The sequence below is a fragment of the Pipistrellus kuhlii genome, unplaced genomic scaffold (genome assembly GCF_014108245.1).
Source record: "Pipistrellus kuhlii isolate mPipKuh1 unplaced genomic scaffold, mPipKuh1.p scaffold_m20_p_13, whole genome shotgun sequence".
NCBI lineage: Eukaryota > Metazoa > Chordata > Mammalia > Chiroptera > Vespertilionidae > Pipistrellus > Pipistrellus kuhlii.
The window spans coordinates 39080832-39225010 of record NW_023425438.1 but is presented as its reverse complement, the minus strand read 5'-3'; the positions used below and the strand labels follow the sequence as shown (position 1 = coordinate 39225010).

At 42.3% G+C, this 144179-nt stretch overlaps 2 protein-coding genes and 1 non-coding gene across 8 annotated transcripts; 2 read left to right on the top strand and 1 right to left on the bottom strand.

Moving 5' to 3' along the window:
• Nucleotides 1-68438: 68438 nt before the first annotated feature.
• On the bottom strand, nt 68439-93131 carry SEMA4F (ssemaphorin 4F). 6 transcript variants are annotated; one of them, XM_045580939.1, is made up of 14 exons: nt 92860-93131; nt 90147-90298; nt 89274-89333; nt 88949-89047; nt 85464-85557; nt 76104-76223; nt 75851-76002; nt 75072-75250; nt 74714-74861; nt 74364-74586; nt 74123-74232; nt 73856-74016; nt 71037-71095; nt 68439-69049 (listed from the first exon to the last, which is right to left on the bottom strand). In XM_045580939.1, the coding sequence occupies exons 1-14, from the start codon at nt 93002-93004 to the stop codon at nt 68790-68792; spliced, it is 1962 nt and encodes a 653-aa protein (XP_045436895.1). In that variant the 5' UTR covers nt 93005-93131; the 3' UTR covers nt 68439-68789. The 6 variants fall into 6 exon arrangements, with proteins under 6 accessions (XP_045436895.1, XP_036291705.1, XP_036291706.1 ...); XM_036435812.2 differs by lacking the exon at nt 68439-69049 and adding an exon at nt 69446-70779; XM_036435813.2 differs by lacking the exons at nt 68439-69049; nt 88949-89047 and adding an exon at nt 69446-70779.
• A 6010-nt stretch (nt 93132-99141) lies between these two features.
• Nucleotides 99142-131940, top strand: LOC118717576 (meiosis 1 associated protein). The gene is made up of 6 exons (XM_036435804.2): nt 99142-99437; nt 106911-107096; nt 108450-108618; nt 126537-126710; nt 130254-130416; nt 131619-131940. Exons 1-6 carry the CDS (start codon nt 99198-99200, stop codon nt 131833-131835), a joined length of 1149 nt encoding a protein of 382 aa, XP_036291697.2. The 5' UTR covers nt 99142-99197; the 3' UTR covers nt 131836-131940.
• LOC118717892 lies at nt 101201-101307 on the top strand. Its single transcript, XR_004987640.1, has one exon. It is a non-coding gene; the product is annotated as a U6 spliceosomal RNA (small nuclear RNA).
• Nucleotides 131941-144179: the final 12239 nt, after the last annotated feature.

The window sequence follows — 144179 nt, the reverse complement described above, 5'->3', positions numbered from 1 at the left end:
TCCAGGCATTTTTAAGTGCTAAAGAAAATCTCTCCCAAATCACTCAAATTCTTTGCAAATATGAACTTCCAATTACCACTGAAATGTTTATTTTTAAAATAAAATCTGAAAATTAAGGTAGATCTATTCTTTTTAAAAAATATATATTTTATTGATATTTTACAGAGACGAAGAGAGAGGGATAGAGAGTTAGAAACATCGATGAGAGAGAATCATCGATCAGCTGCCTCTGCACACCCCCTACTGGGGATGCGCCCACAACCAAGGTACATGCCTCTGACTGGAATCAAACCCAGGACCTTTCAGTCCGCAGGCCAACGCTCTATCCACTGAGCCAAACCAGTTTTGGCAGATCTATTCTTTTTTAAATTAATATATTTTAATTGATTTCAGAGAGAAAGGGAGGGAGAGAGAGAGAGAGAGAGAGAGAAACACCAATGATGAGAAAGAATCATTGATTAGCTGTCTCCTGCACTGGGATCGAGCCTGCAACCTGGGCATGTGCCCTTGCCTGGCGTCAAACCCAGGATGCTTCAGTCCGCAGGCCAAGACTTTATCCCCCTGAGCCAAACCAGCTAGGGCAGATCTATTCTTTTCTAATGCAAAAATGACTGCTATAAACTGCCAGGTAATAAATCTATACTTCAAAGAGCTGAGTTGTCATTATTTGGATGGATGAGTACTCTATAGTAACATAGAATAGGTCTATTTAACACAAACTACCGTATTTTTCGGACCATAAGATGCTCCGGATCATAAGACGCACCAGTTTTTAGAGAAGGGAAATGAAGAAAAAAAGATTCTGAAACAAATAGTGTCCTAAAGTACAATATTTTATGTGCATTAAAACCCAACATCACAGTCATAAACACATGTAATCAACCCTGTAAAGTAAACAGCAGCATTTAGAACCATTTTAGAGTCGGGCAAGCACACAGAGACCACACAGAGCTGGGCAAGTAAAAAACCTTTTTTTTTTGAGTATATGTGTAGGCTATATTTGGACCATAAGACGCAGGGACTTTTCCCCCCCACTTCTGGGGGGGGGGGGGGAAGTGCGTCTTATGGTCCGAAAAATACGGTACATGTGACAGCTGCCAACTATATGAGAGCACTTTCCACTTTAGAATTTGAAAAGGAACCCAGCCCGTGTTGCTCAGTGGTTGAGCATTGCCCATGAACCAAGAGGTCCCCAGTTCAATTCTGGGTCAGGGAACATGCTGGGGTTGCAGGACGGGGCATGCAGGAGGCAGCCGCTCAAAGTCTCTCTCATGGATGCTTCCACCTTTCGATCCCTCTCCCTCCCTCTCTCTGTAGAATCAATAAAAACATTTTAAGAATTTAGAAGGAAATTAAATATATGATCCAAAGTTCTTTGTAAAAGTGGTCCAGAGACATTTAAAACAATCCTGTCTCTAGCACGGTATCTTAGTGTGGCAAGTAGAAATTTTTCCAGGGGTCATAGTTTGTGACAGCATCTATTTTACATACACAGCTGAGGACTTCTGAGAGCTTAGAGAGCATGAGTTGTTTTTTAATTATTATTATATTTATTATTGATTTTTTTTTTTCAAAGAGGAAGGGAGAGGAAGAGTCAGAAACATCGATGAGAGAGAAACATCAACCAGCTGCCTCCTGCACACCCCGCACTGGGGATGTGCCTGCAACCAAGTACATGCCCTTGACCGGAATCGAATCTGGTACTCTTGAGTCTGCAGGCAGATGCTCTATCCACTGAGTCAAACCGGTCAGGGCATGAGTTTCTTAAATGATTCCAGAAATTTGATCTCTAACAGCAATTTTCAGATTGGAGTATGCCTCAGAAGCCTCTAGAAGATGTGTTCAAATAGGTCCCCACCCCAGGCTTTCTGACTCAGCAGGTCCGGGATGCAAAAGAATCTAAAGGCTAAGAAAAGGGTGAGGGGCACTCTTGTTGGGGTGCCTGGTGCTTCTATTATTAGGTGCAGAAAGAGCAAAGGGGGAAAGCAGGACAGTAACAGCTAACATTTGAGAGGTTCCAACGTGCTTATTCTTTTGGGCATCGGTTCATTTAAGCTTCCACCAACTTGAGGAGATAGGTATCCTGAGCATCATGTTCATTATCATCATGTGCTTTCAACAGATGAGGAAACTGATATACACACACTGGTGATTGGGAAAGCCCGGATTTGGACCCAACAGTTTCAACTTCCTTTCTAGCAGGTTAACCCCACCTGAAGAATCTTCCTTATAAATGTGAACCCTCAGGCACTCACACCTATCAGGAGGCTGGAGGCCCTGACCCCACGAGCACACACCCTCCCAGGCTTGTGGAACATTTTGGCAGACTGAGGACAAGACAGGACCACCAACAAACATTGATTGTAGGCCGCATTGCCACAGGCATTTTATATACATTATGTCATTCCCAATACCCTCCGAGATAGTTTTGTTATTTTCCCATTTCATAGCCGTTGCAAGAATTAAAAGAGCATACCTAAAATGAGCACTGAATAGAAATTCATTCCGCCAAAACTGGTTTGGCTCAATGGATAGAGCGTCGGCTTGGGGACTGAAAGGTCCCGGGTTCGATTCCGGTCAATGGCATGAACCTTGGTTGCAGGCATATTCCCAGTAGGGGGTATGCAAGAGGCAGCTGATTGATGACTCTCTCTCATCGATGTTTCTAACTCTCTATCTCTCTCCCTTCCTCTCTGTACAAAATCAATAAAATATATTTTAAAAAAGAAAGAAATTCATTCCATTCTTGCTTCTCCTGTAGATGCCTCTGACTACATTCCCAACAAGCTAGAGGCAGTTTACAGTGGCTTTAGGCCTTTACTAGTATTTCAGGTGCTCGCTGGGCTTCCTACGTTGGGCCCAACACTCCTTTATGGCGGTGACATCAAATCTGAGTTCCCAAGTCTTCCCCCACTCACCCACCCCGGGGATCTGCTGATGACAGGGTGAGGTTAGGGGGTGCAGAAGGCAGAGAAGGATGTGAGCTTCAAGGAGAATTGCTTTTGGAGAGAGTTTCATGACTTATTTGTTTGCTTTATTTTAAATTTGAAAACTATTGACTTGTAGCATTGTTTTTATGAGGGAAAAAGTATTTCAAGTTCCAGACCAGACACTTAGGACATAACTGTAGGTAACAGAATGACATAATCAATGAGCCAGTGGCAAAATGTGGCAAGAGGCAGTGAACCAATTCCTGGCCCCCCAACCCGGACATCAAAAGCATTTCAAGTTCAAGAGCAGCTCATGTGATGGCTTTATTTTCCTATTTTACCTAAACACTACTATTTATTCAACAGTGATTTATCCAACCCTGCTGTGAGCCAGCAGCAGAGGCCAGCAGTGGGGATACTGAGATGAATAAATCCCAGGCCCCTCCTTCCAGCAGCAGTTAACCTGCTGGGAGGGACGAATGGGGAAGCCATGGAGTTCTAGTAAGAGGGGCAGGAGTGCAAAGAGATGGAGGAGGGCTCCAAGGGCAATGATCAAACTTTGTGAGGAAGGTAATGCTGGCTTGAGACTGAAAAAATGAGTGTTAGAAGTGAGGTGAGACCTAGCCGGTTTGGCTCAGTGGCTAGAGTGTCGGCCTGTGGACTGAAGGGTCCCAGTTTTGATTCTGTTTAAGGACACATACCTCAGTTGCAGGCTGCCAACCTTGGTCGGGGGCATGGGGAGGCAACCAATCGATGTGTCTCTCTCACATCGGTGTTTCTCTCTGTCTCACCCTCTCCTTTCCACACTCTCTCTAAAAATCAATGGAAAAAATAACCTCAGGTGAGGATTTAAAAAAGAAACAAAACACAAATAAACAAGAAGTGGGGTGATTCTAAAATGCAGAGCACAGCATGGAAAGGCAGATAGAAGGCACGGGTACCACACTGGACACCTGCCACCCTCATTTCTTCAGAATGAGAGGGTCATGTTCACAGTCCCCTGAACTGGCAGCCTGCTTTATGTCTGTGTTTCCAAGTTCCTCCATCCCAGCTCCTTTATCACTGTGCCTTCCATCAGACTCCCTTTTGGCCCAGAGCTAGTTTGGAATTTGCCCCAATATGGCTGTAACTCTAGTTTGCTTAGAAGCTAGTGCCCTGGACAAGTGAGGACAGGTATCAGTGTCCTCTCCTAAAGCCAGTTCCTCCCTACTAGGTAGCTCTGGAGCCAGAACTGCACCCCTCCCTGTTTTTCTTCCCTAATGCCTATTCCTGTGCCTACCAGAGACACTGAGTCCAGTGAGAGGGTAAGAAAATGAAAAGATAAAAAAGAAACAATTGTTGTGAAGCAAAGAAATGAGCAGAGAAAATTCCAGCTAGGAGCTAACTGAAAATGGACACTGCTGTTTTCACTGAGAACTAAAAATTAAGCACTGACCCAGCCAGTGTGTCTCAGTGGTTGTGTTGACCTAAGAACCAGGAGATCACGGTTTGATTTCTGGTCAGGGCACATGCCTGGGTTTCTGGGCTCGATTCCCAGCAGGGGGCATGCAGGAGGCAGCCAATCAATGATTCTCTCTCATCATTGATTTTTTTTCCCTCTCTCTCTATCTTTCTCCCCCTTCCTCTCTGAAATCAATAAATATATATATATAAAGCACTATAGACATGTGAGTACAGGAGTGGCCACCACTGGTCCATACATATTTTCCTGCTCAGATTGTGTCTTTGATTTTGAGAAGAAGTTTAAAAAAAAAAAAAAAATGTCAACCATGAGGAGGAGGACAGTCTGAGGAGGCAATTAGGGGAAGCACCACCACTGGAAATAAAGAGAAGAGCAAGAAGCTGAAACCAGTTTAGCTCAGTGGATAGAGTGTCAGCCTGCAGACTGAAAGGTCTCAGGTTCAATTCCACTCAAGGGCATGCACCTTATTGAGGGCACATTCCCAGTGGGGGGTGTACAGGAGGCAGCTGATTGATGTTTCTAGCTCTCTATCTGTCTCCCTTCCTCTCTGTAAAAAAAATCAATAAAATATATTTTTTCAAAAAGAGAAGAGCAAGAAGACATTGGGAGTCTCAGAACTGTTCATAAAAGGAAATCAAAGCAATAGAGAGTGAGAGAGACTGGATTCTTTTTGTTGGATGGTAACGGTCAATATTATGTGATATGGCCTGATCCCAACATTTAGAAATGAGACACTATTATAAAGGGGCAGCAACAAGAGCTCATGAGATAGAAAACTTCATGCTTAGATTAAAGTACTTGGGTGATTCAATTGCTGCAAGAAAGGACTAATATTTATTATATACAGGTATCCAGTACATAATAAGCATTGATAATATTACAGGCATATTGAGATTATATAGACCAGATGCCCAGTGAGATCAGATTAGATAATATCCAACATGATGGTTAAATGCTGCCATCTATTTATCATCACACATTCATGCATTAAGTGGCTTCCTGCTATCTACCAAAGGCCTACTATGAGCCAGAGGCTGGGAATGCAGTGATGAGTAAAAGAGACACAGACCCTGGGCTTCATGGTAATTATAGTCTATGATTTATTATCCTCAACTGGAGGCAGTAACATCCATACCACCAGGGGATATTTGTACATAGGGGTCACTCTTGGTTGTAATTGACTAAGGACCCTATTGGGATTTAGCTGGCAGGGAACTGGGATGCTAAACATTATACAGTATACAGACTTTGACCATAGGCCAACAGTGCTCCTCATGGTAAGCATTGGTAGAGTAAGATGTAACACCATTTTTAGAGAGATTTTCTTCACAATAAAACTGAATATAATGTTTCTTTTAGAAGCATAGAATTTTAAAATTCCTTTATAGTGTTCTTATTTAATCTCATGGAATACTTTTCTTCTAACTTACACACTTTGGAAAACACTAGAATAGAAGTTGAGAACAGACACTCCTAGGTTTGAATCCCAGCTCTTATCACTTACTGGTTTGAATTGTGAAAAAGTTAGTTAACATCTTTGAGTTCCTACCACGAGGTAAATAATAGCTAGCTCACTGAGGTATGGTTGGATTATTAGGAGTACTAAAGGCAATGGTGCCTCTGAATTGCCTTATATGGAAATCTGGGAGTTAAGAAGAGGTGGTAGTACAGACATTGTGGCTCAGAAGTTTGGATGTGGAAAAGATGATGTGATGGATGGATGAAGGGGAATGGGGACAGGGAGTAGCTTCTTAAGGAATAGGGACACCTAAAGTACTAAAGGGTACAGAGAAATTAGAAGGGGAGAAGAAGGCCCAGCATGTGAGGAAGTGATCCAAGCAAGAAGACACACCTGGAAGGTGTTATTCCTATGCTATTGCACATCCAAGGAGTCATTCATTTGCCACTAAGATTCCCCTGAGCAAACAGCCCCTCATCTATTTCTACCCTGCATCTACTTTGTGCAGAAGGTACTACATACAAACCTATTTCTTGTTCTCATGTGATCCTGCCTCAGATGATTCACTCTCAGAAAGGTTCACTGGAGGGAGAGGATAGTGACTAAGCAAGGTCTGACCACACCCTTTACCTAGCCTCTCTTGGCAGGTCATCTCAGGGCCCCACCACTATATTGTGAGGTCAGGAGCAGGGAGTCTAAGCAAATGAGAGTTTGCTTCTACTCTGTATGGTCTTGCTTGTTTGATTGCTTGCTTGAGATGTACTATCTTGATAAGATTTCTGCAAAGTTCCTTCTTATCACTTAGGTTAGGCAGAAGTTGGCCAAAGAGTTCCCCCCACTGGTCATGAACAATGTTCTCTCATTCCTGAGGCTTGTGCCAGATGCATAATATAGAGCAGTGCTTTGGGTGTGTGGTGGGGGGAGGAGACAGAAGCATGGGAAGGACTTTGCTTCTTGGCGTTCATTTCATGCAGACCATTGTAGAATCTGTAAATTTTTGTTGACTCTTCCTGCTTGTTGTAGGAAGCCCCAGCTCTCAATTCAAGTGTTGGTTCTACCCATGCATTAATGAAAGGCAACATCCTAGCTGCTGCCCCCACTCCCTTTGCCTCCTTCCCCAAATAAAAATATTGAGAAACTGGGTAAGAGTTGCCCCATTCTTAATCTCACCCAGGCTCCCTTTCATTCCCACCGTTCTATAGAGACGGCAGTTCTCTGAGAAGGTGAGTTACAGCTGCCAGGCATGGCCAGTGGGGCATACTTCTACCAGTGCTCCCGGATGTCACTAGGCAGGTTTTCTTAGTTGGGTTTTGGCATCTGTCCTTGGCTAAATGCCGAGCTCTCTAACTGATCTCCTTGATCAGTGCATGTGGGATACTCTTAACTGTGATGTCATTTGGTTTGTTCAGAAAGGGAAAAAGTAAAGTTCTGCAATTATTCTTTCTTTTCCTTATTCACACTGCAGAGTGGATGGTCAAGAAGCATTATTTTTTAACAGACCTGGCCTTTTATATTGATAAGTTTTTCTCCCAAACCTGTCATTCTAAGCAAATTTTTATTTTATCTTTTTATTTATAGCATGGATTTCATATCAGAAATAGCAATAAATAGTCTCTGCAGGAAAGAGAGCTCTGGTGGATGAGTGATGTCTGCTTTGAAAGCAGAATGGGGAAGCGGCAACAGGTATACCATGTGTTTGCCATCCTTAGTCTATAACCAACTAGATTATAGAATTGCTTTTCCAATTATTCCTAGGATCACAGTTCAGCCCACTGTCTCTGTCATGGAAACCCATGATTATCTTTAAAAATTATTTTTAGAATGAGGAACCTTTGTAATAATATGAACAATAAAGACTGATTTAAAAAAATAAATAAATAAATAAAAATTATTTTTAGGGAGGAATGGATAAAGGAAGGTGAAATGATTAGCTAAAGAGCATATTTGCATAACCCATGGACACAGACAATACTATGGTGAGGGCCAAGAAAGAGGGGCTGGATGAAAATGGGGAACATTTGCAAAAGTGTCAACAATAAAAAGTTTAAATAAAAAATTATTTTAACTGGGTAATTATATCTTTTATCTTCATGCCACTCAATTTATTGCGTGGAATATTTACTGAGCCCAGCTATGTGCCAAATGCTATTCTAAGACCCTGACAAAATAGCGGTAAACAAGAAAGACAAGACCTCTGCCCTCACAGAGCTTATGTCCTAGAGTAGGGATACAAACAAAAATAAATACAGACATAAGAACATTTCAGGTAATAAGTGCTTCAAAGAAGCAGAGCATACCAAGGTGACAAAGAGTGACTGAAAACGGATGTTGTTATTTTTTTCTAAGATGAGAGATACACTATGATGTGCTTGTACGACACTGGCAGAGTTGATGAATGAAAGAAAAACTGTTGTTGCAGGAGAAAAATAATAATTACAGGAGCTACTTGGAATGCCCTTTCTCTTCCACACCCACTTCCTTCTCCAGAGCAAATCAATTTTTCCCTCTCCAACTGATCTCGCTGTAGTCTGTCGTCATCCACTTCTCTCTGTCTCCAGGGTTGTTTCCTATCACATATGCCAGGACCATCAGCTTCCCAAAGAAAATCAGACATGAGAGCATGAGGTGCCCTTTTACATATTTTCTATTATCTGGATCATTTGTGTGTTTTTAACGTCAATTTAACTGTCTCATATGCTGTCACCAAGGATTTCTTCTCTCATGTTTCTTCAAGAGAATTCATTTTGTTGATCTTCTCTCTCAAATAATCCTTTTCAACAGTTTTGACAGCAATAGCAAAGACAACTCTCAGGAAATTATTATGGACATAAAATAAGCAAACACATAGTATTTATCACCAGAGAACTTTGGGAATCCCCACATGGATTTCCTAAACTTTGTGAGCTCAGTCAGGTAATACACAGCCATAAGGAATCTTGTGGATTTCTTAGCCCAAGTCCAGACTAACTCCAGGCTCAAACTCAATCTTGACCCAAGTAGTGATCTTTTTCTATAACTTCTAGAGCCAGCTAAGGCTCATCCCAGGGCAGAGGCCTTCATTAAACCAGCTGCTCTAGAAGAAGAGAGCCAAGTGCCAGGTCTCAAAAGAAAGAATCTAAAGAAATATCAACAGGAAAAAAAGGAATGAACGCAGGAAAGCTTTTCATTTTTTCCTGATTTTATCACTGTGACCCAATTGTTTCCTTAACTTTGACCCATATAAAGCTCTTTCTTTTCCTCCTGCTTTTCCTTTTCCTTCTCCAACGTGTGTGAAAAGACAGAGAGGTTCTTTCAGCAGAGAAGTTCATTGGCTCTTTCTAGAGGTTTGAGTGTGCCACTAATATAAAACTGACAGATTGCAACTAAGAACAATCAAATCTCCAACTACTGCATGTACACCCAAAGGGGTGTACATATTTTCTTACTCTTACATTTCTGGGGATTATGGTCTGGGTCCCTGAGGCCTGCACATCCTAACAAGGCACTTGTTTGTGATTCTTTAGTGGAGGAACAGCTCAGAAGAGTTCTTCAGGCAGCCAGGCATAAGATGAGTTTATTCAGAAACTTTCCATTTGCTCAGTTAGAATATTAGTTAAAAATATCTCCTAGAGCCTAGCTGGTTTGGTTCAGTGGATAGCGTGTTGGCCTGCAAACCAAAGGATCCCAAGTTCAACTCCAGTCAAGGGCACATACTTCAGTTGCTATCTGGCTCTGATCAGGGTGTGTGTGGGAGGCAACCAATCAATGTATTTCTCTCACATTGATGTTTCTCTCTGTCTTTCCCTCTCTCTTCCACTTTCTCTAAAAATTAATAGAGTCAAAACCAGTTTGGCTCAGTGGATAGAGTGTCAGCCTGCGGACTGAAGGGTCCCGGGTTCGATTCCGGTCAAGGACATGTTCCTTGGTGTGGGCACATCCCCAGTAGGGGGTGTGCAGGAGGCAGCTGATCGATGTTTCTCTCTCATCGATGTTTCTAACTCTCTATCCCTCTTCCTGCCTCTCTGTAAAAAATAAATAAAATATATTTTTAAAAAATAAAAATGGAAAAAATATCTCAGGTGACAATTAAATATATATATGTTTAATACTTATAGCCCTGGCCAGGGCGCTCAGTTGATTGGAGTGTCATCTTATACACCCAAAAGTTGCTATTTGTTTGTTAATGTCTTTTTTTAATGTGAGAAAGTTTTTAACTCTTAAATGACTCAATTACAAATCTTTTTCTTTGGGTTTTTGTTTTGTTTTGTTTCTCATTTTTGCCTTTGCATTATGACAGTCTCCTTCATCCTAAGATTATTAAGTCATCAAGCTAAATTTTCTATATTAAGCTAATAAATTTTGATATCACTATATATATATATATTTCTAACATGTGTTTAAATACAAATATATATAAATATATAAACTAAAATATATCTATATATATTTCTAAATATATTTATATACTTTTGTGTATAGATAGATATATATAGATTTCCCTCAAAACGTAACATGGATAATAGTACTTTTATTATTATTCAGCTCAAAATATTGTATAATATTATGAGATGCATATTCATTTAACATTGTTATATCTTCCCAGTGAATTAAACCTTTAATTAATCTTTTCCCAGAGTGAATCTGTTACTTCTGTCATGTTTCTGGAAGCACTAGCAATCTGGGATCACCTTAACCCAATTTCAAAGACTTAACTAAAGCTGAGTTGCAATCCCTCTGAAGGCCTATTTATTCTGGTTCAACCTTACTCCTGGGGTGCAGGCCTCCCTTGGAGGTCTCAATCTAATGAGAGGCAGGTTCATCAGACTTCCCCCAGCTCTTGTGCCCTAGCCCTGTGGGGCTATCAAATGTGTCCTAAATGCCCTGCAGGATTGGCATCACCCCCAGTAAACTGCTTATTTTGGAGAAATAAAAAATTATCACTTTCGCCGAAACCGGTTTGGCTCAGTGGTAGAGCGTCGGTCTGCGGATTGAGGGGTCCCAGGTTCGATTCTGGTCAAGGGCATGTACCTGGCTGCGGGCACATCCCCAGTAGCGGGTGTGCAAGAGGCGGCTAGTAGATGTGTCTCTCTCATCGATGTTTCTAACTCTCTATCCCTCTTCCTTCCTCTCCGTAAAAAATCAATAAAATATATATTTTTAAAAATTGTCACTTTGGAATATTAGTTTTAAATCGGTCATGGAACCAAACTTGATTATTAATTCTGGAAATATTTTTCTGCTACTTCTGTTGCATTGAAGAGACAACAGTGGCAGAGCATAAAGTACATAATAATATAATTGGCAAATGCTCATGGTTCTGTCTCAGCATTTAATATTACTGAGGAAATGAATGCAGCCAGTCCACTTTTTAAGCATGCCGCCTCAAACTGGATGCTTTACACATTTTGCCTAAATGTGAGTCTCTTCTCATTGACTCGTGATGTGGAAGAAGCAATCATTTTCATCAACATAGAACGCTCTCTCTGGCAGTCTGAAAATATTCTTATATTCCACAGTGAAGTATTCTGTCCCTTTTATTCTGTTCTCTTCTTCAGAAACAATTATTTATTAAGTCACATTTTAATGTTCTGTTCTCTATATCTATTATATTCTCTCACATGATTTCCCTCCACCCCTTCCCTCTGCATTCTGGGAGAATTTCTCAAGCTTGCTTACATCTTCTCTGTTATCTGTTTTGGACTTTATTGGCTCAATGTGCATTTTAAAAGTTTGTTATCTCATTCTCTTATCTCTGAGTGGTTTACGTCCTGTCCCATAAAGATCACACCTCTAAAAAAAACAAACAAACAAAAAAAAACACGATCATACCTCTTTTACTCTTCTGAGGACATCAAAAATTTTCTTCTGGAAACTGCAGTAAATTATTTCTCAAGATATATTCAGACTGAATATTCAGCCTGCTCTTTCCTTCCCCTTATTTCTGTACTTTATTTACAGGTTCTACAATATATTAAATTGCTTTGCTCTTTAATTGTGATTATTCTTGTTTTTAAGTTTATTTTTATTTAGTTTTTTTATTGTTTAAAGTATTACATATGTCTCCTTTTTCCCCCATTGACCTCTTCCAAGCTGTCCCCACTTCCCAGCACATGTCTTTATCCCCTACTGCCTGTGTTCATGGGTTATGCTGATATGCATGCATACGAGTCCTTTGGTTGATCTCTTATCCCCTTGCCTTCCCTCTGAGGTTAGACAGTCTGTTTGATGCTTCTATGCATCTGGTTCAATTTTTTTATAATATATTTTATTGATTTCTTACAGAGAGGAAGGGAAATGGATAGAGAGCTAGAAACATCGATGAGAGAGAAACATCCACCAGCTGCCTCCTGCACACTCCCTACTGGGGATGTGCCCGCAACCAAACCTGGGATCTCTCAGTCCACAGACCGACGCTCTATCCACTGAGCCAAACTGGTTTTGCACTAGCTCTATTTTTATTCATTGGTTTATGTTGTTCGTTATATTCCACAAATGAGTGAAATTATGTGATATTTATCTTTCTCCAACTGGCTTATTTCACTTAGCATAATGCTCTCTAGGTCTATCCATGTTGTTGCAACATATAAAAAGTTTTTCATTACACTCATCTACTGATGGGCACTTAGGCTGCTTCCAAATCTTAGAGATTGTAGATTGTGCTGCTATGAACATATGTCATGTCTGATTGGTGCTTCTGATTTCTTCAGATACATTCCTTGAAGTGGGATTACTGAGTCAAATGGGAGTTCCATTTTTATTTTTTTGAGGAAATTTCATACTTTTTTTCCACAGTGGTTGCACCAATCTGCATTTCCACCAGCAGTGCAAGAGGGTTCCTTTTTCTCTGCATCCTCGCCAGCACTTGTCATTTGTTGATTTGTTGATGATAGTCATTCTGACAGGTGGAAGATGGTACCTCATTGTCATTTTTCTTGGATGATTAGTGACTTTGAGCATGTCATATGTCTCTTGGCCTTCTGTATGTTCTCTTTTGAAAAGTGTCTATTTAGGCCCTTTACCCATTTTTTTTATTGGATTGTTTATCTTCCTGTTGTTAATTTGTATGAGTTCCCTGTAAGTATTGTTCTTCTTTAATCGTGATTTTAATCATCATCATCATCATCATCATCATATAGCTCGAATTTATTGAGTGCTTACTATGTCCTGTGCTAAGTATTTCTCATCTATTGATTTGTGTAATCGTCACAACAACAGTGCAGAAAAGTATTACTGATCTCATTTTATGGATGTTAATGCTGAGACACCACGATTAGGCAATTTCCTGAAGGTCACAGAGGTATAAATAGTGGAGTCAGGATTTGAACCCAGAGTCTGGCTCCAGAGTATCAATGTTATACTGCCTCTCAGTAATATTTAAATCATTTTTTAAAGGTAAATGTTTTTAGATTTTTAAAATATATTGTTTATTGATTTTAGAGAGAAAGGGAGAGAGAGAGAGAGAGAGAGAGAGAGAGAGAGAGAGAGAGAGAGAGAGAGAGAGAGAGAGAGAGAGAGAGAGAGGAACATCAATGATGAGAGAGAACCATTTATCGGCTGCCTCTGCATGCCCCCCACATGAGCCTACAACCTGGGCATATGCCCTTGACTGGAATCAAACCGGGACCCTTCAGTCTGAAAGCCAACGCTCCAGTCACTAAACCATACAGTCTAGGAAGTAAATGCTTTTAAAACTTGGTGTTTGACAATAGATACTGTTATGTACATTTCTCCTGGCTCCATTGCTATTTGTATGAATTCAAACTCCATTCTCAGTTCCACAGCTGAAGGACAAGATGAAGTCCGTAACACCCAGGCCAGTTCTGTTTTTCAGTGGGTGTTCACCCATTTAATCCTGCGCCTGACACTCCAAACTAAAAGCTACATTTCTGACTGGTTCTGATAGAGCTCTTTCTCTCAATGTCAATTATAACAACTCTTTCCCTACAGGGGTATATCTCTCAGGATGCAGCCAGGTCCCCCACCTTGGTGTTTAAAACACACACACACACACACACACACACACACCATCACACACACACACCATCACACACACACACCATCACACACACACACCATCACACACACACCATCACACACACACCATCACACACACACACCATCACACACACACACCATCACACACACACACCATCACACACACACCATCACACACACACACCATCACACACACACACCATCACACACACACACACCATCACACACACATACCATCACACACACACACCATCACACACACACACCATCACACACACACCATCACACACACACAGCATCCCACTACTTACTGCCTAGTTAACTTCTGGGGAATTGCTGTCTTTAAAAAGATGCAGATAGATAACAAGGAAGGAGGAGGAGACTCAACATTAATTACCTCACAGGACCCCACAAGTAGAGGGTCAGTCAGCTGGGTCTTTGAATCAAGAGGTAAACATTGGGGCAGTCTGAAGAGGCTTCTCCAGTATATTCTGTTTCGTGATCCAAATGAGGAGAAGGTTGGTCTTAACCTTCATTTGTTTATGAAGGTAAAGATTCCTCTGAAATTCTAGGGCTATGTTGTCCGTGAGACTTAGTTTTGGGGGTGGTTTATAAGCTTTCCTCTTGCCACTCCCTGCCATGCCTTCATAGACACTTAATTGAGAAGGTGAGAGATGGTGTTCAAAGGGCTGTTATCCAGAATTCCTCTCAGCTATTGTTTTTTAAAGTTTGCCAAACAGATTAGATCAGATCAGCAATCAAAGGCATTCATAAAGGTATTAAAGAGCCACTTCCGGTTCCAAACCTGATAACAGCCTCATCAGTGGCTTTATGCATCTACAGGCACTTTTCACTTCACTTAGCGACTTCCAGATCCTCAACGTATAAAAATAACCAACCACAACTATCTAAAAACACCTCCGTGTGTTCAGATAAAACTGGGTAACAACTACTATTTGCCCATTGTCCTCTTCTGCTTGAGTAACACAACTTCAATTTTATTTGAAATGACTACGCTTTTGAGCCTCCGTTAAATCCATAGGGTCGTGTGACGTTATTTTAGCGAAGGAAACATGAACAGAAGCTGTTGGGAATGGGGTGGGAAGCAGTGCCCAGAAAATGCTCCCTAAAAGGGCACAGGCAGCTGAAGATTGCTCCTCTCTTTTTGTTCTTCCTCCCTCCCTCTTGCTTCCTGCCTGGAATCCATGTGATGGCTGGGTTTTCAGCAGCCCTACTGGACCGTGAGCAACCTACAGACGGAAGCCATGCGCTGTCCATGGCAGAGCAGGTGGATAGAATGAGTTTTGAATTTTATACCCCTAGCCTTCTTTTACAAAAAAGAAAAACAACAACAAAGTAAAGCTCACATGTTGTTTAAAGTACAGTTCTTCACAGTCTTTTAGTAGCAGTCTAGTTCAATTTCTGAACACTGTCTCTAAATAATAACAGTAATAAGCTGATGCTCGTTAAGTGCCTACTATATATTGGACACTCTTCTATGTGAAATTAATTCATTTAATCTGGTTAAGGAAACTTAAATCAGAATGTTTAAGAAACTTGCCTAAGGTCACACACCTAGCAAGCAGTAGACCTAGAATTTGATTCTAAACAAGTCTCCAGAATCTGTAGTCTTAGGCACATGTTAACCGCCTCTGACATTCCAGCCCAAACATCAAACATGGCCCGGAAAATACACTGGGCACTACAATTAGTCAACAGTTTAAGTTAGGTGGTTTCCAGACTCCTGTGTGACTTTCATAGAATCCCCTGACTCATGTAAACATAGGACCACAAATGTGGCATAAACCTCAAACTAACAGCCTGCTGCACAAGCTGAGCTGAAATCCCAGGTGGGGGTTCACAGGCACTGATGCATCCAGGTGCTGGGCCTCCCACTGCCCCCGGGGCAGCCGCTGTACTCATTCAGGAATCTCACAGTGTAAACCATCCTTTGGAAAACTTCTAATCCCTCCCCTCTTTCCCCACCCCCCCTCCCACACACACACACACACACACACACAAGTGAAACAGGAACAGAACAGTTATAAAAATTATTAGCAATCCATCAGGATTTCTGTGCAATTAGGTACATGTGTTCAGATCACTGGCATATATCAACCATTCCAGAGCCACATGCCCAGTGTTTTCTGTCTGCAGCTGTACTGCTCACCACAAAGTAATAACCAAAATCATTTATAAGAGTTTGTCCAGATTCTCTGGGGCATTTGTATATACATTCATATATATAAGGTGTTTTCTAGCCATTTCTCAGTCAACATCAATTTCAAACATTATTATCATGCTTACAGAAAGTTGCTGCTTTTCCCACTCTTTTCTCTTTCTCACCCACAATCTGTCAGACAATCAGACACTGAAAAGGTCAAGTGGGAGATATGTTGATTTCAACAAACAGGGAAAACACTGAAAATTTCAGCAAACCCCAAACTGACCCACCAGCCAGCATTGCAAAAGGACCCCCTGGAACACAAGCACTGCCGGCACCAGGGTTTTAGGAGCCTGGCGAGATGGGCCCACGTGAAGGCAACAAAGGGCCGCTCCTATGCAAGCTGGGTAATTCCCTGCCTGCAAAGCACGGTTAGACGGTGAATAGGCAGACTCCTCCACCTACCATTTCACCCGCTTGGCCTCTGCTAATGTCTGAAATCCTTCCGCTACAAATAGAGCTTTTTCCGTTTTTCTCACAGTTAGAGAATGTAGGTGCTACCTGAAAGATTGCCATATATAAGAACGATGTTCTTCCCCAGGAAGAGAGACCTATCTTAGCTTGTCAGTGCCTTTCCAACCTAACAGCTACCTGAGAGAAGATGAATAAGGACAACAAAAAAGGTGTGCAGCAGGTGGGGATGCGGAAGAGTGATGTGGGGAGAGGTGAACCACGCCAAGCCAGGAGGTGAGAGAGAGGGTGGTAGAGCGGGCCATGTGGAGGGGGAGAGCACGGAGGGGTAGAGGCACTGGAAGGTGTAGGTGTAGGGCGTGGGCAGAATGAGGGCTCACAGAGGTGAGCCTCACAGACAAGTGGGGTCTAGTGAGTGAGCCAAGGAGAGGAGAACTAGGCGCATATAGTCTTCATCCTCACCTGGTGGGGACTCTTGGGTAGAAGCTCTGGCCACTGAGGCAGAAGCAGTAGGGTCCTGAGTTCCCGAGGAGGGGGAGGAGGAGGAATGAATTAAGGGAGTTGGAGGGAAAAGACAACGCAGCCCATTGTCTCCTACTTCATGCAAACACCTGCCTCGGTGAGACCAGCACCAACGCGTACTGTAGGCCGTTCCCAGTTCGCCCCACGCCCGCCTAACTGTTCCTCTTGCCAAGGTCAGTCTCCGAAACCCGGTTGCCCAGTCATGTGGGAGTGAGTCAGAGCCCTGCCCCGCTGGTGGGTTGTGGGTGTGGGCGGAGGCTAGGAGACTTGCATAACCCTGGACGGCTGATGACACTGCTACCTGGCTGAGCCCCAGAGTGTCCCCTCGAAAGGCTTGGAAAGCAGGGGCACCAGGCAGTAGGATTTCTGGCTTCCCCTCTGGATTGGCCGTCTGATACACCCTGTCACTTCCCAGACCAGAGTATTAACAGGGATAAGGAGCCCCTTTCCTATCTGCCTCTGTGGGAAAGTGGGGGGCTAGGAGGTGTTAAAGCCAACACCCCTGACATCCCCAAGCTTGACTTTCTGTTCCAATTACTGGCACCGAGCACTCCCGGAATGCAAGGTTTCCCTGAGCTTCTGGTAGGGTGGATTGGGGCACCCATACAAGGACCACTGGCCTTGGGATCTCCAGCCAGCTTGTTCGGGGGTGCGGGGTGCAGGAGGGGGAGAGGGATAAGAGATGCTGAGTTGCCAACACAGGTCAGCTTAATCTTGGGAACGTCAGAGACAGTCCAAGCTTGCAGCAAGCTTCCGGTATAATCACCTTGGTCCCCCAAAACCACCTGCTGAACAAAGACAGGGAGCCAAGCTGATGGGATAAAGGCATATATAATTGGAGGTGATACAGGAAGCAGCAAGTGAGAAATAGAGGAACTTATCCCTTCTCATATCTAGAGTTGTCACATCTGAGCTAAAGTCAACAAAGAAACTCCAGTGCAATGATTCTAAGAGGATGTGCCTCTAAGGGGGTGGAAGGGGGTGGGGGTGGGGAGAGAATGAATCTCAGTAGGAGAGGGGAGATTTTAATATTCTCTCCAACCACCACCACACCCACTTACAGGAATGCTGAATCACCTTCAGGTAAGAATGGCTACGGAATCAGCAGCCAAAAAGGCTCAGTAACTATTGGGCACCTCCTGAATCCTGGTGCCACATGCAGATGCTCAGGGTACCAAAGCTCCAGTGGGTCATCACTCTGGATCTGTCTGAGCATGATGGTGTACTTACTCATAGGACAGTCCAACAGGGAGGGTCTGAAGCAGCCCGACTTTACCCTCGGGCTGGGATAGGTACTGAGGGAAGTGACCCTCTGACCCAACCTGATCCCAGATGCTCAGTCAGGCAGGTGAGGCTGGGTGTCACCCTCTCGGGCAGCCTCCAGCTCTGGGGAAAGCAGGTGGTGAGTAGCAGGGGATGAAGCAGGGCTTAGACTCAGAAGGTGGGCAGAGTTCAGGCAATATGAACAGAGCGGCACCTGGAAGTCTGGTCAGGCAAGTTACCCGCAGGTGGGAATGTGCCATTGAGCATGGAAACTTAGGGGAATTCTCCAGCCTTGGGGAACGGGAAGGTACAGGCAGGGAGGCAGGTTACCAGAAATGGAGCCAGGAACAGAGGTTGAAGGGGAAGCAAATGGGGCTTCTGGCCTTGGAACTTGGAAGTTGGCCCCGGATCACCTCCTTGGATCAGATCGGGGAGGGGGAGAAGGAGGGGAGTGAACGGCACAAGGCCACAGGAGAGTATGGATTGCACAGGGAGGGGATCCAGGGGTCTGACTGAGGGAAATTGAGAGCTGGAGGTTGACTTCCTGGGCAGAAACGAAATCTGTCATCTGCCTCTTTAGGGTACACAGCCAGGACCCCCACTAGCCCACGTGGACCCTCGTGTGAACTGAAAATGGCGCCCCTCTGGCAGGCCAATTGAGAAGACGCACCAGAGGCTCTCAGGTGGCACCTTCGGAGGAAGACAGACTTTTCTCCGTCCTGCAGGTGCAGCCCACGCCAGGACACACAGTTTGCTAACAGAGCCTGAGCTAGATTCCAGTGCTCACTTACTCCCTCGGTCAGGATCTGTGTGTCGTCCACACACCACATGCCTGTACATGGATGCCCTGGGAGCTGCACAGAGAGGCGATGTGTGAACCTCCTGTTCTCCCTGGCAGTGGGCAAGCCTGGACCTTCCAACAAGGAGCAGTGGCTGGGTGGGCTTACCTCTGTGGTGGGAGAAGGGGGTATTGAAGTAAACTGGTGCCTTTGAAAATGGACCTCACCCCTCAGCTTCCTGTGTGGCCTCTAGTTGATTCCTTGTTCACACCATATTGGAATTTCAAGAATCAGGGCTGGTGACACCCCCTCTCCATCTAGCAGCCACAGAGCCGTAGCCGGAGAGACACTGCTGAGCAGGGTAACCTCAGCCTGTGGCTTGCGTCTGGCTTGGATCCTGACCTGCAGATCATAGTAACCACTAGAAATAACTCACCTTTATAAAGCACATCACCATTTACCCAGTGCTTTCACGCACATGATCCCATTTGCTCCATGTGAGGCAGGGGCTGACCAGTGGGCCTCTCACAAATGAGAAGATACACCTGTACAGTATGTGGTTGGGAGTATGCCTCTGGAGTCTGACTGCCTGGGTCCCCATCCCAGTCCTGCCATCTCCTGGCTCGGTGACACAGAGGAAGTTGCTCCACTTTTCTGTGCCTCAGATGAAGACATGAGCAGCTACCCCACGCATGAGTTGTGGCAGTTGAAATACTTAGAACACCCCTGGCTGGTGTTACTCAGTTGGTTGAGCACCTACCTGTCCCCTCCTCTCTTTTATTTTTTTATTTTTTTTTTCAAATAAATTTTTATTGTTCATATTATTACAAATGTTCCTTCCGCCCCCTCCATTGCTCTCCTCCACCGGGTCCCGCCTCACCCTCTGCCCTTTCCCCATCCATCATTGTCCTCATCCTTAGGTGCACAGTTTATGTTCGGTCTCTTCCCACATCCTCCTCTCCCCTTTTCCCCAAGAATCATCAGTTCACTCCCCTTCCATACCTCTGATTCTATTATATTCAACAGTTAATATTGTTCATCAGATTTTTTTTACTTTCCTTGTTTTTAGATTCACTTGTTGATAGTTCTGTATTTGTTGTTCATAATTTTTATCTTTATCTTCTTCCTCTTCCTAAAGAACCCCGTTCAGCAATTCATATAATTCTGGTTTGGTGGTGATGAACTCCTTTAGTTTTTTTTTTATTAATGAAGCTCTTTATCTGGCCTTCGATTCTGAGTGATAGCTTTGCTGGGTAGATTATCTTTGGCTGTAGGTTCTAACTATTCATCACCTTGAATATTTCTTGCCATTCCCATCTGGCCTGCATGGTTTCTGTTGAGAAATCAGCTGACAATCATATAGGTGCTCCTTTATAGGTAACTACCTGCTTTGCTCTTGCTGCTTTTAATATTCTCTCTTTGTCTTTTGCTCTAGGAATTTTAATCATGATTTGTCTTGGTATGGTCTTCTTTGGATTCCTTTTGTTTGGAGTTCTGTGCGCTTCCTGGACTTGTAAGTCTAATTCTTTCACCAGGTGGGGGAAGTTTTCTGTCACTATTTCTTTCAGTATGTTTTTGATATCTTGCTCTCTCTCTTCTTCTGGGACCCCCATAATTCTGATGTTGGTTCGCTTGAAGTTGTCCCAGAGGTTTCTTACATTATCTTCAATTTTCTGGATTCTCTTGCCTTCTAGCTTCTGTGGAGGAGTGTCTTCTGGCTCTTTATGTTCCAAATCTTTGACTTGATTCTTGCGATCTTCCATTCTGTTTTTAGGACTCTGTAAAATAATTTTTATTTCAGACAATGTATTCATTTCTTGTTGATCCCTTATCATTTCTTCTTGATTCCTTATTAATTCTAGTTGATCCCTTTTCATATCCTCATAGGTCTTATCAACCTTATCTAGAAAATTCTTGAAAAACTTTATAAGCGTTGATTTGAACTCTATATCCAGTCGCTTTTTGTCCTCCATTTCTTTTGTTTGTGATCTATTTCGTTGTCTCCCTGATGGGGCCGAGTTTCAAGGTGGAACCTACAGCCTTGGCTTCCGTCAGCCTCGCCCTATGAGGCTCCTGAGTCTCAGTAATCCCCAGAGTCCTTCAGTACTCACTGCAAGCACCTCTGAGAGAAAGGTGCCCTCGATTTTCGCCTGCTACCAAACAGTCTAGGCTCTCCCCCAATGATCCCGGGACTGGAGTTCAGTTCAGTTGGAAGTGGGATTGGAGGTGGTGTTCAGAGCAGTCTGAAGCCCGTCTCCTTCCCGCAAGGGCAATCCCGAGGCACAGACAACCGTCCCTTCTCTGCGCACAATGTGCGTGCCTCCGGGACCTCCTTTCGCTGCTCCCCCGGGGTTCCACCTTACAGCCCAGCTCCCTCTGTTTGAGCCTGGGTACCCGGGGTCTGGCCTAGGACTGGGGTTCAGAGCAGTCGGAACTGGGGCCCAGCACAGTCGGAGCTTTTATCTCCTTCCCACTAGGGAACACCATCCAGGCACTCAGCTGCCCCGCCCTTCCTCTCCGGCTCCGTCCTCTCCGCGCATGCCGAGTGTCTCCATACCTTAGGCTTTTACAGCTCTTCCGCTCTTCCTTCTGGTTTTTTCTTTGCTTCTCATTGTAGAATTTCCAGTCAGTCGACTTCCCTGTAGTTCTGGGTAATGTTTATTTTATATTTTAGTTGTATTTTATTGAAATTGTTGTGTGCAGCTGTGGCTGGGTGTTTACCTGTGCAGCCATCTTGGATTCTCCACTCCTCTCTCTTTTAAATAATTCAATAGCCCTATCTGGTTTGACTCAGTGGATGGAGCATCGGCCTGCAGACTGAAGGGTCCCGGGTTAGATTCCAATCAAGGGCACATGCCTAGAAGGAGGTATGCAGGAGGCAGCTGATCGATGTTTCTCTCCCATCAATTTTTCTAACTATCCTTCTCCCTTCCTCTCTGTAAAAAATCAATCAAATATTTTTAAAATAATAAATAAATACCTATTTTTAAAAATCTCAAACAGTGCCTGATGTGGAACAGGTGGCTCCAGCATAGAAGGGATACTACTTCATAGCAAGATACACCTATATGTACAAAATATCACGTACAATGTAGCCCATTTGTGGCATAATTAAGGTTGGTCAGATTGCAGTATGACATTTGGGAAATTTAATTAGTTTGTTTGAGCACAACTTAGTTCCCACATAGCTGGACACAGTGCCCGCAATGCAGGTGACAGTGATGAGGAAAGCAGGTGGAGCGAGCCCGGGGCTGGACTGGACAGTGTGTGTCCTGGGAAGAGGCGTCTGGCCTAAGGTGGGTGGGCAGGTGGGAGTTCAGGCTCAATCTAGCCCTTTTCTATTTTTCAACAGAATTTTCTTCATTTTATTTTTACTTATTTACTTATTTTAATCTATTTTTATTGATTTTAGAGAGGAAGGGAGAGGGAGAGAGAGAAACATTGATGATGAGAGAATCATCAATCGGCTGCCTCCTGCATGCTGCCCACCGGGGATTGAGTCCACAACATGGGCATGTGTCCTTGACCGGAATCAAACCTGGGACCCTTCAGTCCACAAGTCGATGCTCTAACCTCTGAGCCAAACTGGCTAGGGAAAATCTTCTTTTTTAAACAAAATTCTGATTTTTAATATAAAGTATTCTGATTTTCCATTTTAGCCACTATCTTGAATTTCTTTAAAACGGTGCATGGGCCAAACCAGACCTAGCTGCAGGCCACCAGCTTGTGCTGCCTCTCCAGGCTGCCCTCTCCGACTACCACCCTCAGGAGCCTTCAGTGCCTGCCAACCACCTCTCTCCAGGCCTGTCAGAGACCACCACCCTGCTGTTCCTCTCCTTGAGATCCATAGATAGTCAAATGTCTGATAGGAAGGTCATGGGAATTCTGCCTGTAGCATATCAGAGGGAAGGTGCCATAAAGATTAATTACTCAGTTAATTACCATGTAGCATGAAAAATACTGTGCTGCGTAAAATAAGATAAACTGAAATGCACTTCGACATGTGAACAAGCAATGGACAGTGCTAAGGAAACTCCACACACGTGTAAGACACTATGTACTCACTGTAGTGTTTTAATAACACTCGTCTCAGGGAGAGAGTTGACACCACATGAAAACCTTTGTTAAAGCAAGGAACTTCAAAGTCACCTCCCCCAGCCTCTCATATTAATATGGAGAACCTGAGAGAAACCTGCTCAAGATCTTAGCGCTAGCACCATTAAACCAGCAGGATTAGAGCTGAACAGCACATGTATTCACACTTGCACCAATAAAGTTACACAAGCTAGTAGTGCTTAAACCTGAGGGGATCAACATTCAGAATAGAAAGGATTTTTCAGAAAGGAACATCCCAGGCTTAGTCTAAGCTCCATCATTGGGATCCTAATTAACTTCAGAAAACAGCTTAGTCCTCCTGGCTATTGTCCTCTCCATTTATAAGAGGGGGAAATAGCCAGTCGTCAACATCTAGTGAATGTTCACAAACAGGCATTGTGTTAAGCACTTGGCATGGGTCTCGTTGATCCTCACAACAAAGCAGATTCCATTATTATTCCCATTGTCCACATGCAGAAACCAAGACTGATGGCGGGATAATTATTGCAGGAGGAGCTGGGGAAGGCTTCAACAGCAAAGGCGATGTTGAAACTGTCTTTAAAAATGAATAGATGTGTGTTGAATGGGCAACAGGAGAAAGAGGAGTCAGCGTAGTGGATTCTAAGCTGAGGGATTAGCTTGTACCAATGCCCAGAGGCAGGAAATGAGCTGGAAGAGCAAAATGAGATCTCACTGTGACAGAATAAGCTAAGGCAGAATAAGCTAAGGAGTTGGGCAATGATGTGTCATCAGGGTTTTTGGTGAGAGAGTCACAAGATCGGATTTGTTGGGTAGAGTAATGATTCTATGGTTTCATTTTTGGATAAAGTTTTACATTCTTTATTTATTATGCCTACAATTTACTGTTTTTTAAATTTTTTCTTTTGATGAGAACTAACTTTTAAAAAAAGTTATACATATATATAGTATTGATTTTAGAGAGGCAGGGAGAGGGAGAGAGAGGAACATCAATGATGAGAATCATTGATTGACTGCCTCCTGCATGCCCCCTACAGCGGATCGAGCCTGCACTAACCAGTAATTGAACTGTGACCTCCTGGTTCATAGGTCAATGCTCAACCACTGAGCCACACCAGGCGGGCTACAATTAACTCTTAATTTCTGACCATTTCCATCTCATTCCTTTCTTTTTTTACTATCCTAGTGTGCATATTTCTGTCAGCTACTTAACCTTTTTGGAAGGAGACAAAAAAATCAATATGTGCCTACTTACAAATACTTATGTGTACTTATACATATAGTTGGTATTCAGGCCAGGGGAGAGAAAATGACAGGAGAGACTGAGAGGAGGTGATTATTTCTAAGAGGTAGGTAGATTAGTAAAGTGATGGGCCACAGGGGACAAGGGGACAGGGTTAGAAGAGGGAGCAGTTACTCAGCATGTCACATGTTGCCAAGAGGTTAAATTGGATGAGGACTAAAAAAGGCTGTGGGATTGAGCAATGAGAAGGTCACAGGGGACTGCACAGACAGTTCATTGCTCTGCAGAGTCAAAAGACACACATGGGAGATGAGGAAGCAGAAGCAGCAAGAACAAAATTCACCCATTCAAGAAATTTGCAAAAGGAAAGACAGAGAAAGAGTGATGGGTTAAGTGAGGGAGGAGGCTCATATTTGCTTGTTTTGTAGTTTGTATGCGTGAGTAGGAGCACAGATGGGAAGGTGAGCATCAGACAGGGAAAGGGACATAAGAGACATAAACCTGGAAGTAGAATGAATCTTCGACAATGGAGATTGGCTAAAATCCAGGCTACAGCTTTCCTTTGGGACGACAGCTGAGGTTGAAGTGTGCAATCTGACCGGAGGGATCTGAGAAGCTGGTTTCTATCCTTTCCCCACAGGAATATTGAAGTTATTGCCCCAGCTGAGGAATCCGAGCACTCCTATTCCTGTGCCCTCTCCCCCAGAGCACACACATTTAGTCACTACATGATGGGGGACAGTCGCTTCTCCGGGCCTCACTTTTTCTGCCTGAGGCTCCTGATGGGGTAGAGCTATGTGTTGGGGGTGAGGGGGCATCTATAGAGAGGAGGTGGACCACACAGGTAGGAAGGAGGGGAGAGGCAAAGAGAGGGGATAAGCCAGAGCTTGGTGATGCAGGCTCAAGGCTCAGGGTCCTTCACATTCTGATCCCAGCTTTCCCAAGGGCTGGGTTCTCTCTGACTGATCGACAATTCCTGTTCAGCCTGTTTTCTAATAATGCTTCCATTTCCATTCTAAAGATGAACTCAAACTAAGCCAGTATCCAAATGAAAGATTAAAAACAATAGTAGTGAGCAAATGAGAGAGGTCTGTGGCTGCCAGCACGTATGTGGCTGGGCACTTACATAAGCACCGAGCTGCAGTGAGTCACAGCTGCCTGCAAAGCTGAGACATGATTAAGCCTTACAACTCCTCTGCCTGGAGCGGGGCAGGGTGTGCTACTTAACCCCTCGGCTCCCAGGGCCTGGCACGGGAGAGTGCTGGCCTTGGGTAGACAGCTGCTCAAGATTGTTGAGCTCAGGGCATTGTGGGGGGTCTCTGAGACAGCAGCAAAAGGCCTTTCATCCCCCAATGCAAATACCTCTGGGAAAGATAAACATATGGACTCCCAGCATTTCAAAATTGAGTGGAACTTTAGACTTGTCCAGTCAAATTTTCCCCCTTCACAGATTAGTGACCACTCAGTGCAATAGCAACAGAGCGGAAACTTGAAACTGGGCCTCCTGACAGCAAGCTCACAACGTGGAAGACACGATGGTCTATTGAAAATATTGCCCCTCAGCATCTCAGGCAGGGAGACAAGTGGGGACCTGCTGTGTTCACACAGCCTTAGCAAGAATGACCCCAAAAGGGTTTCCCCTTACTCCCCAAATTCTACTTAATATCCTCACAGCAGAGTTCTTGTTTGGATTCAGGTGAGATCTCCAGCTCTGGAGCCCGTCTGTCTGTCTGTCTGACGTGGTTCCTAACTCTGGGTCTTTGGCTTGTTTTCTCACTTATTTGATTCTTGGTAGCCTCATCTGTGAAATGAAACTTATTTGTGGTGCCTGGCTCACCAAATGGTTGCCACTATTAAAATGGCAGAAGGGCCACTGCCTTCACAAAAAATGGAGAGCCCTGGATTAAAATGTCATCCAACAACTCCAAATGTCTGTCCTGGTCTCACTTAGTAACCAACTGATTCTGCCATCCAAAAGTTATCTAAATACATGATTACCAGAAAGTCTTTTTTTCTTTTTCACAATTGTTCTACTTGAGCATGTCCATTTAAAGCATGTATTCTAGCCAAAACCGGTTTGGCTCGTAGGGGTGTCGAACTCAATCAGAGAAGGGGCCAAAATCTAAAATCCAGCCTAAATCGCGGGCCGAATGGTTTACTGAACAGTCATAAACTGTCATTGTGATGGAAACGCAGTGGAGTGCAGTGATGACAGCGCGGAGCGGGCCACATTGCAAGGCCTGGCGGGACAGATTTGGCCCGCGGGCCTTGTGTTTGACACATGTGGGTAGAGCGTCGGCTTGGGACTGAAAGGTTCTGGGTTCGATTCCAGTCAAGGGCATATACCTTGGTTGCAGGCATATCCCCAGTGGGGGGTGTGCAGGAAGCAGCTGATCGATGACTCTCTCTCATTGATATTTCTAACTCTCTATCCCTCCCTTCCTCTCTGTAAAAAAATATATTAAAAATAAAGCATGTATTCTAGAGGAAGGGGACCTATAAATATTAATAGAAGTGAGAGGCACCTAAAAGGTGGGGTGAGGAGATGGCTTGAACACGAGAGATTAAGTAAAAGCCAGCACGCTGACTGCGAAGCCCCCTTGCCCTTCAGCTGCTTACTTCTAGGAATGCTGACAGCCTGGGTCACATGCTCCGGGAGGGAGATTGGAGCATCTTGATCTTGAGACTTGAACCACAGTATCCTACAGATACTGACACTTGGAAGCACCTTATCGCAAAAATCCCATCATTGCTCAATTGCTGGAAGCAGTGGCCTCAACTCTATCAGACCCATCATCTTTTTTCTAAAAAACAGCTTTACTGCCCAGCCCATGTGACTCAGTGGTTGAGCGTTGACCTATGAACCAGGAGGTCAAGGTTTGAATCCCCGATCAGGAGACTTGTCCGGGTTTGAGCTCGATCCCCAGTGTGGGGCGTGCAAGAGGCAGCCAATCAATGAACCTCTCTCATTGTTGATGTTTCTATTTATCTCTCCCTCTCCCTTCCTCTCTGAACTCAATAAAAATATTGTTTTTAAAGAATATTAAAGGTATGTGCACTTTTTGCCTGGCTTCTTTCATGAAACATAATTATTCTGAGATTTGACCATTCTGTAACACCACCTACTTTTAAAAATAAATACTTCAGTATCCCTTTACTATATGAAATGAAATTACTAGTTAAATATCCAATAATAAGCCTACACATAATTTTAAAAAACACATTATAATGCCCTTACAAAGGGGAAATAAAGGGAAAATAATTATAATGCAATAGCATGTGTTTCACTATGAAAGCGTGTGGGCAGAACACTCTGGCAAACATAATAGATGCTTTCATCTTACAATGAATAAGTTTGAACTTAAGAGAGGTTAGATCATGGTCAACTGAATGTTGTTGATATTTTCCTTATTATATTTTGTTATATTTTGTATAGTTGCCATTTTAAAATAAGGTCTAAGTTAGTATATTTGAATCAGCATGAGTAAGACAATTCCAATTGTAGACACTATCAGTGCATTGGTCACAAGCAAGACTGTTGTCAGTAATATGTCTTTCTAAATGGTGAAAACCCTTGATAAATTCTTAACAAAACAAAGTCTAGTTTCCCTTAGTTAAATGGTAGCTGCATTCATAGAAACACAAATCTATAGAAATCTCAGGATATATTAAATCCAGGTGAAAAAATTATTTGTATTTATGTTACCAGAACCCCAATGTTTTTTCCTTGAGTCTGCCTTATCTGTGTGCAATGAGAAATGCGTGAGCAAGAGTTTGCAGTATGGAAAGAAAAAGTATAGTTTAATATTGAATTGGCAAATATGGAGATAGAGAACGTTATGCTCTAAAACCCTAGCTCCCTGTAGGGCAAAATCACAAGACACCATGAGTTAGGAAGTACGGGGTCATGGTAGGCACTGATTGGCCAGAGATGAGATAAGGAAAATAAGTCATTTCTTCAGGTCTTAAGGACAGTCTTAAGAAGTTTTTTTCTGGTGTATCTCTAGCTTGTCTTATGGGATGGCGAAGCCAGAGAGTCATTCTACCTCAGGGCTCTGAAGCTGAAACATAACTTAAGTCAAGATGTTATCTTTAGCCTGCCAGAGGTCCAGACCGTGTGACCATTAGTCAGGTCCAGGCTACTGTTTGCTGCGTGTTTTCTGTACTACCTGAGAGAATGACTAGGTGTTTCTCCATAACCTGAGAGAATGGCTAAGGGGGGGAGGGGTGTTATTTCTAGAGCTAGGATATAAAATTAATTTAATCAAAGTCATAGGAACCCAGGGTTTCATTTATATAGAAGGCAAAATTGATATGCTGGCTCAAACATTAAAACAGGTTTTTCACCAAATAACTGTCCAGGAAGACATTGAAAGAGGAGTAGAACACGGAGTCACCAGATCAAAATGCAATATTTGAGACAAACTGATACAAAAAAAAAAAATTGTTTATCTGAAATTTGATTTTAATTGGGGTCCTGTAGTTAATCTGGTGACTCTAGACATATGGCAATCTTTGTTGTTTAGGCCTGTCCTGTATCAACTAGCATCCTTGGCCTTCACATACTATACTAGTACACTAGTAGGCCCCTACAGGGGAACTTGATTCCTCTACACTCACAACACTTCTGAACCAGTAATGTGGGGGTTTTCCCACACCAGCCAATTCTCCAACTCTTCAGATACTAATGGGTTGGCCTACAATTTAATGTTGACACTACTCAGAGTTAGCACAAATCCCACAGGCTAAGGGCTTACTCCTACAAGACTGCCCCCCACTTCAGAGGCTAATCACAATAAATCAGGTTATCACCTGTACTTCTGATCAACTGCCTATAAATCAGGATTCCCATAATCCCCTTCTCAGGTTTGACAATTTGTTGTAATGGTTCACAAAATTCAGGGAAACATTACCTTATGTTTACCACTTTATTATTTTAAAAATGATAAAGGATACAGTTGGACAGCAAGATGAAGAGGTACATAGGGTGAGGTCTGGAAGAATCTGGAACCCAGGTGCTTCTACCCCTATGGAATTTGGGGTGTGCCACCCTCTCAACACCTAAATGTGTTCACCAACCTAGGAGTGTTCTAAGCACTGTAGTTTAGGTATGTTTATGGAAGCTTCATCATGTAGTCATGATTGATTATTAACCCAGTCTCCCCAGAAGACAGGAGTTGGAGAATTAGAAAAAGTTCCAATCTTCTAACCATGGTTTGGCCTTTCTAGTGACCCATCCTAAAGCTACCCAGGAGCCCACCAAAAAGAACCTCATTAGAACAGAAAATACTCCTAATGCAAGAAAATTAATCAACAGGACCCCTATTACTCATAAATTTTATTTCTCATAAAATACAAGGGTTTTGGAAACTCTTTGTCCAGGAGCCACGAACAAAGACTATATATATATATATATATATATATATATATATATATATATATATATAATGTCACATCACCTCAATAACTGTGACAACTAAATATCTTCACAACTTTCCAAAATGCATCTGAGTAACCACTGGCCTACAGTGAAGATCACCAGAAACAAACCCACCCAAGCACACAGAGCCATCAGCTTCTTAGTGATGGACTCAAACATCCATGAACAGCTAAGAATCCACAGACATTTGAAAAAGACCCCCAAGGTGAAAACCAAAGACCAGAAGAAATAAAAGGAAAATGAAACTTAGAGAAAAGATCAAGAAGGAAAAAAAAAAAACTTGTTTATAATCTTTGAAGACATAATAGCAATAAGAGAATGCTATAGAAGGAGGAATGGATGTAGAAAATTTATAAAAGCACTGAAAATTAAATATGCAATAGCCATAATTGAAAAAATATTTAACTTGGAAAAAAAATCAATAGAAAGGGTGGAAGGTAAATTTAAGGGAGTCTGCCAGAAGGCAGAACAAAATAACAAAGAGATAGACGATAGGAGAGAATGAGCTGGGAAATTAGAGGATCAATTCAGGCAGTTCACAGTTCTAAAAAGAGAAAGCAAAAATTTGAAAAGGGAAGAAATTTATCAAACAAATCATTTAAGAAAAAAATCTTAGTACTAAAAGGCTTGAGTTTCCAGATTAAAAGGCCTGTCAAGTGCCAGCACAAAGAATACAACCCATATTGTGATAACACTTCAGAACACCAAAGGTGAAGTTTCTAAAGAGAAAGAAAGAGTTACATCTAAGTAACTAGGAATATGAATGGCTGATTCTCAGTTATAATAAAGGAAGTTGGAAAATATGAAACAATCCTTTCAAAATTCTAAGGTAAAAAAAATTTTTTTTTCAGTATTAAGTTCTACTCTCAGCCAAATTATAAATCAAGTGTGAAAATAAAGAAAATTTCAGGTTTGAAAGTCTCAAAAGACTTTTCTCCCACGAATTCTTTCTCAGGAAGCTATTTGAGAATAAGTCCATGGACATAAGGGAATTAATAAATCAAAAAAGAGAAAGACGTGGGATTCAGGAAACAGGATCAAACACAAGTGAGAGTCCAATGGGATTTTTCAGATAATGGCAGGAAGTCCCAGAGTAGTAGCCCAGAGAGGAACAGTCAGTTTGGAGCAAGATGCTAAAGGCAAGGGAAGTTATCTGGTAGGTTACCTGGTACTTTTAACTTTGTGAACAATCATGATAAGAAACCATCCATCAGAACTGAGAAATTTAGGCAAATGGGGGAGGAAACAAGCACTAACCCTAGGAATATCAAAACGCTTACAAGAAAGGAAGCATAAGCACAATACAATCCTTAGCTCTGTAATAAACGGTACTTGCATCATTATAATAATGAAATCAGATTTAACCAAAAATTGCAATATAGCTATATTGGCAGAAAGAGAAATGGGAAGCGGAGGTGGGAGACAGCGAAAAAGCTATCTCCCATTTTACCTATTAGAAAGCCAATAGTTAAAGTTTATAATCCATGACTCAAACCAACAATATATGCATATCACATAGAAAAATTAAAGATGTAGTAAAGAAAAAAAAACTTTAAAAAAAAAAAAGCTTACAAGTTAATTAGAGCCAGCTGGTGTGGCTCAGTGATTGAGCATCAACCTATGAACCAGGAGGGCATGGTTCAATTCCCAGTCAGGGCACATTCCCAGGTTGAGGGTTGATCCCCAGCTGTGCAAGCCAACAGCCAATCAATGATTCTCTCTCATCATTGATGTTTCTATCTCTCACTCCCTCTCCCTTCCTCTCTGAAATCAATTTAAAGAAGAAAGATTAGACAGGAGATAGCTGTTTTTCCTGATGAGCCTTTTGGCATTATTTAACTTTTAAATAATGTAAAAGTTACATAAGTAAAAATCCTATATTATAAAAAGGTTAAAATGCAAACTGACCCTAAAAGTGAACCAATCAGAACCACCTCTGGACCAGTCTCTATGAGGCTCACTGACCACCTCTCAATTCCTTTCCCCAGCCAGCAGGCTCCAATAGCCTGATGATGAACAAGGAACCAGGGGGTGGGTGGCAGGGGATGTGGCCCCACTGGTTGCCCCCACATACACAGGGCTGGTTAACAGGCAGTAACAGCCAATCTCTCAGCCCCTTCCCCCCACCATCAGGCACTGACCACCCTATGGCAAAGGGGGAACCAAAGGTGGGTGGTGACTGGTTTCGGGGCCAGCTGTGGGCAGCCGGGGAGGATGATCCTAATCACAGGCCAGGCCTAGAGACTGTACCAGTGCACGAAAGTCGTGCACTGAGCCGAACCGGTTTGGCTCAGTGGATACAGCGTCGGTCTGTGAACTGAAAGGTCCCAGGTTCGATTCCAGTCAAGGGCATGTACATTGGTTGCGGGCACATCCCGTTAGGGGGTGTGCAGAAGGCAGCTAATTGATGTATCTCTCTCATCGATGTATCTAATTCTCTCTCCCTCTCCCTTCCTCTCTGTGAAAAACCAATAAAATATTTTTTTAATTGTGCACTGGGCCTCTAGTTATTAGATAAAAGTAAATATTTTAAATGTGCTTCTTGGATAAAAGTAAACCTAAATTTCAAGAAATTATTATGGCTGTGGTAGAAGTGGTCTGGAACTTTCTCGAGAACAGGAACATCTGCATTCTGACCTTAAATTAAAATAAATCATTGAGCTATCTTCCTTGTCTTGTGACAAGCAAAACGGACTGGCACCTTTGAAAAGGGAAACCAGTGACTCCTCTGGTCAGAAAAGGACCACAGAAGAGGCCGGGGAAGGACCCTACTATGGCATCTCTCTCTCTCATTCGGTGTGCTGTCCAGTCACCAGGAACAGGAGGCTACTTTCTCTATTACACGGAGCGACAAAGGGGAGTGAGTGGTTGGATAATGAGGCCTGATATCTGTCTCACACAGAGAAAGCCTGGGCCTCCCAAAAGCTTTAGGTTACAAGCTAGACGGCACTTATCAGGGTTCCTAAAGTTGCAACTGGGACATGAAGAAGCCACAGAAGATGCAGGGTGAGTATTTTTCTCAAACACAAAGACCTGGGGACAGATTAAACAAAGAGTCCCAGGTATGGAAGCAGATTGGTGAGGGGAACAATGAGAGATGTGTCTTCTATTTTTATTTTTTTTATTGATTTCAGAGAGAAGGAAGAGGGAGAGAGAGATAGAAACATCAATGATGAGAGAGAATAATTGGTCAGCTGCCTCTTGCACACCCCCCACTGGGGATTGAGCCTGCAACCCGGGCATGTGCCCTTGACCAGAATGGAACCCAGTAAGCTTCAGTCTGCAAGCCAATGCTCCATCCATTGATCCAACTGGCTAGGGCGAGATGTGTCTCTTTAAATCTTGCTCTAAATTTCAGGTTGCCTTGTATGTTTAAAAAGTGAAGATTAAAAATTGCTTAATTGCTGTTGGGCTTTAATGAAGAGTTTTATTTTAGTGGTGGTGAGGGGGGAACATGGGCTGAGGGGGTGGGGGGGCGGCTATTAGTTTGTGACTACTATCCATACTTAGGAAAAGCCTGCCTGCTTGGATTCACATGGGTGGCAGCTTTACTTGGGGTGGCAACTTTACTTGGGCTACAGGCCTAGTGCCCAGAAAGAGAAATCCCCTTTGGCCTCGCCATCCTCAACCTGGGAATTGACGAAAACAGCATGTCCCTTTTGAGCCTGTATTTTCAACCGAGGTCATCTCAAGCCAGATCTGATTATCTGTGTGTTAGTTCGTCACAAATTCTGATGGAGACATTGACATTTACTTGACTCTAGAACAGAGTACATTACATCCCAAGTGTTTTCCACATATTCTGCCTCCACCCGTAATCTCTCTGGTGCTTACACTTTGAAAATATAAGTGTAAGCACCAAAGAGATTACGGGTGGAGGCAGAATATGTGGAAAAGCATGAACCAAAAAAGATTTCCTCAATTCTAGGAAAAGGCTCCCCTGGGAGAAGAATAGGGAGATGAATAGAGCATGGCACCAAAATTAGGCTGTTTTTCTAACATTAAATAATTGTCTAAAAAAATAAAAACAACTTTTTACTAACTTCCACAGTAAAGAACATAAAAGTACACATGAAAAGCATTGACCTGGGCCGAAACTGGTTTGGCACAGCCTGCGGACTGAGAGGTCCCGGGTTCGATTCCGGTCAAGGGCATGTACCTTGGTTGCAGGCACATCCCCGGTGGGGGGTGTACAGGAGGCAGCTGATCAATGATTCTCTCTCATCGATGTTTCTAACTCTCTGTCCCTCTCTCTTCCTCTCTGTAAAAATCAATAAAATATATTTTAAATAAAAAAAGTAAAAATGGTTGGTGCATTATAGTAAAAAGCTTTTTTAAAAAAAATTTAAAGGAACCATGCGACGACATTTAAAAAAAGAAAAAGAAAAAGAAAAAGAAAAAGAAAAGAAAAGCATTGACCTGGGCACTATTTTAACATCAATAACAGAATCACTTAAACAGGCACCCTCACCAAAAATTTCAGGACGCTTCAGAGTAAGGGAAAAGCCACTGAATCAAAGGTCTAAAATTATCTCTACTTTGAAGCCACTTTTTTTTTTTAACTTTACAGCTCACTAGAGACAGAGATTAAGCAAGGAGTGAAGTCCTATAAAGATATTTTTAGTACTCTGCTTTCTTAAAAACTTAAGGGAATTGCACATTCATGTTTTTTCTGCAAAATGCCTCTGTCCTGGTTTCTTTTCTTCTTCTTCTTATTCTTTTTTTTTCCCTTTTTTTTTTCAGAGAAGAAGGGACAGGGAGAGAGGTAGAAACATCAATGATGACATGTATGTGTGGAGGGGGGGGCGCAATGGTATATGTACACAGATAATAATTTAATTTAAAAAATTAAATTAAAAAAAAGAAACATCAATGATGAGAGAGAATCATTGCTTAGCTGCCTTGTGCACGCCCCCTACGGGTATCAAGCCCACAATCTGGGTATGAACCGGAATTGAACTCAGGCCCTTCAGTCCACAGACCAACGCTCTATCCACTGAGCCAAACTGGCTAGGGCTATCCTGGTTGCTGCTTCTCAGCTTCTGAATGTCATCTATGGGCTGAATACTCCATAGATGTGATCCACAAAGTCTTCCCTACTGGCCTTTACCCTTCTATCTTCTGATCAGCCTTGGTCTGTGGGTAAATCACACCCTTTTACCAGGTAAATAACCAACTGCTCAAACCCAACCAAGAAAGAGTAGAGGGTTGGATTGAAGGGAAAGGGCAACATCTTACTGATTCAGTTTTCAGTTTGTTTCAAAGGTGTGTGTGTGTGTGTGTGTGTGTGTGTGTGTTAAATAAATAAACATTTCATTTAGAATAATTTTATATTTACAGAAAAGTTGCAAAGATAATACAGAGAATTTCTATATCTCTCTCACCCAGTATCCCCTAATGTTAACATCTTACTTTTCATGGTCCATTTGTAAAAACTAAGGAAACAGTATTAGTACATTATGATTAACTAGACTTTATTCAGATTTCACCAGCTTTTCCATGTTCCTTTTCTGTTACAGCTTTCAATTCAGGACACCACATTGCATTTTGTGATTCATCATTTTAAATTTTTATTTTTATTTTATAAAAGTTACACATGATCATGGTTTGAAAAGTGAAATGATCATATATGACTGATGACAAAAAAAAGCTGTTTCTGCCCAAACCTTCCTCACCTCAAGTTCCCTTCTCTCCAAGCAAACTATTTCAGCTTTCTCACTCCATTTACCCTCCCTTCCTTCAGTCTAGCCATACTGGCCTCTCCACTGTTCCTGGAACATGCCATGCCTACTCTCATTTTAAGGCCAAATCTTTGCTCAAGTATCTTCTTCCCAAAGAGTAGGTAATACTCCTCACCTATTCATTTCCAATCACTCTTACTCTGCTTTGTTTTATCCCCTTCAATACTACATAATTTGTTTGTTTGTTATGTACATTATTTATTATCTCTCTTTCTCTACTGGAAGGTACTCTGTGGCAGCAGAGATATTGTCACTAATGAATTCTAAACACCTAGAACAGTGCTGGGCACACAATAGTCATTCAACAAATCTTTGTTGAATAATTGAAAAAATGATGAATGAACAACATTGATAGAGAAGGATGCAGACAGGAAGAGGTAAATTCTTTACTCTGCCAGCTCTATAATATTCTTCTAATTTTCCTATTGGCAGAGCCTAACATGGAACCTTCTGGCAAGGGAGAAATTCAGTTTGCAGAGTTTTATAGTCAACCAGAGGTCCAATGCATAAAGATTAGTGCAAGAATGGCTGCTGGCACTGCCTTTGCTCTGTCCACGTTCCCATGCTGCCCAGAGGCCTGGAGCGGCTGGGGCAGTGTAGAACACCTGCATCCTTCTGACAACACAAGCATCCTGCCCTGCCCAGGCCATTTGGTGCTTGTGTATGCAAATTAACCTGCCATCTTTGTTGGGTTAATTTGCATACTCATTCCTGATTGGCTGGTGGGTGCCACGAAGGTACAGTCAATTTGCATCTTACTCTTGTATTAGTGTAGATACTCTTTTATTAGTGTAGATGTTTCAGATGATCCATCAGTTCTTTTATTTTATTTTCTCCTAGAGTCCTTGTACCTTCCTGCTCCAGGTTTGTTGTTTCTTCTGGAGGCCTGTTGCTTAAGTTGTCCTGGAATTTCCCTTCCCCATCATCATGGAAGTCTTCTCTCTTATGTTGAATCCTCAATTTTCTGAATCCCACACTTCCTCTTTCTTGGTTTAATCATTTTCAAAACTCACATCCTACATTATCTTCCTGAGAAAGTATGCAGGGGAGATAAGCATTTCAAATATCTGAAGTCACCTACTCTCAGATTTGATGGATGGTTTATCGGTGTAAAAAAATCTAAGTTGGCCAAAACTGGTTTGGCTCATTGGATAGAGGGTCAGCCTGTGAACTGAAAAGTCCCAGGTTTGATTCTAGTCAAGGGCATATACCTTGGTTGCAGGCACATCCTCAGTAGGGGGTGTGCAGGAGGCAGCTGATCCATGATTCTCTCTCATTGATGTTTCTAACTCTCTATCCCTCTCTTCCTCTCTGTAAAAAATCAATAAAATATATTTTTTAATTTTTTTAATTAAAAAAAAAAGAAAATCTAAGTTGAAAACTATTTTCCTCTGAATTGTGAAGGTATTGTTCCACTGTCTTCTAATTTTCAAATTGCCAATTTTTTTTTTGTATGCTTATCTCTGAATTTTAGGGCTTTCCTTGTTTCCTGTGTTTTTCATTTGTTTGTTTGTTTGTTTGTTTGTTTGTTTGTTTGTTTTGATCATGACTACTTATGTGTAAGTGAGAGATCAAAAGGCTGGTTGATAGTTCAATGTACATGGGAGGAGTATGTTGAAAACTAGCCACTTCCTTTCTGTCTCTTCAATGGGTGACTTCCTCTAGAGAGAAGTGATTTTGTGTATAAAGTATTTGTGATGGTAGTGTATTGAGGAGGAGAGTCTACTCAGTATGCAGATGCTCACTTAATCACACTCTTTTCAATATGGTACTCTGTCCTCTGCTGTGCCCATCAACTCCAAAGCTTCTTTATCTCAGTCTCTACAGAGAATAATATATCTTCTCCAGTCCCCTGCCAGAGTGGACAATCAATCTCCTGGGTGCATGGGGTAGGAAAAGAGATATGAAGTCCAAGGATTTTATTCAGTCTTCCTGAACCATTTCCTGGCTCTATCACGTGTGGTCTCGAGGGGCCTCTGAGCCCTGGTGTTCTGTGACCTGTGAACCTTCACTGCATAGTGAGTAACATAGGCAGGGAGATACAGGAGGTCAAGAAAGGGGGGGTGACAGTGTGTCAGGGTTGTAGGGAGACCTGGAAGAAAAGGTGGGACTTCAGAAGAGTTAAAGCAACTTGGAGGAGGAGGGGGAGGGAGCACCTGCTTGAAGATACATTGAGGCAGCATTGTTATAGTACTTTTGGGGCCTGGTAAATAGACAGAGGATTCTAGAGTATGATGAAGTTGGAGAGCAAACTTGGGCCAGATTGTGGAGAATTTGAGTCTCTTCTCTAAATCAGTGGATCTGGTGATAAAAATCAACTGGAGAGCTTTAAAAAATACCAACCTTTAAAAATCTGAATGTCAGAGTTTTGAGCCCAGGAACCTATATTTTTTTTAATTTACCACATGGCCTGGCCAGCACAGTTCAGTGGTTGAATGTCGACCTATGAACCAGGAGGTCACAGTTTGATTCCTGTCAGGACATATGCCCAGGTTTCGGCTTGATTCCCAGTGTGGGGTGTGCTGGAGACAGTCAATCTCTCTCATTATTGATGTTTCTCTCACATTATTGATGTTTCTATCTCTCTCTCCCCCTCTCTTCCTCTTTGAAATCAATTTAAAAAATAAACAAACATATAAACTTACCACATGACTCTGACAAACTGGAAAGCTTTGGAATCACTTCTTTAGGCAATGAACTATGGGTGGCTTATAATAGAAATCATGATTAAAGTGGGAATTTTAGAAAGATGAATTTGACAGCCATATGCAAGGTGGACTGGAGATTGAGGGACAGGAGACAAAGATGAATGGGAAGCAATTTCACTACCCTAGGCAAAGAGTGTCACCAGGGTCTACAGGAGAGAAGTGACTGGGGGGAGGGACATCGTCAATTCATCTGTTATGGTTTGAACTGTATCCCCACCCCAACCACATGCATATGTTCAAGACCTAACCCCCAGTACCTCAGAATATTACCTAATCTGGAATTAGGGTCATTGTAGATGTAACTAATTAACTTACATCTTAACTTGTTAGGATGATCCCTAATCCAATATGACTACTCTCCTTATAAAAAAAAAAGGGGGGGGGGGGAATTTAGACACTGTCATGGACACACATAGAGGAAAGATGACCTGAAGAGAAATAGGGGGAAGATGGCCACCTGCAAACCAAGGAGAGACACCTGGAACAGGTCTCCCTCATAGCCCTCAGAAAGAACCCACCCTGCTGACATCTTGATCTTGGACTTCTGGCCTCCAGAACTGTGAGATAATAAACTGTTGTCTATGCCACCCAGTCTGTGGTACTTTGTTATGGCAACCCTAGCAAACTAATACACCATATTTTTGGAAACCCATTCCTGGATTCAAGTTACCTCTTCTTCACTTTCTCATGAGGAATGATTCCCCAGAGCTACCCTCCTGAAAGGGCTGGAAGTGGTAGTTGCAGAATGAGGTAGGTGTCTCCAACCTGAGGCACTGGATGCTTTTCTACTTGAGGAGTGAGTGGGGTGGCTTTTCTGGGTCATTGGTCAGTTTGTTCCCAGAACCCACCTGAGAAATCAAATAACCTGCTCTAGTGATTAAAGATGGTTGGGTATAAATGTCTTTTCTCCCTATCTGAGGAAGTAATCAGTGCCAAAAATCTCAAGCTATGGGCAAGGCCAGAGGAGAAAGATACTCATCTCTGTGGAGCCTTGAACCTTCTGCCAGTAGCTCACCCAGAGAGAAGAGAGCTGCAACAGGTGGAACAACCTACAAAGAAGGTGAACCCTGCCCTGATGTTTTATGACTTAGGCTTTGCTGAAATAATTATCCCCTTGGCTAAACAAAGAATTTCCAAGAATGCTCTATATCAAGGCCAATGGCATGATGATTGATGTAACCCCATGGGACCAGGGACAGCAAGTCTCCCACAGGACTCTTGGCTTCCAGTAACTCAGTGTTACCCTTACTAACATCCTTGGTGCTTTTACCTGCCAATGCTCCCAACACCAGTCCTCACTATAGGCCACCTGCCATCTGCTCACTCTGAGATGGCCAGGTTTTGCTAGAGAAAGTATCACAACTGTGCCACAGGGCCTACTAAGGATCCCCATTCCCCACCCACATTTGGGCTGTCCATCTGGAGTTGGCCTCCTGCTGCTCTTCCAATCCTTCCAAAGAATTTTCTAGGCCCTACAAATCAGCTTCATCCGATGTCTTTCATCTGAGAATGTCCTTTTCATTTTCCCGTGAAGTAAAGTCTTCAGGCATGGGTACCATACTCCAAGTGCTGTTTTCGAATGCTATTTCATAATGTTTTAATTTTTCAGGCTATAATTAAAAACTCCATGTTTGCATAAACACCTAGAAAAGATAACATTAAGAAATTTGTTGTTCTTATTTCTTGGTTGTTTTATTTTAATAGAAGACCTCTACCAATAATATGGAAACTGTGTTAAATTTATTTTATAGTATGTAAATACTATGTAATCTGGAAATAAATTTGTGAAACAAATGAACTTCAGCTGTATTTGAAATTACAATTTAGTCCTTTAAAGAGAATATTAACATCCAAGTTCAAAACTTTTTTAACTATAAATGTCACATTTATAGTGACAAAAATACTATGCACATTATGTAATAATCTGAGTGTAGGTGTATATTTTGTCATTTCCTTACCATTTCACTCACTTTCTTCTGTAAAGAATATTTAGAAACCTTGGAGGGGAGGAGGCAGAGGGGATCTCTTCTTTAATTATCTGGTTACAAATTCCTCCTAATAATAAAATTGCAGACTAAATAAATTTGGATCATTTTTTGTATCCTATCTCTTGCTCTTGTTCTATGTAGTACTTACTTATTGTTTAATGTTGTATTATAAGCACTTTGCTGAATCTTTAAATATTCTTAGAAGACTTCGTTTTTGATGCCTGCAGAATATTCCACCATATACATGCACCATAATGGATTTATCTCATCCTCTAGTGTTAGATCCACTGACTCCTTAGTTGTCAAAGCAATTCACTCCTCTTCCTCTTTGACTTTCCACATTGCTTTATGTCATTGGCCATCCTTCTGCCTTGAAAAGTTCCTTCATTGGCTTCTGTGATATCTTCTCCATCTTCTTCACAACTGAGTAATAGTTCTGTCTTCAGTTCCTCCCCACGGTTCTATCTAGGCCCCCTCTTAGCCTCCTCTTCCCCCATCTTTCATCTCTTTCCCTGGGCGAGCTTGGCTTCACTGTGAACGATTCCCAAATCTGTAACCTCAACCCTAACTTCATTCCAGTGTTCTAGACCATCAACTCCCCTGTCTATTGTACATGACCACCATAATATAGTCCAGGGTAGTCCCACCAACACTACTGAGCAAGCAAAGGGAGTCCATCTTTAACTCTGCATGACCCTCTGTACCCATACATGTCACTGCCATCTCCTCAAGGTTCAGCTTGATGCCTTAGAATCACTGTCCACTCTCTCCTTCAACCTCCCCTTCACCAAGTCACCAAGCTCTGTAGAATCTACTCCTGAAATGTCTCCCACAACAATTTCTCATATTCCATTCTCACTGCTCCACTTACACTTACTTTTTCATTCCCCACTTGCATTTTTATCTTACTTGGTCTTTCCTTCTCTCTTCCTGTTCCCTCCAATTCCTCTTACCTCCAACCACCATATTCACCCTCCTAAAGGTTGACTTTAATTGGGGGGCTTAACTGTTCAGTAATGTTCAGCGGTTCACCAGCACTCACCAAATTGAGTTCTGACATGTAAGGCCCAATATAATATGACCTGCCAAACCCTCTCCAACCTCATTTCTCACTTCCTTTCACATACAACATGGAAGAGGAAGAGCATGGCTCCAGAGTCAGATCCCACTTAGTAGTGCCATGGCTTTGGGTAAATTATCTGAGCCTTTGCTCCCGCATTCGTAAAATGGAAGCACCGACCTCATTTGTTGCTGGGAGGATAAAATGAGATAGAATACATAAAACCTAATACCAAGCAGAATAGGTTCTTAGTAAGTGTCAGGTACTATTACTTTTATTACATCACTGCAGTCAAACTGAATTGCTTAGTTCTCCCATACAAGTTTTAGGATTTATTTTACATCCCCTACTTTTGCTCATACTATTTCCTCTGCCTGCTGCTTTCACTCATTACCTTCACCTTTTAAAGTCCCCCCCCCACCCCTGCTGAAAACCAAATCAGTTTCACTGCTAAAGAGATGTTGACAGGAAGCCAGGAAGGCTGGTCAACAACCTTAATTGCTCTAACCTTTAGTTGAGATTATGTTAGCTGAAGCAGAATCTACCTTGTCCATGAAAGTTTCTGTTATTTCCTGCCCAGGGGCTACATGTAAATTTCTGTTTATGTTGCTTAAGATGTTTTCCCCAAAGCCTCAATAAAAGGGGATGGCAGGCCCAGAGCTAGAGTAGTTCTCCCACTAGAGTTGGACTACCGCCTGGCCCCCCATATCGCCAAATTGAATTTCTTCAAGTCTCTTCATTTGTGTGCGGCCCTTCTCCAGAAGCTGAACCCTGAATTGGAACTCTTTCTACGCGGGCCGTGAAAGAGAGTCCTATATCTGGCGCCCTACGTGGGGCATGGTGAAAGAGAGTCCTATACACCCCTACTCAATGGCCCTGTTATTTCTCTAAACTTTTCCTCGACCACCAGCAACAAGAGCGCTCCCCATGCCCCTCTGGGCTCTTTGCTTGCAACACTGCTGAGGCACTTAACCTGCCTTCTGGTGAGCTGTGCCAGGCTTTGTCTCCCTGTAAACTAGGATGGGCCTTCCTTATATTTAATATCTTCTACACAACCCAGCGTAGGGTCTGTCACAGTGCTGACAATTGGGAAATGTTAATTCAAAAATTAAGTGGATGACATTTCCTGTTTCTCAACAACAATAAAAAAAATCCATCTTGATGCCTATCTATTGCACAAATATTTATTAAGCATACTATTAATCTTATTAATACATCTTATTAAGCCTAGCATTACTGACTATGGTCCTTGCCCTCTTGATGCTTACAGCCCAGTTCAGAAGATTATACTCTCAGAAAGAAAACTGAGCATGAGTCAGGGCAATATTTAACAATGTGTTTAATTAACTATAATCAAAGCTCACAATGTAATCCAGACAGTTTCCTGGGTGGTCAATCTAGGGAGGAGTCAGGAGGGGGTAGAGGGAGAGGAGGGAAGGGGCAGAGGCAGAAATCTTCACTGGAGGGTTGAGTTCACTGAAAGGCAGACACGTTTGGGTAGGGAAAGTAGAGGGAGGGGTCATTTTACAGCAGGATAATTATATATGCTGGGTGGGTCGGGGCAGATAAACTACCAAGAGTGTGCCTCCCACTAACGTAATGATTCTTTGTGCTGGGATACCAGTGGATGACAATGGACGCCCGTGACACTGCTCACATGTATCATTACCATAATTATAAACACCAGGGCTTAACATTTACCTGCCGGAGGCTCATGGGAGTAATGGGTGTCTCCCAAACCTGTGGTTGAATAAGAGAGCACCTGCGACTCCTAGAGAATTAGCTTTGATTAAAGAAGCTTCTGAGTTTTATTACTTTTCCATTTTGAGATTCTAAGTTGCTGTTCTGATTAATATGGTCACATCTATATGCCAAAACCGAAGAGAAGGGGTGGGACTTCCCTTCGGCCACATGTGGCTTAAGGAAGGCATGAGCCAATTGTGTGTTATGAGATGTAATTTAAGGAATCCCAGAGAGAAACTGCCCCCACGAGCCTGACACAACACCATGCTCTATCACGCAGTTGTAGCCAGTTCTCTTCTTACAAATGTAAACCCCCCTGAGGAAAGCCACGTTCCTCTCTCATCTTTGGTTTGAATGCAATTAGCATTCCTCCTAAGGCAGTGTTTCCCAAACTTCTCTCATGATGAGAATCACCTGGTGGAGTTGTTAAACTACAGATTCCTGAATCCCAACTAAGAAGTGCTAACCTAGAATTTTTGGGAACATATAGGTAAAAATTGTATACTTAACTAGTGCTCTAAGCTTAGATTAGTTGGGATTCGGAAATCTGTACTTTAACAACTTTATTAGGTGATTCTCATCATGAGAGAAGTTTGGGAAACACTGCTCTAAGGAGAGGGGAGAAGGCATAGAAGAAGGATAGAGGACAGGTTCCGGGATGGAAAAGTGGGGACAGATCACCACCACCCTGCCTGGTCTAAAGGAGAAAGCCTCCTGTCCAGAGATGGGCTGGATTCCGCTGCTTCTGCAGGAGCCTGCGCTCCGCGGGCTGTCAGCGCAGCTGAGCCCACCCCTCGGAGGGACGTGCAGAGCTGCAGGTCTCGCCTCGCCCCCAGGAGGGAGGGCACGTGGGAGGGCAGATGACCCTGCGCGGCCCTCGGGGGCAATGACTGCCGTTATGTAAGGGCTTATGAAACGCGAAGGACCAGCCTGGCGCTGCAGGATGGGCGCGAGTGGCCGACAAGCACGCGATGTATCGATCAGGTCCCTGCCCGCCGCAGCCCTGGCGGGAGAGGATGCGCGCCCGCTCCACCAGGGCCGCCCGCGCTGCAGCTCTCCGGGGCCCACGAGGCCTGCTCACGGGGAGGTTCAAGTTCAGATCGACTGGAGGGGTTTCCGTGAACGACGTGTTTTATCCGAAGTCGAAGTTCACGGGATCTCACTTCCGTCTCTACCTCGGTTTTTCATCTTCTGTCTCCAAGTGGCTGCTCTCCCTGGGACTCAGCCCGCCGTGCCCAGGTGGTGCCCGTGCTGCCACCTGCAGGTGAAAGGCGGGATTGTAGTTGGTGGCCCGTGACTGGAGGGAGGATTTCAGGGTTGAGTGTATTTCCGATTACTGGGATCACTGACGTTTAAATAGGTTCATTCCAAACAGCACAGCAATTGGCAAAGACTTATCTAGCCTCCACACATCCTAAAGATTTCCCTTTAGTTTGGCTTTTCATTTGTGGATTTGGAAGGGGATTGATGATATATATTTGCACAAATACAATTGGGTGGTGTAAAACAGTAAAACAGATTTCACGGCCAAAGCATGTAATTGATCCACATAGGTCAGTGCTGGTGCGTTGCTGGTGCCGCCTCTGTGAGAAGTCGCTGTGATTTCCCCCCTGTCAGCTCCTCCTTGCCCATACTGTTCAGAGTGGCCCCTGTGCCACCACCAGTGGTCATCATCTGAATCACTCACAGCCCAATGGGCTGCCCCATCACCCTATACTCCTGCACATGGTGACTCTTTCTGCAGGTATCCCAACGCCATGGTTCTGAAAGTGAGTAATTGTTTAAAACATAATCTTAGACCAATTCCATTAGAGTGATGGGTAAGAGCACAGGCCCTGGGCCTAGGTTTGAATCCTGGCTCCCACTTTTTCACCTGGTGGCCTTGAGAAAGTCACTTGTTCTCTCCATGCCTGTTTCCTCACCTGTGCTAGTACAGTCTTCACAGGATTGCTGTGCATTTTAAATGAGATCGTGCACTCGGGCCCCTGCAGTACAATATACTGTGGAAAAGGATGTGCTCTGAGCACAGAATGCCCAGATGTGTGTCCAGGCTTTGCCACTAGCTGGTATGGGGGACCTGGGGTAGGTTACTTCTGTTCTCTGTGCCTTGGGTTTCTCATCTTTCTTCCCTGACAGATGGGGAGCTCTGTGATGCTCAGACTGTATTTAGCATCTCAGTTGTCTGAAAAGTTCTTTCAATTTCCTGTCTCTAGAAAAGAAATAAGGAGAAGAAACACTTTTCACTGAACAGAGTCAGAAAACATGATATCACTAGTACTTTAGACAATTTTGATAATAGATCTATCCTGATCTATAGAGAAAGAGATTTAGAATAGGTTTTATCATTTGGGCCAAATATCCCAAAGGAAGATCTTCTTTTCCTGATTAGTAAAAACAATAAGACAACTAACATATATCAAATGTCACCCTAACCAGTTTGGCTCAGTGGATAAAGCATCTGCTCACAGACTGAAGAATCCCAGGTTCGATTCTGATTAAGGGGGTGTACCTTGGTTGCAGGCTCAATCCCCAGTAGGGTGCATGCAGGAGGCAGCTGGTTGATGTTTCTAGCTCTCTATCCTTCTCCCTTTCTCTCTGTAAAATCAATAAAGTATTTTTAAATAAAACATATATATCAACCATGACCAGGCACTAGACCAAGCATGTTACACACACAGGTTCATTCAAGTCCTTCCATAACCCCCCATACTCTACTCGGCCTCTTTTCACTGATGAGGAGGCAGACTGAGAGCTGGGACTTGCCAGTGTCACACAGCTAGTAAGTAAAGCAACAGAACTGGGACTTGAACCCAGGCCTGTCCAACACTGGGAGAGAAGGCTCTCGCCTCTGGCCGGCTAGCCTGCCTCCCGGGAGTGGCAGGGCAGCTGCTGCTGGCTTGCTCAGGAGAGGTGCCCGATGTGGAACAACAGACGCGCTGAATGTGTGCATGCTTTCTATTCCCTGTCTTGCTTCCTTCTCTTTGATTTACTGTGCATTTCAATTGGTTGTGGTTTATACCAGAGTCATCTTCTTTGGCTCCTTCCCTGCCTGTGTCTGGCCCTGCGGGCCCTACTCCGGTCCCAGAGTGCTCTCTCCCTTAGTCCCTGGCACCAGGGCAAGGGGCAATATCCGGTGTCAGAGATCAGCAAAGCCCTCCATGTGACAGATGAGCACTTGCTCTCCCAGCTGACTGCGCCCATGCCTCTGACGAGTGGTTTCAATGACTGTCAGCCAGTCCAGACCTTGTCTCTCCCCCAGCAAGTCCCAAATGCCTGGCTCACAGGGAGCAGCTGCTCCTCACGTGCTCCTGGCCCCAAAGGCCAAACATTTCCTCTCGGTTCATACAGTCCTGAGCCTCCCCATTCTCTTCCCAGAGCCCTGTTTGTTCCTACCAATAGCACCTGCCAGGTCCAGATTCTTTTATGACGGATGGCACAGCCAATGTGTTTTTGGCATTTGATTTCCATATACTCAGCAGCTCCAGTAACTTCAGCAATAACTGTAGAGGGAGCCCCAGACCACTCACAGCTTCTATTCACAAGACTTCTTTTAAAATCTTTTTAAGGATTGTCGAGAATTCTAAACTCATTTCTCTGTCATATGCGGTTCTAAATAATCAGTGGGTCCTGAGGCGGGCCCCAGAAACTGGCTGTCACTACTGAGCACCTGCAGTGGAGGCAGTGGGCAACCAAATATAATACGTCTATGCCACCGTGGCACTTGAGGAAAAGCGGCTGTGGCTAAAGAAGACGGGAAAGCAGGTGGAGATGCTGAAAGAGGGGTCTGAGCAACCTCACAGGCCACAGAGCGGGAACTTCTCAACCCCAGATGCAGAGGAAGCACCCAGAGAGCTTGCTAAAAGGCGGCTGTTGGGGCCCCTCCCCCAGGATTCTGATTCCTCGGGTCTGAAGTGGGGCCAGACAGTCTACAGGATCTCTTCTGGTGTAGGAGGTCCACAGATAAACACTGAAGAAGAAGAAGAAGAAGAAGAAGAAGAAGAAGAAGAAGAAGAAGAAGAAGAAGAAGAAGAAGAAGAAGAAGAAGAAGAAGAAGAAGAAGAAGAAGAAGAAGAAAAAGAAGAAGAAGAGGAGGAGGAGGAGGGGGGAGGAGAAAGAGGAGGAAGAGGAGGAGAAACAGAAAAAGAAGAAGGCTGCTTGAGGCACCAAGAACACCTGGGAGGGAGCCCGAAGCCATCAAAGAGGAGGACTCAGAGAGCAAGGAGACAGGGAAGGGTTTCCTGAGGAAGGTGTTCAGAAGAAGGTCAAGCAGGAGGAAGAGACTGAGGGGGTGTGCTGTGAATGAGAAAGAGGCTCAATGACCCCAGAACCCCACATCCGGAAAAGACCTAAAAGTTAAGCTCTTTATGCAACTCATAAACCCCACATTTCCAGAGAGCAGTTAGGCAGCCTCTCTTCAATGAGCACAGTATGGGAAATGCAACAGCAGCTCATCCCCCTTTTAATTCTTCTTCTTGGAATTATTTTTATTCTCTTGAACTAAAACGTATTATTGGGTCCGCACCAACTGAAGCCAGGCTGAGAGTTTTAAAGTTGATATTGCATTTTTCTCACAGCAGGCTGGGACAGTGTGTCGGTGTCAGCCCCAAGGAGTAATTAGGTTCCCTTATATAGGGTAAAAGTATGCAGTGTAGGGTAAGATGTGGTGCCTCAGTCAGTCAAGCGGAGGGGAAGGCACGAGTTGGTCAAGGGAGTCAAGGGAGGATAATGCACAGGTCGATCAGGTGGGGAGGAGTTATTCTTACCTTGCTTCTGCGGGCACAGGCCATCTGCCCCAAGCTATAAGGAAAGGCTTATAACAATGTGTATTTCAGTAAGCATGCCCAAGCAGAAGAAATAAAAGGTAGTTCACCCTAACATTCCCCCCTCTTTGTTTTAATGATATTAATCTTAATAATGGACTCGGAACTGGGGAGCATAGGCAAAGGTCCTTCTTGTATATTGACTTCTGTGCTGGTAAGGGGTGCCGACCCTGGCTGAGAGTCCGAATGAGAGTCACCAAGGGAGATGGGAGTGGACAGTCCCAAAGGCTAGCAGGAGGGTGGCCGTGCTGTAAGGGGGGAGGACAATTATATTAATGTTTACCTATTATATTATTTATCTGTAATAAATTTTTTTTTTTCTTGAAGAGGAGTTTGAGGTCCTCAATGGGCTCACAAGAGTAGGTTTCAGGTTGAGGTTTCTGTAGGGACTTGTAAGAAATAGGTTTGTTTTTTGTTTTTGTTTTAAAAAAAGAGGTTTAATTCCAGATAGACAAGGATTTCAGTATTTAATAAGATCATAGACATATACCCTATGAAAATAGAAAGAAGAGCACAAAGGTTAATCAATATAACAAATTATAAACCAGTTGAGAAGATTTCTAAATGCAAAGATTTTGCTGGAAAGCAAGCAAGCAGTGACAATTCGACAGATTGTCTAGGTAGAATATTTCTGGTGATGTTATTACTAGTAGGTGCTGAGGTCTGTATAGCATATATAGACACAGTCTTAAGACAAAACTTTGAAGACAGTTAATAGTACTGGAGTTTAATACCTGTAATTGGGCATTGTGATTCTTATTGAAACATAATTGCTCTCCCTAACATCATCGTCGTTTTTCTCAGAGAGACTGTATTGTTAACTTGACCTGATTATTTGTATAAACACAATAGGAATAATTGGTTACAGAGGCTTCTTCAGATTTACTTTGCTGCAATTTCACTTACAAGGAATATGTAGAGTGAGCTTTAGCCAGCCCTCAGCGTACAGAAGCCAAGCCATCTGACCTTGCCTGTGAGGGTTTGGGTGAATTCCTCAAGTGCTTGAGGTCCCCAAAATGTCTCGAGGTTCTTTCTGCCATCCCTCAGGAAAGCAACCTTTGTCCCTTCCCTGGAAAGATTTGCTGTGAGCCAAGTGAACACGTAAGGAACCAGGTCATTTCTCTCAGACGTTCTCTTGGCTTTAAAGTCAACCTCTTATTCCTTAAGGCTTTCGGTGACATCCAGAGTCCTGGCATGTCTCTCTTAGACATGGCATTCCAGTCAAAGTCTTTAATAAAACTGTAACCGGAACCTGACTTTATAAAGGATAGATTCATATTGGATTTATGCAAACAAACACATTGCCATGAGAATGATAATAGTCACTCATTAAGAGTTGTTAAACTCTGGAGGAATCAGGTAGGGAGAGAAATATAAATTATTCCATATTGCTTATGTAGATATAATTTACACAGTCATTCTAGGGAAATAAATAAGCTTCCTTATATCTGGGATAAATGATAAACTTAAAATGGCAGGGTTTTAGACTTGAGCATAAAATAACTGACAAAGAACTTGGCTTTTCTGTAAGATATAACATTCCAAGATACTAGTAACAATTTCTTGGCAAATAATAATATTAAGAAATAACATAAACTTATATTCTTAGATTCAATGTGGAGTTTTAATATATAAAGAACAAATAGCCTGGCCGGCGTGGCTCAGTGGTTGAGTCAGGAAGTCACGGTTCGATTCCTGGTCAGGGCACGTGCCCAGTTGTGGGTTTGATCCCCAGTGTGGAGCATGCAGGAGAAAGCCGATCAATGATTCTCTCTCATCATTGATGTTTCTATTAATATCTATCTCTCCCTCTCCCTTCCTCTCTAAAACCAATAAAAATGTAACTTAAAATTTTGTAATAAAGAACAAACAACATGCAAGATTTTTAAATGCTGTCCATAGCTTATTGGAAGTGTGCATGGAGTACTGGAAACAATTCATAAATGCCCCAATGTGTGGATCATAAACATCTGAAGTACTACTGTCCATAGGGTACTATTACTCTAGGCCAGTGTTTCCCAAACTTTTGACATATGTGTACCCCTTCTATAATTTTCATAATGCTGAGTACCCCTCATACTCATGAGAATGTAGAATTAGGCGCAGCTAAGCACGATGTAGTGCATATCCCCACCAAACTCTTCCTGTACCCCTGGGGGTACATGTACCACACTTTGGGATACACTGCTCTAGGCAACCAATCAATGTGTCTCTCTCACATCAAGGTTTCTCTTCCGTACCCCCTTCTACTCTTTCTAAAAAGTCAAAGGAAAGCATATACTCTGGTGAGAATTAACGAAGGAGAAGGAGAAGGAGAGGAGAAGGAGAAGGAGAAGGAGAAAGAGGGGGAGAAGGAGAGGGAGAGGGAGAGGGAGGAGGAGGGGGAGGAGGAGGAGGAGGAGGAGGAGGAGGGGGAGGGGGAGGGGAAGGGGAAGGGGAAGGGGAAGGGGAAGGAGAAGGAGAAGGAGAAGGAGAAGGAGAAGGAGAAGGAGAAGGAGAAGGAGAAGGAGAAGGAGAAGAAGGAGAAGGAGAAGGAGAAGGAGAAGGAGAAGGAGAAGGAGAAGGAGAAGGAGAAGGAAGAGAAAGAAGAGGAGAAGGAGGAGGAGGAGGAGGAGGAGGAGGGTTGTTGGTGACTCATTCCTGCCAGGTGGGAGTGGAAGTCCATGTTGCCCATTTGGCCTCCAATAGACACTTCGGTACAGGAGAAGTATAATATCTTTATTGCTGGGTGTGGGTGAGAGCTCCAGCTTCCCACATGGCCTTCACTGACATCATCTCGTGAGTAGTACAGGGAGCACTACCCTTGCAGGGAAAGAATGAGGTGTATTCTTGCAACTTTCATTTCCTTTGCTAAAGCACAATTGTGAAACCTGATTTCTAAGGATTTGATGGTAAGTTCACTGCTCTAAGGATCACATGATCAGGACCAAGGGCATGTTCACCACCTCCAAAGCAGGGGGTTTTCCGTGGCCAGACAATGTCCTCAATGAGCCCAAATCCACAGACTGCAAAACAGTATTCTTAAAGCCAACATGTTCACATCTAAATGACGACCTGGTGGCATTAAGTAGGGACAGATTGCTGGCAAAGGTCTTACGGGGAAGGCACTTTTTAATGAATATGATGAACTTCCTTTTGAAGAAAGCCTGAATAGGCCAGGTAATAACGTGTAGCACACAGGAAGATTTCAAACATCAAATCCTCTGGCAGGTGAAAAGTAATGCAGGGGTATTCTGGAAGCTATAAGAAGTTCAAGCAACTCCAGGAAACACATCAAGCTGTTGATTATTTTTAGAAGTGTCGAGAAAATAAGAGATTGTAAAAGACATCAAAAATGTTGTCAAAGGAGTTAGGAACTGCTTTAGAATTTCTGAGGTTTTTTGTAAACATTTATATTTAAGGGTTTCTTTTATTGCAACAGTAAGAGTACAGAAGCATATACTACTTTATCACTTTCAGGGTATTCAGAATTTATTTTTTTTTAAAAAGCAATCCAGGAATTACTTACTGTTACATTTTCTTTAGATCGGAACTATAGAATTAATGTGAGGCACCTTGCAGCCGTGTGTGACGATAGTTTTGGACCACACAGGGTAATTTAGAACCCTAGTCAGGTGATTTTAAAAGAATTTTAATTCTCTTTCTGTATTTCTCATTTGCATGGAACTCAGTCTCCACAGACAGTATTCTGGCTGCCCTCACTTCGATCACCTTTAACTGGAGGAGGGCTATTTCTCGGACACGGCTCTTCAGACACACCGGGTTCAGAGGAGGTAGCCAAACTGATGGGATGCTGACGCCTGCCTGGGACACCATGTCTAGGCTCCTCGCTTGGCTTTTGCTGACAGGCATGAGGCAACAGTGTTTTATATAGGTCATCTTTTCTGCTTCTTCACACATTAGTGAATGTTTCATGGATGTTAGACATTGTAATCTTTACTTGGTTGGATATTAGATATTTTTGTATTTTTTAAGCTTAGTTCTGGGACACCATTAAATTATTTGGAAACAATTAGGTGCTGCTTTTATGATATTCTGGGAGGGTCCTGAGCTGTGCTCCATCTATGGCTACCTACTCCTCACTACTGAAGCCAGGCCTGTCTGCGCATGACCCAGGGCCCCATGAATGGGCACTGTTCCCAGCCTTGTACTGTTACTTCCAATTCTCTCAGGTAGGGTCCTCACACTTGGGCTGTTCAGTACTCAGCTGAATTCTTGACAAGAATCCTCTGCCCATCTCCAGAGGTTCTCTGCATAGCTGTCCCCTCCCCAGCACACTGTCCCGCAAACGCTGTCCTGCAAACTCTAGTTGCTTGGTCTCCGTGGGCATCCCTCTCTGTTTTCTCAATTCAGAGGGTTGTTTTTATATATATATATTTTATTGTTTTTTTACAGAGAGGAAGGGAGAGAGATAGAGAGCCAGAAACATCAATGAGAGAGAAACATCAACCAGCCACCTCCTGTACACCCCCCACGGAGGATGTGCCCGCAACCAATGTACATGCCCTTGACCGGAATCGAACCCGGGACCCTTCAGTTCGCAGACCGACGCTCTACCACTGAGCCGTACCGGTTTTGGCAAGGGTTTGCTACGCTCCGCCCAAATTTGGCCTAGCACAAATGCTGGAGCAATTGTAGGACTCAGCTTCTCTGTTTCTCAACTCTCAGGAGACACTGCTTCCTCGTCCAATGTCCATGTCTTGAAAACCACTGTTTTATGTATTCATGTGGTTATGTCTTGGTGTGTGTTTTTCAATTGTTGTTGTTTCAGGCAGAAGGATAAATCTAGTCATTGTTCCATTTTGGCCTGATCAGAAGTCTCCTGGAGAAGTTTTTAACTTTTTATTTAAAAAAAAATAAAAATCAAACTTCCATAGAAATTGTGAGAATAGTACAATGAATGCTTGCTTATATACTCTTTTACCTAGATTCAGCAATGGCTAATATTTTGCCTAATTTGTTTTATTTCTCTTTAGATAGGTAGATACAGATATATGTGATGCATAGGTCATTATAGTTTTTGCTGAATCATTTAAGAATAAATTGCAGACATCATGCCCCTATCACATTATTATATCCATTCTTCAGAGTAGGATACAGGCTCAGAGAGGTGAAGCAACTGGCTCAAGGCCACAGAGCTACTAATCAAGGGAGCCAGGATGAGAACCAGGGCCATCTTTCTTCACACGTAAGGTTTTAACCACAACATTTTACAAGAGCCACCATCTTTACCTAGCACATGAGAAGAGAAAGGTAAGACTCCAATAGCAATTCCCTATGGAGAATGGAGAGAAAAATAAAGAATTCTTTCTTCCTCCATCTTCAGTCCACGCTGTTATCTAAACACTAGAGGCCTGTTGCACGAAATTCGTGCACTCAGGAGAGGGGATGTCCCTCAGCCCGGCCTGTGCCCTCTCACAGTCTGGGAGCCCTTGGGGGATGTTGGACTAACAACTTAAGTCCAGTCCGCCCAGGGAGCAGGCCTACGCCATCAGTCAGACATCCTTAGCGCTGCCACAGAGACAGGAGAGGCTTCTGCCACCACCTCTGCGTTTGCCAGCTGTGAGCCCGGCTTCTGGCTGGGTGGCACTCCCCTTGTGGGAGCGCACTGACCACCAGGGGACAGCTCCTGTGTTAAGCGTCTGCCCCCTGGTGGTCAGTGCACATCATAGTGACCTGTCATTCTGCTATTTGGTTCAATTTGCATATTGGCCTTTTATTATATAGGATGTCACTTGTTTTTTTTTCTTTGCTCCCATGTAGTTTATTAGAGCAATTCAGTGCCTGCCTCACTTAGCAGGAGTGAATTTAAAGTGCTTGACTCCTTGGAGATTTGACACTCGTTTAGGCCCAAAGAACCAATCTGGTTACGGATTCACACATCCTGACCTCTTCCTCTCCTTGCAATCCAACCTCAAAGGGGTACCAGGAACTCACACTTTTCAGGCCCCATTTTGTCCCTGGCTACCATCTTGCGTATGTGCTCACTGGGGCTCTAACACAGAGCCATCGTGGGGCCTAGCCACATGCGTAGAGCAAAGGTGCAAACTCAGAGACAGGAAGGAGACCCAGGAGGACCGCCTGCCGGCAGCTCCTGTTGGCTGACAGGGCCACCTGTGGCCCACTCACACTTCATGCTGCAGAAACCTGGGTTCAGAGGATCTTGAGTCTCTGGGAGCTTGGTTTCTGCTGAACTCAAAGCCTGGCCTTGTGAAAGCTGTGTTCTTCCTCCAGCCCCTTCTGACTGGCCATGCCAGGGCCCTCTAAAGCCACTGTGATGGTTTTCTGTTCCTGTTACAGTGTCTTCTCATCACGGCATCTTCCTGGAAAAGGCCGTGATTCATGTTTCATTTCAGCCCGTTGCAACACAAGCTGCTTCCTGGCAGCTAATGGGAGGGAGGGAAAGAGAGCAGGGGGAGTCCTGCTTCACTATTTCCAGCTAAATGTCACTCGCTTTGCGAGACTTTTCCATTCTGCTTCTGCCAATGAATTCTCGGGCCGCAGCCCTCCCCTGCTCTTCACTTCCCTGACCTTTCAATTTAGAGTATTTCATGTCTCCATCAGCCATTCACATCATGCATTGTTTGTTTCATCACTTGCTGACAAGTGAATCCCACTTGTCTCCTTAACCAGACTGCATTTCTGGAGAACTGGGACTATATTTTTAAGATATTTTTATATCTTCCTCAACTCAGAATATAGTATTATGTGCCTTCCTTGTCACCCTATTTAAAATTCTGAATGAATAACGCCCTCCCCTCTGATCTGAAATGTAAGTTATTTGTTTTGTTTCATATCTGGTCCCCAGGTGAGCCCCAGAAAGACAGGGATTTTCATCTGTTTGTTCACTGATTTCTACCACCCCCCCCAAATTTAGAACAGTGTCTGGCATACTGTGTGTATTCAATAAATGTGTCTGGAATTAAGGGATGAATAATGCAACAAAAAAAAACAACAACTATGAAGTGAAGCAATAATATTTCTGGAAGATTTTTTTCCCCATTTCAATCCTTGGTTATTCATGAATTTCAGGAGGATTTATTTTTATTATAATTTTTTAATCCTCACCCAAAGATACATTTTTATTTATTTTTATAAAAAGAGGAGAGAGGAAGGGAGAGAGAGAGAGAGAGAGAGAGAGAGAGAGAGAGAGAGAGAGAGAGAGGAAGAGAGAGAGATAAAAAATATCAATCAGTTGCCTCCCAACTGGGCATTGAACCTGCAACCTAGGTATGTGTCCTGACCAGGAATTGAACCCACAAACTTTTTGGTGTATGGTTCAATGCTCCAACCAACTGAGCCACTGGGCCAGGCTCAGGAGAATTTCTTTAAGCTCTCAAATCAATTTCATTTTTTAAAATTCTGGCTCAAAAAAGTATAACCACCAGTAGTTAATTGAGCTTTCACTATATACAACTAAAATGTATAAATGTTCATTTAATGAACACTTCTCTCCACCGGTTGATACTGTTAAAATTATAATTTTATTTTTTTTAATATATTTTATTGACTTTTACAGGAGGAAGGGAGAGGGATAGAGATTTAGAAACATTGATGAGAGAGAAACATCTATCAGCTGCCTCCTGCACACACCCTACTGGGGATGTGGCTGCAACCAAGGTACATGCCCTTGACTGGAATTGAACCTGGGACCCTTCAGTCTGCAGGCTGACACTCTATCCACTGAGCCAAACCAGTTAGGGCTAAAATGATAATTTTATTGATGAGGATCCGAATCTTCTAGAATGTAAAACCTTGCCTGGTCTCACAGTGAGTCGATGGCTAAGCTAGGACTTGAACCTGGGCTGTTGTGGTGGCCACCACTCTGCTGAACCTGCTTTTCCTACCTTAACTGAATCCAGGCTTCCAGGATGACCCTTGAGCCTCCTTCCCTAAGTCTTCAGGTCCTGGCCAGCCCCGCTCAGCCTTCCCCGGGATAAGACTGGGTTCTGGGAATGTCCAGGAAGGACTGAACACCTACTACAACCCAGAGAACTGACGTAGAGTAAATTTATGGAAGGGGAAGCAACTGAAAAATGAAAATAAAAAGTTCCTGATATCTGAGTTCCCTTCATTAGATGCTGAGGAGAAATTTAAAGTACAGCATAAACATTGACTGTGATGGAGGTGACTGTAAATAAAGCACATTCCAGGCAGAGCCAAGAGTTAAGTTTGGGTCACATTGCGTTTGAGAGAACTGTTCAACAAGGGCAGATGTTGCAAAAGCGGTTGGATGCAGGAATTTGAAGTTCAAGCAAGAGAGCTAGGGATACAATTTGGGAGTTAACAACATCATGGAAATTTGTCATGGCAGGTGCCCTCCAGGCTGCCAAACTTTCTTCTTAGCTGTCAGAGCCCCAGCCCTGAAGACGGCCAAATGTTTCTGAAAGGTTGATGAGAGCCATGTTTAGGGTTTCATTGTTCCCTGAATTGCTGCAGCTGCTGCATCCCAAAGCTCAAGTGTGTCCTATTTCCCTCCTCATCGGGGTCCCACTGGGATCAGATAGTGTGTCTGACCCATTGCCATTGCTCACTGACTGAAACGGTTAACCTCAGAGATTGCTGCTGGGACTCCATTTTCCTGGGCTCTCACGACTGACCAAGGTACTTATAAAAAGGATGCATTCTTTTCTGGTATGTTAAAACCATAATCCAGGCCTGGGATCCAATTGCCTCATTTCAGTGACTTTGCATGTCTCAGATCTGAAGCCAGTTTCATAGCGTGATGTGAGATCCCTCTTATTTCCTTCCTTTTCATATTCTGGGCGTAGCATGCACCGCCTTCATTAACCACTCAACCAACGTGCATCCCATCCCTGCCCCTCGCTGTGAAGGTGGAGATTGCAGAGCATGAGGGAGAGGGGGCTCAAGTTCTCTGGTTAGCATGGGGTGCCTGAAAAGTACTGACTGGGAGTCGGGGGGGGGGGGGGGGGGGGGGCGGCGCAGGAGGATTTTTTTGCAGCATTGAGAACCAGCTGAGGTTGGAAATCATAAATTCATTCCAGAACCAGTCACCAGGCTGTGGAATTTTCTCTTGCTGAACTCCAGTAGAGAAAACAAATAGGAGGGCCACTTCACGGTTGGGAAATGGCCTGGCAAGCGCATAGGGAGAGCTAGTGTTGGGTCCTTGATGAGAATATGGCTGAAACAATTGCTAGTAGGCCCCAGACTGGAAAAGGAAAGGAGGTAAACTAGAAGGAACTGATACTCAGAGTGTCCCAGCTCAGGCAGGCTGTGAGTGAACCCACAGGGACTCAAGGGGAAGGAGCACGGGGGGAGCCTGGGAAAAGCAAGTCCAGGACAAAAGAGACTCCTGCAGCTGGCAGCCCATGCTCAGTCTGCCTCAAGAGCCTCCACACCACAGCCCCTCCCACAAGCAAGGCAGCAGGAATCCTACACAACCCCCTGTGGCCAGGCCATACCCTACCCATCAGAGGTCCCAAGCATCAGGGCTCAAAGAAGCCTGTTTCCCAGGAACAACTCAGCCACCTCCTGCTGAATCTCTCCAGTTTCACTTTCTATTGGGATGACACTGGGGTACCCCAACATTAAAGGCAGAGCTGAAGAAGTAAGTCTCAAGAATGCAGGTAACAGGAAAGCACAGACATCAAGGACTAGAACCAGAGACTCAAACCCTATTAGGACCCTCTTTAGCTTCCTTCTTTCCTTTGCTCTGCGAGTTTTCTTCATTCTCTCTTAGTGAAGAAAGTTACGAGCTTGGACTCCAGAACCAGCTGCTTGAGATTCTAATCCCAACTCTGCTCTTTCATTTACCAGCTGAATGACCTTGAGCAAGTGACTTACCTTCTCTGTGCCTCAGTTTTCTCATAGATATACTAATAGTGCCTACCTCCTAGGGTTTCTTGAGGAAGCAATAAAAGAATACTTTTAAAGCACTTGGATGAGTCCCTGGCCCCCACCCAGGCTCTCTCTCTCTCACCTAAGAAAAGAGTGTTCTTGCTCTAGGCCCTGCAAATTTCTAGAAGTGCCAGGTATGAAAATGAAAGAGGGCCAGTCCATGGCCTCAGGAAACCTCAAAGACACTGAGGTGAACTTGAACTAAAGATTGTCTGTCTTCTTATTTAAGCCCAGACCCTAGAGCCAGCCTTCCATATACTATACTCACTACATGACCTGCATCTCCTCAGCTCAAAATTCTCCCCTCTTAAAATGCTCTCCAGTGGAATGTGAAATCCATTGTTAAAAGTTTTGTTCTGAATAAAATATTTATCTTTTGTATTGCTAAAAATCAAAATCAAAATGTTCCCCAGTTCATCAAGACCTCAATCTGATATCTGAGTTACACTCCAGAAGAGGAGAGGGCAGTAAGAAAGTGCTGTCTCACCCCTCTGTGCCCCGGTTTCTTCATCTGTCAAGTGGAAATCATGATAACTACCTCTCATCCCAAAGGATCTCTTTGAGGATAAAATTAGGACTGACCACCTGATAACCCACATCCAATGCCATTTCAAGCAACGGTGTCTCAAGAAGGGTGGGTAAGAGCTAATTTGGGGTGAGAGACAATGATACTCTGGACTGTATAACTAGCTATGCCAAGGTTTTAAGTCCCCATGTCACCTCGCATGTTAGCCTCAGGACGCATGGCCCTCAATTGATGCCATCTGGTATTCACTCAAATGATAAGAGAAAATTTAAGATCAATCTAAGCAAATTATAGTCTGGGAAGACTGTTCTGCAACAAAGACTAACGCTGTCTATGTGGAAGGCAATTTGCAATATCTAACAACTCATGTGGTGATTCTTTGACCACACAAACCCATATCTGGGAATTTATCCCACACTTACACCTACATTCCCACGAGACGACATATACAAGATTACATGGTAAACACAAGGATTAGAAATAACCCAAAGGTCCATAAATAAGGACTCGTGAAATATACTATGGTACATCCTTACAACTCAATAGCTTAAAATGGAACAAAGGAGCTTTCGATGCATTGATGCTGGAAGATCCCCTTGACACACTGTGTTAGAAAGAGTGGGAAATAAGAATGCATTTTAGTATTTTTGATTTGCTTGTATTTTCACAAAAAGTCACTAGAAAGATACATAAGAAATTTCATAAGAGAGGTGGGAGGGAGTCCTTTCAATTATACCTTTTTATATTTTTATTTTTAAATCATGTGAATGTATAACTTAGCAAACAATAAACTATTAAGGGAAATAAAAATTAAAAAACAAAACAAAACAAAAAAAACCCTCTAGAATGCCTTCCAGAGGGCCAAAGAGTGCTCACTGGGTGACTATGATCCTGGGTGGGCCTCTGACCGCCCTGAATCTCCTCAGCTGGAGGACACGAGACAGTAGCCCTGTCAGCTCTCAGTTCCTCCCAGCCCCACTCTTCTATAAATAAGATTCTTTCCTGGATCACACCCTGTTTCATATCATCGCTACCTTCTGTGACCTTTCGCTTATACAAACGATTGCAAGTTGACTGAGCCTGTTCAGCACCATTGTCCAGAGAATTCCCAGAATCTTACCACCCATATTTGGCTGCCTCTCATTCTTGGATTACATTGGGCAATTGTCCATGACCCTGTGCTTCTCTCTTAGGCTTTGTTCAGAAGCTTTTAAATTTGTCCTTTAACTTGGGTTACTCATTTTAGAAAGCAGTTTGGTCATATAAAGAGTAAATACAGCAGCCTGTTTCTTGGATAATCACCTTCTATATGACAAAGTCCGGTACTGCTCGATTGATTCATTTGGCAGTACTTCTGGTAAGGGCAACGGGAATAAAAATGCGTGAGTACGGCGTACGGAAACTGAGTGAGCCGGGTTGCCCTGCTGTGTCATGGGAGACAAGGGCAAGGCTGGGGGTTGACGAGGAGCCAAGAGGGCAGTGCACTGTGCCTGCGGCTTTTTGGTGCTGCTGTCCCCTGAAGGTTGCACATTGTAGGAGAGAGTGGACAGAGGGCTAGGCTAAAGGCTGAAGGAAGAGGGAGGAGCTCTATAAATGTACAACACCAGCTCCAAGATTGGGTCTGGGCCCAGCTACAGAAGGAGGTGGCTCCACTGTCCCATCTGGCCAGTGCCTGATGCTGGTGTAGACAGTGTTGGCATAACTCACTGAGACACCCAGATATCCCAAGAGCGCTATTTTCTTTAAAAATCATTTTTGCCCAAAAACTTAACATTTTTAAATTTAAAAAAAAATCTAATTACTTTTCTCCAAACACAATTCATTTCATTTTTCCATGTTTACTTCCAGGCCCTGATGATAAGAACTTACTTTTCCAGAAGTGGAATACTTGTGTGGGTCAATTTCTGTTACTGTTATATAACATGACTTTCTAAGCCTGTGGCCTTAACGTCTTCTTAATGATAATTTTTAAAATATATTTTATTGATTTTTTTATAGAGAGGAAGAGGGAGAGATAGAGAGAGATGAGATGAGAGAGAAACATCGATAAGGTGTCTCCTGCACACCCCCTATTGGGGATGTGCCCGCAACCAAGGTATATGCCTTTAACTAGAATTGAACCTGGGACCTTTCAGTCTGCAGGCCAATGCACTATCCACTGAGCCAGACCGGTTCAGGCCTTAATGACTATTTTGATGATTGAATACTATTTCATTGCACATATCCCCTATGGGTTAGTTGACCATTTCCCTGTTATGTTGGAGCTCCTCATACACTTAGCTTCTCTAGCCTTAAGAAGATTTTCTTTCAAATAAATTCTTAGAAGGGAGATAACTAGGCTGAATGATATGAACGTGATAGACATTTTCATTACTTTCTTACTTGTTTTTCCTTTCTTGACTTATCCTATCTCCAGCCATGGAGTTTACTATACCATCAGTCAGATTATCTGTTTATATTGGTGATCAGTATTTAGAGTCAAGGTATTGTTTTCTTTTTATTTAAATAAGATTTTTTTTAAACTTGAGTTTATATTACTGTAACCATTATTTTTATCATAAAATTAATGCTTGCTCATTGTAAAACTTTGAATGTTTTTATAATGTTTTATATAATTGATTACATCAATGACACATAATCATAATATTATTGTATTCTTATTGATGTTAATTTTTTTGAAAATTTCCAATATTATCTATCAATCTTTTTTAAATCATTTTTGCTATAGCTTCAATTCTTATAAAGTTATTCTTCCACAATAGAAACAAACACTCTCATGTTGCTAGTCTTCCCATGACTTGCTATAGATGTTTAATGAGTTATAGACTTGACATTTACTTTGGTGTGTGGTGTAGGAGTGGCAGGAAGGAGTAGAAACCAGACTTTATTGATTGTATTGATTTTGTAAGGTATTTAGTCCCACTCCTGGGATGTCAGGTTGGCAAAATTATTGGGTTGCAGTACTTACTTTTATGGTTTGCCAGTCAATTTACACGTTGTTGGTTTTTTGCAAGCAGAGGCTTCAATTTGCCCGGGCATGAGCCTTGATTTACACTTCTACATTTTCTACAGCAAGCAACTAGCCCATGCCTTCCACATAGCAGGTGTTCCATAAGTATTTATTAAAATAGAACTAGTAGCATGAAGCTGTTATTTAAAAGAATAGTCCAGAAGTTAAGGGTTCTGTCTTATCAGGACATATCCCCACGGGTCAGCCTTTCCCAAGTCATTATTAGATGCAGAATGGAAATACTGGAGGAATAAATAAATTTATTATTATTTCCAGATAACGTGATGTTAAGCAATAGAGGATTCGTTAAAATAAGAAACATCAGTCCGACTGGTGTGGCTCAGTGGTTGAGCATCCACCTAGGAACCAGGATGTCATGGTTAGATTCCTGGTCAGGGCACATGGTCCGGTTATGGGCATTATACCTGGTAGGGGGTATGCAGGAGGCAGCCAATCAATGATTCTCTCTCATCATTGATGTTTCTGCCTCTCTCTCCCTCTCCCTTTCTCTCTGAAATTAATAAAAACATATTTCTTAAAAGAAAATAAGAAATATCAGGCACTAGGATTCTGTATAGTTACCAAAGATGATGGTGTAGAACCACATTTATTGTTGTGGGAAAGTGTCCAAGAGAGCGTACCAAAGGGAAGAAGCAGGTTACAGCCATGATTTAATTTGAAATATACAGGTACATACTATGTTGAACATATACATAGAGAGAAATCAGGAAGGAAATTACCAAAATATATTTAGGGATTATATCTCTGACCTATTGAGTTCCAGGCGTTTCTTATTTTTCTATTCTTTTTAGGATTTTCTGAACGCTTCATAATAAGTATATTTATATAATTGAAAAAACAATAAATCTCTTTTACCCACAAATTGGATGTGCATGCAAACTCATTTCAAGTTCATTAGGAGCTGTGTTTCTCCCAAAGTGGTTAGTGTTTGTGACCTAAGGCCACTTCCCAACCCATCCCACCTCCCTGAAAAACCAGATTGGTTTGCTCCACCTAGCCCCTTCCCCTAGAAAGGGGAGCCCTCCATCTGTGGATTCCAGAAAGGCCTAGTCTGAGCCTGAATCTCCAGGTGGCCATGGGCCCTGGCATCAGTACCCACACCCTGTCCTAGTTTCATCTTCTAAGGCTGCCCACCTTATCCAAAGTTAAGAGGGCTCTTCCTAAGTGGTATCACTATGTGTCTTCACAGTAAAATTGCTATTCTTTCTATGTAATTAATTAAATTTAAACTCTGTAATACTCAAAAAAAAAAAAAAAAAAAAAAAAAAAAGAGGGCTCTTCCTTGTGGTCACACAGCAGAAGCTTTTGCCTCCCTAGTGGGTGGATTTGGAAATCACTCTGGCAGCCTCAATCCTCCATATGCCAAGCTGCTCTGCCCCACTACTGGGCTAAAGGCCTTGAGCAGAGCATGCCAGTTCCGGTAACCTGACCGCAGGTCTCGTGGGGGTCTTAAATGTCCCTCATCTGTACCCCTCTGGAGGGCCTCAGCCCTGTACCTCAAATGGCTGGTTGAGCTCATTCTGCCACCTCATTCCTGGTGGCCCCAGTTTTGTGTCTGAACCTACACCTGCCATTGCCCATCTCAATGTAGAAACATTGCCTGCCTATATGTGGTGGATTCGGTCCTCTTAATGCTTGTCCATTCTGCACCCCAGAGGTTGTAAGAAGGCCCTTCTTTCGTCCCAATGTCTGCTGGAAAGAGGACTGGATTTGCCATCTCCCGGTTTCAACTTGAGTCATAATCTAGCAGCCGCTCCCTGGAGCCTCTTCTTCTGATCTCTCCTGGGCCAGAGACCACCACTCTGTGAAAGGATGGTCAGGTCAGCTCCATAAGGCCGGACTTCCTCGTTCCACCCTGGAACATTCTCTCCAAACTGCCGCAGCATTGGAGTGAGTGACCAAGTCTCAGGGTGACTCAGTAGACTGAGATCAAGGCTGGCCTTGATTATCTTGAGACTATTAAGAGATTGGTATAGTCATCCCTCATCTCTCCAAAACCAGCTCCCTGTCGGTCTCATCTTGGTCAGTTGCTTTTTAACTCCATAACAGAGGGGAAGAGCAAACAAGAAAAAAGGAAAGCAGCATCCACAAGGCAAGCCTCAGGAAGTGAGATCCTGAGAATGACCACCTGTAGGGATTGGAAAAGTGTGAGATCTCAGAGGGGAGACGCAAACAGCCCTGTGTGCCTGATATTACCTCAGAAACCATAACTGATGTTCCTAATGTAACCCCACCTCACATAGAAACATGGGTCCCTTTCAGCATGCTCCCCAAGAGTGCCAGGTGTTTTCAAAGAAGTCCCAGACATCTGAAGACTGCCTACCCTGGGCCAGTGAGAGGGTTCCTTTTGGCCATGCATCCATCAGGAGCTTTCCATAACCACACTGCACACTGGTCGGCTCTAGTCATTTGAATGGCATTTCTCAGAAACTAATCCAAAGGTGTTTTTACTGTTGATACATTTATATACCAATATATTTAAAGCACAAATAGTATTGTTTTGCTGCATAGAACTAGCCAATGAAGAGAAAAAGAAAACTGGACCAACAAACTATTAATGACTTAAGTTTTCTGTTTCACTTCATTTTCCTCATTTGTAAAATGAAGTATATATACCTGCCTAAAGTGCTTCAAAAAACTACTTTGAAGATAGGGTGGTTATGTGAAAGTTCTGCCTGTAAAAGGAATGTGTGTTTTACTGTAGTAATAATTCCTCTTATCTAAATTGGGTTAAAATTACAAGAGGAAGGAGAGTTGTAAGTACAGAGTACTTATAATTACAAGTACTATTTAAATTACAAGTACAAGTGTATAACTCAAAGATTAGAGATTAGGTATATCTTGCAGACAGGTAATTGATCTAGAATTGGGCACAGCTCAGAGTGGGCTTCCGGCCAGCCTTAGCAGTATGCCATTTTCAGGGAACGAGTGACACCTGTTGCACTATACTGCAACTGACCTGGAAAATCAGACGTCTTCAAACCAGCCATGACTTATATACAATTTTAGTCAGGCACAAGATGCCATTGCAAAAATTAAAATTAAAAACAATCATAGAGTATTTTCCTTGGAAAAAATCATGATTTTTCTCATATTTAAAATTTTTTTCATATTCAAATGTAATGCAAATTAATTGTAGAAAATAAAGAATATCCAATAAAATCACTATCAACACTTAGTTTAGAGCTACTTCCCCTGTCAGTGTCATCATCACTCACAGTTCGCTCTTCTCCTTTATGTTCTTTTCCTTTCTTCTCATCTCTCTCTCCAAGCATATTGCTTTTTTTAAAATCGTAGTCACTCAGCTGATGCAGCTCAGTAGTTGAGCATCTACCTATGAACCAGGAGGTCCCCAGTTCGATACCTGGTCAGGGCATATGCCCAGGTTGCAGGCTTGATCCCAGGGTGGGGCTTGCAAGAGGCAACCAATCAATGATTCTCTCTCATCATCAATGTTTTTACTTTTCTTTCTCCTCCTTTCTCTGAAATGAATAAAAATACGTATTTTTTAAAAAGGTAAAAATTATTCATCAGGGATAACCATTGCTAACAGTTCTGTGTGTATTATTCCACACATTTTTATGGCTATAGAAATATATATTATAAACTCATGGGGAACTGTGGGGCATCTCAGGAAGACGCTATTAGGAGGAACTTGAGGCTTGCACTAGGTGTTTGCAGGAGGCTTTAAGGAAGCAGGGCTTTGCTCTGGGTGGGGTGTTGCCAGGAAGTGGGGTAATGCTGACTGGGTGCCTTACTAAGTCTCATCCAGATGGAGGGACGACTAATATGATGCTGGAGCAGGTGAAGGGCTGGTAAGGCAGCAGCAGCCTCTCCTCCAGCTGGAACAGCTGGATGCCTGGTCATTTTCGTGGTTTGGACAATGTTCCTGTTTGTCTGTGTGCACACATGATTACGGAGTGGTCTTGTTTCCTCTCAATCCGTCACATCCCAGTGTGGCCTTAGCAGATGCTGGTGTCCTGTGAGGTGGGAGAACACCAGGGCTGCCTGGGACACCAGGCCAGCTCCCGGCTGGCAGGGCTGCTCTTCTGCCTCATGGTTTTCTATTTTGTTCACTTAAGTTTTTCTAGTCAATATGGGGTTCCTTAACCAAATTTCTCTTGTTGAATAATTAAATTTTTCTAATATTTTAGACTTATAATTAACATTAAAATAAAAACCTTTAGAAACATATTTTTGCACAATTATACTGTTATTTCCTTAAAATAAACTTCCAGAAGGTAATTACTGGGTCAAATGATATAAACATCTTAAAGTTTTTAATAGGAATTAAAATAGAAGGCCTTCTGTAGAGTTTGTATTAATTTCATGTCCAACAATAGAATACCCAATTCCTTCCCAAACTGTGGTCAACGCAATGATCATTCACCTTTTTAAAAATCATAGCCAGTTTCATAGACAGGAGAACATCTTGTTTTCAATAATCTTATTATGAAAAATTGGATAAAAAAAAAATAAAAGAGAGAGAACAAATGAAGCATATGTCTCCCTGGACTGCCTATCTGTTACTAGATCACATGAGACTGTCTCGCTAGCTACAGGAGAGTCCCGTAGGGGGTACAGAGCCTTTGGTTGGTGTCTCAAGTCTGTTTCCCAAGCTGCCAGTTCATAAGAGGTGTCAGCAGAAGGCACTGTCTTTGGGTTCCTCAGAACTTGGGACTGTACCTTGACAACAATGCTTTTCCGTTCACTTATCTACCTCTCCACTGAGTTAGGAGCTTCAAAGGGCAGGTATAGCATTTTATTCACTTCTTTTTTACTTATTTAAATCTTATGTATATAAAATGTACCATCTCCTTTTAAGGTGAAACCTTATGTCTGAAGAAGAGAAGCTTTTAAGTACCATTTTTTTAGTACTCAGTTCAGTAATTTTAAATACCGTAAGACGCACTTTTTTCCCCCCAGGAGTGGGGGGAAAAAGTCCCTGCATCCTATGGTCCAAATATAGCCTACACATATACTTAAAAAAAAAGTTTTTTTACTTGCCCAGCTCTGTGTGGTCTCTGTGTGCTTGCCCGGCTCTAAAATGGTTCTAAATGCTGCTGTTTACTTTACAGGGTTGATTACATGTGTTTATGACTGTGATGTTGGGTTTTAATGCACATAAAATATTTTAGGACACTATTTGTTTCAGAATCTTTTTTTCTTCATTTCCCTTCTCTAAAAACTGGTGCGTCTTATGGTCCGGAGCGTCTTATGGTCCGAAAAATACGGTACATTCATAATATTATGCAACCATCACCACCATCTACCTATAGCACTCTTTCCGCCCTTGTAAAACATTTAAAAATTCTACCCCTGCTGAGTCTCAGAGTGCCAACTCTGTCATAAATGAGGAGTGCCACACCCACCCCTGGGCAGGTCCAAGATGCATCTATAGCCCTAAACTCCAGTCCCCTGGGCTGGGAACCAAGGGGAAAGAAAAGAGGAAGAGTTCTTGACTTGCACTTATTTCTCCACAGGGCCTGGAGCAGCCCTCTTAACCTGACCCCTGACCCCTGACCCCATCTAACATCCTCAGGAAGCTAGATCCCTTCTCTATTGCTTGCCATTCCCCACCTCAATCAGCACCTGGTGTTTTCATCAGTCCAGATCACCTGTTGTCCACTGGTCACACAAGTTACCATGTCACAGAGAGGCCTGTCCTGGGGCCCATGAGGGAAAACTTAAAAACTACAGCAAGATTTTTTGTACTTTTACTGCTAGTTTTTCTAGTTGGTAAAAACCTTTCAAAATTCCAACTTTGCCTCTGCCAAAAAAGGCAAGTCTTATCACTATACCCTTGAGACAGGCAGGACCTGTTGCAGCCATGACAATAGCAAAAAAGCTGGGACAGTCAGGACCCAGCAGATACCAAAAGGACATTTCCCACCATCACTGAGGCCACCAGTGAAGTTGTGGGCTGCTGGGAAAAGGGAGGGACTGGGGGGTCTCCAGGGAAAAGATGTGAGTTGGCCTGTTAGGTTAGGCCATGCTGTGCTAGAGCTCCCTTGGCTCATAAGAGCCCATAATGAGCATCTCTTTCTGGCTCTATTTTCAGTAAGGCAACGTGGGTAGCAGCAGACAATAGTAGGAGTGACAAGCTGAAGATAACAGTTTAGGGATCATGAACCAGAGCCAAAAACAGAGGGGAATTTAAGAGTGAGTGCCAGCCAAAACCGGTTTGGCTCAATGGATAGAGCATCGGTCTGCAGACAAAAGTCCCAGGTTCGATTCTGGTCAAGGGCATGTGCATTGGTTGCGGGCACATCCCCAGTAGTGGGTGTGCAGGAGGCAGCTGGTCGATGTTTCTTTCTCATAAATGTTTCTGGCTCTCTATCCCTCTCCCTTCCTCTCTGTAAAAAAGATCAATAAAATATATTTAAAAAAAAAAGAGGCCAAGAAGTGAGGTGCAAGTCTCATCTTCACCCTTCTTTAATGTGTGAAGCCAGCCAGGTCTCTGGCTGCCAGAATCTTCACAATTGTCCCTGTAGGAATCCTGCAGCATCCTCCAGCTCTCTTCTCTTCCCACACCCCAAAGATAATGCAATTACTCCAACTATTTCTCTAAGGGCTGGCTTCACATTCCTGAGCTCTCACTCACCCTTGGGGCTTGAACTTTCCAACTAAGAGATGATTTTCCTCACTTCATGTCTATTTCCATCATTCCTCGTTTTTCCTCCATTCCTCGTCCCATTTTCCTCCAACCAGAGCCACTGTTTAAGAACCAAATGCTCAAATCCACCATGATCTAATCCAAGCATGTCAAACTCGTGGCCAGCGGGCTGCACATGTTTGAATTCCTCCCACCCTGGAAAATTCTTCTCCTCCCCTCCTCAGAGACACCAGACCCCTCTTACATCTATCTCCCATCTCCTTTCCTCCCTCAAGTGGAATGAACACTTAACTTTGAGAGTAAAGTGAGGACAAACTGAAGAACATACACCTTCCTCCATTCCCACAAAGGACTAAGGTCACTAAGGTCAAACATCTGAGGATTACAATAAACCACAGGCCCTGGCACCTACAGGCCTTAGACACTGGCTGCTAAGATCTGGCCAGAGATGACATCTGTGTGAGGAAATGACCCTCCTTCCACCAAATGGAGCTTAAAGTGATACATGTGTCATGGTTAAGGGGTATAATTATGGTGCAATAGTCCAATGTTTACACAACCACCTCTACTGGTATAGATAGTGCTTTATTGTTTACATGTTCTCATTTAATCCTTGTAGCAACCTTGAGGTAGGTATTATTATTATCCCCACTTTACAGATGAGTAAACCAATGTTCCCAGGTTACATTACTTGCTGAAGATCATACACTTGTTAGGGCATAGCCACTGATAAGTCCAAACCCAAGGGGACTCTTTTGGGTGGTTCACAGGCTGCCGCCAAGGAAAGTAGAGCTGAAAACTTCAACTGGGAAGGGCTGGATCATTCATTGGAGCTCAAGGCGGGTGGAGGGAAAATCCCTCACCAGGGATGAATGAGGCACATTTACAGGCCAAGACCAGAACCGAGTAGGAGAAGCCTAAAGCATCTGCGAGCTGTGAAGCAGGAAGAAGTCTTTAAGTTTAGTGAAAGTTGACAGTGTCTTCAAATATGCACAGAGCTCAGCTTCCAGGGTCTGGAGAAATGAAATGGCATCCAGGAGCTGCAGGTCCAGGGGCTGGCCACAGAGCAGGTGGGCTGGGGCAGAAGAGCTGCTGCTGAGTGGCACCATCTCAGCTTGGCCAACGGTGTCATGACGTGGGGGCAGTGGTCCTTTAACTTTGTTAAGGCCTTGAGAATCTGATGAAAGCCATAAAACATCCCCCCAGAAAAAAACACAGACACACATATACAGACAACATTTTGCATACGATTTCAGGGAGTCCATGGACCCCCTCTAGAGAACTAGCTGCTTTAGGGCAAGGGTATCAACCTGAGTAAAGTCACTGATACAAACTTATCTTTACACTGCTTGCATTTCCTATGACTGTTCCCCTTTTGTTGTTCCCTAATATTTAGAATGTTGTGAAATTTATTTTTAATGGGAGCCAAGGAAAAGGGGTCCAGCCTGCACTCCAGCCAGAGGAAGAGAGCATGGCAGTGGTGGCAGCCAGGAGGCAAAAACAAACAGAAATATGGGGTCACATGTACTGCTACCCTTCCCACCCAGAAGGCCTTTTTGGGAGTTTTTCTCAACTCAAGAGAAGGGTTGTGAAAAGTGATTGGGGGAGTGGGGGCAGTTGTTTATTTTCTATTAGAAAGCCATTCCTTCACTGGCTATAGGGTCTAAAGTGCTGCAGTTAACTCCCCCATTCCAACCTTCCCCCTCTTTACCCCCGATGAACACACCTGAGCAATGGCCCAGTCATTCATGCACATTTAGCAGGTGTCCTATGAACACTCATATATACACATGCTCTTTCATGGAAGAAGGAAAAGTGGGGTAGAGGGAGATCATGCACTCTCACAGAGAATTAGACTAACTGGAAGAATCAGCAAAACCACTCCAAGGACTCAGTGCACATTAGCTTCCAAGTGCCTCCATAGCTCCTCCTTCTGGCCAGGATAAAACCAGAAGGAAAGTCATAGCTATGTCCTATGCCCTCTCCAAATTTATGGGCCCAAAATAATGGGCCAGGACTGAAGGAGTCACCAGGGTTCAGAGAGCAGGGGTGGGAAAAGTCCTGATTCACTGCAGAGAGTTCTGATCTCTCATGGGAATCAGGAATCAGGATTCAGACAAAGGCCTGGCCTCGAGTCCATCAAGGCCCAGAGAGGGCTCACATTGAAGTCAAGTGATCACTCAAAGGCCAAAGAGAACTCAGAGGCCATGATGGTCTTCCAGGCCCAGTGACCCCAACATCTCAACGGTCACTCCATTCCAGTGGCCACTCATGCCCTAGTGGTCACTTGCCCGCCCTAGATGGATGTTTCGTCACACGTGGCCAGAGGAGCCCCAGTTAACCGGATATGGGCTGGGCTCGAGCAAGGATCAAGCAGAAAAGGTGGAGGGAAGCCACCAAAGCCACTGCCCCTCTTGCCTAGAGCCAGGGGCAGCCGCTCATCTTCAGGAGAGGGAGAGGGAGGATCCTGGCTGTAGCTTGTGGTCCCAGATGGCGGCGCCCCCAGGTCCAAGCCCACCTTGTCTCTAGCCAGAAGTTCCCTCTGCCGCCGTCGCTGCTGACGTCGACCAATCAGGAGGAGAGTCAGAGATGCTGCAAGAACCCCCAGAAAGAAGCCAGCCAGTCCAGCCCCCACAGTGCGGGCCCGGCTTGAGGGGCCCTGATGGCTGCCCCATACCAAGCTATAAGCTGCTACCACCCGGGCTGCCCCACCCTCCTGACATTCACAAGCATAAGCACCCATGGCCCCTGGGGTTACCACCACCTCTAGCCCATCCCTCCGGGGGGTAAAAGCAGTCACTCCACTGGGCTGGTGCCACACACAGGATGCCCAGGCTGAGCTTGGGGAACATGGCAAGACCACATGCGCAGCGGTAGCCACAGGAACTTCAAACACTACTGGGTGTTCTGCAAAGAAACAGCAAAGGCATAAAAGGTAGTGAGGCTATAGGCTGGGGGATGGAGTGGAATGAAGAGAAGCATAGGAGGATATCAGATTTGAGAAGGAACCATGGGGCAAAGCTAAAAGGAGATTCCCAAAAAGGGTAAGGCCCAGGTCACTGGCTACCATATCTTCCAGGATCCAAGTTTAAAGGGTCCAAAATGGACAACTTTCTAGCCTCTTTTCACCCAACTCCACCCACATTTCCCTAAACCAGACAGACCTCCAGGCTCTTTAGGACACAAAGAGGAGACATCCGCTGACTCTATGTCTTGAACAAGCCTACAAAGAAGAGAATGTTTGATAAATCCAGTGTCAATATCGCCCTCTATACTCCCCAGTACCACAGAATATTTATATCTTCCATCATCTCATTAATCACTCCTAGAATTATCAGTCAACATTCTCATCATTAAAATTTCCCTCAATACTCCTCATGACAATTGACATGTCAAATTCTACATATGTTCTAGCAGACCATACAAAATTAAATCTGCACTAGGTCTGTTGGAAAGATGTTTGGTGGTGTGCTTTAAAAAAAAAAAAAAAAACATTGGATTTTCCAAGAAATATAGCTGACTGTCCACACCATAAGATTTCTCTGGAAAATAATATTAAAAATACAGGGTGGTCTGGGGTTTGTTTGTTGTTTTTTGGTTTTGGGTTGTTTTTTGTTTTTGTTTTTTCCTGTTAAAAGAAAGGGAAGACTTCTCTATAAAAGTTAATTAAAACTCTGTGAGGATCAGTGAGATGACTTTATTTCATAAAGCTGCTCATCTCTATGCAGGAACTCTTTCTTCAACAACTATTAGTACCTATCTGGACTCTAACAGATCTGTTTCAAATAATACAATCTTGGTATTGTCAGGATTTCAATGGACTGTGTCTGAATGTCAGACAGCAAGACAGGCTGCTCACTCTGAACTTCCTGGCACCACTACCAGAGGGAGAGAGAGAGGCCACAGAGACCTCTAGTGGCCTGTCAGTGAAGATCAGGTGGAACACAAAAGCTTCAACCAAAAGTAGATTGAGTGTGAATTCCTTCAACATGAATTGGAGCCCCTGAAACAAGCTCCGAGACTGGTATGAATATATTAAAGTCTTCAGGTAAAACCAAATTTGTTTAGTCTAGCTGACAGTGGGGAACATGGGAAGGCCATAGGTATGGCTTTAGCCACAGAACTTCATGGTCTGTGTTTTCTCCCTTATATGAGTTGAGGTATGAAGAGTAGAGTGCATAGAAGTACCAGTTTGGTCATATTACTAAGAAATATACTGGCATATATGCACACCCCACATCCTACCCACACATACATCCGTATGTGGAGAAGACCCCAGGGTTCAAGTACACAGGATATCCAACTCCAACGAAATTCTTATTTTAATGGATATTAAAGCAATAAAGAGAAGAACCAAGCACTTGTTTTCATCTGAGATGTGTCAAAGTTCTCCCAATAGAAACTAAAATACCAGATCAAAGTTCTTAACCAAAATCAATTCCCAAAAACAAGTACTTTTACTTCTAAAATATTTGTAAGATTGGGATTTAGTAGTATGCACAAATATACAGTAAATTAACTGGGCTTTAAAATAGTAAGTCATGAAGTCAGTCTAAAAAAATACCTTCCAAACAATTAACTAAAAATACTCATTTGAAAGGAATCTTAATTAAAGATTAAAAGAATTAAGAAACATATCAACCAATTACAACTGATGGACATTATTTTGATCCTGACTTAAGCAAACTATCTTTAAGTATATGCAATTGTGAAAATCAGACATTGATTAGATAGTTGATGACATTAAGAAAGTGAGTTTGCAGTGTGATAATGATAATATGGTTACATTTTTTTAAAGCCTTTCTGTGTTAGAGATACACACAGAAAGATTTATGATGAAGTGATATGATGTCTAAGATTTGCTTTAAAATAATTGCGAGTGAATAAGATAGTGATCAAGCAAGACTGGTCAATTGATGGTTGTTGAAGCTGAATGATAGATACACAGAAATTCATTATACTATCTAGTTTTTGAATGTTTGAAGTTTCCTATAATAAAATATTTTTAAGAGAGTTTTTATCTGATACAATATATAATGAAATATTATAGATGAATATAATGTCAGGTATATGCTTCAATGTGGCACTTGATTTTAAGTTAACTGCTGAGTGGAAAATGGATCCCCAAATGGACAAAACAAGACCAATTTAGAGGTTATTAGAGTAATCCAATTAAGAAATGATGATGGCTAGGACAAGGGTGATAGCAGTAGAGAAGGAGAGAAGTTGCTGAGGACTGAGGATGTAATAGATGGAGCTAGAGTCAGTACCAACTGCAATACAGTATGGGCAATTTCTGGCTTTGAGCAACTGGATTCACAGAGGTCCTTTTTTGAGATAAGGAAGACCAGAGAACCATGTGAAAGAATGAGAAAACAACAGTTCATGCTAAGACCTGCTAAATTTGAGCACCTTTAAAGGATCCAAGTAGGCAGTTGGATAAGTTCTGTAACTCAACATAGATACATCTGTAGCTGTCAACAACACTTGGTTGGTGTTGAAAATAATGGGAATAATAACACCTAGAGAGTGCAAAGAAGTGTATAAAGAAGGACTGAACCGTGAGAAATATCAAAATTCAGAAAATGGATGGAAAGGAATGAGTAAAGGGAGACAGGCTGGTGAGATAGGGAGGAAAACCAGGAGAATGCAGAGTCATAGAAGGCAACAGGAAAGAGTACTTCAAGGCAGAAAGGAGGGAGTGGTCAACTGTGAAAATACTTCTAAGAGCTCTTATAAAATGGAAACTGAGAAGTGTAAGGCAACATGAAAATCAGTCACATGGTCCAGGGCAGGTCTAGCAAAGTGGCAGGAACATTGATAAGGTCGCATGATGACAAACAGATGAGATAGTAGGGACTGACAAACATAGTGACACTAAAAGGAACACACAGGGCAGCATGAACAGATCAGAAACAGGCAGATATATGGAGAAGTCAGAGCCCTGTGACAGCAGGCAAGAGGCCAGGGCAGCCACACTCACCCTCCATGCTCCCCAGCATGGGCCACACATGCATCCAGCCGGAAGCTCCAGGCACAGACAGGGTCTTGGGCCAGGATGCACTCTGAGCAGCTCTGGAGACGTCCACAGTTGGTTGTGTTCACTTGTGTTACCTCAGTACGGGACCCGACCAGGAGCCAGCTCTAGAGAAAGTGAGTAAAAAGAGGACTATGCTGCATCTCCCAAACTTCGGGGTCACAAGCTAGCTCAGATGTCTCCCCACCAGACTCCCTGAAATCTATGACTCACTTGATACAATTTCATATTCTCAACTGGCTGTGGCTCTGGGAATAAGGCCAGATCCTCAAGGACGCTGAGTTTGGCTCCAATCCGCACAGCTCTGTGGAGGTGTCCATCCTCTAGGAAGCAGGCAGAAGGCATGACATAATGACACACTGTACCTGTGCCTGGGACTCTCAAACCTGTAAGTATACGACCCTCTCTTTGACAAGAGCACAAGATGGGCGATGTACTTGGTTGCTAAACATACCTGTCCCCAGGTAGAGCACATCATACTCTTTCCCTGAGAGGCTGGCCACCCTGTGGGCCACAACTCTGAGATAGACTGTATCTGTAGTGACCAGCAGGGAGTGGCCATCAGCCGGAAGCACTGGCCTGTCCATGAGGGGGTGATCCCGGATGAAGGTGAGCACACGGTCAGGCAGGGAGAGTGATGAGCCAAACTGCTGGAGTTTCATGTTGTTAGCGATGCACTAGAGAAAACACAGGATAGGTGGCAAAAGTTTCCCAGGGCCCAGGAAGTATCTGTGATGCTTAGTTGGGCTCTTGCTCTCATGAGGCAATTCTGGCATGGGGTGAGAGCTGCCCCAGACCCCTTACCTCTCCAGGTCTGGGCTGGGGTACATCACTGTCCATGACAGGCAGTCCCCTGTTGCAGTCATGTTTCAGCTCTCTGAAGGGACCGCTCAGCACTGTCCGAATGTCTTGTGGTCGGAAGGCACAGACAGCCGAGATGGCAGCGCCCTCCCTGGAAGAGACACAGGTTGGAGCCAGATACCTGAAGAGCTCTAGGGGACCACTCACCCCCTGTCAAAGGAGATGACCCATAAGAAATGCATAGGAGCCATGCAGCCAGCTCCTGGGAGAGGCCACCCCCTCTGGAAGAGACAGCACTGAAAGGTGCCAACCCCATGTATCTCCCACCCTGTAACTCTCCTCCACGCCAGGACCCCCTCACCACTGGGAGGAAAAGATGCCATAAAAGATGGGGGCCCCCACTCCAGTCTCAGGTCGAAGAATAGCCATGTCCTGCAGGACACTAGAGGCCCGGCCATCTTCAGGCCCTGGACACAGCAGGTCAGCCTTCAGAAAGGTCGTCCACCTCTGCTGGAGGGTCTTCCGGCCCCCAAGGTCCCCCTGGGGTGACAAGAGCATGGGAATTTCTCTTTAGAAGACTAATGGTAGGGAGAATGTGGAGACCAATACAAGTTTCCCCCAGACAAGGACAGATGGAGAGACAGATGCATAAAAATGCAACGTAGAGATACAGACAGAGTTAGCAGTAGGGAATGATACATGGGTAGACAGGGTCACAATGACGGTGACTAAGTTCATTGTTGCACTTATGAACCACTATACTACGTGCTTCACATACCTTACTCAGTTAGTCCTCAAAACAACCCTTATAGCTAGGCATCATCAATATCCTCATCTATGAGGATGCTAAAGAACCTGCCCCAAGTCACAGAGGCAGGAAGTAGTAGAACAGGGTCGGGAGCCCAGGTCTGTCAACAATTCCCTTTAACCCCTACACCTCCCAGGGACTCTGTGTCACAAGGGTAGTTATGGAGTTAAAGGGGCTAGAGCCCTTTTCCCACACTCTTTGCAGAAAATAAGACAGGGAAAATGGAGACAGAGGAGAAATGCAAAGACAGAGACCCAGAGAAAGAAAGACAGAGACCAGGCAGAGCAGGAGACAACAGACAGACAGACGGACAGCTGGGATCAGAGTCTCACCGCGCACACACGGGCCACCCGAGGAACTCTAAGGCGCTCGTATGAGTCAAATGCTCGAGAAGTCTCCGTAAAGAAGAAGTAGATTTCCTTGTCTCCGTCTTCATCCCCCCACTCAGCTGGCCTCAAGGCCATGGCTGCGACAAAGGCTGGAGCTGGGGAGACCTGTGGCCTCAGATCCCACAGACTCAGTGTGGGGCCACCCAGCCTCCACCCACCCTCTCTGTCCCCAAAGCACCCCTCTTCCTCTCCCCACCGTTAAGCCAGGATGGCAAGGTCTCTGTCCGAATCCAATCCTCTGCACGGCCCACAGCCCGGGAGATAATCGGCTCTGTCCCCAGGTAGTTTTTCACAGTGGCAGCATAGAGAACTCCCCCTGCAGGGAGACAGGGAGGAGAGGAGCTGTGAGACCTGCTGAAGGATGCAGAAGGGGCCACAGGCAGAGCAGGGATAAAGCAGGGGCAGGAACTCTCAGCGGCTGAGTGCCCTTTAATGAAGGGATTCCCTCATTTAAAATCATCCTAGACATATGGTGCTCCAGGGCAGAGTAGGGAAGCAGTGTTTAGAGGTGCAGGAGTGTTAATGTATATGAAGGGAGAATGAAAGCTGCCCTTGTATCCCAAACAGCGTGGTTCAATGGGTGAGCATCTATCCATGAACCAGGAGGTCACATTTCAATTCCTGATGAGGGCACTTGCCTGGGTTGTGGGCTTAATCCCCATTAGGGGATGTGCAGGAGGCAGTCAATCAGTGCTTCTCTCTCATCATTGATGCTTCTAGCTCTCTCTCCCTTCCTCTCTGAAACCAATAAAAAAAATTATATATATAAAGAAGAAAGCTACCCTTGTGAAAATCAGGCTATTTGGTTGGTTTGCTTGTGTTGTCTTTGTTTTAGGGGTTTCTCTACCCTGTAATATGCTAATTATACTGCGACTCTCCAGGAAGGAGGTTTGCTTTGCAGCAAGTCCCAGTCTTCCTTAAGTTCTCCCCTGTGGTAAATGTCTGAAGGAACCAGCATTCTTTCTCAACATTAGTGGGTGTGCACTGCTCTGGAACAAGTCACAACTTCAGGGAATACTAGCATCATTTTGGGAATTGATCAAGATGCAGATTCCTGGGAGAGAAGGGAATGGTGCGGCTCTGGGCTGAATGTGAGAGCATTATAGACACTCTGAGTACCACTGCCAAGGGCTCAGACATGAGCCAGAGAAAATGATTTGGGGGAGTAAAAGGTCACAATCCCCTCCCCCTCAGAGGTTTGTGTATCACAGAGGACAGCGGTTCTGGAAAGAACAGAGGGCATTACGAGGCACTGTGCAGGTGTTAAGCACATTGATGCCCCCAAGAACCCTCATCTGAGTCCATTTAATCAGATGGATACCAAGAGGTGGAGATGCACAGATATGTGTGCAGGAGCGCAGAGGATGGCCCAGCCACATCTGATGGGTAGCAGCATCTCAGAGGTGACATTTGAGCCAGGTCTGAAGAATGAGCATTTGCCAGGTAGAAGGGCTTCAGGGAAGACAATAAACATGTGGGAAGAAGGATGCCATGTTTAGGGATATGGGCTACTCTCCAGGCTGAAGTGTCAGTAGGATACAGGAGCTGACAGGAAAGCAAGCAGAGGTTCAGTTGGAGGTGCAGAGATAGGCACCCAATTATGATGACTGCTCTATCAAAACCAGGAACATGGACTTGATCCTACAGATAAAAGCAAAACTGCAAAGATTTTGAAGACAGGTGACATAATCAGTTTTGGTTTTTAAGAAGATAATGCTAGTAAAGAGGCCATTCACACAGTGCAAGCAAGAGTGGAGTGCTGAATTAAGGCAGGGGCAGAGGGAATAAAGGGCTGGACTTGGGAGATACTTCTGAGGTAGAGCCCAAGGTTTGAAAATCATTTGAGTGTGAGGTGTGAAAGAATGGAATGCAATGTATCTCTAAGGTTTCCTGTTTAGAAGATGGATGATAGTAGATGGTGATATTATGAACCAAGCCAGGAGAAAGCCCATAAAGGAGATGGCTGGAGAAGTGAGCTTAGTTGTTGGACATGCTAAGATTGAAGAACCTTCAGGACATCTGGTCAGAGACATTGGAAGGCAATCAAATGAAGGAGTCAGGCAGCAGGGCCAGGTCAGGCTAACTGGGAGTCATGCTTAAGTCATGACATAAATGTCAGACAGGAAAAGCGAGAAGAGAGCCATAGGACAGTACCCTCTAAGGGGAGAAGCTACAAAGGCAACTCAGAAGATAAGTCAGAGATGATGGAGAAGCAAGAGAGGCTGGTCTGCCAGAAGCCGGTGCAGAAACCCCAGCAGGAGCCATGGGGCTCAGCCACCCAGAGCAGTGCAGAGTAGGGAGGGTCACTACAGGGAAAACAGTCCTACTGAAGCAAAGCTGCAGGCCTCAGGCACCAGAAAGATAACCACTATTTTAAAAACATTATGTAGAGCAAAACAGAGTAAGAGACCCTCAGAGGGCAACAGTGGAGGGTTAGAAACAGTGGAGGGGAGGAAACTATACTATCTGTGATTTGTGTTTGTGATAAGAATCCAAACATGTTGGGCCACGGAGTTTTGGGTTTGAACCATGAATACTTACTGGTAATAAGATCTTGGGCAAATTAACCTTCCAAAACCTCAGGTTCCTCTGAGCAGCGCTGAGGTTTAAATGAGATAAACACAGAGCCCAGGTGGGGCATGGCCCATGGCTGGCATTCCATACATGTTGCTGATAGCTCCTTATGAACTCTCAAGGGGCCATGTGCTTGAATTGTTGCCTGAGGTGGAGGGATTATAAAATGGCATCCATTTCCTTGCAATAGTTTCAGGAAGAAGAAGCGAGGTTTGAGGCACAAGTCCTGGCACCAAATGTAGCGGCAAATAAGCCAGTCCTCTGTATTTCCAAGGAGAAATAAAAGTTGATAAAAAAAAAAAGCCAAAGTTGGAATGAAAATTTCCCTAAGAGTGTTGTAAATAAAACACTCTTAAAACCAAAAGACTGGTAGAAGTTGTGTCATGGATAACCTGAGAATGGAGGGAGATGTTGTGGAGACAGTTATAAATATGTTGGCAGCATGGTTTGGGGTGTATGTGTGTGTGTAAACAATCATAAGTATTCTGCAAATAGTAAAGGATCTCTGTTAACCATGCAAGGACCCAATGATAGATAGAGGTAAAGGGTCCCAACACTTTCTAACAGATCATAAAGGGTACTCAGCAACTCTGGAGCCTAGATTGCTGAGGAACACACTCAGGATGGAATAGCAGAGAGTCACTGACACTAAGGGACAACAAAAGGGATCAGACGCTTTGGGAGGAAATAGTAGGGTTTTAGGTGTACGAAGGAACTTGCAATGGTCTTACAAATACAGAGCAAAAACAGCAGCCAGTAGTTAATGAGGGCAAGAATCTACAGAGGACACAGGATCATCCCATGTCCTAGATTCTCTGGGACAGTCTCACTTCCAAGTATTTTGTTGTACTGTCCATATAATAAAATATTCCTGAATGTGCAGTTTTTGGTGGTTTATTACTGAATGGTTCAAGTCAATAGGCATTAAAATATGCATTTGCTATTGTTAAAAGATGATGAGCAAAAGAGAAAGATGCCCACAGTGTTGAGTTCAGGAAACAAACTGATTAGAACAAAACACTTGGTACAATTCAACCCAACGTTTAAAGATATGTATACATGCCTGCAGATGTAGGAAAGATTGTTGAAGGAGTTATAACTCTACAGTGTTAATGAAGTTTATTTCTGACTAATGAAATTACCAGTGATTTTCATTTTCTCCTTAGACTTCTTGTGTTCATTGAATCCTTTTTATAGTTAGCATCATTTAATTTTATAACCCAAAAAATGGAGATATTTTCATTTTGGTAATACAAAAGAAAAGACTGAACGTTGCAAAAGATGAAGAATCACAATTATTTTTGGAAGTCAATCCACATCTCTACCTGCCCAGATGTAAGCCTGTGAGCACAGGCTTCCCAGATGTGTTACAACAACTTCCTCCACTTCCTTTTCTTCTCATGATCAGAGCTTTGCAGGATAAATAGCTGCTACTCTAACAGTCTACATTTCCTTATCTAAGGATTGGGGTAGCTAGATAATCTTTAAAAACACAGTCTAGCCTAAACTGATTTGGCTCCGTGGTACAGCGTTGGTCTGCGGACTGAAAGGTCCCGGGTTCAATTCCGGTCAAGGGCATGTACCTTGGTTGCGGGCCCATTCCCGGCAGGGGGTGTGCAAGAAGCAGCTGGTCGATGTTTCTCTCTCATCGACATTTCTAGCTCTCTATCTCTCTCCCTTCCTCTCTGTAAAAAATCAATAAAATATATATTAAATAAAAAATAAAATAAAAAAACACAGTCTATTATCAGGCCATAATTAGATAGTTGGAGATGTGGCAGTTACCTTTTCCTCTGTTGACCTGACAGAATAGCTATCTTGTTTCAGTGTGTGAATGCTAGTTTTGGGGCGGATACACCTAGATTTAAGATGTGGGTTGGCAGCACCCAGTGCATCTGGAACATTTGCAGTATTCCTTGGCAGATACAGTAACAAAAGATGCAATGAGACCAAAAGGAAATGATACAAACCCAGGACAGGTTCCTAAAGAGAAAGAGCAAAAGTTCCCAGTTCTTCTTGATAAAAACCCCTCTCTTTTTAAATAGGATGTGATAGGAAGACCAGAGATGACTGCTATCTCTAGCTTAGGTATCTGGGTGGGTAAGCACTCAGCGGAGGAGACACTGATGAAGGAGCAAGTTTGGTGAAGGTTAGTGAAGATGATGAGCTTTGGGACATGCTGATTTTGAGATTCCTATGGAACCTTCAAATAAAGATGTCTGGAAGGCAGGTGGATGTGTGGTCTATAGCTCCAGATAAGGTCTGGGAGACATCAGAAGGCAGTGAAAACAGAATCCACAGAGCTGGTTGAAATCATAACCACATAGAATAAGAACAGAAGAAGATTCTGCATGGAAATCTAATGGGTCCCAACACTGATGAGCAAAAGACAAAAACTCTTCAAAGGAGATTGGGATGGAACTGCTGATGTTTTAGGCTAATGTGAATGTTACTGTCAAAATATTTTAAAATATTTCCAAGTCTGAACAGTGCAAATAGAGACACTGAGATAATTTTGTTAATTTTATCTAACTGCAGTACAGATAAATGTCATATTTGAGGACATGATTTTGAAGGCTTTTCCCAAAAGAAATACAAGTACCAATAAACAAATGAAAAGTTGTTCAATCTCACTAATAGAGATGCAAGTAAAAAATACATCAAATTAGTCTTTGGAGGAAGTCAGTTATTTGCTTTATTATGTATATTATTTGGGACTGACAAGGATGCAGTGAGACAAGCCCTCTTATCACTGTTGGTTGGACTAAATGGAAAGGAATTTAGATAAATCCACCAAGCACCATAAAAATCTTTACACCCTTTGGCCATGCAAGTCTACTTTTTGGATTTACTCACATGCAATTAATGACATTTATGTGAAAAATTTATATAAAAAGATTTCTTCACCCTAACGAGTTTGGCTCAGTGGATAGAGCATCAGCCTGCAGACTGAAGGGTCCCAGGTTCAATTCCAGTCAAGGGCATGTACCTTGGTTTCGGGTACATCCCCAGTGGGGAGTGTGCAGGAGGCAGCTGGTCAATGTTTCTCTCTCATCGATGTTTCTAACTATCCTTCTCCCTTCCTCTCTGTAAAAAAATCAATAAAATATACTTAAAAGAAAAGATTTCTTCTACAGTATTATTCATAAAAACAATAGTTTTTAAACCTAAATGAATAATTTTATAGGAATAATTAATTTGTGCTATGCAATATCTATATGATGAAATAAATCTTATGTAGTCTCTAGAAATCATATTTTGAATAATTAATTTCTATAACAAGAAAATGTTTAGTATACAATACTAAGTGAAATATGCATAATAATTCCAATTTATTATAAATACACACACAGACAGACACAAAAAAAGTAGTCTAAAATAATAGTAGTTACCTGACAATGATTGAATTGCAAATAAACCTTTCACTTTATTCTTTAACATTTCTACATTTCCTCAACTTTCTACAATGCACATTGTAATTTTTATAATTTAAAATGTTGTTTTCTTATATTAATAAATATTATAGTCTAATAATATTTTCATTACTAAAACTTTTTATTTCAAAATACCTCTATTATCTTCAAGGACATTTTTATATCTCGTAACTAGGAAATTTGGTTCTAGTTCCTACCTAATTTTGGCACTATTTCCATATCACTGTTTTCAAAACAGAAGATAGCAGGGCATAATAGATCAACGCTGAAAGCTCCAACTAAATACTGGCACCTACTTAGATAAAGTTTAGAACTTGAGAGAAAATTTTATATTGGTATTGACTATGACATGGATCTGAGACAGAAAGAGACATTGAGGTTATATGTTAACTGTCTAAACTTAGTCATTCTAAACTGATAGAAAGTGATTTCTGATTAGTTCCATCAATTATCAAATGAAAGCCAACATCATTATCTGAAGGGGGGAAAAAAGACATTATTTAGAAAAAAAACTTTTTGAAAATCTTACTCCTTTTTGAAATTTTTCTTTATCATGCAATGATCTTTATGAAATCTGTGCCCTTGAACCACATGCTAATGCAAATCCACTTGCTGACTGGAACACTGAGAAATTACAAGCAGAAGATTGAATGTACTTAAAGTTTACTGCTTGAAAAAAAAGAATGTTAAATGATTATCTTAGATTGTTGCAATTGAGACTCATGTTGTTGACAAGCAATTATGTAGAATCAAGACACATTCACAGCCCTGGCTGGTGTAGCTCAGTTGACTGAGCACCAGCCCAAGTGGTCTCTGATTCCCAGTCAGAACACATGCCCAGGGTTACAGGCTTAATTCCAGCAGCTGATTGATGTTTTGCTCTCACGTTGATTTTTCTCTCCCTCTCCCTTTCTTTCTCTCTAAATATCAATTTAAAATCTTTTTTTTTTAAGAAATTCACAAATGGGATTTATCTATAATACTCTCAACAATAAAATAATTTTTTTAAAAAAGAGTGATATTCAATCACTATCTTTCTTAATGTTCAAAATGACTGACTCAGAATTTTGCCACACATGCTTGATAAAAAGTCAAGAAAAATAAACCATCGATTAAACTATTTCATTCAAATATGTTTGAATATAAAAAAGGTAGGTCTCATCAATATCATCTATAGATGAATGATAGAAATGACAACCCAAATATTGTATTTATTTTGTTCACTTTCAAAATATTTATGTAATTTCTTTTGTTCATTTTCAAAATATTTATGTTATTTCTTTTGTTCACTTTCAAAATATTTGTTATTTCTTTTCAGAAAAAGTAAGTCCTTAATTATCTGACTAAAATGTATTTAATTTGTATAGCTTTTATGACTTTTCCTATGAAATCCTATATAAGAAAAAATTTATTGTTAGATCTTTCATTCCAATTTTTTTCATAAAATATTATACAAAAGTATAGATAAAATCAATTTTATAACAAAGTTCACAGCTAAAGTCAGTGAAGAAAGAAAAAACAGTATGATGAATGAGTCAACTGATTAGCTAGTTGGGAAAAATTAATTTAGGTCTCATCTCATGTCATTCATCAAAAGAAGTTTTTAAAAAATCAAAATGTTAAGTGTTTGAGGGAAATTTTTAAGAAAAAAGTTTTTATCTGCTCTCTCACTGAAGAAGGATTTTGATTTAAAAATGTAATTAGAATGGAAAATATGTAGATTGGGACCTTAATTTCCTATCTGGTAATTGACCCAAGAAAGTAAGCAGAGGATTTATGAGAGAAGAAATAAAAATAGTACTAAAAATGAAAAATTTTCAACTTCACTAATATTCAAAGAAATACAAATTAAAACAAGGTACTATTTTTAGGCTCAACAATCTTTTTTTCCTTTCTCTTTTTTTTTTTTTTTTTTTTTTTTTTTTTTTTTTTGTGACTAGTTTATTGCTTTTGAGAGAGAGAGACAGGGAAAGAGAGAAAAAAAATCCATGTGAGAGCACATTGATTGCCTCCAGCACAACCCCACCGGGTATCAAGCCTGCAACCAAGGCAGGTGCCCTTGACCAGAAATCCCATCCATAACCTCCTGGTGCACAGGATGACACCCAACCAACTGAGCCATATCAATCAGGACTCGGAGATCTTTTAAAGTGACAACAATATATTTTGGTGAAATTTATGTGAGAAAAAAAGCACTCTCACTGCTGTTTTAGGGTGTAAATTGGTACATTCTTTCTAAAAACCCAATTAGCAACAGATAATGAGCCATAAAATGCTCACACCCTTTGATATAGTAATCTCTTTCCAGAAATCTTAAGGAGACAATCTAAAATATAATATTTATACACCAAAATGTTCATTACAGTGTTAATGGATAATAGCAAAAACTTAAACTAAATAAAATTAATTTATAGAAATTATTTAGAGTTGCTTAATTAAATTACTGTATGCTTACAGGTTGAGTAATAGCATGATGTCATTAAAAATTCTCTTTATAAAGAATTATTAAATTACACAGATATGCCTATGATATAGTTACATAACAAAATTTAAAATTATACCTATGTAGCATGACATTTAAAAGTTTTATAATATACACACACACATAAAATTTCTACTAACTTTCCTTGTTTTACACTATCATGAGAAAATGGCTAGATCCTCACTTAATTTTGAGGGTGCATGTGGAGTACTCTAATCTAAAATACAGGCTGTGTGGGACACAAACAATTCACTTTATGGCTACCGAGAATTAAGCAGTCACTCTCCAGGAAAGATTTATACATAAACTGTGAAAGAACCACTCAACACTTGAGCAACTGTATATGGCTTGTTCAAAGGAAGTAACAGCAGGAACTTATTGAATAGTCATTACTGACTCCTCTGAGCTACAAAGGACTGGCCAGTAAAATATGTGCTTGCATACACATTACAATAGGCTAAAAGGACGTATCCTAAAATATTAACGGTGGTTTTCTGAGTAGATACTCTAGACCTTTGCTAATATAGTAGCCACTATACCCATGTGACTACTTACATTTAAACTGAAATTAGATACAACCAAAAACCCTTTCCTTTAGTCGAACTAATCATATCTCAAGAGCTCAAAAGCCACAGGTAGCTAGTGGCTACTTTTGGACTGCAAAGATACAGAGCATTCCTATCATCACACAAAGTTCTTTCGTGCTGTTCTAGAAGACTTCATATGTTCTTTATACTTTTTCCAAGTGTATTACAATATGCATTGTAGCAGAGTCCTCTTATGAACAAAAAAAAAACAAAAAACAAAAAATGAGGGGGGTGGGAATGAGGTCAGCAGAGGAAGCACTCACATTAGAGGTGCAGAGAACACATTCTCTAGGGAGAACCCAGGGAAATAGTACTCTGGAGAAAAGCGGGACACAGGCACGCTGGGAAGAATAGGGAAGGCTAGAAAGAGACATGGGAATAATAGACATTCCTAGGAAAAGGACACAAATTTCAACAGCAAGGGTGGGGAAGGAAGCAATTATAGCAAGAAGTCACAGGTTCTTATCTCTCCCACTCACCAGCCATTACAGCTGCTGACCGCTGAGCTGGCTCAAAAGGACATTTCCCCCGGCCACTCTCAATTCTTTCAACCTGCTGGAAACTGGACACGGCCTACAGACCAGAAGGGGGCAATTGGTTTAGGGGTCATAGGGTTCATGATGAAAATCACAAAGATGTTCAGATGAAGGAAAAGCCCAATTCCCACTCTTCTGCTACCATCCCCATATCCCCATTGTGTTACTCCTGATTCCCTGCCCATTCCTGCATTTCCCATCTCTGCCATCCCTTTTCATCAGTTTATTCTTCTTCCTTCAATTCCCCTAACACCCAACTACCACATGAAGGAGCACCTATGATGGCCCTAGATGGCACGGAGAGGCTGAAAGGCAGATCTTTCCTCTGAAATGCTGTACTGTAGGGTTTGCAACTGGCTGGAGAATGTGCTACAGGACAAGGAGGACAAGAGCAGAGCAGGCTGAAGTCTGAAGCCCTTAGGAAGGATAAAGAAAAGTAGAGACTGATACAGGACCATCTGAAGCCCAGGCGTCTAAAGAGAAGGGCCATCCTTTCCCTACTCCCACCCCAAGGATAAAAGATAGCACCAGAGCCAAGGATACAGAGAAGGGGGACGAGAATCTGCAAAGTCATGAAGGCCTGACGCTCAGTCAGAATTTGAGGATTTGCTAATGTAATGCCTTCCTCATCCAGAGACTCCAGGAGGAATGACCTGGGTGTGGGCGAAAGGTGTAAGAGCCAGCCAGAAGTTACCTTAGCTAGGCATCATACACTAAGAGAGGCTTCAAGATAACCAAAAATAGAAGTCAGAGATGATTTCAACCTAGGACTAACAGAAAATGTTAACTGTGGCTGATTTGGAATCAAAGTTATGGCATGGACGTGCCAGGATATCTCTGGCTCACAAACTACTGTGGACAGATGGTGTTGCTGGAGCTTAATAACCTGGATGGTAGTTGGAGCTGCAATGCAGATATACCCTGAGTGGCCAGATTATTATGATCTCTGAATGCATAATAATCTGGCGACTCAGTGTATATCCTATATAATAAAAGGCTAATATGTAAATTATCCCCTCAACCAGGAGTTCGACCAGCAGGCTGGCTGGCCCACCCATGCACGAATTCATGCATTGGGCCTCTATATATATCCATATATATATATATATATTTACACACACACACATATACACTGAGTGAGCACATTATTATGCATTCAGAGATCATAATAATCTGGCCACTCAGTGTATATAATATTAGACATGGTACCTAACTTATCTGAACTTATATTTCACTGCCTGTAAAATGAAAAGAAATAATACCTAAATATTATAATGGGGTGATGAGAATTAAATTCAATCATGAATGTAAAATACCCAGTGCCAAGTCTGGGATAAAGCAGATACTCAACTGAATGTAAAGTCTTGTTGTAATGTAAGTCTAACATTTTTCTCTGTTATATGCTGAAGTTCCCTCAACAAAACAAATTAAAACATTGACCTCCACAAGCTAATGAGCTATCACTGAAGGGCAGCACTCCATGTTCTTGGAACTGATAGGTCCAATGCCTGAACTTCCTTTTTGTAAGAACCTTCATTTCTCTGAGCAAGCTGTTGTGTCAGGAGCTGCTAGCTAGCCAAAGCTCTCAGAAAACAGTTATGAATAGTCTCAAAGTCATCAGACTGGAACATGAGAGTCTCAGAACTCAGGATACGGCAAGAACTTGCTCAAGCAGATGAGCATGGGCAGATAGGATAAGACAGGCAGATAAAGGCAGAGAAAGCATCCAGAAAGTCTGGAGGGCAATCTTGGTATGTGGCTTGAAGGGTTAACACAGCTGATCTTTCTGTGCCCTATATTCTCCTAAAAACAGCCTTGACAAAATGACAGTCCTTCATTTCATGAGCCTGCTATATAGAAGGTACAGAAAAAGAGCTAAAGTTGTGGGGATGCAGAACACAGACCCCTGATTTTGCTGTGGAAGCTGGTGCTCCTTGAGAGTGGACAGGGGTCCAAGTCACGCCAATCCTGACAGATATGTCCAGAGCATTTTCTGTCTGGAAACCTAACCACCATTAGGGTCCCACCTCAGAGAGCCAAGGAAGAATAGAAGACCTGGGAGATTAGCTGGGAGTAAGTCTATTTTCTATAAGCCATGGTTGATATTCATACCCATAGGCTCCCTGAGCTTGCACAGACTAAAAAAGGACAAATTTGGCAATGACAATTCTACTGCTACTTTGTGAGCTTTGTGAGGACTATAGGAAAACCAGAGACTCAATATTACCTGAGAAAATATAGAAATTTTCAATACCACCTGCCCTTGGAAACCTTCCCAGGATGACAAGATGAGGGAGCTAGCCACACGCAGCAGGGAGCCTATCACTTGCATTATGAAAAGGACTAGGCCTAAGCCCAAGGGCAGCTCACAGGGACCGGCTATATATCGAGTATATGCAATTATAGCATTCTAAGCCCGGGATATGAGGATGGCCTTTAACAGAGAGAGGTTTGGAGATACACACTGATTAGATGCAGGTGGCAAGGATTACTGAAGATTGCAGAAGGGTGAAGTCAAGACTAAAGTTAAAGATCAAGGTCAGGAAAAGGAGTCATTGCACTCCCTCCTATTGCTTCATGGAGTAGGAAAGGAAGTCACCGGATGCAAAGGATGTGTGAAGCTTTCAACTCATGCTAGGGCCTTGTCACAAAGGTGTGCTACAGAGGACCAATGACTGACTACTGGATAACTGATGGGAAAGGATGAGGATTCAAAACCATCGAGACCCTTCCTGAGATATTACAGTCCCAGGGACTTTTGTTACCAAGACCAGCCTAGATGTGATTAAGGGTAAATATGTCCCCAGCCTGCCAGGGGGTGGGGGTGGAAATGCCAGGGCTTCAGCAGCAAAGGACAGGACCTGGAAGAAAACATAGTTGACAGAGCAGCCACCTTGAAGGCAAGATCAAGCCAGAGTATGGTGCCAGCAGGTGCTAATTAGTGGGCAGTGACCTCCGAAGCTCAGGAGAAGAGCTTCACATTCAGTGACATTGGCAGTGGCTATGGGAGAAGGTGGTGAGAGTTACATGCCAGGGAGGAAGAAACAGGCATGGACAGTGCTGATTAAGAAATGGACTCAGGAGAAAAAAAATGGGCCCAGGCTGCCTGGACAAAGCATACATAGGACAAGGGAAACATGAGTTACAAGTTCTGAAGTCTCTCCTGGAATTCTCCTCTCCCCAGTTCTGCTAGCATCCCTAACTTCCTTCACTGTCCCACTACATCTCCCTTTAGACTTTGTATAACTTACCTTCTGCTATCAACCTCCCTCCCCACCCTTTCGTACCTCCTCCAGTGCCAAAGGCTCCGCCCGGTGAGGACATCCCTCACCCCCAATGCTTATCATGCACAAGGGTTGCCTTAAACATGCCCCCCATCACGGTCACTCACAGAAAACCCTTCCCATCCTCCCACCCCTGTCACTCACAATAACCCCGCACTTCGGATCAAAAGCGAAGGTGCCACAAGTGAGGAGGTGAGAGGCATTGGCAATGGCGAGAATCTGGACAAAATTGTGACATTCGTCCTGGAGGTCAGAGATGGTTAGAGAGAATCAGAAGCAGCAGGTACAAGGAAAGGTAGGGTAGTGTCAGGCAGTTAGATGCAGCTCTGGGACCAGAAATGATGGGTGATGATATGGTGTTAGAGTCCCTGCCTGGGCCCATTGGGATGGTAGCACTGCGGGGGACTGACAGAGTCAGGGCTGGGCCATTTCAATTGACACTCAGGACAGGGCCCAGATTTACACCTACCTCCTTCTTGCCTTTCTTCCTACAGTTCTGTCTGTGGGCCTCAGGCACCATCCAGTCAATCTGAGAGAGGAGAAACAACCATTTTCCCTTGACTCTCCCCCAACTCCTCCAAGTCAGGGTAGATAACACAGTTCCACAACCACCATCAATTTGGGAACTTCAGAGACACATCTCACCCCTAGAGCACTGTTTTTAATTGAGTAATAAAATCAATTATGAAATCACAGCCAACATTACTTTTAACAAAATATTTCAGGATGTAGCTCACACAGGAGAGTAGAAATTGGTTCAAGAAAGTTTCTTTCAGTACACACTTTGTGTACGGAGTCAAAATATACCATATATTTCTTATTGAGGAGTGATCAAAAAAGTTTGAAAGCGTTGAAACCGGTTTGGCTCAGTGGTAGAGCGTCGGTCTGCGGACTGAAAGGTCCCGGGTTCGATTCCAGTCAAGGGCATGTACCTTGGTTGCGGGCCCATCCCCGGCAGGGGGTGTGCAAGAGGCAGCTGATCGATGATTCTCTCTCATCAATGTTTCTAGCTCTCTGTCTCTCTCTCTTCCTCTCTGTAAAATATCAATAAAATGTTTGTTTTTTTTAAAGTTTGAAAGCTATTGTCCTAGATTAATGTGATTCTAATGATTCCTCTGCCCACTATCACCTAAAACCTGGTCACTGTAGCCTCCTCCCCTCATCATGAACCTCCTTCACAACCTCCCTCATCACCGTGACCCCCACAAACACCCTCAGCTGACATAATGTACTAGATGGCCTCCCCTATTCATTTTCACTAACATTTCACCTCCAACCACAACACCCCTCCCTGACCTCCCATAAAGCCATGGATCTAATCACATGCTCTGGGGTCTCTCACCCTTCGAGGCCTCTCCCCTGAGAAGGGCAGAGATAAAGCGAAGATGGTGTCCCGGGCGCCGACATAAAGTGTATGGGCAGCAGGATCCACAAGGAGAACAGAGTAATTGTATGTCTGAGGGACGGTGAACCGGGTAAGGTAAGTGTCAGCTTCTGGCAGAAGGAGAGGAAAGAGTGGTATCAGCCATCGCTTCCTAAGGGTTAGGTCCACAAGGCCAAAAAAGACAATTTTTGCTTTCTTCCATTTATTTATCAGCCATCAGGGAAGAAAGACAGAGCCTGACAGGCCATGTAACTTTCCCAGAAATAAATAACTGATGAGGCCAGAATATTTAGCACACAGTGCAGTCAAGTATACTTTTTCTATAAAAATAGAACACTTTAGCTGAAACCAGTTTGGCTCAGTGGATAGAGCATCAGCATGCAGATTGAAAGGTCCCTGGTTCAATTCTGGTCAAGGGCATGTACCTTGGTTGCGGACATATCCCCAGTAGGGGTGTGCAGGAGGCAGCTGATTGATGTTTCTCTCTCATCGATGTTTCTAACTCTCTATCCCTCTCCCTTCCTCTCTGTAAAAAAATCAATAAAATATTATATATATATATTTTTAAAAAGGACACTTTATTAAAATAACATTATTTTAATAACAAAATAACAAATATTAAGTCTGTAAAATCTATTCATAGCTACATGACACACAATTTGAAAATAATTATAAATGTTTCAAATCTCTAAATTTCCCTTTTTTTAAAAAAAACTATTTAATAATAACTTCTTTTTACTTAGAAGGGAAATGCTACTCTCTTTTCATTGACATATTAGGAGACTACCTTCTCTCTCTCCCACAACCCTTGATCTCCTCCCACCTCCATTCTACCCCAAAAGCAAAGAGGTATAGAGTGTAGCAGGCAAGAGTATAAGCTTTGGAAATGGATCAGCCCAAGGTTAAATCTGGCTCTTTCACTTACCAGCTGTATGATCCTGAGTAAGTTACTTGCCCTCTTTGAGCATCACTTTCCTGTCTGTAAATACCACCATCCAGCGTCATTGAGAGAATTAAATGAAATAATATGTGGGAGCATCTGACACAGTATAAATCGTTCTTTTCTTCCTTCCTTAAGTATGAGCTCTGTTTTGACCAAATCTAAATCTCAATTCAGCATTCAAAATTCTTATCTGTTTATCTCACTCTCACATCGATGTCGCTCTCCCTCTTGCTCTCTCCCCCTCCCTACCTTCCTCTTTCTCTGAAGAAGAAAAAAAAAAGGCAATGGGAAAAAAATATCCTCTTATTTATTTTAAAGATTATAACAAATAAGTTAGCATGCCTTCTTAGCTCAATGTCTGGCTCTGGGGATCCTATTCCAGCACCAATACAATTCTATTCTACCCTCAAGACTGATGGAATGGCCAGCAGCCATTCATTCCTAGATGTGCTGATGTATGGGGCCCCACCCATCTTCCTACAAGCATATTCATGACTGTGCTGGCTCTCTCGTGCTTAGAATAAGCCCTGGTTCCCTCAACCTCCTTTTGTATCCCCAGCTCCGCTTCACCTTGCTATTAGACCTCTCTGGATCCCTGGACATCAACCCAGCCTGATAATCACACCTCTACATAGTGGCTATTGCTCCAGCACAATCCAAAAGCCCAAACTCCAATCATTTGTCCTCTGGATTCAAAACGTCCTCTATGTCAATGGTCTGAAGTTTAGACTAAGTTAATATCAACTACTAGTTGAGAGTTTTTGCCAACCAACAAGTTGTACTCTCAGCTTCACTGGTTCTGTCTGCCCAAAGCGCTAACACTCAGTGCCCACTGAGACAAGATCCACAGCCACACTCATGCCCACCTCCGCAGAAAGCCTTAAGAATCACTCCAATGGCCACTTTTAACCTAGTGGCATCCCCTGGCTTCTTGCGCAGCTTTTTGAAAGGGCCATATCTCCCTCCTCCTCTTTTCTTTCTGAAGACTTTAAAAATCATTTAAACAGAATGTGAAGTCAACTCACTGAGTGGTTTCCCAGCATCCAATAGAGGGAACGGGTAGGGGGAGCAGGCAACGTTAGGAAATTAGGGTTATGATAGATCGGATTATGGGGGAGAATGGGAGCTGGTGTCCGAGATGTAAGAGGACTGGGAAGAGGGTTAGGGAATATTAGGGCTGTGGCAGGACAAAAGGGGGTGGGGGATAAAATGAATTTGAGAAGTGAGCAGATGGAAATGCTGGGCTGGCCATCAAAAGAATGGGCGGATGAGACAGAATGAAAGATCTCTGGGTTTGGAAGCCAGGATTGGGTACCAAACTGGCGTGACCGACACAGGTGCATGTCTGGAAGGAGGATAATAAAGGATAGAGACAACTTCGAAATAGATGACCTCCGGCAATTCCCAAACCCTCCCTGGGCCTCAGTGCCCGTGTGTGCACCGAGACAGACTAAACTCTCCGCGGCTCCGCGGACAAGGGGCCGCGGGAGCCGCCTGGGCGTGTCATGGGGGCCGAGGCGCGAGGCCCCGGCCCGGAATGCGATGGAGCAGCAGCACCGCGTGGGAGTCCCGCCCGATCCCGGGCGGGGATGGCCGGCGCGGAGGAGCCCAGGAGGCGGCTGCCCGGGTCAGGAGCACAGGAGAGCAGGAGGGTGTAGGGTGTGGGCACCCGCGGGCGGCGCCTGGGAGCGGTGCAGCGGGCGGAGGGCTGGGACGCCCGCGCCTTACCGGAGATGGGAAGCGAGGTCCTGGGCACCGAGCGCGGAACGCGGCCGGACACCGGGCCGCTCAGCACCGCCAACAGCATCAGCGGGAAATGCGCGCCGGGAGGCGGCCCGGGGCCCGGGCGGGGCCGCGCGGCCGAGGCCGGCATCTTTGGCTCCGCCTGGCCGCCGGGTGGGGCGCACCCTACCGTGTCCGCTCGGGGCCGCCGCGCCGCGGGCCTCGGTCCCACTCGTCTCTCCTCGGCCAGGTTCGGCCTACGGCGGGCAGACCGGACGCACCCCCCCCGCCCCGCCCCTTCAGAAAGGGACCAATGGCAGGGCTGCTTTTCTCCTCCAGCCAATCAGGGTTGAGTGGAGCGCAGGCTGAGCCGAGATGCCCCACCCTGGTGGGGGCGGGGCTAGACCCAGGTGTAGGTGGGAGTTCTTCCTGCTGGTGGGCTTCGGGAGTCCTCGCCTGCGTGAGGGCTGAGCAGAGACGGAAGTTCCCGTCTAACCAGGTAGAGTTGAAGACCCAGAGTAACCAACCCACTGATGGCACCAGGGCACCCCTACCCCAACTGGATTTTGTCAAGGGGACTATAGGAATCAACAGCAAGGAAATGAAAATGGGAATGGGGAGAGGGGCAGAGCCGCATGGAACTGTGGAGGTCTGGAAAGACTTCCGAGAGCTTCCGAAGGGAAGACTACACTCTACCTCCCATGAGGGCAGGGACCGTTGTTTGTGTGTCCACTGGGCCTGGCACATAGTAGGCCCTCAACAAATATTTACTGAATAAAAGAGTGACTGACTCAGTGAGTGAGTGAGCGAGTGAGTGATGTAGAAGAGAAAGGTGAGAGCCAAGAGCACAGTGGAAGTACCAACTGGAACGTTCTACGGGGGTAGCTGACAGGAAGTGTCAGGTGTAACTATTCTCCACAGAAATCCAAAACTCTGACAAGGGCCAAAGAATGGTTTACACACACACACACACACACACACACACACACACACACACACCACACACCACACACACCTCACCCCCAACCCCACCCTGCGGCCTTGGAGACCGAGGTCCTGGGGTGCAGCCTGAGGTGGACCCGGAGGCCACTCCCGGGGCGAGCCCCCGGCCTGAGGGGGGCGCCTTCCTCCGCGCAGGCGCGCGGGGCCACACCTCCGGGCAGGAGGAGGGCTAAGGGAGACCCGAGGGAGGAAACAGGAGGGAAACGAAAGAAGCCACCTCCAAGGTTGGGCTCCGGCCAGCTCGGGCCCTCCCCCAGGAGGTGTTCGCAGCTCGGGCCTGAGGCCAGAGGGACGCCCAGAGGGTCTCACCTCAGCCCGGGGAGGGGGGGGGGGGGGCGTTCTGACCAGAGGACGGGCGGGCAGACGCCTTGTCTCCCGGGAGGGCTCTCCAAGCCTGGGGACTGGGCCACCCATGTGACCCACAAAAATGTTCTAACTTCTTGTAAAGTCAGAAAAGAAAAAACACATGAAAGAATCAAAGAAAATGTTTTGATTTTTTTTTTCTTACGTCAGAAAGAAATGTGAAATTTCTAGGGCCCACAAAAAAAATCTATTCATTAATTGTTTTGGGTTTTTTAAACGAGGTGACAGTCTGGGGAGACAAAAGTGCTCAGGATTGCCCTTCCCGCATGGCTCAGTGTTTGAGCTTTGACCTATGAACCAGGAGATCACGGTTGGATTCCCGGTCAGGGCACATGCCCCAGTTGTGTTGTGGGCTCCATCCCAGTGTGGGGCATGCAGGAGGCAGCGTTCAATGATTCTCGCTCATCATGGCTGTTTCTCTCTCTTCCTCTTTAAAATCAATAAGGATATTTTTAAAAAATAAATTTTAAGAGTGCTTAAGATCCACGAAATTTTTAATTGAGCGTTGAGGGAGGGAGAAACACTGAAAATCATTAGGCACACATAAATTGTCCTAAAGGCTATAAAAGCTTTTATGGGAGGCCTTAACCTATTAAGACATAAAGTCTGTTATTTAAAGGATGAGGGGATTAAGGAGGGGAATGCTCAGACAGTGGGAACCACAGTGAGAGGCCCACAATTTGTGGATGTGAAAGGCACCCCAGGGTGGAGTAGGCTAGAAGGGGGTTGGTTAAGGGATGACATGGCTTCGGCCAGCTCGCATACAGATGCATACAGAATTTTGGAGCCAGAGTAAGGATTTTGGATTTTGTCCCAAGTATAATTGGAAACCATTGAACGGTTTTTAGTAAGGGAGTAACTTGTTGGCTTCTGGTGATTGGAGGCTCAGTTCCAGGTTTAACCAGGTTTTAGGGACACCAGTAAGTGGGTGTTCTTGGCAAAAGTGGAGAATATAGTACAAGGTCAGATGTAGTCAGATGCTGCTTAGTAGTCAGACACATCAAATGCATTAATTAATCATGTTTGAGGATATAGGGAAGAGAACGACCTCTTACCTCATTAAAGTCCAGTCTTGGAATTACACACAGTGCGGGATCTAAAAATGACTGTGCAAGCTGCAATTGACAAAGCGATCTTTTTTTTAAAAAAATTGTTTGTTTGTTTAGAAAGGAAGGGACAGGGATAGAAAGATAAAAACATCAATGAGAGAGAAACATTGATCTGCTGCCTCAAACATTTTGCTACTGTTATGAATCATAATGTAAATATCTGTGTTTTCTAATGGTCTTAGGCGACCCTGCTAGCGGTTCTCAACCTGTGGGTCTTGAGTCTAAGACCATCGGAAAACACAGATATTTACAGCCATTAACAGTAGCAAAATTACAGTTATGAAGTAGTAATGAAAATAATTTCATGGTTGGGGGTCACCACAACATAAGGAACTGTTTAAAGGGTTGTGGCATTAGAAAGGTTGAGAACCACTGATATAGAGTCATCAAATGATGTCGTTGTCAATATTCTCAGCTCTTCTACAAATAACTACATTTATGTTTGACTCAACTCTCACTTTCTGTATTATATCACTTATCATTTCTATATGTGTAACTATACCATAATTTATCCTTCCTAGCATTGATTAGCATATGTCTTGTTTGCAGTGTGGGCTAATTGTGAACAAGACTCTTATGGATACTCTTTATGCTGCTATGATCTGATTTTGTTCATGTACCTTATGTATGTAATTATTCACCATATTTGATTGTGAACAAAAATATCCAAAAGGATCTATGGATAAATTATTAAAATTAGTAAGAAAGTACAGCAAAGTTGTTAAATTTTAAAAATCAATATATAGAAATTAATTATATTTCTATGCATTAGCAACAATTTTAAAAGATTTTATTTATTTATTTATTTTATTGATTTTGAACAGAGGGAAGGGAGATAGAGAATTAGAAACATCGGTGAGAGAGAGTCATCGATCAGCTGCCTCTTGCACACCCCCTACTGGGGATATGCCCGCAACCAAGGTATATGCCCTTGACTGGAATCAAACCCGGGACCCTTCAGTCCCCAAGCCGACGCTCTATCCATTGAGCCAAACCAGTTTCGGCTAAAAAGATATTATGTAATTAACATTAAAATGGCAAATCTCTAAGAATAAAATTTAATAAAATGTGAGACCTTTTGAAGAAAATGATAAAACTAAATTATTTTATATTTTCTATATACATAACCATAGCATCTGCAAGCAATGAGTTTTATTTCTTTCATAATTCTTTTTATGTGTCATTGTTTTCTATTTGCTTATATTTTGTTTAAAATTTTTACATCTAAGTTCATGGATGAGATTGTCCTATAATTGTTTTCTTATAGTACTCTGACCTAGCAAAATTAATTGAGCAATGTTCCCTCTCCTATTCTCTGAAATACATTGAGATCGAAATTCTTAGTCTTTGAGAGTTTGATGGAACTCATCAATGGAATCATCTTCCTTGTCATTTACTTTGTGGGAAGATATTTGACTATCAATTAAGTTTCTTAAATAGTTATAGAGTATTTGGGTTTTTAAATATTCTCTCTTTGTCTTTTGCTCTTGGAATTTTAATTATGATTTGTCTTGGTGTGGTCTTCTTTGGATTCCTTTTGTTTGGAGTTCTGTGCGCTTCCTGGACTTATAAGTCTAATTCTTTCACCAGGTGGGAGAAGTTTTCTGTCACTATTTCTTTCAGTATGTTTTCGATATCTTGCTCTCTCTCATCTTCTGGGACCCCCATAATTCTGATATTGGTTCGCTTGAAGTTGTCCCAGAGTTTTCTTACATTATCTTCAACTTTCTGGATTCTCTTGCTTTCTTGCTTCTGCGGAGGAGTGTCTTCTGGCTCTTTATGTTTCAAATCTTTGACTTGATTCTTGCAATCTTCCCTTCTGTTTTTAGGATTCTGTATAGTATTTTTTATTTCAGACAATGTATTCTTTATTTCTTGTTGATCCCTTATTATTTCTTGTTGATCCCTTTTCATATCCTCATAGGTCTCGTTTATTTTATCAGCCTTTTCTAGGAGATTCTTGAACAACCTTATAAGTGTGGTTTTGAATTCTATATCCAGTCGCTTTTTGTCCTCCATTTCTTTCGTTTGTGATCTATTTCCTTGTCTCGGCATTTTCGCAGCTTCCCTGATGGGGTGGAGTTTCAGGGTGGAGCCTACAGCCTTGGCTTCCGTCAGCCATGCCCTATGCGGCTCCTGAGTCTCAGTGTTTCTCAGGGTCCTTCGGTACTCGCTGCAAGCACCTCTGAAAGTGAGGGGCCATCGAGTTTCGCCTGCTACCAAACAGTCTAGTCTCTCCCCCAATGGGCCCAGAACTGGGGTTCAGTTCAGTTGGAAGTGGGATTGGAGGTGGCGTTCAGAGCAGTCTGGAGCCCCTGTCTCCTTCCTGCTAGGGCAATCTGGCAGCAGAGTCAACAGTCCGTCCTCTGCGCGCAATGTGCGCGCCTCCAGGGCTCTGCCTTTCGCCGTTCCCCGGGTTTCCGCCTTACAACCCAGCTCCCTCTGTTTGAGCCTGGGTTCCCCAGGGTCTGGCCTAGAACTGAGGTTCAGCGCTGTCGGGTCTGGAGTTCAGCACAGTCCGGAGCTTTTATCTCCTTCCCGCTTGGGAACGCCACCCAGGCACTCAGCCTCCCCCTCCTCTCTGGCTCTGTCCTCTCCGCGCTTGCCGCGTGTCTCCATACCTTAGGCTTTTACAGCCCCTCCGCTCTTTCTTTTGGTTTTCTCCTTGCTTCTCATTGTAGAATTTCCAGTCAGTTGACTTTCCTGTAGCTCTGGGCAATGTCCATTTTATATTTTAGTTGTATTTTACTGAAATTGTTGTGTGCAGCTGCGGTTAGGTGTTTACCTGTGCAGCCATCTTGGATCCTCTAAAGAATTTTTTTAAAAAGAAAGTTTATGAGGGGATATGGCTTATTCTGAGACTGAAGTTTGACTTTTGTGTAACTTTTTCATTAGTACTACTCAAAATCTCTAAGTATTCTCAGCCTTACATTACAGGCAAATATCTAGATCCCTTAGGAGCTATTAAGATGAGATAGCCTTCCAAAACACTCAGCATTTTAAGGTGTATAAATCAGTGGTTTTTACCATATTCACAAGTGTGGGCATCCATTACACTCTATAATTCCAGAATGTTCATCCTTCTAAAAGAAACACTTTATCCATTAGCAGTCATTCTCCATTTCTCTCCCCTTAACTTCTTCCCGACCATCAATTTACTCTCTGTCTCTATGGATTTGCCTATTCAGGACATTGCACAGAAATGAAATTATACCTTAAAAAAAAAAAAAAAAAAAGATGGGGTAGCCTGCTTAGAAAAGCTTGAGTTAGTACCCAGTGACTTCTCTTTTTTTTTAATTTTATTGATTTTTTACAGAGAGGAAGGGAGAAAGGTAGAGAATTTAAAACATCAATAAGAGCTGAAACCGGTTTGGCTCAGTGGTAGAGCATCGGTCTGCGGACTGAAAGGTCCCGGGTTCAATTCCTGTCAAGGGCATGTACCTTGGTTGCAGGCACATCCCCAGTAGGAGGTGTGTAAGAGGCAGCTAGTCGATGTTTCTCTCTCATCAACGTTTCTAGCTCTCTATCTCTCTCCCTTCCTCTCTGTAAAAAAATCAATAAAATATAATTTAAAAAAAAAATCAATAAGAGAGAAGCATCAATCAGCTGCCTCTTGCACACCGCCTCTTGGGGATGTGCCCGCAACCAAGGTACATGTCCTTGGCCAGAAGCGAACCTGGGTCTTCAGCCCACAGGCCGACACTATCCACTGAGCCAAACCGGTTAGGGCCCCAGTGACTTCTTTTTGGACTTTCTGTTTCAACAGAGCATATAATTCAGTTTTACAAAAGCCAGTGATTTCTCTTTCTCCCCTATAGGTGTAGAGAATATCAAGGTGGTGGCTACAGTTCCTCCTCTGGTCTGACTGCCATGTATCATGGGCGAACTACTGGTAAAGGGCCCTCCACTCCCTCGCAGATTTACCAGCAACCTCCGAGGCTTCTCATTGTGCATATATCTCTACCATCCTGGGCTGACATCTGCTCCAACCTCTGTGAGGCTATGCAGAACTTCTTCTCTCTAGCCTGCAGCTTGATGGGCCCCAGCCGCATGTCCCTTTTCAGCTTATACATGGTGCAAAATCAACACGAGTGTATCCTCCCATTTGTGGTGAGTATATCTGTATTTGTTCATTTTATCCTGAAAGTAAATAATATCACAGTTATTATTACTTACAGCAATAGTTGTGCCTGTTCCCATGCCCAGTACCCGACAAGCAACACAATGAAAGCCAGATGTCATCCTACACATAAGGGAGTTTTATATGCAAAAGAGAAACCCTGAAATTATTAATATTGGAGTTTAAATAGTCCACATCTTTCCCCCTCCAGTCCTGGGAAAAACCTTGGCATTTACAGCCCTCTGGAATATAAGCAACTGACTTCTTTTGTACCCCTTTAAAATGCAAACACAGGGAAATAAGTCTAAATTTCTTCAGATGTCTTTGGCTCTTCAAGTAAATAGCCAAGACTTATCTTTTAACCCAGGTTTCAATGTTCTTTGTTCAGACAGCCCTTACTGTGCAGAAATCTGAAAATATGTTCTCTACAGTTTTACACAAGACTCAAGTGAAACTCCCTAAGGTTTCAAAAGACAAAGGCAGTCCTAACCTCGTTAGCCCAGAGGATAGAGCATCGACCTGCTGACTGAAAGGTCCCAGGTTCGATTCCCGTCAAGGGCATGTACCTTGGTTGCAAGCACATCCCCAGTGGGGACTGTGCAGGAGGCAGCTGAATCTATGTTTCTAACTCTCTATTCATCTCCCTCTCTCTTCCTCTCCGAAAAAATCAATAAAATATATATATATTTTTAAAGACAAAGGCAGGCCAGGGGCTGTGCTTTTATAAAGCTCTCTCACACATACACAACTATCTCTCTTCCTGAAACAAATCCAAATCGTCACTTTATCCCCTATACAAAGTTCACAATCACAGGGATCAGGAAGACTTCAGAGATTCTAGTGCATCCCTTTTCTGAGACAGCTTGCTATGAGGATAATCAGAGAAGGCCTACTGGGGATCTAGGACTTTTATCCCTACTTGGTGGAAACAAGACCTCCTCCCCTGGTGTCCATGGAATTGGTGTGTGAGCCTGGACTCCCTCCCTCCTACTCGACATTAAAAAGTTATCTCTGACCCTAAGATGGTGTCAGAGGAGGCAGAGTGGAGGCATGTGGGGAGCAGCAATGAGGAACCTTTTTACTTCCAAGACAGGGTGGTATCAATGAAGGACTAGTGGAAAGACAGGATTTTCTTGCCCACCTGATAGTAAAGAAGCTTCTCTATCCCTGAGTGTCAGTGGGTGGGGTGACATGTCAGAGATACTGGTAACAAGGTACCTTCCCCTCTGGGTTGTAATCAAAGGCCAAATGGAGTTACAACCCACCTGGCAATAATTATCTAGAAAGCTCATTTTCCCCATTGGCAGAGTATCAGAGGAGGCCTGCTAAAGCAGAAGATCTAAATAAGATCCAGGGTCTTATAACATAATACCCCAAATGTCCAGAATACAATTTTTAAAAAAATCACTCATCATATCAAGAACCAGGGAAATCTCAACTTGAATGAGAAGACTACAATACTGAAATGACACAGATGTTGAAATTATCTAAAAAAGATTTTAAAGCAGCTGACATACAAAAATGCTTTAACAAGCAGTTATAAACATGCTTGAAACAAATGGATATATAGTGCATCTCATCAAAATAAGAGAAGTACATAGAAGAACCAAATAGAAATTTTACAACCAAAAGATTCAATAACCAAAATCTGAAAGAAAAAAAAAATCGTCAATGGATGGGCTCAACAAAGAATGGAGAAGTCAGAGGAAAGAATCAATGAACTTGAAAATAGAATCAAAATTACCCAATCTGAGTGCTTGCTTCGGCAGCACATATACTAAAATTGGAAGGATACAGAGAAGATTAGCATGGCCCCTGCACAAAGATGACATGCAAATTTGTGAAGCATTGTTTTTGTTTTTTTTAATTACCCAATCTGAGCAACAGAGAGAAAATAGATTTTTTTATTGTCTAAAGTTTTACATATCTCTCTTTTTCCCCCCCAATTGACCCTTCCCCCTCCCCCAGCCATTCCCACCCTAGGCAAGCCCCCACTGCTCCAGGAAAATAGATTTTTTTAAAAATGAACAAAGCCATGGGTATCTGTAATATAGAAGATCTAACATTCACATCATCCAGAGAAAAGGGGAAGAAGGGTAGGGCTGAAAAAAATTATTCAAAGAAATAATTACTATTGGAAATTGCCCAAATTTGGCAAAAGTTATAAACCTAAATATTCAAGAAACTGGTAAGTTCCAAACAGATAAATATAAATAAATCTGTTCTAAGATACATCATAATCAAACTTCTAAAAACTAAAGGCAAACTCTTGAAAGCAAAATACTGACACCTTACATGAAGGAGTTGGGGGAGAAACAAGTAACAATAGATTCATTTTCATCAGAAATCATGGGGGCCAAAGGAAGTATAACATTTTTCAATGAAAAAAAAACACAAACATTAACCTAGAACTCTGTATCCAATGAAAATATCTGTAAGAAATGAATCAGAAATAAAGATATTCTCAAATTAAGGAAATACAACTGATTTTGTATATTGCTGTATCCTATTATCTTCCTGATTCACTTGTTGTGTGAAGGTTTTTTTTTTTTGTTGGTTTTTTTTTGTAGATTCTTAGGCATTTTTATATAAACCATCATGTCCTCAACAAATTTCTTCCCTTCCAATATGTATGCCTTTTATTTAATTTTCTTATCAATACTTAAGTGCTCCTTAAGACTTCTAGTAAAAGGGTAATATGCAAATTGACCAAACAGTGGAACAACTGGTTGCTATGATGTGCACTGACCACCAGGGGGCAGACACTCAACACAGCAACTGCCTCCTGGTGGTCAGTATGCTCCCACAGGGGGAGTACCACTCAGCCACAAGGCGAGTTGACAATTGGCGAGCACAACAGTGGTGATGGGAGCCTCTGCCGCCTCTGAGGCAGCACTAAGGATGTCCTACTGACAGCTGTAGTGGGCCTAAGCCATCAGTCAGACATCCCCTGAGGGCTCCCGGACTGCTAAAGGGCTCAGGCCAAGCTGAGGGGACCCGACCTCCCAATCACGAATGTCATGCACCAGGCCTCTAGTGTTAAATAAGAGTGGTGAGCACAGACATCTTTGCCTCAGTCCCAATCTTAAAGGTAAAATATTGTCTTTTACCCATTAATATGATGTTAGCTGTTGAACTTTTTATCAAATGCTTATTCTGCTTCAGTTGATATGATCATGTGATTTTTCTCCAGCTTTTTAATATGGTGAATTACTTTAATCATTTTCAAGTTTTGAAACAGTCTTACATCCCTAAAATAAATCTCACTTTATTATAGTACTAGAGATCTATCAGGAGGGCTGTCCAGCAGGGGCGAGGGACTGTGATGGGGAGGGACCATGGGAGGTTGGCTGTTGGAGTGCACTGACCACCAGGTGGCAGCTCCTGTGTTGAGCGCCTGCTCCCTGGTGGTCAGTGCACATAACAACTGGTTGACCAGCGTTCCAGTTGTTCCAGTCTTTTGGTCGTAACAGTTGCTTAGGCTTATAGATGATTGATAGATAGATAGATAGATAGATAGATAGATAGATAGATAGATAGATAGTAATTCTTTATAAATTATATTACTTAATATTGTTTTAATCTTTTTTAAATCTATATTTATGAGTAATATTGGTCTTTAATTTTCTTTCTTTATACTCATTTTGTTTTGGGTATTAGGATAATAACTGGCTTCATAAAATTAGTTTATAAGAGTTTCCTTTCCGCCGGGACCGGTTTGGCTCAATGGATAGAGCGTCGGCTTGGGGACTGAAAGGTCCCGGGTTCGATTCCGGTCAAAGGCATGTACCTTGGTTGCGGGCATATCCCCAGTGGGGGGTGTGCAAGAGGCAGCTGATCGATGACTCTCTCTCATCGATGTTTCTAACTCTCTATCTCTCTACCTTCCTCTCTGTATAAAATCAATAAAATATATATTTTTTAATTAAAAAAAAGAGTTTCCTTTCCTTATATTTTCTGGAAAAGATTGTATAAAATAGATATTAATTCTTCTTTAAACATTTGGTACAATTCTCCATAAAACCATCCAGGCCTAGAAATTACTTTTATAGAAATTTCTATTAAATTCTATTTATATAACTCTCCCAAAATGACAAAATTTTAAAGAATAAGAACAGGTTAATGGTTGCCAAGGATTATGAATGGGAGGGCCTGGAGGTGTTAGCAGGAACCCCCACCTCCCTTGAGCTCAGCTGCCTGTTGTGTCCAATAACAAAGGCAGGGTTGAATCATATGGGCGTTTATTGAGGAGGTTAGCCAAGCAAGAAGACAGGCGCTTACAAGCATCAAATCCTGCCTTCCAGCCAAGGTGCAGGGAACAAGATTATAAAGGGGAAGGAGCCAGGGTGAGGAATGCAGCTATGTGCAGGCCCAGGGATCCGCAGACATCAGCTATTGTAATTAGTCATCAGGCAATGAGATGATGTTTTGACTCCTGTTGGGTCGACCTGACAATGTTTATCAGTTTTGCTTGCTGAATTCACAGCTGAGTCACCTCAATTGCTTTGCACAGGCCTTGAAAAGAAAACTTTAGGAAAATCTTAACCCCCTATTCACATATGAGAAACTTAACCCCCTATTCACATAAGTATATGTGTTCTAAGATTTAAAATAATATGATTACTTTTCAGATTAATCCAGGTGCTCTATCTATTAGATTATAAGTCCCCCATATCAGAGGTGACTATAAAAGCATAGCACAAGGGAGAGCTTTGTGGTGAGGAAATAATTCTGTATCTTGACTGAGATGGTGACTACATGAATCTACAGATGTGATATTAATAATATGATATTGTTCTAAGGTCAATTTCTTGGTTTTAAAATTGTGCTCTAGTTATATAAGATGTAACCACTGGAAGAAACTGGGTGAAGATTACACAAGTTCCCTATGTACATTTTTTTTTTTAGTTTTGTGTAAATCTATAGTTATTTCAAAATAAAAAGTTGAAGAAAAGCAAAGTTAACATTACACACTAGAATGGGACCCATTTAAAAGACAGGCAATACCAAGTGTTGGTGAGATGCGGGAAAACTTTAACCCTCACTCATTGCTGATGGGAAGGTTAAATGATACAACCACTTTGAAAAATAGTTTGTCAATTTCTTAAAAAGTTAAATGTATACCTTCTATATAACCCAACAATTCCATCCTAGGAATCTACCCAACAGAAATAAAAACATGCACTCACACAAATAAATATACATGTATATTCATGGCAGCATTATTCATAATAGTTTCAAACTGGAAACAGATTGTCTGTTAACTGGTGAATGGGTAAGTAAATTGTATAACTCTGACTGTATATAACCCACTGGTTATATATCCTACGAGTATACTGAGGACAGAGTGAAAGTGATACTGATGTTTCTGGCCATGTGGCAGATATGTTTTTCTATTGTGCCATTTTCCTTGTGCATGTCTTTCCCATGAACATATTTGCCTGTGATATCAATCTTCACTCAGGCAATAGGGGTAGAGAAAAGTAGAGAGTGACCTGGAAGGACAAAATGGAAGATATCCAGCATTAGAGGCTTTTTGAGAAATGAGCTCATGTTCCAAAGGTAAAAGGATTTTTCTCCCCCTTCTCAATTGACTAAGTTATATGCATCTGGCACTCAGTACATCTGGCAATGGGTGAATCCTTTGATCCCTTAGTTAATCTATTAGGAGAGGCAGACTATTATGGACCGAAAACCTCTGACTGGTATCTCAGGAAAAATTACAAGCCACTTTTTTTTCCTAAATAAATAAATAAATAAATAATAAACTCAAACCTGGTTAAAAGATCAAGAAAATCACTGAACAATGCCATCACCTTATGTATAGAACAATTGAATCTTTGGTTTAAGGAAGAATGCTACTTTAAACCCATTGCCTCTGACCTATATAAGCATCTGGCATTTTCTTTCTGCAGAGTTAGCTCAAAATATAAAAGGAGAACAATATCAAGTAGGAGACTTGCCCAAACCAAAAAACCTCAATATAACTCCTCATATTTAATTTATGAGTATAATCAAATAATACTGAACTTTTTGTAAGGAATCATGACAGAGGAATCATAATTAAAATATTAGAATTCCTTTTATATCCATTGTGACATTAATATAAATAAATCTGACCAAAATGATTAATCTTCTCTCAAAGCAGTTTCAGAAGAATTCCCTACTGTGAAGATCTTACCAATTCCTTTTTTATTTTTAATTACAGTTTACATTCAATATTATTTTGTATTAGTTTTAGTTAGGTATACAGCATAGTGGTTAGATAAGCATATAATTTACAAAGTGTTCCTCCAATATTTCCAGTACCTGGCACTGTACATAGTTATCATGTGTGACCTACAATGAGATTTTGGACTAATTTGGCTATTCCTCCCATCTATTCCCACCCCATACCTGCTATTGATGCTTGGAATTTCTTCAAGTGGTGTCACAAATTTTCATTTCACATTTATCCAAAATTCATAGACCCTGCCGAAACTGGTTTGGCTCGGTAGATAGAGCATCGGCCTGCAGACTGGAAAGTCCCAGGTTCGATTCCGGTCAAGGACATGAACCTTGGTTGCGGGCACGTACCTTGGTTGCAGGCAACATCCCCAGTGGGGGGTGTACAAGAGGCAGCTGATCAATGACTCTCATCGATGTTTCTAACTATCCCTCTCTCTTCTCTCTATAAAAAATCAATAAAATGTATTTTTTAAATGCATAGATCCTTAATAACATTGACCTAGAATCAGATTATATTAGAACACTTCCTAATAGCAAGTTTTTATAAAGGAGGGTGAGGAGAACCAAGAAGTTTTCTCTTGGCTCCTTGAGCTGACTGCAGACAAAACCAAACATCTCTTACTTACTGAAGTAGTCCTGAGGAGCAGATTAGGTAGACCTTATCAGTAATGATCAACCACATCAAAATCCTCATTTCTGGAAAAACACCACTCTCCACTCTTGAATAAAGAAGCTGCCACTGCTTAGACTGACTGAGAAATAAAGACAATGTTTAAGAGTAGCCTTGCTAAGCCTCTAATTTACAGGCCACCCCAAAGTAAAACTAAGTACCCGTGTTTCCCCGAAAATAAGACATCCTCCAAAAATAAGACCTAGTGCATGGAAAGATAAGACATCCCCTGAAAATAAGTCCTAGCGCAACTTTGGGAGAAAAAATTAATATAAGACACTGTCTTATTTTCGGAGAAACAGGGTAGTAACAACTGGACTTTCCTTTCCTGTTTCTGGTAACTCCACATAAAGCCCTTTGACTGCAAATCTTCATTCTTCTGGTATAGGGAATACCTGAGTGTAGTGCCTAGAATGAAGAACGAACAGTAGGCATTCAGTTAATGTGGATCAAATAAACAGAAGGGACTCCTGAGGAGGAATAAATGATAATGAAGTTAGACTCCCAATTAATCTGAAACCTGGGTCACTAAAGATTTATATCTTTCATTCATTTTTCTCTGCAGCAAGTGAAAGGGAACTTTGCCAGGCTGCAGACCTGCATCTCAGAGATCCGCACATTGCAGAGAGAAGGTTGTTTCAGACCACAAGGTACTTCTCTGCAGCTGGCCGTAGAAGATGGGCTCCAGCAGTTCAAACAGTACAGCAGACATGTGACCACAGGGGCAGCTCTGACCTACACTTCCCTGGAGGTAGGAGACGCTGGCCTCACGAGTCTAAGCCATCTTCCCATTTCAGTCCGCTTAAATGCTTTCTTATTTATCATTCTTATATCGTTCTGTTTCATTCACATTGAATGTCATTTTCAAGTCTAGGTTTTTAGCTTCCTGCAGGCAGGAGACATGGTCCCTTTGTCCTGTAACCTGTGCAATTCTCACTACACAGCTAGGAAGCGAGAGGAGCTCTAAAAACGGGGACTACAGTGAATTATAAGGAAAAACTAAAATCAGATAAATCTGAATATGCCATCTGCCTTTGAATATTTGGAACTTGTAAAGCAATCGTTAAATTGCCTAGATGGCGGTCTATATTTATACATTCTGGGTACCCTTAAGAACTTAATCAAATCTTTGTACCAAAATGAGTAACTTTGCTTGGGATTAGCAAATGTGGAAGTGTAAAAATTTCTAAAATTCTGATGCCAGACTGTAACAATCTTTAAAAAATATAATTAAGTTATGACTGCACACTGCACTGAGTGTGTGAGTGTGAATTAAAAACACTTTCAGTGTCTGGTACCCTCAGGCATCAAACAGATTTTTAAAAACAGTTTAAAAAATAATAATGTTTTCTTCTGTATCTCTCTTCCTCAATCAAAAGTCTAAGTACAAAAAAGAGTTGCCTCCCAGAATTTCAAATTTAAGACAAAACTACTAATAAAAACAGAGTATATTCATTGAGGTAGAATCAAATATTCACATTATACATAAACACCTCAATATTCCTTCAGGTCAGATATATTGATCAAGGATAAATACATTTTTTTCATTTACCTTTATTTTTGAATGTATTACAGATGTCTCCCTTTTTTCCCCTATGAACCCCCTCCACGCTGAATACATTTTAGAGTTAAGAGCAAAAGAGTTAACAGCGCAGCTGGATCGAGGTTGAACAAGGAAAGAAATCTACATGGAAGCGTCACTGTGGAAAAAGTAGCATGTAGGCTCTGCTATTTAGTTCATATTTATTTAGTGGAATTTATGGATCCAATGTTCTTTATTTCCTCATAAAGTCAAAGCATTTTGAGCAGGACAGACACTAGTGCTTCAAGAAATCTGGAAAGAAAAAGAAAAAGAAAAAAAACTAAAACAAAGGGGATGACCTCCCTGGTTTCTGTCTAGGGTAGGCTCATCCTGTTTAGAAGGGTCCTGTGAAGATAATATTTCAAATGAAATTTGATTTATAGGTTATAATTAAGCCTCTTCTTTGCCCTGAAGACAATAACCACTACCACATATTTCTCCTGTGTTTTTTCTCCAGATCTAACCTGTTTCTCTCTGTACACCAGGGAAGGCAGACACATTGATTTGTGGATTTATTTCCAGATTACTATTCTGACTTCGCAGCCTGGAAAAGAGGTGGTCAAACAATTGGAGAAGGGACTGAAAGATACAGACCTAGTCAGGGTCAGGAGGCTTCAGGTGGTTGAGATCACGAAGGAAGCCCTAGAATGTACGGACTCAGCATCTCCTATTGAAGAGTCCAGCAATGATGGTAAGAATTAAATGGAGAAATAAAAAGAAGGTAAGAATTTTAATGAGCAATGTTTTACAGGTCAGGAAGGTTATTTTCCATGGTCTTTTTATGTTCTTAAGTAAAATTAAGTCAACAGCCGAAACCGGTTTGGCTCAATGGATAGAGCGTTGGTCTGAAACTGAAGGGTCCCAGGTTCGATTCCAGTCAAAGGCATGTATAATACATTGGTTGTGGGCACATCCTTAAGGGGGTATGCAAGGGGCATCTGGTCGATGTTTCTAGTTCTCTATCCCTCTTTCTTCCTCTCTGTAAAAAATCAATAAAATAAAATTATTTTTTTAAATGGAGCCAACAGATTTCACTGTGAGTCAGACATGTGCTTCTAGGTGTTAGAGTTAAATTATAATCATATTTTTAATTTCAGAAACAATATATATTCATGTAAAGCCTGAAATAAAATAGGTATAAAAAGTAAAAATTCTTTCCTCCTCTAATCACTTTTTAGAGATCCAGGTAACCGAAACTGGTTTGGCTCAATGGATAGAGCGTCGGCTTGGAGACTGAAAGGTCCTGGGTTCAATTCCGATCAAGGGCATGTACCTTGGTTGCGGGCACATCCCCGGTGGGGGGGGTACAAGAGGCAGCTGATCGATGATTCTCTCATCAATGTTTCTAACTCTATCCCTCTCTCTTCCTCTCTGTAAAAAATCAATAAAATATATATTTTTTTTTAAAGAGAGATTCAGGTAGTCCTCCCAATTTTCCTTTAGATCAGGGGTGGGGAAGCTTTTTTCTGCCAAGGGCCATTTGGTTATTTATAACATCATTCTCGGGCCATAAAAATTATCAACTTAATAATTAGTCTGCTATATTTGGTCAAACATTTAATTAACTTACTCCTAATGCCTTTGCAGGGCCAGACCAAATAATTTGGAGGGCCTTATATGGCCCACGGGCCAGATGTTCCCCATCCCTGATTTAGATAGACATTCATGTATACACATTGTTTCTGGATATCTGCAGGGTTTTAGTTCCAGAATCTCCATGCACACCTAAACCTGCAGATGCTTACATCCTTTATGTAAAGTCATATAGAATTTGTATATAACCTATGTATATCCACCAGAATAATTTACATCATTTCTAGATTATTTATAATACCTAATACAATGTAAATGCTATGTAAATAGTTGTTATACTGTATTATTTAGGGAATACTGATCAAAAAGAAAAGTATAGCCCTAGCTATTTTGGCTTAGTGGGTAGAGCATTGGCCTGCAGACCAAAAGGTCCCAGGTTCAATTCCGGTCAAAGGCATTTACTTTGGTTGCAGACTATTCCCCAGGGCCGGCCCAGGCCCAAGCCTGGGCCCTGGTCCCAGCTCCTGCAGGAGGCAACCAATCAATGTGTTTCTCTCATATCAATATTTCTCTCTGTCTTTTCCTCTCTCTTTCACTCTCTCTAAAAATCAATGGAGCCAGAACTGGTTTGGCTCAGTGGATAGAGTGTCGGCCTGCGGACTGGAAGGTCCCAGGTTCGATTCTGGTGAAAGGCATGTACCTTGGTTGCAGGCACAACCCCAGTGGGGGGTGTGCAGGAGGTGGCCGATCAATGTTTCCCTCTCATCAATGTTTTTAGCTCTCTATCCCTCTCTCATCCTCTCTGTAAAAAAAATCAATAAAATATATTTTTAATTAAATAAATAAATAAATAAATAAAGATCAATGGAAAAATATCCTCAGTGAGGATAAAAAAAAAAAAGAAAGAAAGATAAGTCTATACATGTTCAGTATAGATGAAACCATAATAGGCATAACTACATAAGATGTCAAAAACAACGTAACTTTTTTTCTCATACATTTTCAATCCACTTGGTTGAATCCACTGATACAAAACCCGTGGATATGGAAGGCCAACTGTACTTACATTTTAATGAAATAGTTATATTCATAATATTCTACTTCAGTATTTTAAGCAGCTTTCTATGTTAGATATCTATGTTAGATATCAATAAGATATTCTGTCTCATTTTTTACTGGCTACATGATTTTTTTGCTGTGTGATTGGACCATGATTTATTTGTTAATCACTTATTAATGAAAATTTTGCTTTATTACATTTTGCTATTAATCAATGCTGTATGAACAGACTTTTATGCAAGGTTGGGTTCATGGGCTTATGGCCAGCACAGCCTCACAGGGCCCGGTACTCATGAAAGCCCTATGCTTAGGATTTGATGCTCTTAGTTTGCTGTCATGGCTTCCTTAATAATTTTTACCTTTGATTGATGATTTGTAAGTGAAGTCTGATGGAACAAAAAAGCAGGTGCCATAAGATTAGAGTTTTGGCTCACACACACCCTATCTCTATATCCCTCCCACCTCTGTAGAATGGGTTCTCAGTCACCAGCTTCCCAGGCCTGGTATCCACTACCTGTCCACCTCTATGCAGCAACCATTGGCATCTAGGTCCCTGTCAATAAATCCTAAATAAATCACCCATATTCCTACACTTCCAAAAGAAAACAAATCTTCAAACCAAGTCTTAAAGGACATTAGGAAGTAGCCAAGCAGAAGAGGAAAGCGGCACTCAAACAGGGGACCCAGGGACATGAGAAAGCAAGATGAGTCAAACTTGCAGAGATGTGCCCATGGTTCCCTGTGACTGGAACTTCATCAGGCAGAGATGGGAATGAGGCTATACAAGTAGGCAAGGATTAGATCAAGAAAAATCATATATGCCCTGAGTCCATCTAAAACAATGGAAATTTATTAAAATATTTAGTCAGGAAGTCAAGTAGAGATTCCCAAATTATGGAGTTTAAGAGGTTCTTAACTAGTTTTAATTTAGCTAACAGTCAAGTTGTAGTTTACCTTCTAGCCATCCTTTCTAGTTGCACTGGCCTTCTCCAAGGCTATATACACAGGAAGGTGCCCACTGTTCTGATACCTTTGATCTCTTCCTGGTCCAAATGGATAATCTTACTCTGCCTTTTACCCCCTACTTAGTCAGGGGGTTGGTAACTAGATTCCTGTCAGATTCTGACACATGTGGATCCTTCAAGCATTATGAGACTACTGACAGTATTCTGATCAGGGAGGGAAGGTGGGTAAAACTCAATGGAAAAATATCCTCAGTGATATTTTTCCTTCGCTGTGTGGTGATTAGCTCTCCCCTACTGCACACACTTTGCTTTCCTCAAGTCAGTCTCCTCACTGACTGCCCTTCTTTCTCTCTCCATCCCTCCATTCACTGTAGCCTTTTCCTCTGAATTCCATCTTCTTTCCTCTAAATCCCTTCCCCTATCTTCTTCTAGCCAAATCCTCCCCATCATTTAAGGACTAATTCACGCTTGTGACTACCGTATTGATTTTCCTTTCCTTAGAACAACCACATCACTTGTGGTCTGCACCATACAATTTAGCACTTTATACAGTATGTACCATATAGAATTGTTTACCACTGTGTTATAGTATGATAATTTTGCCTTCTCTCCTAAAATTGCAAAATATTTAATATATTTTCTCTCTGCATTAATTAGAAATTTGTCTTACTCATTTTTGTGTCCCACAGTGTAGCATATACGAGATTGTCCGTAGATAACTGTTGAATGAATTGATGACAGTGATACCTGAAGAGACTGTTCTCGGTCTGCCCTGCATCCCCTTCATCCCCTATCTCTAGTAGCACTTCCACCTTTCTGATCACAGAGTGCGCCATGACCCAAGTGAGGCAATCATAGTTCCCCATCCTCCATTCATAGTCCTTCCCAGTGGGTTCTCAAACTGAATTTGTAAGTAAGAAACTCTTTTTCTTTCTCTTTGGCCATGAACAGATCAGGCATGGACTATGCCCTTTTCTCCCTTCAGTGACCATACCCAGAAAGAGCTTACTGTATCCCTAACAGAGCTCGGAGTACTCTGAGGCTGCCTGATGCCTTTATTTAGAATTGATAGTGGCTAGAGATGTATGGAAGAGCTTTTAAATGCAGGAAAGCAGCTTTCTACTTTGTGTCACTGCTGATGATTCTTCCAGTAACTTCCTATTTGCTTATAAATAATACAGCATCCCACAAATTGCTTGTAATTCTTCTTTGTTGGGTAAGTGTACAAATGATTCATAGCTTGAAATCTTCCTGCTTTTGCCTTATAATTAATTCCTTTGTTCTGTTATGTTTTGTTTCATCTTGCTGAAACAAAGAGACTAGCAACATTAGCTTATCAAGAGGCTAGCAACATTAGCTTCTCTCATTCTCAGAAGGACGCATGACCTGGAATTAGGTTGCCTAAGTCTAAATTTCAGTTCTATCACGTTCTAGCTAATGTGACTGCACAAGGTACTTAGCCTATCTAAGCCTTAGTTATTAATTCGTACCCCATGCAGTTGTTGTGGGGATTAAATGAGATCACGCATGTATGTTAATTACTTAACACATCATAAGTTCTCAGTAAAAGTTAGCTATTATTGTTAACATTTTCAAAGTTTTTGTATATAGATGGTATAATATTTCTGAGATTTTTTTATTTTTAAATATATTTTTATTGATTTTGAGAGAAAAGGAGAGGGAGAAAGAGATAGAAACGTTAATGATGATAGAGAATCATTGATCAGCTGCCTCCTTTACACCCCCTACTGGGGATCGAGCCCACAACCCAGCATGTGCCCTGACTGGGAATAGAACCATGACCTCCTGGTTCATAGGCTGATGCTCAACCACTGAGTAAATACCAGCCAGCCTCTGAGATTTTTTAATAGCTAGGTCCCAAGTGAACTATGAGTTACCTGAGGATATGACTATGTCTTAAATATCTTTGTATTGCCAGCATATATCATTCTATCTGGCACATAATATACTCTCAATAAATGTTTGTTGACTAAATAAATGAATGGCTAAAAAAAATCAAATGATTTGGGAAAGGCCATGGTCATTCTCTTCGACACCAACTCAGATAGTTAGGGACATATCGCAATCACCCATAGCTTCCCATTGTAACCCATGAACATCATGAATTGATTCAAACACTTCCTGAATCTGTTACATATAATTTTTAAACTCAGAAAACCATGATCATCAATTAAATAAAATTGGTTATGCTCCACTTTTAAAAGAAAGAAAACATTTCACAAGGAAATGTTGAGCCCTAGCTGGATTGGCTCAGTGGATAGAGTGTCAGCCTGCGGACTGAAGAGACCCAGGTTTGATTCCAACCAAGGGCACATGCCTGGGGTGCAGGCTTGATCCCTAGCGGAGGGTGTGTAGGAGGAAGCCCATCAATGATTCTCTCTAATCACTGATGTTTCTATCTCTCTCTCCTTCTCCCTTGCTCTCTGAAATCAATAAAGAAATGTGTTTGTTTTTTTTAAAGAAATGTTGATATTGCAGATAAATTTAAAAAGTAGCTACGAGACTATATCCTTTGATTGGTCTAAATTCCCTCTTCTTGAGTACAGCTCTCTACAGTGCAAACTAATCATTACAGAGATTACTTGCAAACTCAAAAGACCCAGAATCATAAAAGAAAAAGTGAACTTTGAAATTTAGAAAGTAGACTCACATTTTAGAAAGTTCTTTAATAGAGTCTGAAGTGAAAAGGTTAACTTTAAATCACATTTATATCTGTTAGGGTTTTCTATAAATGTTCAGCCTGTGTAGTCTATATTGTATGTTTTCTTCTAACTATGGTAAATAGTACTTTCTTTCATCTCCTCCTACTTGATCTAACTTATTCTCTTTTTCTTTACTTCAAAATTAGCTGGAAGATTTTGCCCACTGGTCTTTGTATTAGTAGCTTTTGTCTGGTTAGTTTATTTTTATTTTTATTTTAATATATTTTTTTATTTTAGAGAGGAAGGAAGAGGGAGAGAGAGATAGAAACATTAATGATGAGAAAGAATCATTGACTGGCTGCCTCCTGCACACCCCCTACTGGGGATCGAGCCTGCAACCCAGATATGTGCCCTTGGCTGGAATTGAACCTGGGACCCTTCAGTACACAGGCTGATGCTCTATCCATTGAGCAAAACCAGCTAGGGCTTCTCTGGTTAGTTTAATTTGTTATTACAAGTTATACAGATTTAAACCTTATAAAAATATAATATAGACAGTTTGAAATGACCCAAAATTCTACCATTCAGAGATTAGCACCATCAGCAATATAGAACATGTTCTACTGAGTTGCTTTCCCTACACATGTATGGATTTGGGCATACATGTAACATTATTATTGATATTATCTACTTTTACACAAAATGGGACTATGCAGTATTTACTGCTCTACATTTTTATGTTTTTCATTAAACTGTTTACCCATATTTTATCCATATTGGCATATAGAGATCTAACCCATTCCTTCTAATAGCTGTGAGATATTCCAATGTGTAAATTCATCACCATTTAAATAACCATCCAGTGGGATTTTTTACATTTTACTGAAGAACAGTGTGACCTTGAACAAGTTGCTTAAGCTCTTTATTCTACAATTTTCTCAATTATAAAATAAGCCTAATAATAGTAGCTACTTTACATGGGTTTCATGAGGATTAAATACAACTCACATGTAAAGCACTTAGGACAGTGCCTAACACATGTAAGCAGTAAGTAAATGTTATTGGTTGATATCAATAGGGGTAGTACTTTTTTACATGTCTTTTTTTTTAATCCTCACTGGGAATATTTTCCCCCCCATTGATCTTTAGAGAGAGAGTACAAGAGAGGCAAGAGGAGGAGAGAGAGAGAGAGAGAGAGAAACATTGATATGAAAGAGACACATTGACTGGTTGCCTCCCACATGTGCCCTGACTGGGACCGGGGATGGAACCTACAACTGAGGTGCGTGCCCTTGACAGAGAATTGAACCTGCAGCCCTTCGGTCTATGGGCCGACACTCTAACCATTGAGCCAAACTGGCCAGCGCTACATGTCTTTTAACTGAGAAAATATCAGGCTCTAATTTTTTATATTGAAAAGAACATATGACCATAAAATAATTTTTTAATTTAAAATCATTCATAATCTCACTTCCCCATTACACTAATTTATTTTGCACATTATTTCTTAGGTATCCACAATCATGTTTATATTACATAACTATAATTCATATATGTAATTTTTTGTTTTCATGTAACATAATATATAATTTTTTCATAGTTATGTTATTTCATTTCTTTTTTGCTCTTAAAATATACAATTTTTTTTCATAGTTTTGTTATTTATTTCATTTCTTTTTTGCTCTCAGGAAGTGTTGATCTAAGAAATACAAATATGGCCCTAGCTGAGTTTGCTCAGTGGGTAGAGCATTGGCCTGCAGACTGAAGGGTCCTGGGTTGATTCTGGTCAAGGGTACATGCCCTGGTTGTGGGCTCAATCCCCAGTGGGGGGCGTGCAGGAGGCAGTCAATCAGTGATTCTCTCTTTCTCTCATCATTGATGTTTCTGTCTCTCCCTCCCTTTCCCATCCTCTCCAAAATCAATATAGTTTAAAAAAGAAATACAAATATGAAGAAGTATACCTCTCATGGGGTAAGCTGGATGCCTTCTCTATCTTTCTGTGCCCTCTTTACATATAAGCCAATTCTATACCTTAGAGCAAATCCCTAATTAGGATCAATTCCAGCAGCCAAAGTTAACCTCATAGAAGAGCCACCAATCAAGGTATTAATAATAACTAGTATTGACAACAACAGAGTGATGAAAATTCTTATATAATGACTAGAGGCCCATGCACGAAATTCGTGCAGGGGGGTGAGGGGAGGGGGAGTTGTGTCCCTCAGCCCAGCCTGCACCTTCTCCAATCTGGGACCCCTCGGGGGATGTCCGACTGCCTATTTAGACCCAATCCCCTGCCAGCCTGATTGATGCCTACTGCTCCCCTGCCAGACTGTTTGCTGCCAACTTGCCTCCTCTGCCGGCCTGGTCACCCCTAGCTGTCCTCCCCTGCTGGCCTGATCGCCCACAATTGCCCTCCCTTGCAAACCTAGTCCCTCCCCCTTTCTTGCCCTGCTGGCCTTCTTTTAGTGGTCATCTTGTGTCTACATGGGGGCAGGATCTTTGACCACATGGGGGCAGCCATCTTGTGTGTTGTAAAAAGCATAGAGATATCTTAGTATTGATGATGTTCTGCATCTTAAGTTGAATAAAGGATTCATGAGTGTTCAAATGCTGCTATACTTCATAGCTTACATATATGTTGCATGTGTTCATTTGCATATAATGAAAATTTTATAATAGCTTTCTAAATACTGCATAAGTAATAAATATGCCAAAACTTAAAAGGCCTCTGTGATCAATGCACTTGAGCATCCAGAGGGCATCTGTTCAGGTTGACAAAAATCTGAACTTGTTGGGTATATAAGTCTTTCAGTTACAAATCAACCTAATGATGCTGTCAACCAGCCTACATCTCTCAGCCTTGTACACAAGGATATCAGGTTCCTTTCTAAGTGCTCACAAACCATCTGTTTAATATTTCCTCCTAGACTTTGCCAGGGATCGATGTCAAGCTCTTTTGGAAAGGTATTTTATCCATATGTGTACTAAGGAAACACCACATGTTAACAGCCCAAACATAGAAGATAAAGATTCATTGCTTCCTAAAGGATTCCAGTGGGGACGGGGTTGGGAGTTCTTCTGTGCTTCATGCTTCAATGCAATTGATGGATTCCACATATTAATTTGTTTCCCCTTTTAGTGTCTTAGAAAATAGACCAGAAAATACAGCTGTTCCTTGAGTTTGCATTAAAGTCATTTCCCTGTGGTGTTACAACTAAATTACAACCACTGTTGTATTTATTCCCTAAACATTTTTGACACAGAGAGACATTTATTTCATTAACAGAAGCCATGGCCTCAGAAAAAGAACTCTTCCCTTTTTAAAACTGAGTTAAATAATTTTTTAGAGTTTGATGAAAAATATAAAGTTATTTGAAAATTGGGATTATTAGCAATTTTCTTTGTCAACGTTATTGAGAAATAATTCACATACTATAAATTGCATACATCCGAAGTGTACAATTCAATGAGTTTTGACAGTTGAATATGCCCACAAATCATCACCACAACCAAGATATTTCTATCACTCCCAAAAAGATTTCTTTTATCCTTACATCTACTCCATTCCTCCCTTGGTCCCTGGTGCCCCACTGATCTACTATTTGTCTGCAGATTAGTTTGCATTTTATATAAATGGAATCATACAGTATATTCTTCTTTTGTGTCTGATTTTTTTCCATTCAGATTTTGAGATTCATCCATATTGTTTATATCAGTAGTTTGTGTTTTTCTGTTGTATCTTTTGTCACTGAGTAACTTTATGTGGTATGAATATGCTGCATTTTGTTTAACCATTCATCTGTTAACGAGCATTTTAGTTGTTTCCAATTTTTGCCTGTTGTGACTAAAACTTTAGTCACAAATCTTTCTAGACATATGTTTTTATTTCTTTTAGGTCTTACTGTGTTTATGGTTCATCTTTTCCCATTTATTTGCTTTCAACCCATTTGTATCTTTCTACTTATTTTTTTAATATATTTTATTGATTTTGTACAGAGAGAAAAGGAGAGAAATATAGAGTTAGAAACATCAATGAGAGAGAGTCATCGATCAGCTGCCTCTTGCACACCTCCTACTGGGGATGTGCCCGCAACCAAGGCAGATGCCCTTGACCGGAATCAAACCCGGGATCCTTCAGTCCCCAAGCCGACGCTCTATCCATTGAGCCAAACCGGTCTCGGCTCTACTTAAAGTTTATATCATAAATGGCATATAATGGAGTTCACTTTTTTAAAAAAATATATTTTATTGATTTTTTACAGAAAGGAAGAGAGAGGGATAGAGAGTTAGAAACAACAATGAGAGAGAAATATCGATCAGCTGCCTCCTGCATACACCCCCACCGGGGATGTGCCCGCTACCACAGCACATGCCCCTGACCGGAATCGAACCCGGGACCCTTCAGTCCACAGGTCGACACTCTAACCACTGAGCCAAACCGGTTTCGGCTGGAGTTCACTTTTTATTCAGTGAATCTCTGCCTTTTATTTGGAATGTATAGTCCATTCACATTTACCCTAACTATTGATATGATTGAATTTAGCTCTTCCACTTTATTTTTATGTTTTTGTTTGTCCTCTCTGTTTTTTGTTCATCTTTCTCCTGTTTCCCTGTTTTCTTTCAGGTTATTAAATGTTTTGGGAATTCTATTTTAATTTATTGCCATTTAGCTATATTTTTTAGTGGCTCTAGGGATTATGTTATACTAGTGGCCTGAGGCATGAAATTTGTGCATGTGGGAGGAGGGTGTCTCTCAGCTAGGCCTGCACCCTTTCCAATCTGGGACCCCTCAAGGGATGTCCAACTACCAGTTTTGGCCCAATCTCTGTGGGGTCAGGCCTAAACTGGCAGTTGGACATCTCTCTCGCAATTTGAGACTATTGACTCCTAACTGCTCACCTGTCTGCCTGCCTGGTTGCCCCTAACCACTCTGCCTGCTGGCCTGCTCACCCCCAACTGCCCCCACCTGCCAGTCTGCTCACCCCCAACTGCCCCCCCGCCAGTCTGCTCACCCCCAACTGCCCTCTCACCAGCCTGATCACCCCCAACTGCCCTCCCCTGCCAACATTATAAATTTTATTTTAAACAATTCTGTGTATTTTAAAGAAATTAAGAGAAACAATGTCTCTTATATTGACCATTTTCAATTATCTTTATTCATTCCTGAGGATCCAATTTTCTCTTGGGTATCATTTCTTTCAGTTCAAAGAACTTCTGTATTTTTTGCAGCATGGTTCTGGTGATTACAGATTCTCTTAATTTTTATTTATATAAAAATGTATATTTTACCCTAACCAGTTTGGCTCAGTGGATAGAGCATCTGCCTGCAGGCTGAAGGGTCCCAGGTTTGATTCTAGTCAAGAGCCTGTACCTTGGTTGCAGGCACATCCCCAGTAGGAGGTGTGCAGGAGGCAGCTGATTGATGTTTCTCTTTCATTGGTGTTTCTAACTATCTCTTTCCCTTCCTCTCTGTAAAAAAATCAATAAAATATATTTTTAAAATATATATTTCACTCTTATTCTTGAAGGATATTTTTATTGCATATAGAATTATGAATTGACAGGACATTTTTTTCTTTCAGCACATTAAAGATGTGAGAGAGTCATTGATCAGCTGCCTCTTGCACACCCCCTACTAGGGATATGCCCGCACCCAAGGTACATGCCCTTGACCGGAATCGAACCCGGGACCTCTCAGTCCCCAAGCTGATGCTCTATCCATTGAGCCCAACCGGTTTTGGCTCTTCAAGTATTTTTTTGTCTTATTCCCCTTTTCCTCTCCTTCTGGGACTTGAATTACCCATATGTCAAACTAGAGCAATTACTTTGGCTGGGAGAGTAATCTTTTTAGAATCACTTTTTCTCAGGCCTGTGTATTGGGCAGAAGCCTGTGACTGGTGGTGGGGCTGCCCTATGGGAGAAGCTGCACTGTATCCCCATTTGGAAAGAAACATAGCTAGCCTGTAGGTCGTGGCCTTTGTAGGACTGTGGAGGATATGCAGGACTGCCAGGAACACCATTTTCCTGGGCCTCTGCTTTAGACATTCTGTGTCAAGAGAGAAATGTAGCCATTATCTATGCATATGTGTGCCAAAGTGTTAAATGCTCCCATTTTAAAATTTACACATTTCGATTTTGTAACCCTGATTTTAGATTGACTTCTGAGAAGGTCTGCTATAGGCATTACCTTATCTTCAATGATTAGGCTTTCTTAGTTTTTTTTAATAATTGTGGCCCTTCCAGAAAATCTTAAAAAGAGCTCATGATTGCTGAAACTAGAGCCCCGGCCTGCGGACTGAAAGATCCCAGGTTCGATTCCGGTCAAGGGCATGTACCTTGGTTGCAGGCACATCCCCAGTAGGGGGTGTGCAAGAGGCAGCTGGTCGATGTTCCTCTCTCATCGATGTTTCTGACTCTCTATCCCTCTCTCTTCCTCTCTGTAAAAAATCAATAATTTTTTTTTAAAGAGCTCATGCTTATTTCTGTCTGAAATAAGTAAAACAGAAAAGTTAAGAAATAGGGGGAATAGTGAAGGGTAGTGGGGATCAAATATATGAAGATGGAAAAATATTTGACTTTGGATGGTAAACACACAATGGAATATACAGATTATGTATTATACAATTGTACACTTGAAACATATGTAATTTTATTAACCAATGTTACCCCAATAAATTTAATTTTAAAGATTTTTTTAAAGGAAGTTATAAAAAGCAGAGAACAAAACATCTTGCTTCTTTTTTTTAATATATTTTATTGATTTCTTACAGAGAGGAAGAGAGAGGGATACAGAGTTAGAAACATCGATGAGAATTATCTATCAGTTGCCTCTTGCACAACCCCTACTGGGGATGTGCCCAGCCAAGGTACATGACCTTGACCAGAATAGAAGCTGGGACCTTTCAGTCCGCAGGCCCACGCTCTATCCACTGAGCCAAACCGGTTTTGGCAACATCTTGCTTCTTGATGAAAATTTAAAATAAGAGAATTTTTTTTTAAGTTTAAATGTTGAAAGATAAGATCATGGAAATCTCCCAGAACAATAGATATCTGTAATACTGTCAAGATAAAATAAATAGATGAAAGAGAAAGAAAGAAAGAAAGAAAGAAAGAAAGAAAGAAAGAAAGAAAGAAAGAAAGAAAGAAAGAAAGAAAGAAAGAGGAAGAAAGAGAGGAAGGGAGGAGGGAGGGAGAGGAGAGAAGGAAAGAGGAGAAGGGAGGAGAAGGGAGGAGAGGGGAGGAGAAGGAAGGGGGGGTTGGAGAGAGAGGGTGCGATCCTGTGAGGTATGTAGTGCCTGGCAGGGTTCTGGGACTTGTTAGTTTGTGTGAGTGGGCCTGTACCTTGGTCTGTTCCGGGCTTCCCTTGGTGTCGTGTTCCCCCCTCTGTGATGTTCTCTGCTTGTGGCCCATTGGTGCAGGGTAAGTCCAAAAATTGAATGTGAATGCTGGCTGCTCTATCAGCTGCAGTGAACCAGGCCTTCCTCACTTGTCTTAACCACCCAGACACTCAGAGCTGCCTGCACCCTCACTCTGGCAACCTTTCTATTTCATACCCTCAGCAGGACCTGGTTTATCCAGTGCCCAGTGCCCTGCTGCCAGTCAATGTGGGAGCTGCTCTTCAACATGTGAGAAGTGAGAAGTCTCCTCCCCATTCCCAGGGTTAGCACGTTTGGTTGTACATGAGAGGGTCACAGCACTAAATGTTGGTGTTCTTAGTCATGTTGGTGGTAGGGAGGAAGCAGTCACCAAGAGAAGTGATAGGAGGAAATGTCTTCAAAAGGAAAGCACATTCTTATCCTATAAAAGCAAATAATTCTGTTGATGAGAGTAAAGGAAAAAAATGTCATTGTTGAACCTACTGCATGTTATTCTTAGACAATCATCTCACTTCTTATGCCTCACTATCACTGACATAGGTGTACTATCCCCACTTTGCTCAAAGTCACAAAGCTAACAACTTTCAAGTCACAACTCAAACCCTGGTCTTTCCACTACATCCCATCATGTTTCAAAAACTCACGGGGGGGGGGGAGAGGGAAGAAAACCCTTCAGAAGAAACCAATTAACAAGTATAGTTTGCACTGACCAAATGAAGCCCACAGATATCCAGGGGATGCTGGTTAAAACTGAATAAGGAAGGATGTAATTAAGCGTAGTTCTGGGACAAAGTCAGCGCTGAGTTGAATGCTGGGGGAGGTGCATGCCATAATTGACAGAGTAATAAAAGCACTAAGGAAGGAAGGAAGTCATGTGGTAAGGAGACTAACTTAGCTGAAGCAGAAGAGTTATAGGAAAAATTAATGAGAGCTGAGGAGGAGGAAGCAATTGTTTAACTTATTGTTTAACTCAACAAGCATTTGCTAAGCTTCAGCTCCATGCAAACTACCTGCGGGGATTGGAATACAGGATCTGCCATGGAGATGGGAGGAATCCTGTGAGCCATCACAGAAAAAGGGAAGGGCCAGGTGTTTGAGGAATAATGAGTATCACCAATTGAATAGGATGAGTGAGGGGAATAAAGATGAGAGCAGAGCCGAAACCAGTTTGGCTCAGTGGTAGAGCGTCGGCCTGCGGACTGAAAGGTCCCAGGTTCTATTCCGGTCAAGGGCATGTACATTGGTTGCGGGCACATCCCCAGTAGGGAGTGTGCAGGAGGCAGCTGGTCGATGTTTCTCTTTCATCGACGTTTCTAGCTCTCTATCCCTCTCTCCTCCTCTCTATAAAAAAATCAATAAAATATATTTTAAAAAAAGAAGAAGAAGATGATGAGAGCAGGAAGGCAGGATGTACACTTTAGCAAAAGTGGGATCTGATGAAACCATACTTTACAAACTTTTGCTGGTAGTAGTGCCTACGGAGGACAAGGAGTGGAGCCTGATAGGACAGCGAAGTGGTTACTGCTATGATCCAGGCACAAGGCCTGATCCACTGACAGAAAATGAAAAAGAAGCTCTCCCTAGGGTGTTCTGCTTTTTACACGTTAGCCGTTAGCTTGGACCACGTGACTGTCTCTGAAAAGCTGCTGACTCCCTCTTGAGCCTGCAAAACTGCAGACTCAGACTTGTTGCACAGTGCCTGGGTGGAAATTACATGAGCACGTTTTCAAAGAAAGAAGTTCTGCTCTGTGGCTCTCCCAAAAAAAGAACCTGTAGGTTGAGAAATTGGAAAGAACTTCAGGAATGTCAATGGGTATCTGCAGGGAAGACTGTCATCATCCTTCATAGAGATGTCATGATTCAGGCTTGGCTCTTCAGCTTTGAAGGATCGGAAAGTTATTTTGTCAGCACCCTCTCAGAGATAGGCTCACCCTATCAACCTCAAGATCAAAGTGTAAACCAGAATATTTTAGAGGGAGAATCATAACCACCATCATCACCAAAGGGAGCAGAGACCGGACAAACATATCCTGCCATTGGGACACATCTCTGAGCCAGCATGCCCTCCCCACTGAGCCACTCTGGGATGAATGCTGTCCCTGTTGCTCCCTTTCTCTGTGCTCCGTTTCTAGCCAACCCTCTCCCCTTCTAAGGGGCACATTATTCCCTTGGGTAAGCCAGCGCCGTCCATAGGCTCCAGCCCAATCTTGCTCTGATCAGTAAACCATTCTCCTTTCTTAAGATCACTGGTTGGTTTTTGTTGTTTGTTTTGTTGTTATGGATCTCACCACTCTGTTGATTTTATGGTTTAACTACCTGAGGAAAACCCCTATTCTTATGTCCAGATTCTTGCTGGGAGTAACTTTGTGCTGTCTCCTTATACGGCCCATGGGAGGAGTTTCTACTCTTGTATCCTGTCCCTGGGGAGAGAAAATGAGACCCGTTTTCTCTTCAAAATCCTGTTGTTTGAACTCTAAGTAGTATTATCCTTTCTGTTTTCTGAGGTCTTTTGCTCAATTTCATTTCTGTAGTCCTGTATCTGCTTCCTTATGTTTTAATAATTATTTTGCCTCCCTGAAGAGAAGCTGTTCAGTCATTTCCATATGTCATTCAAGGTGAAGTCCAGGCTCAGAAATCTAAATTATTTCTTGTTTTGTCTGTGACAAAATAGGATTCACATTATTTAAAAGAACCTTTCAAAAATAAAAAAGAACTTATCGATAACTTATGATGAATGTTTCTTTGACAATGACTTCATATGTATCACTGTAGTAGAATTTAAGGATGAGTGGTCAAGAATAATGTTCTTGGGCTGGCCAGGTAGCTCAGTTGATTAGAGTATTGTCACAATACACTCGAACCAACTGGGCGCATACAGGAGACAATTGATCAATGTTTCTCTCTCACATCAATGTTTCTTCCCCGCCCCCCCCCCTCTCTCTCTAAAATCAATAAACATATTTTCAGGTGAGGATAAAAAAAAAAAAAGAATAATGTTCCTTCATTACTGCAATAAATATTCCTTTTTAAAAATATATATATATCGCCAAAGCCGGTTTGGCTCAGTGGTAGAGCGTCGGTCTGAGGACTGAAAGGTCCCAGGTTCTATTCCGGTCAAGGGCATGTACATTGGTTGCAGGCACATCCCCGGTAGGGGGTGTGCAAGAGGCAGCTGGTCGATGTTTCTCTCTCATCGATGTTTCTAGCTCTCTATCTCTCTCCCTTCCTCTCTGTAAAAAATCAATAAAATATATTTTTTAAAATATATATATATATATATATATATATATATATATATATATATATATAATGTTGCTTTATAAACTCCAAAAGAGCACAGAGTACCATATATCTTTGTACACTGTGTAGTATTTCTACGTTCTACATAATAAATATTCCTGCTTAAATGAATGAAACCAATTCACTAATGAATCCTTGTAACTACCCACAGAAGATGGTGGAGTTTTTTCACACATGCCACAAGAGAACTGCATGTGATGCCCCTTTTCAGCCAAAGAATAAGTCATTCAATGTGATGTGAAGTCATCTAGGTCTCACTACACCTCCCCTGTGTGGGTACCAACACGTTGGACTGAAGCCCTTTGTTCCCTGTGGAAAGTCTGCCACCTCTGCATACTTGTCCTCAGGAATGTCGTTCTAGAAATAAACTAGCCTTCTCCCTGGGGTCCATGAGTCATACACAGAAGTTAATTCATTGGAGCAACTGGTTTTTCTTAGGCTCTTTGTAAAAGTATTTCAGAGAGCCCCTCATGGTCAGGAAAGAAAATTTAAAAAAAGATTCTTTCCAGCTCCTGCCTCATTTCCTCTACCACCTTATATTTGGCTTTTACTGACAACCTTTACCTGCAGACCCAGATCCCAGTGTTGCCTGAAGCAGGAGTAGCCTAGCAGAGCCTCCTCACCCTCCACCTGGCTCCATTCATTCATATTTGACATCAAATCATACTCCACCATCTGTCTTTGGGCCGCTAATCACAGTTGTGAGATACAGCACACCAGTGACAGACTTGTATAATCTGTGTCAGAAGGTAGGCCTCAGGAGTTCATCTTTTTGTTGTTTTCATAGTTTTAAATTTTATTTTTCATGGAAGAAGTAATAATTGAATACATTTTCACTGTGAAACAACAACATAAAGCTGAAGTTCCCCTTTGTTAACTACTTACCTTACATTACTGTATTATTTTACTTTTTCTAGAATGCAAAATATGAATATTAAAAAGGAATGTATCTCAGAACTGCCCCATTTCTACTCCTGTCCACTGTTAACAGTTTGATGGTAGCCTTCCAGACTTTTGTAAAATTAGTACGTACACAAGTATGTACTTAGGCCATTAGTTTTATTTTTATATAAATGAGCTCATACTGTACATCTGTTCTACAACTTTCTTTTTTTCTTTTTTTTATGCTTTTTTAAATATATTTTATTGATTTTTCACAGAGAGGAAGGGAGAGGGATAGAGGGTCAGAAACATCGATGAGAGAGAATCATCGATCAGCCACCTCCTGCACACCCACTACCGGGGATGTGCTCGCAACCAAGGCACATGCCCTTGACCGGAATCGAATCTGGGACCTTCCAGTCCGCAGGCCAACGCTCTATCCACTGAGCCAAACCGGTTTCGGCTATAACTTTCTTTATTCACTTACTACCTCATAGCTTTCTGTATCAACACATTTAGCTTTACTTTGTTTATTAACAGCTGCATAATACTCTATAGTTTGATTGTGCCATCATTTATTTAAATATTCCCTTATTGGCAGGCATTTGAATTGCTTCCTGTTTAACTTTTTTTATTATTGGTTATTATAACAATGTTGTGCTGAACATATTTGCATATGTCTCTTTATGTGCTATCCAAGAATGCCTATAGGCTAGATATCTAGAGGTAGAATCCATTGGCCAAAAAATGGTGCATTTAAAATTTTATATTTTTCAAATTTTACAATTAAAGAGTTAAACATTTTCACTACTCTTTCCCTTTATTCTGCAGAAAGCTCTTTCCTGGGAATTGACATTGACCTTCAGACTATAGACAATGATGTTGTCAGCATGGAGGTTTTCTTCAAAGCCTGGCTACATAACAGCGGAACAGACCAAGAACATATTCATCTTCTTCTTCCTTCACAGTCTTTCAGCAACATTTCCAGAGCCAGAGATAAGCCAAGTACACACTCCTAAAAAAAAGCATACTATATAGGCTATGATTATCCTAGTCCAGGATTAGTACTCTAGATTGGTGAGTCAACAGAATACAGAGTCCTTGAGGTTTAAGGATTAGAGGAGGATTGGGTGAAGTTCTCTAGTATAAACAGAGTAAGAAAATTTCTAAAAAGTGACCCGATTAGAAAACTGAATTAAGCCCAGATAGCAAGGGACTGCTAGTTTAGAGGCAAAGACTTAGACATCTCAATAACAGGACAGCAGCTACGCTGCACAAGAGCACAGTAAATCATGTATTTCTCAAGTTTTTCATTTTTAATTAGGTAGATATTCATATAATTTGAGACATGTTGGCACCTCAACAATATCAACAGGGCTGTGAGTAGAGGAAAAGAACCAAGACTAAACCAATATTACATAGAGGTATTCTGGCCATAGCTGGTGTGGTTCAGTTGGTTGAGCATTGACTCATGCACCAAAGGGTCACGGGTTCGATTCCTGGTCAGGGTGCATACCCAGATTGAGAAATTGATCCCTGGTCAGGGGTCAGGTGGTACAAGAAGCAGCCAATATCTTCTCTCTCTCTCTCTCTCTCTCTCTCTCTCCTCTCTCTCTCTCTCTCTCTCCTCTCTCTCTCTCTCTCTCTCTCTCTCCCCCCCCCTCCCTCCATTCTCTTCCTCTCTAAAAAAAATCAATTTTTAAAAACCATATAAATAGAGGTCTTCTAGATAGGAAAACACCATATTGGGGAACTACTAAAGCAACTATCAAGGCAGGCCCCAAGACTATGTTTACAAAGCACATTCTGGCAATGTTTTGAACATGCCAACATGGCCCTGGATCTTGTTCTGTCTGGTGAGGATGCTTCATTCCAGATCCCAATAGATGACAGGAGTAAGGCCATTTCTAGTCTCCATCCCCTTTGAAGATTGGCTCAGGACCCAGAGTGACAAGGGCCTGCAAATGGGCCCATCAGCACAGTCAGCCACACTCAGTTTGGAAAAGCTGACTCCTTAAGGCCCCACTTCAAAGGGAAAGGACCAAGGTGTGTCTTTGGGAGTTGGAGTTCACTGAGAAAAGTGGGTACAGAATCCTGGCCCCAGAGGGAAAGATATACCAAGTCTCTCTACCTCCGGAGCTGGAGCATGTACTTACTACTCAGCCTGCCTCATGCTGGGTAATTCTAAACAAAGAGGCTAGAGATTCACTTTTCTTATTAAAGAGAGAAGGGGGCTCCAAGGCCAGGAACTCTTGAAACCAGGCTTTCTTCCACTGTTGCCCAGCATTTGCTCATGGTACCATTGAGAACTTCTCTATTTTGCCCTCTCTCTTTCCATGACTTTCAGCACCATGATCAGAGCCCAAATGTTTATCTTCATCTGCAACCATTTTTCAGCAATGTACAGATCCTCATGATGCATGGTAGAACTTAGATCCAAATTCATCAGCTCTTCTGCTGGGGAGGACTTCACTGGCATCCAGATGCTCAAACATAATTGGAATAATGTCTGGGGAAAGTAGACCTACCCAGCGTTAGGTATGACCTAGTACCTAACTAAGAGTTTATGCAACTACAATAAAGACCAGATTGTAGTTACCCATTGTTTAAAAAACTAATGCATTGCCACACACATGGTTTTATATATATGTGGCTCATTACAGAAAAAGAAAGAAAGAAAGAAAGAAAGAAAGAAAGAAAGAAAGAAAGAAAGAAAGAGAGAGAGAGGGAGAGAGAGAGAGAGAGAGAGAGAGAGAGAGAGAGAGAGAGAGAGAGAGAGAGAGAAAGAAAGAAAGAAAGAAAGAAAGAAAGAAAGAAAGAAAGAAAGAAAGAAAGAAAGAAAGAAAGAAAGAAAGAAAGAAGGAAAGAAAGGAAGGAAGGATATAAAACCCTGAGCTCTCCTACTGCAGGATCCTTTGAGGACTGCCCCTAAGATATTCACTTTGACTCTTCCTTATAAGGTTCTCCTCCTTTAAGGGCTCCACTCCATACCACCTTCTTCTGTAGCTACCGATGGCCCTTCACCCCACCTATAGATGCTTCCCTCAGAGGCCTCCTTGTGATGGACAGAGTGCATAATCAGTTTCAGATGAGTGTCTTTCCGCATTCCTTGGATTTAAGGTCTGCCACCTCGACACTTAGGTTCTGTGTGGTAAGAAGCATACCTTGGTCTAAGCCCAAGACCTACTAAAACAACTTTTAAACACTGCTAGGACTATTGTTCCCATAGTTCTTAGCGCTGGCCGCAATAAAAATCACATAAAGAACTTTTCTTAAATGCCAACATCTGAGCTTCATCCCCAGAGATTCCAATTTGATTGGTGCGAAATAGGGGCCAATATCTTTTAAAACTTCCCTGGGTGATTTTTAATTCCATCAGAGTTGAAAACCTCAGCCAGATTAATACACCTGCCCAATCCTAAAACCCAGGGGCCCAACAATGAAGACAGGCACGCAGGAATGAGAGGAAGTTAGAGTCCTGAGCAAACTCCCTCCTACTGACTTCTTGGACTCTGGGACACACCAGAGGCACCTCATCCAAAATTAATATCTAGGTCTGATTGCTGAGCCCAGGAGGACCAGTTGGGCCTGACATCTATTCTGTCATCCTATTTTTTCTACCTTATTTCTACTTTTGTTTTTACCTCATGTTGCAGTTAGTATAGTTATTTCATAAATCACTAACATCAACTACTAGCCCTCTCACAAGAACTCCCCATTTGTATATCCATAGCTTTGTTAACAGTATTCAAACCTGGTATAAATTGCATTGAAAACCTATGTAATATCAAGGATTCAAGCTGATTGCAACAGAACATTGTGCACTGTCAATACACCTGCTGGAGCAAAGGCTTAATGCAGATGAGCATAACACCTTGATGAATAACTCAGACCTCATTGAAGCCCCCTCAGAACTGTGGTCTGATGCCACAGTAATGCTCCAAGGCTCAGGAGGTTCCATATGTTAGTTTCTTTGGGGAATTTAACAGTAAACCTATTTCAGGAACTTATTCCTCCCCCAGTGCCAATGCCCTAGAAGAGCCCACAAAGGAACAGTGGCTGTCAGCTGACTGCCTGACTTCTGCTTTCCTGCTCCGCTTTCATCTGACCTGTAATCTTGCCAAAGTTTAACCACAGGGAAGCAGCAGAGGCAAAGTTTCCTTGTGTAGTTGCCAAAGAGTCTCTGCCTACTTTAGTGTTAGCTGCCTCCTCCCCAAAGGACACATGTTCCTCTTAGACTGGATCACAAGCCAGATCTCTCACTATGGGGCCCAGCTCAGCCAGCCCACATGTAAGACAAGTAAAAATCATGTCAGACCCAAAAAATGTTATCCATTGTGTAGTGCAATACTGTTGACTCCAGACCTATTCTGCCTTCCCAAACCAACCTCTCTTCTCTCCTGCCTTCCACTCTCCTGCCTTTTCCCAATTCTCACTTAACTAATGGAGGTAGAATGGGTAACAGATTTTATCACATAGCCTGAGGAAACTTATGACCAACATCCTTCCTCCAATGCCTTTTTTTTTTTTTTTTTTTTTTAACTGTAGTGTGCCTGAAATGTGATCTCCAAGAGCGGCTTCTCAGCCCATCCCTGCTGCCTGGCACAGCTGATGGCTCCCTGAAAATAGATGACCCCAAAGGAGACTTCAGCACACTCTACCAGATGGCTTCCCAGTCATCAGCCTCTTATTACAAGCTCCGGGTGATCAAGTATGGATCACGGGAACCTCCCCAGTCCGTGCAAATGCTGATTCTATGGGTTCCATGGCTAGAAAGTCCAGAGATAGAGGACTTCCCCAAGTTTCAGGCAGGCGGGAGTCAGGTCCAAAGCAGCAATTACAGATAGGAGCACGAAAGAGCAGTCACAGCTGCTCGGCACATGGAGATGTGCCTCAGTAGGACACTCTGAGGTCTGGATGAAGATTGGAAATCCAGAAAGTCTCTGAATGCAGGGCAAAACAAGATCAAAAGAAAATGTTTATTGAGTACATGTTGTGTTTAGGCACCAGGACAGAGATATGACCTTCAAGGAGCAAGATCTTCCCCTGCCTCCTTTCTACCATTTCTCTAATTCAGCGACTTTCAACCTTTTTCACCTCATGGCACACATAAATGAATTACTAAAATTCTGCAGCACACTAAAAAAATTATATTATTTTTTCCCCTTCTGACAAAAAAATAGATATAGTTTTGATTCATTCACACTGGACAGCTATGTGAATCAATCAAATGGCTGTCATCATTTTTTATTTGACAATCTTAGGGAAAAGAGGTCAGTACTCCTGACTATACAGTCAGGTATTTCATGTCTTAAAAATTCTTGCAGCACACCAATTGAAATTCGATGCTAAGTACTAGAATTCCTGCTTCCAGGGGAACCAAGTCCAAGGCGGAGTTAACAATGATGGTAAAGGCCACTTTTATTGCTTCCTAGTTCCTATCACAGTACCCATGCACAGGTATCTGAGTAAACGTGTCCATAAGTTTGTGACCATGATGTTGCTAGGAGCCTTTTAAAATGCATACTCTTCTTAGATGCATCCTCTGTCACCACAAAAGAGCCAGGACTGGGGAGCAGATGGTATAACCATATTGTGTTATATGGTTGCTGTAGCAGAAGTATTATGGGAGTGTCTCCAGGGATGTCACTGAGAATAAAATGAGCTCAGGAGAAGAAATAGACAACGGTGTCTGGAGCCTTCATGATGGCTGCTTCATTCATTGATTAACAGACTTTTAGAATGTGCTATGTGCCAGATACCTTGTAGGCACTGGCCATTCATAGATGAATAATTTACAGTCCCTAACCTAAAGGATTTCACAATAGGGTGTTAGACTTATTGAATCTGGGTGGATCTGGGTCGAGGTTCTTATAATCACTAGAGACTTTCACTGCCATTGTCTCTCCCCAGGGCTCTAAAATCCAGTGGGATCTGCGAATCAATAACGTATGGACTCCCATTCATCCTTAGACCCACAAGCTGTTGGCAGCTGGACTGGGATGAGCTGGAGACAAATCAGCAGCATTTCCATGCTTTGTGTCACAGTCTGCTGGTGAGTGTTATGTGCCCCCAGGTGAGGAAGAGGAGGAATGTTAAAGTACCAACCATAGAAAAGCCCTTAGCTTAATCCTGCCCTGATCCCAGACCTGTCCCAGTCCTCAAGAAGACAGGGGGGGAAATGGAAATACTCTAAAACGTGGGTTACATATGACTTGCCTCTGTTGGTTTTATGTTGTAGAGAATAATTTCTGAATTCAGTTTTATGATACTAAATTTACAAGACCCTAATGCTTTTTACATTTAATTGGCAACAGGGAATTTTCCATAGGTAACTATATTTTAAAACCTATTTTCTCCCTCACACTGTGCTGGACATTATGATTCATTTAAAAGGAAAGCACCTAGTTTGTGCCAGACATAAGCCCTAGATATTTAATGGTTAACATAATAGACATTATTTTGGTTTTAAGAAATTTACTCTCTAATGGAAGAGACAATTGAACATATACACTGAGTGGCCATATTATTATGATATCTGAATGCATAATAATTTGGCCACTCAGTATATGTCCTATATAATAAAGGGCTAATATGCAAATTGTCCCCTCAACCAGGAGTTCGACCAGCAGGCAGGATGGCCAACCACCCATGTCCCCTCCCCCTGACCAGGCTGACCAGACCCCACCCATGCACGAATTCATGCACAGGGCCTCTAATATAGATATACTGAGTGGCCAGGTTATTATGCATTCAGAGATCATAATAATCTGGCCACTCAGTATATATTCTTAATTATGAAAAGTTTATGAAGGAGAAGAAGTAGCTGCTATCTGTGAAAGTGACACTTAAACTGAGATCTGCCAGATAAATGGTAATGAGCCAGGTGAGGGGTGGAAGGAAAAGCATGCAGGTGCTGGGAAAGGAATGTGCAAAGAAACCAAACCTAGAAAGAGCTAAAAAATAATCCTATCTAATAAAAGAGTAATATGCAGATTGACCATCACTCCAACACACAAGATGGCTGCCCCCATGTGGTCAAAGATCCTGCCCCCATGTGGACACAAGATGGCCACCACAAGATGGCCAGCAGGGGAGGGCAGTTGGGAGGGACCAGGCCTACAAGAGAGGGCAATTGGGGGCAGTCAAGCCTGCAGGTGAGGGGAGTTAGGGGCGACCAGACTGGCAGAGAAGGGAAGTTGGGGGTGACTGGACCTGCAGGGGAGAACAGTTGGGGGGACAAGGCTTGCAGGGGAGGGCAGTTAGGGGTGACCAGGCCTGCAGTGGAGGGCAGTTAGTGGTGACCAGGCCTGAAGGGGAGGGCAGTTAGGAGCAAACAGGCTAGCAGGGGAGCAATTAGGCATCAATCAGGCTGGCAGCAGAGTGGTTAGGATCAGGTTGGCAGGCAGAGTGGTTAGGAGCAATCAGGAAGGCAGGCAGGCGAGCAGTTGGGAGCCAGCAGTTCTGGATTGTGAGAGGGATGTCCCAAATTGGAGAGGGAGCAGGCTGGGCTGAGGGGCACTCTTCCTCCATGCACGAATTTCATGCACCAGGCCTCTAGTCAAGAATAAAAAGACCATTGTGACTGAAACAGAAAGAGGGAGAGAGCCACAGGTGGGGAGGACATGTGACTCGGGGTCAAACCAGGCAAAGCTTTGTAGGCCAGATTAAGGATATGGGACTTGAAGCACAGAAAGAAAGCCTGAGGAATGAATCATCTATGTTTTTAAAAGATTCCTTGGGCCTAAATTTGGAACTGGCAGAGGCAAGAATGGAAGCAAGAAAACACGACAGGAAGGCACTGCAGTCGCCTGAGAAAGAGATGACAGTGGTTTTGACTCCAATATTGGAAGTCAATATAAGAAAGGCAAACTAATTAAAGAAATATTTTAAAGAAAGAGTCAGAACTTGGTGAAGAATTGGATGTGGGGAGCACGGAAAATGAAAAGATCAAATAACTGCGTGGTTTCTGATTTGAGCACGTGAGTGTATGGCATTTCCTGAAATGGCAAAACTGCCACATACATGAAGCAGTAACACAGCACTTACGAAGCAAAATAAAACAGCCGCCAAGATAACCCAAGGACGTGCGTTACTGCCAGTGGTTACAGACTAGAGGTTTGACCCAGCAGGACGCGCATGATTGGAACAGGGCAGCCATGCATCTCTTTCACTATCAGAAGCAGACTTCTTTTTTTCCTGTCTCAAAGCCCACACTCCCTTTTAGGTCCACCCACTGAGTTCCTGTTTCCGATCTGAAGAACACTCATCTCCTGTCTTTGCAGAGCAGAGACAACAGATATATTCTAACTGTTAGAGCTCAACAGCTCGGTTTACAACTTACTCCACCCAATTCCTCAGGACCTCGGAGCTGCTGCATCACTCGGGAGGAATTTCTCTCAAGTGGCTTCCATACAGTCTTACAGTGCCTGACAGTATTTTAAACAGACACTGGCTCTTTTTTTTCTTTTTTCTTTTTTTTTTTTTGAGGCTAAGTCATATGAAAAACTCTGAATTATTTATTCTGAAGCAATTTTGTTTTGTTTTCTCTTTTATTAGTAATAAGTGATATAACTTCCAATTCTGTGTTACTGTGAGTTGGAATCTGGGTAATTTTTATATCCCTAACTGACTTCTGAAAACAGAGACTATTTCCAAACAGAAAGCTCCACTCTTTGACCCTGGCAGCTATCCCCTGAGGCCATCCAAAGTGTGTGTGTGTGTGTGAGTGTGTGTGTGTGTGTGTGTGTGTGTATGATTGATTTCAGAGAGGAAGGGAGAGAGAGAGATAGAAACATCAATGATGAGAGAGAATCACTAATGAGCTGCTGCAGCCTCCTGATCCAGCCCGCAACCCAGCATGTACCCTGACTGGGAATGTGCCCCGAAGTGTGAGCTCCTGGTTCATAGGTTAGTGTTCAACCACTGATCCACACTGGCTGGGCCCAAATTGCATTTCATTTTTTCTAGTTTGCCTCAAACCTCATCTTTTCCAGAAATCCTTTTCCAATGTACCATCCCCTATTTTCATCCCCTAATCTCTCCTATTTTCATTTTGTTATCTTAAATAAATTAAAAATGCAAATAAGCATAAAGTACAAAATTTTCTAAGCTCCAAGAATTGAGAGTTGTTAGCATGTTGACATATCTGCTTTTAGCCTTTATATGTATTTCTATGTATGTAATAAAATTTTCCCCAATATTTGAAGTACCTTTGATCCCCAATGTCAGAGGTACTTTCCCACCTCTGCCTAATCCCTGGCAATTACCAACCATGAGTTTGCTGTGAATCCTTTTAGTTCATTTTTCACTTCTTAGTTCTTCCTTTTGTATCATGAATGTTTTTCTTTCTTTTTTTATATGGAGTTCTTGGTGGTGGCTCTCGAACAGGAAGTTTTCCCTGCTAGATGGGATGAACCAGGTGGTGTTGATCTGGGAATCCCCTCTAGCCACCAGATTTGTCTTGTCTCCTCCCTACTACAATTCAGCATCTTAACCCTTGGTAACAGATTCATAGAAAAGCTCAGGTAAATTTATAATGCTGCACCCAACAACATCCGGGCCCTGTTTTGGGGGAGTTCTGTGACTAGAACTCCCAGCTTGGCTTTCCATTTTCTAACCAATCTAATTTTACTCTTGTTTGGCTGTTAGAGGCTCAAAACAAAATACGTTTTTTAATACACAGCTAGAGGGAGTGTACATGTTCTGGAGAGTGGTACCCTTCCACACTTCAATGTCATTGCTGCGCCCAAGAAAGCAATCAGAAAAGGAGCCGGGACCGGTTTGGCTCAGTGGATAGAGCGTCGGCCTGCGGACTGAAGGGTCCCGGGTTCGATTCCGGGCAAGGGCATGTACCTTGGTTGCGGGCACATCCCCGGTGGAGGGTGTGCAAGAGGCAGCTGATCGATGATTCTCTCTCATCGATGTTTCTAACTCTCTATCTCTCTCTCTTCCTCTCTGTGAAAAATCAATAAAATATATTTATAAAAAAAAGAAAAAAAGAAAAGAAAAGGAGCAAAGATAGGTGTACCAGCATGTTCATCTTATCAAGTGCCTGTCAGTTAACCCAGGTTCTGCATGCTTTACTTCATTTAATCTTCACGGCAACTCTGTGAGAATAAGGATTGTTGATCTTGTTTTCACAAATGGGGAAGACGGACATCTGAAGAGATCAAGTGACTTACCAGAGTTCATGCAGCTACCGAAGTGGCTACCTCAGAATTTGAATCTAGTTCTGTAGGTTGCAAAGCCAATGCTTTTTACTTCTTGCTAAATTCCTACTCCTACTCAGAATGTAGCCAGATAAATTGACTACAACACTGAGGCTAATTCTCCCTTCACTGAACACCCCCATGCTTCTGTGCGTCACTGGACATGAATTAAAGGGACTGGGTACTTGTCCAGCTCCTCTCCCATCTTACACTACTGTTGTTCCCTCTACTCTATGTTTGCTTCACCTCACCCAGGTTAAAGATCACTCTTTTTCTGGAAAAGAGAGAAGCAAAGTAGCATTTGAATGGCTCTTCCTTCTTGCTTTTCATATGACATCTTCTCTGAGCAACAAAAAGCCTGAAGGGAAATGTGTTATAGAGAGAAGAATTTTCCACAAGCCTCAGCTCATTCACTCAACAAAATTTTTTTGAGTGCCTACTATGTGACAAGACTAGTAATCTTCCTGGTTCTATTCGTACAAGTTTTTAGCAGTTCTTTAACTCAATCCTTAGTTTTGCATTCTTTTTCATATGTTCTTTTAAAATCTGATGTTGTCAGCTCCCCATGTAACAAACATTCTTGCCTTCTCTTTCTCACTGTGATGTTTCCCCTCCAGCTAACTTCTCATTCTAACTTCTGTCTTTCTTTTAATAGCTACTCACTCAGGCTTGAAATTTCAGTCACTTCCAGCCTTCTCACCCTTCACACCCGCTTTGTCACTAAGTCATATCAGTTTTCTTCTCATAACATGAATTGTAATTGTTCTTCCTTTTTCCACGGCTTGTTCGAACCAAGTAAACTCCTAACTAGCTTCCTTACCTCCAATCTCTCCCTCTTGTAAGTTGCCCAGCTCATTGAACCAGATGAATCTTCTTGAAGTATTCTCTTGACTATCACATGTTTTCCCACGGTGCCAGTACTCAGTGACTTTAGCCTTGTCTATTCCATCCCATAGTGTCTATCGGTATTGCATCTATCTTCTCCTTTCTATTTATCACTATCCTAGTTCAGTCCCTGTTTACCTCCTTCCTTTAATATTGGGGGAAAAAATATCTTAACTTGTCTAAATGCCTTGCACATTTTCCCTTCCCAATCCATTTTACATGCTGCCACCAGATGAATCTTCTTGAAACACAGCACTGATCCTGCCTTTTCAACTTAAATATATTTTGTGAGTATTCATTATATTTTAAAGTCCATATTCCTAACCAAGTATTCACAATCCAGTCTTGTCTCCCATTATTCCCTTCGTGTACTATACACAGCAACCAAATTAATGTACAGGCTTTAAATTGCCCCACCTTTCAACTTTGCTCATGTTGTCCCTTCTGTCTCCATATATTCAAATCCTATCTCATCCTGAAAGACTCAGCTCAGCTGGTCCTATTGCACTGAAGCCTTTCTTGATCCCTATATTTATCATTAGACCTTTGTGTGCTCTATTTATTTTTAGAGAAAAGTGTATTTCAATCCATTTCAAATATATGATCCTGCAAGATATGGAGATAAATTTGACTACCCGGACTCCAGGATAACATGATTGCATTTCCCTGATATTTCTACCACTTCTCTCTTTAACTAACTAATTTCTCAACCTTAGTCAAATTTAGGTTCAGGGTAGAAATTGTTACCTTGTTACCTCTATTTTTTTGGCGGGGGGGGGGGGGGGGGGGGCTTTTTTTTTTTTTTTTTTTTTTTTTTTTTTTGTCAAGGCAAGGCAGTTTCTGATCTGTTGAGGTAAAATATAATTTGTGTTGTCCATGAAAAGCATGGACTTTGGAGTCAGAGGGCCCTAATAACAGCTTCAGCATTTCCCCACTGTGTGAACTTAGGCAACATACTTAACCTCTCTAAGCATCAGTGTATTCATCTATTTATAACCCTATCAAACCTAGAGGCCCTATGTGGTTTAGTCTCTGCATGAATGGTAGATAAAGAAGCACTCTCCAGAGGTCAAAAGGTATTTTTTAATTAATTTATTTGTGCTTTCAAAGAACACCCCCCCCAAAAAAAAAGTTCATAACCTACAATGACATTTCTCAAATTTTCTTTCTCTGCCCCGCTATTATATCTAACCTGTTTATTTTTTTTTCCAAGACCCTTTCACACACACAATAAATAAACAAACATGAAAACACTATCTACATCCCAACTCCCTGTTGCTGTGTCATCTTCCTCTCTCTCTCTCTCTCTCTTTCTCATACATTCTGTAGATTGACAGCCTCTCTGACATCGTCCCCTCCCTCTCAGATCCGGTCTCTCTCTACTTATTTAAAATATCCAGGAATAGAACCCACAATACTTCTCCTTTTTTTGAGTAGAAATGAGGTGGTAGAGAAGGAAAAAAGGGGGGAAGGTGCATGACAGATACACATTATTAACTCTTGTCCCTGTCAAATGTGAAATAGAGACAATAAAAATATACCTTAAAATAGTTTTTAAGATAAGTAATGGTGGGTGCGTAAAGCACCTAGCATATATCTGGCACATAATTTGCACATCATGGTTGGTTAATAGCCCTATGATTTACATTTGTTCCTTTTTTATTCTAATTCTCTGTAGAAATTCTCCATATTTTCACCTCTAGTCTTGAACACACTAATTAATCATAGTTATTTTAAGGTTCTTATCCACTAACCCCAATACCTAGATCACCTGTGGCTTTTTTTCTATTGTCCCTTTTTTCTTGTGGTTTTCAGCCATGTGGTCTTGCATTTAGGTGCACCTAATAATATAACAATTGAAACATGCTCATCGTGTGTAAAAAACTGTAGAGGCTCCAGCTGGTATTGGCTTCCTCTAGAGAGGGCCATCCTGCCCTGCACTGAGCAGATAGCGTGGTGGCAGATCATCTCATTCTCCTCAGTTCTGCTGAATCAAGGCTGGGCTTCAGTCCTGCTACGACTCCACGTTTGCCCCTGGGCCCTACAGGATTTTCCACTAAAAACCTGGTGTATAGTGAGTGTGTCCCTTCCCCTTGGCTGCTGCAATGCGCTACATCTAGAGGCTTTCTCCCAGGTGCAGCCCCAGGATTTGGCACATGTGCTGAGTGAAAAGCCGGCTTTAGCAGCTACCCTACCCCTGTTTAGTCTCTACCAAAAGATCTGCTGGTTTCTCTGTTCCCCTGCAGGTGCTTCAGCAGGTGCAAAACCTACATTCTCAGCCCCGACACTGATTCTCTCCAACTCAGAACCAACATATGCCCTCATGGTGAAAGCAGTTCCAATAATTCCCTCATCTCGCTGGATTCTCTCCTCTCCAGAGACTTAGCCACCTCTCATTTTCATTGTCACAGCACCTCCCCACTGCTTCCAAACCAAGTTTTTGTGTATTATTCAGCTTTTCTAATTGTTCTGGCAGGAAAACCAGTCTGCCTCTGGTCATTTCAACCCACTCAAATGCAGAAGTAGATGCTTTTTAAATCCTCATTTGTTCCCTCTCTTCAACCCTTATCTGGCTAGACACCCCATAATACATTTTCTGGCTTACTCTAAAACAGTTGCACTCTATTGTGTTCTCATTTTCAGCTCCCTTAGTTTCCCTACAATTATAAGCACAATTCAGTTCATTCAATGGTGTCTGTTCCTCCTTCCAGAGCAATTCTTCTGAACAAAGTCCACATTGGCACAATCTAATTATATTATTTCTGCCATCCACCAGGCCTCAACTGTAAAAGTTGTGTAGCTTTTCAAATTACATTTTATACGTACTCTAAAACCTTAGTCAACCTCAGCCTTAAGTGTTATTCCATTCCCTCATTTATTTTTTACTTGACAATTGAGTGGAGTTGTTTCTTTCTGTCCTCCTAGATTATTTTGTTTTATTTTAGTATTTACTTCCTTTTCCTCAGAATATCCCTTCAATCAGATAGGCAAGGCTCTTGATACATCCATCTCCCAGCCCTTTCTGAAAGATATGTGCCATCCACCATTCCCATAAATTTCATCCCAGACCACAGCAAAGTTATGTGAGTTTTTTAAAACAAAAAATACATTTGTATTGATTTCAGAAAGGAATCAAGTGGGGGAGAGAGAGATAGAAACATACATGTAAATGATGATAGAGAATCATTGATTGGATACCTCCTACATGCTTCACACTGGGGATCAAGCTCACAACTTGGGCATATGCTCTGGTGAAAGCAGTTCCAATAGTTGAACCATGATCTCCTAGTTCATAGATCGATGCTCAACCACTGAGCCAGGCCAGCTGGGTGCTGTGTAAATTTTTTTATTGTGTTTTGTTTTTTAATCCTCACCTGAGGATATTAATTTAACACACACACACACACACACACACACACACACACACACACACACGCACACACACTGAATGGCCAGATTTAATGATCTTTGAATGCATAATAATCTGGCCACTCAGTATATCCTATCTAATAAGAGTAATATGCAGATTGACCATCACTCCAACACACAAGATGGCTGCCCCATGTGGTCAAAGATCCTGCCCCCATGTGGACACAAGATGGCCACCACAAGATGGCCAGCAGGAGAGGGCAGTTGGGAGGGACCAGGCTTGCAGCCCTGCAGGGGAAGGCAGTTAGGGGTGACCAGGCCAGAAGAGGAGGGAAGTTGGGGGCAAACAGGCTGGCAGGGTAGCAGTTAGACATCAATCAGGCTGGCAGGGGAGTGGTTAGGGGGTGATCAGGCTGGCAGGCAGAAGAGATTAGGGGCAATCAGGAAGGCAGGCAGGTGAACAGTTGGGAGCCAGCAGTCCTGGATTGTGAGAGGGTGTCCCAGATTGTAGAGAGTGCAGGCTGGCTGGCTGAGGGACACCCCCCTCTCCCCCATCACAAATTTCATGCACCGGGCCTCTAAAACATATAGATAGATAGATAGATAGATAGATAGATAGATAGATAGATATAGATATATAGCCCAGTGGGTGAATTTGTGTATTTGTGGTTAGTTGGCCAGCCTGCCTGCTGGTTGAACTCCTGGTCCAGGGGACAATTTGCATATTAGCCTTTTATTATATAGGTTATACACCGAGTGGCCAGATTATTATGTGTTCAGAGATTATAATAATATGGCCTCTCAGTGTATATACATATATTTTTTTATCTTTTTACTGGTTTTATAGATGAAAGGAGAGGGAGAGAGAGATAGAAACATCAATGATGAGAGAGAATCATTGATCAGCTGCCTCCTGCATGCCCCACACTGGGATCCTGGGGATCGAGCCCACAACCCAGGCATATGTCCTGGCTGAGAATCGAAGCAGGATCTCCTGGTTCATAGGTATATGCTCAATGACTGAGGCATACCAGCTGGGCTCAGGATATTTTTTCCATTGATTTCTAGAGAGAGTGGAAGGGAGGGAGGAGATGGGGAGAGAGAGTGAGAATCATTGACATGAAAGAGACACATCGATTGGTTGCCTCCCACACTCACCCCTACCAGGACTGGGGAACTTGCAGCCTAGATATTTGCCCTGGACTAGGAATCAAAGCCAGCACCCTCCAGTCTGCAGGCCAATGCTCTAACCACTGAAAAACTAGCCAGGGCAGGAGCTATATGTTTTTACTTCATTCTTTAAAACTTATAGATCTATAGCTAAGAATTATTCAATCATTTTTAAACTAAACATTTTTAAAACATTAGTTAATAATTATTAAATGTATTTTTTAATCTGAGGATATGTGTGCTTTTTATTGATTTTCGAGGGAGAGGAGGAGAGAAAGAAACATCAATTGGTTGCCTTCCATATGCTTCCTGGCTGGGGCTCAAACCCACCTGAAATAGTTCTAAACTTTTCACAAATATCAATTTATATTATCTCCATGACCAAAATATAAAGTAGCAATTAGTATCCCTGTTTCACAGATGAGAAATGGAGGCCCAGAGAGGCTAAGTATTTTCCCAGGATTATACCATTAGTAAATGGTAGAGCAGAAAGGTTGACTCCAGGACCCAAACACTTAACCACTCTATAAGCATGTGGAAAGTCAGTCCTCTGAAACACACTCACTACTCAATAGGAATCCACAGAATAGCTTCTCCCAGGCTTTATTTACATCAGGAAAAGCTGTTAAGCTCCCTTCTAGTAAAAGTGGGTGGCTTGCATTTCTGTGAGCTTATCTAATCTTGGCTCTGTTATTGCCCTACCCTTATTTTTCCTTTGCCCAACCCCCTTATTTGTTTATTTTGCTTCTCTAAACTGGCATAAATGCTTTGTGGAATGTGGTAGGGAATATATATATATTCCCTAATAATTTTTCCCAAGTATTTATGAGATGAATAGACCCATCACCAGGAAAACATAATTTCAGCTACCAAATCCTACTAGGTAGTCCCAGTTATGTAGTTAGTGACTCATTTTCCACATCCTCATTTCTCTTACAAAGTCATGTCTGTGTGAACTAGAAAGAGAAATGAAAATACCACCTAGGTCTTTCAGTTTCCTACTTAAAATGTCGGCGTCTCTGGAGATGCATTCCAGAGTTTCACTGGCCATGTCTGCCCTAATTGGCCACAGAAGTGACAGAATTCGAGCCAGGATGTGTCCAGCAGGAGTCTGAGTACACAGGCAGTGACCTGGTTGGGCTGTAAATGGGTGGGGAAGTGGAAAGTCCTTGGTTATATTAGGCAAAGAGTCAAGAGCAAGAAACTAAGCTGAGAGTGGGGTGATGGCAGGTCAGAGCCATTTTTTTTGGAAGGAAAAAAAACACACATTAGAATGAATTTAAACTATAGCATGTGCATGGAAACAGATGTGCCAGGAGAGCAGGCTAACATGGGATCAGTGGGTTCCCTCAAATATGCTAAACTATTTGCACCATCATCTTTTTTTATGCTGCTCCTTCCCTTTGCCTCTGTCCACCTGGCAAATATCTACTTTTTTTTTTTTTTTTCAGATTTGGTTCATATACCTTCACTATGAAGCCTTTCCTGTACTTCCCCATCCCATCTACAGCCAGCCTCCCCTTATTCTTTTTTGTCCCTTCCCCAACCATGAAAATGTTGCCACATCTATCTGGAGCTTCACAGCGCTGATAAATGGTGTGAATTTTTATCTTAGCTCTCTGATTTGAGAAATGTCACATTGCTGTATTTTCCTAAATAAAATTTATAAAATATTACTCCCCAAGTGCCAGGATATTGACACACTCAATATCCCTATGAATGTCTCTCCTCCCTCAGAATCCCCAGTGGTTAACAGTCCGGAAAATGTGGGAAATGGCCCTTTGTTCTTCAATACACATCCAGTACATTGCTGAATAGAAGTGGCAAGAGCAGACATCTTTGTCTTGTTCCTGATCTTAAGGGCAAAGCATCCAGTCTTTCATCACCACCTCTGATAGTATTAGCTGTGGGTTTTTGTAGAGACCTTTGTCTTTACAACTTGAGGCAGTTCCATTCTAATCCTAGTTTGTTGGATGTTTTTATGGTGAAAGGGTTTGGGATTTTATCAAATGCTTTTTCTGCATCTATTGAGATGATTATGTAGGTTTTATCCTTTGTCTTATTAACATGGTGTATTACATTGTGTAATAATAAATGTTTGATTTTTTTTTTTTTATGTTAAACCAACTTTGCATCCCTAGGATAAATCCCATTCCGTTGTGGTGTATAATCCTTTTATATGTTTCTGCATTTGGTTGGCTAGGATGTTGTTGAAGATTTTTGCATCTATATTCATAAGGGATATTGGTCTGAATTTTCTTTTCTTTTGATGTCTTTGTCTGGTTTTAGTATCAGGGTAATATTGGTCTTATAGAATGATTTGGGAAGTATTCCTTCATCTATTTTTTTGGAAGAATTAATATTTTCTTAAAGGTTTGGTACAATTCCCAGTGAAGTTATCTAGGCCTTGGCTTTTACTAATTACTAATTCTTTATCTTTACTTGTGTGAGATTGTACCAAAAAAGTTAGTATAGCAGGCCTAAGACTCCTGTCGTTAGACAGTCCTACTTGCAAGATTGACTCTTGGATGGCATCTGGGAACTTGGACTTGGGGAGTGTTCCCACCATTCCCTAAATAATAAGAGTGGCACCCTGTGCCTAAACTGTGCAAAAACTATATGGTTTATGCTAAACATCTGCTTTTTTTCTAGGAGTCTAGAATTTTCATATGTGCTAGATACATGGTGTTTATGTGACCAATCCCCAATAAAAATGTTGGACACACACTGTCATGGCCAATGTTGCTAAGTGGTTAGAGTATCAGCCCGTGCACCAAAGAGTCACAAGTTCAATCCCCAGTCAAGGGCATATACCCAGGTTACGGGTTCGATTCCCATC

Bases quoted from the DNA above. Each gene is read 5' to 3' on its own strand.
- SEMA4F (XM_036435812.2), bottom strand. From the start codon at position 93,004: ATGCCGGCCTCGGCCGCGCGGCCCCGCCCGGGCCCCGGGCCGCCTCCC. The intron at 90,299-92,859 runs GTAAGGCGCGGG...TCCTTCTGCCAG, and splicing joins GACCTCGCTTCCCATCTCCG to AAGCTGACACTTACCTTACC. The intron at 76,003-76,103 runs GTGGGGAGAGGA...AGGTCTCCCCAG, and splicing joins CTTGCCATCCTGGCTTAACG to CTCCAGCCTTTGTCGCAGCC.
- LOC118717576 (XM_036435804.2), top strand. From the start codon at position 99,198: ATGTATCATGGGCGAACTACTGGTAAAGGGCCCTCCACTCCCTCGCAG. The intron at 126,711-130,253 runs GTACACACTCCT...TTTTAACTGTAG, and splicing joins CAGAGCCAGAGATAAGCCAA to TGTGCCTGAAATGTGATCTC. The intron at 130,417-131,618 runs GTATGGATCACG...GTCTCTCCCCAG, and splicing joins TACAAGCTCCGGGTGATCAA to GGCTCTAAAATCCAGTGGGA.